The 140,659-nt window shown below is 49.7% G+C and overlaps 2 protein-coding genes, 1 long non-coding RNA gene, 5 other non-coding genes and 2 pseudogenes across 12 annotated transcripts; 6 read left to right on the top strand and 4 right to left on the bottom strand.

Moving 5' to 3' along the window:
• Positions 1-8,668: 8,668 nt before the first annotated feature.
• Positions 8,669-42,866, bottom strand: BRI3BP (BRI3 binding protein). 2 transcript variants are annotated; one of them, XM_025402397.1, is made up of 4 exons: positions 42,116-42,145; positions 32,438-32,722; positions 22,651-22,753; positions 8,672-9,479 (listed from the first exon to the last, which is right to left on the bottom strand). In XM_025402397.1, the coding sequence occupies exons 2-4, from the start codon at positions 32,678-32,680 to the stop codon at positions 9,040-9,042; spliced, it is 786 nt and encodes a 261-aa protein (XP_025258182.1). In that variant the 5' UTR covers positions 32,681-32,722; positions 42,116-42,145; the 3' UTR covers positions 8,672-9,039. The 2 variants fall into 2 exon arrangements, with proteins under 2 accessions (XP_025258183.1, XP_025258182.1); XM_025402398.1 differs by lacking the exons at positions 32,438-32,722; positions 42,116-42,145 and adding an exon at positions 42,517-42,866 and having other exon boundaries at positions 8,669-9,479.
• A 5,768-nt stretch (positions 42,867-48,634) lies between these two features.
• On the top strand, positions 48,635-93,163 carry DHX37 (DEAH-box helicase 37). The gene is made up of 27 exons (XM_025403577.1): positions 48,635-48,839; positions 53,664-53,833; positions 57,691-57,803; positions 59,627-59,966; positions 62,074-62,222; positions 63,823-63,915; positions 67,181-67,277; positions 68,327-68,440; positions 70,744-70,845; positions 71,056-71,170; positions 72,476-72,571; positions 72,802-72,887; positions 73,851-73,995; positions 74,659-74,735; positions 75,036-75,268; positions 79,215-79,326; positions 82,476-82,582; positions 82,732-82,920; positions 85,852-85,976; positions 86,068-86,184; positions 87,475-87,647; positions 89,226-89,340; positions 89,480-89,617; positions 89,787-89,881; positions 89,965-90,038; positions 91,823-91,920; positions 92,117-93,163. Exons 1-27 carry the CDS (start codon positions 48,734-48,736, stop codon positions 92,200-92,202), a joined length of 3,465 nt encoding a protein of 1,154 aa, XP_025259362.1. The 5' UTR covers positions 48,635-48,733; the 3' UTR covers positions 92,203-93,163.
• A 1,487-nt stretch (positions 93,164-94,650) lies between these two features.
• Positions 94,651-96,175, bottom strand: LOC112635039 (annotated as a pseudogene). The gene has a single exon (XR_003121856.1). The product of XR_003121856.1 is annotated as a histone deacetylase 1 pseudogene (transcript).
• Positions 96,176-99,325: 3,150 nt separating this feature from the next.
• TRNAA-UGC lies at positions 99,326-99,397 on the bottom strand. The gene has a single exon. It is a non-coding gene; the product is annotated as a tRNA-Ala (tRNA).
• A 246-nt stretch (positions 99,398-99,643) lies between these two features.
• On the top strand, positions 99,644-99,715 carry TRNAD-GUC. The gene has a single exon. It is a non-coding gene; the product is annotated as a tRNA-Asp (tRNA).
• Positions 99,716-104,000: 4,285 nt separating this feature from the next.
• On the top strand, positions 104,001-104,073 carry TRNAF-GAA. Its single transcript has one exon. It is a non-coding gene; the product is annotated as a tRNA-Phe (tRNA).
• A 459-nt stretch (positions 104,074-104,532) lies between these two features.
• Positions 104,533-104,604, top strand: TRNAD-GUC. The gene has a single exon. It is a non-coding gene; the product is annotated as a tRNA-Asp (tRNA).
• A 4,979-nt stretch (positions 104,605-109,583) lies between these two features.
• TRNAA-UGC lies at positions 109,584-109,655 on the top strand. The gene has a single exon. It is a non-coding gene; the product is annotated as a tRNA-Ala (tRNA).
• Positions 109,656-114,022: 4,367 nt separating this feature from the next.
• LOC112634283 lies at positions 114,023-117,967 on the top strand. 3 transcript variants are annotated; one of them, XR_003121751.1, is made up of 3 exons: positions 114,023-114,175; positions 116,652-116,827; positions 117,663-117,967. It is a non-coding gene; the product is annotated as an uncharacterized LOC112634283 (long non-coding RNA). The 3 variants fall into 3 exon arrangements; XR_003121752.1 differs by lacking the exon at positions 114,023-114,175 and adding an exon at positions 116,122-116,245; XR_003121750.1 differs by lacking the exon at positions 114,023-114,175 and having other exon boundaries at positions 116,046-116,827.
• Positions 117,968-135,175: 17,208 nt separating this feature from the next.
• Positions 135,176-135,275, bottom strand: LOC112635654 (annotated as a pseudogene).
• Between the last annotated feature and the right edge of the window lie 5,384 nt (positions 135,276-140,659).

Here is a 140,659-nt window from a genome sequence, read left to right as displayed (position 1 = left end):
AAATTAGCTGGGCATGGTGGTGTATGCCTGTAATCTCAGCTACTAGGGAGGCTGAGGTGGCACGGTTGCTTGAACCATGCAGATGGAGGTTGCAGTGAGGCGAGATCTCACTACTGCACTCTAGCCTGGGTAACAGAGTGAGACTCTGTCTCAAAATAAAATAAAATAAAATAAATACCCAGAAAAACAAAACAGTACAGGGGGCCTTAGTTAGAAATAGGAGTGTAAACCAAAAAGTGACTAGGGCAGGTCTCAATGGATTAGTGACTTATATTGCCAAGGGTGAGGCTGGGCCCAAGGGAAAGAAACAAGTCACAGTAGGATCTGTGGCCTGCGCTGTCTCCGAAAAGGGTTTTGAGGACTTCAGTATTTAAAAGAGATGAGCAAGCAGGCGGGGAAGGACGGAGGAAAAATGTGGGGAATGGTAGGCAGTGAGGCAGGGCTCAGAGTCTTGCTTGGCTTTGATGAGCACTCATGAATCTACATTTTACGTATTTATGTATGTATTCATTTTAATTTATTTTTCTGAGACAGAGTCTCACTCTGTCGCCCAGGCTGGAGTGCAGTGGCGCCATCTTGGCTCACTGCAACCTCTGCCTCCTGAGCTCAAGTGATCCTTCTACCTTAGCCTCCCAAAGTGCTGGGATTACAGGCGTGAGCCACTACAGCCAGCCCAAATCTACACTTTATACAAGATAAAGTAGGCAGCTATCTGTTTGGGACAAAGGAAGGAAGTTTGTGTTTGTTTTTTGTTTTGTTTTGTGACTCAGTTCCCAAGCTTAACTTTGCCCTTGGCATAGTGAGTTTGAGGTCCTAAGGATTCTATTTTTCCTTCATAGATGCAAAGGGGCTGGTAGCAATGCTGCCAGCTGCCCCGGGGCTACAGCGGGACTGGCAGAGGGCAGAAGGGCGGTGGGAGATGGTGAGGCTGTAGCTGGCCAGGCTTGGGCAGGGTTCCCAGCACCCTCTAGGGCCAAGCCCTCAGCGACTTCTCCTGTGAGGTCTCATTCCTCTTGTACTTGGCATTCCTCTTGATCCCCACCCTATAACCCACTCCCCTCCTCCTCCTCGGCCGACAGTGTTTAATTCGAATCTTGCTTTCAATGCGTTCTTACCAAATGATTACTTTTTGAGACAGGATCTCACTCTGTTGCCCAGGCTGGAATGCAGTGGTGCAATCATGGCTCACTGCAGCCTCAACTTCCTGGGCTCAAGTGATCCTCCCACGTCAGCCTCCCGAGTAGCTGGGACTACAGGCACAGACACACGCCACCGCGCTCAACCAATTTATTTATTTTTCGTAGAGGCAGGGTCTCACTATGTTGCCCAGGCTGGTCTCAAACTCCTGAACTCGAGTGATTCACCCGCCTTGGCCTCCCAAAGTGCTGGGATGACAGGCGTGAACCACCGCGCCCGGCCACAAAATAATAATTTTGTTTGTTTTTGAGATGGAGTCTCACTCTGTCACCCAGGCTGGAGTGCAGTGGCGTGATTTCGGCTCACCACAACTTCCACCTTCTGGGTTCAAGCAATTCTCCTGCCTCAGCCTCCCAAGTAGCTGGGACTACATGTGTGTGCCACCATGCCTGGCTAATTGTATTTTTAGTTGAGATGGGGTTTCACTGTGTTAGCCAGGATAGTCTAGATCTCCTGACCTCGTGATCCGCCCGCCTCGGCCTCCCAAAGTGCTGAGATTACAGGTGTGAACCACCGCGCCCGGCCAAAATGATTACTTTAATAGCAGGTATTGACTTTACTCAAATGAGCTGTCCCCGTCATTCTGGTTTGCTTCTCACCCCACGCTGTTACTGTCACTACTGCCTACTGCATGTCCTCCGGTGCCTCACTGCCTCCGCTCACCTGCCTGCTTTCCCAGTGACAGGCCACGCAGGCTGCCCCCAGATAACTTCACAATAACTAGCCTCAAATTGTCCCCGTATCGACCTACATGAGACTGTCTTTGCATAAAAACCAGGAGCAGTACTCATGGGTCAGAAGTGTATTTAACTTGATTAGACTACCGTTACATTTGCTCCTAAATGTTTACTGAGAATAGGATTTTTAGGGCTGGGCATGATGGCTCACGCCTGTTTCCCAGCACTTTGGGAAGCTGAAACGGGCACATCACTGAGGTCAGGAGCTGGAGACCAGCCTGGCCAACATGGTGAAACCCCATCTCTACTAAAAATACAAAAATTAGCCAGACATGCTTGCTTGAGCCCAGGAGATGGAGGTTGCAGTGAGCTGAGATCTTGCCACTGCACTCCAGCCTGGGTGAGACTGTCTCAAAAAAAAAAAAAAAAAAAAAAAAGAAAAGGATTTTTAGGACCCGAGAAAGCAGCATGGGTACGCGGGTTGGGGTAGAGAGGCGCATATCATTGTGCTAGGACTGTCAGATTTGGCAACTAAAAATACAGGAAACTTGCTTACATTTGAATTTCAGATGAGCAGCCAACACTTCTACAGTATACTAAAACACCACTGGTTGTTTATCGGAAATTCAAATTTAACTGGGCATCCTGTATTTTATCTTGCAACCCTACCTCCAACTGAACACATAAATTCAATGTTTATGACTCTTCTCAGATTGAGAATAGAACCACAGAATCCTGGTTACATATCAAAACTGGGGAAACTCCACAAATGTTTGGTTAGAAGTGATGAAATATATTTTAAAAGTCCATACGACAAAATTACAATAAACATTTATTAAGCTGTAATTTTCACAATATTTTAATTCTGCTCTGAGATCTACAAATATCTCTACATAACACCAAAGCCAGTGATTTAATAAATAAGAGGAATGTATATATCGCTTTGCAAAAAAATATGCCTGATACATTTATCTCTATATAAGATATTTGTAGAATCAATTTCCCAAGGCTCATGAAACTAAAGTGCACACACACACACACACCATGTGCACACACACTATTTAAATCAAATTGATTTATATTAAGTGCCAAATTAAATGCTATACAAAATTTATAACCAGATACACGAAATATGAAGTCAATCATGACTCCACTGTTGATAATGGATACTATACCTCACAAGTGTGATTTCCAGTTAAGAAGAGGGAAACAATTGCTTCATTGGATTTTTAGTGTGTGCTAATTACCATCACCATCACAAGTTAATCAGTTTAATTACACGGTATTCAGAGATTAAACACATGCAGATATTAAATGGACACTACAATAAAACCTTTAAATCTGCAAAAAGACATTAGAACACATGGTCAATAACACGCTGCCGCAGTTTTTCAGTAGACAAGGCAAATGGCAATCAGCGTTTTAAGCCACAAGAGAAAAACTGGTACTGGTGCACCTCCTACATATCAAGGAAAAGCAAAACACAGAATAATTTAATATGCTGAATAAAATTTGTTTACACCAGATACTATACATCATACTGATGGTTGTCCAGTATGAATTTTAAGGGTATTGTGTTAGATTCTGCAAAATGCATTCCTATTATTCACAAGTGAGGAGTCAAAGTCCAACTATTCAAATGGCCATAAACAAAAATGTTGCAGAAGGTATAGATCATTAAAACTAAAAAGTCGGGAGTGGGTCAGCTGACCCCTTAGGAGCCTCAGGAATTCCTTTAACACTAGATAGATGGCAAGAGCCGGCTTTTTGGTTAAGTCGGCCAGTTCGAAACCTGCTGGGGAGAGGTTAACAGGTGTCAGCTTGTAAGGCAGATGTCATTCATCAAAAGCATCTTAAGAAGTAGCGGCGCTCGCAAAAATGAAGCAATTCAGGATTTCCACTAGCGACAAATTGCATTAACCATGTCTAGGCCATTTGACAGCTGTTATTCTTAACTGCTCCATAAGCCTGCGCAATCACAGGGCCAGATGAGTGAGTAAGCTGCTCACACCCTCTCTGCAAGGCAGCCCTCCTGGGCGTGTAAAAAGTCATATTAGAGTCTTCCTAATCACTGACCCGAACCTTTGTGTTCTTACTCAGTTCCCCAGAGGGGACCACACCACTTGGTTACCACCATCACAGTCATAAAGATACAGTCCCAGTTCCCTGACATCGCTGCCTCCCGACTCCTGCATGAGACAGGCTCTCATTTCTGGGGAAAGTGTATTAAACACCTTTCAAAGGCATTCATCTCCCCTTTGTGAATTAAGATCCAGGCACGATTCACAAGGCCCGCTTCCCAGAAATTCTATTGCTGTGCTGTTACCGGAAATGATATGGGGGCTGAAACCCAAAGCAAAAGAAACCAAAGGGCGGATAATGCCGATTGGTTTTGGAAAGTAAGTGTGCGCGTGTGTGTGTGTGTGTGTGTCTGTGTGTGTCTGTGTATATATAAATATATATACACACACACACTTTTTTTTTTTGAGACAGGGTCTCACTCTGTCGCCTTGACTGGAGTACAGAGGTGCGATCTCAGTTCACTTCAACCTCTGCCTCCTGGGTTCATGCAATTCTCCCACCTCAGCCTCCTGAGTAGCTGGGACTACAGGAACCCGCCCGGCTATTTTTTTTTTTTTTTTTTGTATTTTTTTGGTAGAGACGGGATTTCACTATGTTGGCCAGGCTGGTCTCGAACTCCCGACCACAAGTGATCCACCACCTTGGCCTCCCCAAGTGCTGGGATTATAGGCTTGAGCCACTGTACCCAGCCTGGAAAGTATATTTATGAAAGGTTTACACTCCACAAAAGCATCTTTGCTAGGGTGTCAAGGAAGAGATCACTGAACCAACCCCAACACGCCCATACAATTCCAGCAATCTAGAGATGGCTGGTCCTTTTCCTTTTCTGGATTATTTTCTGTTCTCAGTAAAACAAGTATTTATTATGATACTGAAACTGGGAAATTAACACTGATTAAGATCTTTTAAACACTGAGTCTTAATTATAACAGAACCAGTTTTCATGAGAATGCTTTTACATCACATTCAGTGAAGTGTTGCACTAATATATTCTACAGCCCTGAAGATATAAAAAAGGTTTCTCTCCAGGTATGAGATATGGTACAAAAATACATTTTTCCACATACAAAAGAGAGAAAAAACCAAAGAGATGAGGCAGGTGGCGAGGGGAGGCCCAATCCCAATACCTACAAGCTTCCATGGAATGGAGAAGGAACCAAAAATCCCCAATTATTTTGGGGTAAGATGTGCCCCCAAAAAGGTAAAATATATGCAATAAAACCCAGGTTTATTTCAAATCTAGCATCTAGGATTTCTATCAGAATTTCAAATAAGGTTCTACCCTGAGGTGACACCTACTAACTGTAGGTTCTTTCATTAAAAATGAAGACATCTTTCACCAGAATGTATCAAGCTATAAAATTGGCTTCAGAGCCTACACTTAGCCAAAGTGGAAAAAAATTGTGCATATTTTCGATAGCAATTTTGAATTGATGCTTGAGGTCTCAATCCACCAGCACCCAGATAACATGTTACCTCCCTCAGTCGAATACGAGTTAAAATGATGATCTTACCGAGATCTCAATAGAGCGCAGTGCCCTTCATGTTTCGGGTAAGAGGGTGGGAGGAGGAATGAAGCGGGTATTACGCGCAGCCCAGTGACAGCTTAAGCCTTAACATGCGGGCATCTCACAATGACCACAAACAAGGGAGGGGCCAAGGCAGGGCCGGCGATCATTGGCTTTGTGCACAGAACGCCAGTTTTCCATGGGCTAACATGAGCAAAGCTGTTTTAGTACCTAAACGTGATATAGCCAAATGCACAAAAGGAAAGAAGATGGAGATGACCTCCCGAGTTATTTATACCCTGTGCTAAAATAGATTCATCTACAAGTATCTAAATGACAAAACTAGAATGATTTCAACCCAGTAATCCCGTGTTCCAATGTGCATGGATAAAGATTTGATCCAGGCCGGGCGCGATGGCTCACGCCTGTAATCCCAGCACTTTGGGAGGCTGAGGCAGGCGGATCACAAGGTCAGGAGATCAAGATCATCCTGGCTAACACGGTGAAACCCCGTGTTTTTTAAAAATACAAAAAATTAGCCGTGTGCAGTGGCGGGCGCCTTTAATCCCAGCTACTCAGGAGGCTGAGGCAGGAGAATGGCTTGAACCCGGGAGGCGGAGCTTGCAGATCGCGCTACTGCACTCTAGCCTGGGTGACAGAGCGAGACTCCATCTCAAATAAAAAAATTAAAAAAAAAAAAAAAAAATTGATCCAGCAAATAATTTTTCTTTTTTTTTTTTTTTTTTGTGAGACGGAGTCTCGCTCTGCCGCCCAGGCTGGAGTGCAGTGGCCGGATCTCAGCTCACTGCAAGCTCCGCCTCCCGGGTTCACGCCATTCTCCTGCCTCAGCCTCCCGAGTAGCTGGGACTACAGGCGCCCGCCACCTCGCCCGGCTAGTTGTCTGTATTTTTTAGTAGAGACGGGGTTTCACCGTGTCGGCCAGGATGGTCTCGATCTCCTGACCTCGTGATCTGCCCGTCTCGGCCTCCCAAAGTGCTGGGATTACAGGCTTGAGCCACCGCGCCCGGCCAAATAATTTTTTTGAGATGGAGTCTCGCTCTGTTGCTGAGGCTGGAGTGTGGTGGCATGATCTCGCTCATTGCAACCTCTGCCTCCCAGGTTCAAGCAATTCTCCAGCCTCAGCCTCTCAAGTAGCTGGGATCACAGGCACCCACCACTAGGCCAGGCTAATTTTTGTATTTTTAGTAGAGACGGGGTTTCACTATGTTGGCCAGGCTGGTCTCGAACTCCTGACCTCAGGTGATCCGCCCGCCTTGGCCTCCCAAAGTGCTGGGATTACAGGGGTGAGCCACCATGCCCAGCCTGCTCCAGCAAATCTTAAATACCCATGCACATTGAATAAACATGCACCTGAAACAGGTACTCGTTTCAGAAAGTGAATGGAACTCTCCAGGAGAGTTTGGGTCCCATCATGTGTACCTTAAAAACAGAAGTCTCATCAACATCCACAAAAACATCTGTATCTGTTTTCCAGATACTTGCACCAAAAATAAAACTTCACAGGAACACTACACAAGAAGTGGCAGACAGCTGAATCTTCTCCAAACTGAGACCTGGAACATAAGGTCTTGATTCTAGCAGGTCTGGCAGGTGTATCTACTAACCTGCACGCAGGGCACTGTGAGTGGGTTGCCAGGGCACATCTGTGGCCAGGTAAGGGCCACAGAGATAGTCGTGATCCCAGCAGCTTCAAAGCTGCAAAATGCTGGGCTTTTTTTTAAGATGGAGTCTTGCTCTATTGCCTAGGCTGGAGTGTAGTGGTGTGATCTCAGCTCACCACAACCTCCGCCTCCCAGGGTCAAGCAATTCTCCTGCCTCAGCCTCCTGAGTAGCTGGGCTACAGGCACACACCACCATGCCGTTAATTTTTGTATTTTCAGTAGAGACGGGGGTTTCACCATGTTGGCCCAGCTGGTCTCGAACTCCTGACCTCAGGTAATCCACACTCCTTGGCCTCCCAAAGTGCTGGGATTACAGGCGTCAGCCACTGCGCCTGGCCTAGGGTTTTTTTTTAAAAAACAAGTTCTAGCAAAGGGGCGTTTCTACCAGCCCCTGAGCCACACCTTCTGAAACTCCCTTGCCCAGGATCCCCATAGCTGCCCACATCACATGTCCCACTCTCTGCCCACAAGGAGGGCCTAAAAACTGCCTAAAAGGAGGACACAACAGATTTCAGATAAAAAGCACCTGTGTATCATAAATATTTCAGGAAAAATAATTCAGCTCTTTTCAAAGGCTTGCTTATTGCTGCTAATTGTTCCTGAGAATCTTTCTAAGCAGCAATACACTTGAGAATGTTATTAGCTGCTACTGCTTGTTTTCCTTCTAACGTCCTGAGGAAACCAAAAGCAAAATGAAACAAAAAACCCCTCAAGGCTATAGCTTTTGTATATAGGCCTAGTGAGCAAACTGCAAATTGAGACAAGGAACAGATTCTGGAGCAATCTCCAATCCTTACACAGGTACTTCCTGGCATCAAATCCCCAGGACATTTCTTGGCCCCTAATTGCATTTTCCTTTTCAAAATGTTGAGGTTAAAATACATACAACCACAGAGGGGAGAAAATCTCAGGTCTAGAAATGGCGATGTCTTCATTTAGAAATAGGACCGATGGGAGCTTGGCAGGGGTCTCTAGGATCCAAAAGAGGTTGAGTTGCATCCTGCAGCCCAACTGTCCACATTTAGAAGTGACAACATTCATGAACTAAGTCAACATCCACCAAAAATAACATGGAATAAAGCTCACAGTTGGGGAACATGAAAATAACGCACACAGACCTCACCCACCAATCCCTTAAGCTGCGAAAACAAACGCTTGCATTTCAACTTTTCTCAAATGTCAAATTAGCATATTCTTCCCCTCCATGTAATGTTTTTTTTTTTTTTTTTTTTTTTTTGAGACGGAGTCTTGCTCTGTCGCCCAGGCTGGAGTGCAGTGGCGCAATCTCGGCTCACTGCAAGCTCCGCCTCCCGGGTTCACGCCATTCTCCTGCCTCAGCCTCCCGAGTAGCTGGGACTACAGGCGCCCGCCACTGCGCCCGGCTAATTTTTTCTATTTTTAGTAGAGACGGGGTTTCACCATGGTCTCGATCTCCTGACCTTGTGATCCGCCCGCCTCGGCCTCCCAAAGTGCTGGGATTACAGGCGTGAGCCACCGCACCTGGCCATGTAATGTTTTAATAAACTTGACTCAATCTGCCTTTATTAAAAAACCTTACAAAAGATGTATTTAAATGCTTGAAAAAATTAACTGTATGCTCTATGCACAGATAAATTTCTTACTGTACAGCTAAATATGGTTATATCCTTTGTTTAAAAAATATTTTTTTTCCCACTAATGACACTTCGTGTGTAGTTCCACGTCAACGATCTTTCCGCTCTTCTGGGAATGTGTCCTGAGAGCTGCCGGGTGGGTGGAAATAGCCTTACACAGCGCCACTTTCTTGCTCAGTCGTGTTTATTAAGATTGTTTGGGGCTTGGCTTTTTTTTCCTCCGTTTTCGTTTTCTGAGACAGCGTGCTGGTAACTGTGGACCCGCCCGGCCGGCTGACCTTCACTTGTCCTTGGAGCGGTCCAGGCTCTCGAGCACCCGGTTGAGACGGATGTTGAGCAGTCTGACCTGCTTCTCCAGGTGCTCCAGCTTCTCCCCCACGCTGGGGTTGCTGGGGTTGCTGGGGCCGCTGGGGCTGCTTCGCCAGTAGAAGCCCATGGGCCCGGTCATGAAGTAGATGGCCACCACGAAGCACAGCGGCAGCACCGCGTTCTCGGGCTCGCCCTCGTACTTGTGCAGGATGTACACGCAGGACATGGAAAACAGGACGACCCGCACGATCCAGAAGAAGCGGCCGAACACCACGTGCAGGACGCTGAAGGTGAAGCCCAGGGTCAGGGACAAGAACCAGTAGGCCAGGAGGACGACGCCGACCAGCAGGAGCGCGCGGGCCGGGCTGCTGGACACCGAGGCTGGGCTGAAATACTGGGACAGGTTGGAGACTGCAGGACAGAAAAGAGGAACAGGGCTGGTTACACAGGGGCCAGGGGTTTCTTGACAAGCTGGAGTTGGGTAGCTTAGCTGGCCTGCTGGGCTTAAAAGGCCTTTGCAACAACCCAAGGAACTCAAGGAAGTTCCTCTGAATAGTCACACTAAGCTCCGTGAGGACACACAGGGAAGCCTTTTTTTTTTTTTGAGACCGAGTCTTGCTCTGTTGCCCAGGCTGGAGTGCAATGGTGTGACCTCGGCACACCGCAACCTCTGCCTCCTAGGTTCAAGTGATTCTCCTGTCTCAGCCTCCTGAGTAGCTAGGATTACAGGCATGCGCCACCACACCTGGCTAATTTTGTATTTTTAGTAGAGACGGGGTTTCTCCATGTTAGTCAGGCTGGTCTCGAACTCCTGACCTCAGGTGATCCACCCGCCTCGGCCTCCCAAAGTGCTGAGATTACAGGAGTGAGCCACTGTGCCTGGCCAGGGAAGCCCTTTAAGACGGCCTGCCATATTGAGTTTTAAAAATCCTCTCCATACACTGGTTTCTCTTCAAATCATATACATCTTTCCCCTTCAGCCTGGGCAAAATAGTGAGACCCTGATATGGACTGGCTCTGTGCTCCCACACAAATCTCATCTTGAATTGTAATCGTCACGTGTGGAGGAAGGAACCTCGTTGGGGGGGTGACTGGGTCATGGGGGTGGTTTTCCCATGCTGTTTGTGATCGTGGGTGGGGGTAATCCTCACGTGGGAAGGAACCTCGTGGTGGGGGTGACTGGGTCATGGGGGTGGTTTCCCATGCTGTTTGTGATCGTGGGCGGGGGTCTCATGAGATCTGATGGTATAAAAGTGTTTGGCAGCTGCCTCTTTTGCTCTCTCTCTCCCCTACCGCCTTGTGAAGATGGTGCTTGCTTCTCCTTTGCCTTCTGCCATGATTATGTTTCCTGAGCCATGCAGAACTGTGAGTCAATTAAACCTCTTTTATTTATATATTACCCAGTCTCAGGTTTTTTGTTTGTTTGAGGCTGGAGTGCAGTGGCACAATCTTGGCTCGTTGCAACCTCTGCCTCCCAGGTTCAAGCAATTCTCCTGCCTCAGTCTCCCAAGTAGCTGGGATTATAGGCACATGGCACCATACCCAGCTGCTTTTTGTATTATTAGTAGAGATGAGGTTTCACCGTGTTGGCCAGGCTGGTCTTGAACTCCTGACCTCAAGTGATCCACCTCCTCAGCCTCCCAAAGTGCTGGGATTACAGGCCTGAGCCACTGTGCCTGGCCTCGGGTATGTTTTTATAGCAGTGTGAAAACAGACTAATACAGAACCAATCTCTAGAGAACACAAATTTTTAAAAATTTAGACAGGCGTGATAGCACACGCCTGTAGTCCCAGCTACTCAGGAGGCTGAGGTGGGAGGATCACTTCAGGCTGGGAGGTCAAGGCTTCAGTGAGCCAAAATGTGCCACTGCACTCCAGCCTGTTTGACAGAGTAAGACTTTATCTCAAAAAACAACTTTTGCCTTTTACTAAAACACCTCTGGCAGTGGGGCATAGCCTGCAAATTGTCCTTCAGTTTCCATAGTAACAAATGCCCTTCAGGCTGAGCACACAACCACCTAGGATTAAAGCATTTCCTAGCCTCTCTTGCAGCTACATAACTAAGCTTTGGTCAAGGAGAGGTAACTGGAAGTCTTTTGCAGTAGCTTCAGAGGGTTTTCCCTTAAAGTAGCAGGAATGTGTCCTTTACCTCTTCTGCCTGCTGGAACATGGATACAATGGCTGGAATTGGAGCAGCCACTTTGGAACATGAGGTCGGGGAAGGCACTCATGGAGGAACAATACAATGGAAGGTACTTTGGTCCAGAGCACCACATGCATCAGAACCATCAAACCCGCCTCACCACCTCCCTGAGAACTTTTATATAAGAGGGAAATAAGCATCCATCTTGGTTAAGCCAATGTTATGTTGGATTTCTGTTTCAGCCAAACCTGATCCTAACTGGTACCACACATGAAGTTCCATCTCAATAATGCAGTGAAATGTAAGAGTAGCATCTTCTGTGTGCCTGACTTAAGGAAATTGAAACAAAAAAGTTGAAAGAACAGTAGAATATTCCTTTTGAAACCAACTAGGTTGAACAATTATTAAAAATGCTGTATATTGCATTCTCCATTTACATACTTTTTGGATTAACCCATTTGAAAGATGTACACATATTTCATCATGCATCATCTAAGAATAAAGACATAATTCATCTCAAAACCATGATACTATCATCATTCTAAGAAAATTAACAATTCCAGGCCAGGCGTGGTGGCTCATGCCAGCATTTGAGAGGCCGAGGTGGGTGGATCACCTGAGATCAGGAGTTTGAGACCAGCCTGGTCAACATGGTGAAATCCCATCTCTACTAAAAACACAAAAATTAGACAGGCGTGGTGGCGCACACCTGTAATCCTGGCTACTCGGGAGGCTGAGGCACGAGAATTGCTTGAACCCAGGAGGCAGAGGTTGCAGTGAGCCTAGATGGCGCCACTGCACTCCAGCCTGAGACACAGTGAGGCTCTGTCTCAAAAAAAAATTAATTAATTAACAATTCCATGTAATATCACTTGAATTTCCCAGTTATCCAGGAATAGCTGTTTCCTCCCGACCCTCACCAGGACCCAGCAACAGTTCATGTTCTGCATTCGCCATCACTTGAGTCTCTGTTAATCGAGAAGAGACCCAAGACATTTTAGAAACACTGAAATTCTGAAGTCTAATTTTTCCAGGATGGTTTTCTTGCAGGAGGTCCCACATGCTGCAATTGTCTGTTTCCTCACAGTGTTGTTTAACAAGTCCAAGGAGAGCTATATCCTAAGGGTAATTTACACAAGCAGCTCTCAAACTTGTGTGATTCCTCCAGGAATCCCCTGGAGGGCTTAGGAAAATAGGTTGCTGGGCCCCACCCCCGGATCTGATTCAGTAGGTCCTGGGTAGGTGGAAGAATCTGCAGCTTTTTTTGCTTTAGACAGGGTCTTGTTCTGTCACCCAGGCTGGAGTGTGATGGTGTGATCTCAGCTCACTGCAGCCTTGACCTTTCGGGCTCAAGTGATCCTCCCACCTCAGACTCCCAAGTAGCTAGGACTACAGGCATGCGCCAACACAGCTGCCTAATTTTTGTATTTTTCTATAGAGACAGTGACATGGTTTGGCTCTGTGTTCTCACCCAAATCTAATTTCAAATTGTAGTCCCCACGTGTCCGGGGAGGGACCTGGTAGGAAGTGATTGGATCGTGGGGGTGGTTTCCTCCATGCTGTTCTCATGAAAGTGAGCGAGTCTCACGAGATCTGATGGTTTAAGTGTTTGGCAGTTTATCCCTCGCTCTTGCTTCCTCCCTCTCCTGCCGCCACGTAAGACATGCCTTGCTTCCCCTTTGACTTCCATCATGATTACAAGTTTCCTGAGGCCTCCCCAGCCATGTGGAACTGAGTCAATTAAACCTTTTTATTTATAAATTACCCAGCCTCAGGCATTTCCTTATAGCAGTGTGGAAACCAGCAAATACAGATAGGATCTCGCTATGTTGCCCAGGCTGGTCTCGAACTCCTGAGCTCAAGCAACCTGCCTGCCTTGGCTTCCCAAAGTGCTGGGATTACAGGCGTGAGGCACCATGCCCAGCCACATCTGCGCCGCTTACAAGTTTGCCAGGGAGGCTCCTGCTGCTGCTGCTGATCTAAGGGTCACTTTGAGATCCATCGGCTTAGGCGTGATGAACTGTATGCATTTGGGGACAGAGAGGACCATGGGGAGAAGTGTGACACAACCATCTGGAGTGGGCAAGCGCAAATCCAGAGCAGGCCTGAGATGGGAAGCCTCGACCCTGGAGCCCCTCTGGTCAATAACGACACCTACGGCGTGAACGTCTCATAGTTCCCCAGAATGATCAGACTCTGCACAGCGGGCCAGTGTCTAGAGTCCAACACTGTAAACAGCAGCCGTCTCTGGGACTAACGGTTTGGGGTCACCAGGACTCCCCAGAAGCCAGCGTGTGTTTCCCATACCGTGCCTTCCTGAGGCATCGTGAGCATTTTGACTAAATGTGGTTGACTTGGGAGCTGACTTTCACACCTGTCCCCTGCAGACTGGAGGCTAAACCAGTGTTTCCCAAACCTCTCAGTCTCAAGACCTGTTTGCACTCTTCAGTATTATTGAAGCGTCCCCAGAGCTTTTGTTTATGTGGGTTCTACCTAACTGATATATTTACCAGAGCAGAAAATTAGGTTAGTTTTTAATTAGTTGTTAATTGTCTTTTAAATTTTATTTATTTTTCATTTACTTATTTGAGACAGTCTTGCTCTGTAGCCCAGGCTAGACTGCAGTAGCATGATCTCAGCTCATTGCAACCTCTATCTCCTGGGCTCAAGCAATTCTCTCACCTCAGCCTCCTGAGTAGCTGAGACTACAAGCATGCACCACCTAGCTAATGTTTTGATTTTTTGTAGAGACAGGGTCTTACTATGTTGCCGAGGATGGTCTCAAACTCCTGGGCTTAAGCAATCTGTCTGCCTCAACCTCCCAAAGTGCTGGGATTACCAGCATGAGCCACTGTGCCCAGCCGTTAATAATTTTAAAACAGGCCGGGCGCGGTGGCTCAAGCCTGTAATCCCAGCACTTTGGGAGGCTGAGTCGGGCAGATCACGAGGTCAGGAGATCAAGACCATCCTGGCTAACACAGTGAAACCCCGTCTCTACTAAAAAATACAAAAAACTAGCCGGGCAAGGTGGCGGGCGCCTGTAGTCCCAGCTACTCGGGAGGCTGAGGCAGGAGAATGGCCTAAACCCGGGAGGCGGAGCTTGCAGTGAGCTGAGATCCGGCCACTGCACTCCAGTCTGGGCGACAGAGCGAGACTCCGTCTCAAAATAAATAAATAAATAAATAAATAAATAAATAATAATAATTTAAAAACATTGCTATCATTAACTCATTTTCAAATAACCCATTATAGATGCTAGGCTTTGAGTGTTTGCATCCCCCACAAAATTCCTATGTTGAAATCCTAACCCCAAAAGTGATGGTCTTAGGAGGTGGAGTCCTGGGGAGGTGATCAGGTCATGGGGGTGGAGCTCCCATGAATGAGTTTAGTGCCCTTATAAAGAGATCCCAGATAACTGCTTTGTTCCTTCCACGTGAGACACAGTGAGGCATCGTCTACAAGAAAGGGCTCTCCCCACAGCCTGAATCTGCCGGCACCTTCATCCTGGACTTCCCGCCTCCAAACTGTGAGAAATGAAAATGTCTGTTAGGCCAGGCACGGTGGCTCATGCCTGTAATCTCAGCTCTTTGGGAGGCCAAGGTGGGCAGATCATCTGAGGTCAGGAGTTCGAGACCAGCCTGACCAATATGGCAAAACCTCATCTCTACTAAAAAAACACAAAATTAGTCAGGCGTGGTGGCACATGTCTGTAATCCCAGCTACTCAGGAGGCTGAAGCAGGAGAATCACTGGAACCCGGGAGGCCGAGGTTGCAGTGAGCTGAGATTGCGCCACTGTACTCCAGCCTGCGGAACAGAGACTCCANGGTTGCAGTGAGCTGAGATTGCGCCACTGTACTCCAGCCTGCGGAACAGAGACTCCATCTCAAAAAAAAAAAAAAAAAGGTCGTTGTTAAGCCACACAGTCTATGGAATTTTGTTATAGCAGCCTGAACTGACCGAGACAATAGGTTAACACAAAATATTTTTCACGAACAGCAACTGTTTCGAAAGCAGAACAAACCACAGTGAGAACAGTGGCAGTGTTCTGAATGTTTGCCAGTCTCTTTCCTATCTAGCTATTTAGAGGAGACCTGGCCCCCAAATCTGTTTTTGAATTCAGAGGAACGGAACACCAGCCACAAATATGAGCCACGTTTGTCACCGACAATTTTCAAGTACTCACAGTAAAAAAAAAAAAAAAAAAAAAAAAAGTGGAATTAATATTAACAAGATATTTTGTTTAATCCAATATACCTAAAATGCTGTCATCTTAACATGGCATCAATATATATGGAAGTATTAAAGTACCTGCTAAACCCTGACCTCAGAGACATGTTACTGGAAAAGAGAGGAACTCTCAAGTCACCCCTCCTAATCAAAAGGGTCTCAGGGACCTCCTGGGGTTCCTCAGAGCATACTTTGAGAAGCATCATCATGTCATCAAGGGGCCAAGATAGGTGATCAGCTGGGAAAGATGCCCAGAGAGGAGAATGCCACCCCTGCCTTCCACCCCTCGGTGACTTCAGTGAAAGCTGTCCTTTAAACCAAGGAAGGGTGGTCCAAAGCAATGTCACTCCCTGAGGCCCTCAAAATCCTAAAGAGAACACGAGTGGCCCTGCATGTTCTGCCTGATGGTCAAGGGGTACCATCTGACTTCCCTAGCGCTGCCATGGCCAAGTAGCTAAAAAAAGAACAGAAGGCCGGGTGCAGTGGCTCACGCCTGTAATCCCAACACTTTGGGAGGCCAAGGCGGGTGGATCACCTGAGATCAGTAGTTCAAGACCAGCCTGGCCAACATGGTGAAACCCCGCCTCTACTGAAAATACAAAAATTAGCCCAGTGTGGTGGTGGGTGCCTGTAATTCCAGCTACTTAAGAGGCTGAGGCCGGAGAATTGCTTGAACCCGGGAGGCAGAGGTTGCAGTGAGCTGAGATTGTACCACAGCACTCCAGTCTGAGCAACAGAGCAAGACTCTGCCTCAAAACAACAACAACAACAACAAAATTAGCCAGATTTGGTGGCATGAGCCTGTAATCCCAGCCACTCGGAAGGCTGAGGCAATAGAATTGCTTGAACCCAGGAGGCGGAGGCTGCAGTGAGCCAAGATAGCGCCACTGCACTCCAGCTTGGACAACAGGGCAAGACTCCATCTCAAAAAAAAAAGAACAGAAGTTTATTCTCTCAGTTTGTTTGGAGGCTGAAAGTCTTCGAAGAACGTGTCAGCAGGGCTGGCTCCTTCAGAGGCTCCAGGGCGAATCGGCCCAGGCCCCTCCTAGTGTCTGCAGGTTGCTGGTGATCCTTGGCACTCTGTGACTGCCAGACATACTCCTCTCTCTACTCCGCCTTCACGCGGCCTTCTCCCTGCCTGTGTCTGTGTCTAAATTTCCCCTTCATGTAAGGACACCGGTCACACTGGATGTGGGACCCACTCTACTCCAGAGTATGACCTCATCTTAACAAATGACACCCACAATGACCCCATCTCCAAACAGCGTCCCATTCTGAGGTTCTGGGAGTTAGGACTTCAACAGATGAATATGGGGGGACACGATTCAACGCCTAACAGGCACCGTTCAAGCAAAGTGAATGTTTTGGTGGCCGACTTGTTCCTCAGCGTGGGCCAGGTTTACACCTGCACACCTGTCAATCCTGATGGCTGCGGCAGGGGAAGCTGGCTCTGGGTGCAGCTGGCCAGCCGGCCCTCAGTGTGGAGAAGTGAGATTGGCAGGTCCCAGAAATGCACAATGATGTACATTTTGGAGGAGGGCCCCTTTGTAAGCCCCCAAGTATTGACCATGGGCTGGGCGCCATCCAACCACCCTACACACACAGTCATCTAGTCCTCATGACTTGCTGATAGGGTAAACAGCATTTTCCACATAAGGACTCCTTGCCCAGGGTCCCACAGCTAGGACAGGGCAGAGCTGGGATTTGGAACCAGGGGATCCAGTTTCCGGAGCCACACAGTCCCTGCCCTGTGCCGACGCATCACTGAAGCACGGTTCATATTTTCCCCACTTTATTGGAAACTTTGTTGGAAGTGGCCTCAGCGGCTTCAGAGGAGTAAGTAACACGACAAAGACGTGAACATTAAATCCATCCTTCCAACTCCTGGACGCATGCTTTGTGCCAGCAGATCTAGAATAGGGACAAAGGCTGTGCCATCTATCGTGTGCTGAGCCCTTGAAATGTGACAAGTCAGAACTGACGTGTGCTCTAAGTGTCAAATAGAGACTGAGTCTCAAAGGCCTTAGTTACCCAGAAAAATGTGAGACACCTCGTAATTTTCTATTAATTATAAGTTGGGATGTTTTTAATATATTCGGTTAACTAAAATATCCACCTGGGCATGGTGGCGCATGCCTGTAATCCCAGCACTCTGGGAGGCCAAGGCAGGCAGATCACTGGAGCTCAGGAGTTCAAGGCCACCCTGGGCAACATGGCAAAACCCCATCTCTACAAAAAACACAAACATTAGGTGGGGCACGGTGACTCACGCCTGTAATCCCAGCACTTTGGGAGGCCGAGGCAGGTGGATCATGAGGTCAGGAGTTCGAGACTACCCTGGCCAAGATGGTGAAACCTCATCTCTACTAAAAAAAAATTAAAAAATTAGCCAGGCACGGTGGCAGGAGCCTCTAATCCCAGCTACTCGGGAGGCTGAGGCACGAGAATGGCTTGAACCTAGGAGGTGGAGGTTGCAGTGGTGAGCCGAGATCGGCCACTGCATTCAAGGCTGGGTGCCAGAGCAATAATCCATCTCAAAAAATAATAATGCAAACATTAGCCAGACGTGGTGGCGCACACCTGTGGTCCCAGCTAGTTGGGAAGCTGAGGTAGGAGAATCACCTGAGCCCGGGGTGGTGGAGGCTGCAGTGAGCTGGGATTGTGCCACTGCACTCCAGCCTGGGCAATAGGGCAAGACTCTGTCTCAAAAAAAAAAAAAAAAGGCTGGGAGCAGTGGCTCATGCCCGTAATCCCAGCACTTTGGGAGGCCGAGGCAGGTGGATCACGAGGTCAGGAGCTCAAGACCAGCCTGGCCAACATAGTGAAACCCTGTCTCTACTAAAAATACAAAAAAATTAGCCAGGCGTGGTGGCACACACCTGTAATCCCAGCTACTCGGGAGGCTAGGGCAGGAGACTAGCATGAACCCGGGAGGCGGAGGTTGCAGTGAGCCAAGATCACACCACTGCACTCCAGCCTGGGCAACAGAGTAAGACTTCGTCCCTCCTGCCCCCCACCACCCCCCAAAAAAAAGAAAAGAAAAGAAAGAAAAATTAATTTCACCGTTTCTTTTTACTCCTTTGACATGGTTACTAGAAAACTTCACATCACCTAGGGGGCTCACATTCTTTTTCTATTAGACCACTCGGGGCTATGGAGTTCCCATTTTAACCAGACTCTTAAAAAAAAAAAAAAAAAACCACTGAAGAAAGAAATTACAGAATTGTGCTCACAGAAACCTTTTTTACCAGAATATCCAACGTTGGTGTATGGCTTCCTGTAAAGCATTTTGCACTCAAACTTCTACGCATAAGACACGAATTCCAAAGGCCTTTGGATGCCTTGAAGCTTACGCATCAAACAGAACTAGAAAAGCTTCAACACGGAAGCAAGCTGGTTTCGCCTCCGGAACGCGCCAGCTGCTCTCCTGATGAATGCGGGCATTCAGGGCTTATGGATCCGCTGCGGATGCCTCTATTCTGGGCTTCTTCCATATGATTAGGAGGCTGTTCCTACTCTGTAGTTTTTCATTCCAAGCTGCGTGCGATTTTCTGCAATCAGGTTTGTTTCTCCAGGGTTCAATGGGTGGCGATGAAAACACGGAGAGTTTGACAATCCGGGCAGGTGGTGAATACGGAAGCTAAGAGGATTGCACGCAGTGGCTGTATCTGGGGGAGGGTGAGTTAACTCTGCCAAGTCCCAGGAGGGGCCATGAGTGGCCTCGGGGGGCTGCCAGGTGCACAGTGTCCTCTGGCTATGCTGACGCCTCCAATTCTTTGAGCAGTGAGGTGATTGAGTTGGCATAAGGTCTCTTAAAGGTTGAACTCAGAGATGTTTCTGAATGGCCTGGGGTGTCAACAGGTATGAATCAGTGTGCCCATCATGGCCAGTGGACCTCATTCCCCCATCTCTGATCAGTAAAATGGGGATGTCAAGGACCAATGGGCAGTGCTGAGAGATTCCACATGTAACAGGGCTATGGTATAGTAGTTTCCCATGGCTGCCGCAACAAACCACTACGAACTGGGCGGTTTACAACAGAAATTCATCCACTTGCGGTTCTGGAGACCGGAAGTCTGAATCAAGGTCTCGGCGGGGCCACGCTCCCTCTGAAAGCTCAAGGGAAGATCCTTCCTCGCCTCTTCCAGCTTCTGGGAGCCCCAGGTGTTCCTTGGCTTATGGCTCCGTCCCTCTAGTCCCTGTTTCTCACTTCCCAGGGCCATCTTCTCCCTATGTTTCTTGGTGCTTCTGTGTCCAAATTCCCCACTTCTTATAAGCACATCAATCATTAAATTGAGGGTCCACTCTAATCCAAGATGATTTCATTTAACTTGATCACATCTGCAGACCCCATTCCCAAACAAGGGCTCACTCACAGGCCCAGGGCTAGGACTGGAATACATATTCTTACTCTCGGGGAGCACATTTCAGCCCACATGACTGGCTAAGCAGCGGGCCCCACAGCTCTCCTGCTCTTATTAACCAAGAGTGGGCTGTGTGTGGTGGCTCACGCCTATAATCCCAGCACTTTGGGAGGCTGAAGCAGGAGAACGGTTTGAGCCCAAGAGTTTGAGAACAGCCTGGGCAACATGGTAAGACCCTGTCTCTACAGAAAATGTAAAAAGTAGCCAGGCCTGGTGGCATGGGCCTGTGGTTCCAGGTACTTGGGAGGCTGAGGTGGGAGGACCACAAGCCCAGGAAGTTGAGGCTGTAGTGAGCCATGATTGAGCCACTACACTCCAGCCTGGGCAACAGAGTGAGATCCTAAACAAAAACAAACAAACGCCAGGCATGGTGGCTCACGCCTGTAATCCCAGCACTTTGGGAGGCCGAGGCGGGTGGATCATGAGGTCAGGAGATCGAGACAATCTTGGCTAACACGGTGAAACCCCCTCTCTGCTAAAAATACAAAAAATTCGCCTGGCGTGGTGGCGGGCGCCTGTAGTCCCAGCTACTCAGGAGGCTGAGGCATGAACCCGGGAGGCGGAGCTTGCAGTGAGCCGAGATATCGCCACTGCACTCCAACCTGGGCGACACAGTGAGACTCTGTCTCAAAACAAACAAACAAACAAACAAACAGGGCCTCTTTGTGCCAGGTGCAGAGCTGGGGCCAGAGTGCAGCCCGGAGATGCCAGGCCTAGGCTGTTGACACAAATGATGTGGTTTATGACAACACCTGCATTCCCTCTGGGAGTCTAGAATTTTGACACATGTCAAGCAGAGGGTGATGACACGACCAGCCCCCAATAAAAAGCCTGGGCACGGAGTCCTCGGTGGGCACCCTCTGCTGGGGGAATTAAGTGCGTCCCGTGTGACTCCCCAGGGAGAGGACTTCGAAGCTTGAGCCTGGCCTCCCTGGGACTTCACGCGCCTTTTCCCTTTGCTGATGGTGCTTGCGTCCTTCCGTCACAATAAATCACAGCCGTGAGGACAGCTATATGCTGAGTCCTGCCAGTGCTCCTAGGGAACCGGTGAGCCTGTAAGTGGTCTTAGGAACCCTGCCACATGCAGCAACTGCAGACCTTCCTGTGAGACAGGTGGCAGCTGGGACCAGGGCGGTGGGGCTGGAAAGAGCCCAGCTGGGGGATTTCCTCTGGAAAGGCCCAGGGGAAGAGCGGCCTCCACCTTGTGGACGGAAGGAGAGCAGTGGAGCGGGGACAGCTAAGAGATCCCTCCTTACCTGGCACACCACAGGGCATGGCAGAGAAAACGGGAAGGTGACTTCATCCTGAGAGCATGGGATGCCTCTGGAGCTCTTAAGGTGGTAAGGGACAAGGTCTCCTCTGGGTATAAAAGTTGCACACCCTGAGCGCTCTGCCCAGGTTAGCTCCTGTCACCCCCTGATGGAATGCAGGTGGAGGTGGGGCAGAGCCGCCTGGGAAGGGAGGTGTAAGTCTGGGGGCGGCGCAGGCTGCAGGCCTGGACTAGAGGTGCCCCACTCAGTTACCAGGACCGTTGCTGCCTTGCCATCCGCCAAGACCAGTATCAGTGCCCCAACCCACATGTAGAAAGGGAGGGGCTGTGCCCCGCCAATGTTCTCTTCCTGGCTATAAATGTGTGACTAGCACTGCACCATCAAACTGCACTACCCTCCTCCCCAGCCCACAAAAGCAGGGGAGCTCCCCTGGCAATTCTTGCCCCATGCGGTGGGTATGGCGGATGGGCTGGTGCAGCATCGGATGACACCTGCCCCCAGCCTGCCTTCCTGGATGGCAGAAGCTGGAGAGCTAAGAACTGCATTAGCCTGCCTCCCTCGCAGCTGGGGACTGGACAGAAAGTAAGTTCCGCCTTGCAGTTCCCCCATACACACACGACTTTGAAAATTAAGTGAAGTGTTGCAGCCAATATGCACGGTTCCAGAAATGGCCAGGGTCCCTGCACCTACACGCAAAGTCTAGTTGTTGTGGTGGCAGCAGTGGCTTCCTGGTCCTCAAATTATGCTACAGTTGTGTGACCTGGAACTCAATGGTCTCAACAGCTGCAATCCTGGACGGCCAGTTCGGCAGTGTCTGAGGCCATGAATCTCTCCCTCAGCCTTTCTGAAGATTCCTTTGAGTGTCTCTGTCTCCATGAAATCCCCTTCTGCCTAAATAACTAGTCATTTATTGCACGGATCCCAGTGAGCCAGAGTACTATACCTCTGGTCCATGTGTTTTGCCTAGGGACACACAAGTTGGCACTACCCAGTCAGTCGCACCTTACCCTAAATGGCATCTGGGAAATCTCAGCTTTGATGGGCCATTTGTTTTTTATTTTTGTTATTATTTTAGAGGAGTCTTGCTCTGTCGTCCAATCTGGAGTACAGTGGCATGATCATAGCTCACTGCAGCCTCAAACTCCTGATCTCAGGCAATCCTCCTGCCTCAGCCTCCCGAGTGGCTGGGGACTACAGGTGCACACCACCACACCCAGCAATTTTTTGGTACTTTTTTTGTGGAGATGGGATTTCACCACGTTGCCCAGGCTGGTCTGCAATTCTTGGGTTCAAGCAACCGTCCCACCTTGGTCTCCCAAAGCACTGGGATTACAGGCATGAGCCGCTGTGCCTAGCCTCTATATGAGACTATTAAAATAAAAAATGTTTACTCCTATCCTCACTGACCAGCCCTCCGCAACCTTCTCACGTATTACTCACTGTGAGTACCAGTTCCACACCACCAGAACCACCAAAACAGAATGACACCTTACGCGAATGCCACCCCCACCCTTACCATCAAGTCCAAGAACATCCAAGAGCTCGGTCCACACTTTCCACAGTGTCTCCACGAACATATCCACTCCCAACACGAACCTCTCGGTCAGCCTGGCCAAGAACTGCAGAAACAAGAAAACAGTCATCACCCAATTTCTACTCACCACTCTGCTGTTTTCCTCTATCTGTCAAGCAGTGAACCGGGGAGCCCGGAAGTTTATACCTGGGAAGGGAAAAACCACACGTCTATGATGAATACCACATACGCCCAGGGGAGTGACTTGAACTGGATACTGATGACAGCCCAGCTGAGAAAAATTGGTGAAAATGACCCCTTCCTTGGAAGGGCTGAACAAGGCACCTATGGAGGCTGGGACTCTGCAGGGCCGCGTTACGCCGCTTGCCATTGCTCCTGCTGTCTTTCATGCTCCCTCTTGGGTCAGGGTCTCTGCTTTCTTCTGTCTGATTTCTCTTTTTTTTTTTTTTGAGACGGAGTCTCGCTCTGTCACCCAGGCTGGAGTGCAGTGGCCGGATCTCAGCTCACTGCAAGCTCCACCTCCCGGATTCACGCCATTCTCCTGCCTCAGCCTCCCGAGTAGCTGGGACTACAGGCGCCCGCCACCTCGTCCAGCTAGTTTTTTGTATTTTTTAGTAGAGACGGGGTTTCACTGTGTTAGCCAGGATGGTCTTGATCTCCTGACCTCGTGACCCGCCCGTCTTGGCCTCCCAAAGCGCTGGGATTACAGGCTTGAGCCACCGTGCCCGGCCTTCTGCCTGATTTCTCTAAAGAGACAGGGTCTCGCTGTTGCCCAAGCTGGGGTGCAGTGGTGCAATGATAGCTCGCTGCAGCCTCAAACTCCCGGGCTTAAGCAATCCCGCCTCAGCTTCCCAAGTAGCTAGGGCTACAGGTGCAGCCACCACACCACGCTTTATTATTATTATTGTTATTATTATTATTTTGTAGAGACGGGGTCTTGCTACATTGCCCAGGCTGGTCTCAAACTCTAAGCCTCAAGCGATCCTCCTGCCTGGCCCTCCCAAATTCCTGGGATTACAGGCGTGAAACACTGCACCGCACCCTGCAGGTTTCTCATTTTTAGAGTGGAAGTTTCTGCTCCTAAGAAGCTGGTAATGATAGAGCCCCATGCTCTATCCAACTCTAAGGACCCCGGGCCTCTGAGGTCTTCATTTGCCCTCCAGGTGACACAGGGCTAAAGAAACATGAATACAAGGTACAGCCTCATTTTAACTTTTTTTTTTTTTTTAAAGTGATATTGTATACATGTAGCATAAAACTCAAGCCTACCAATAGGTATTCAGTGGACAGTAAGCCTTCCCTCTCATTTCCTGGCAACCTGAATCCCCCTCCAGAGGAACCACTATGACCACTCGCTTGTGAACCCTTCCTTAGATGTGCCAGGTGAATAATGGCACGGACATATTCTTTCCACAGTGGCAGCACAGGTGTACAGCTGAGCTGCTTTTCTCGTGCAACACTCTTATCTTGGAGATCACTCACACTCAGAACACAGAGCTGCCCCACCCTTTTTAAAAGATGGCACACCTGGAGCCAGGCCCCTACTCACGGACACCTGTGTGGTTTCCAGCCTTTGCTATTACGGGGAAAAAAGAGCGAGCCCACGATGAATGCCACCCAAGTGGTCTACTGGCCCAGGGGATGAACTTGAACTTGATACAAATTGATGACAGCCCAACAACTGAGCAAAACCGAGTAAAACACACCCCTTCCCTTGTAAGGGCTGACCAAGGTATCTATGGGGGCCGGGATTCTGCAGGGCTGCAGCACACAGAGTGCTGCCATAATAGAACCCACCTACATGGGCCACTTGGCTCATGTGTGCAGGGTAAATGCCTCTGTGAATTGGCGACAGCATTTTTTTTTTTTTTTTTTTTTTGAGACAGGGTCTTGCTCTGTCACCCAGGCTGGAGTGCAGTGGTATGATCTCGGCTCACTGCAGCCTCCACCTCCCAAGTTCAAGCAATCCTCCCACCTCAGGCTCCCAAGTAGCTGGGACTACAGGCTTGCACCACCACACTCAGCTAAAATTTTTGTATTTTTAGTACAGACAGGGTTTCACCATGTTGGCCAGGCTAGTCTTGAACTCCTGACCTCAGGTGATCTGCCCACCTCGGCCTCCCAAAGTGCTGGGATTATAGGTGTGAGTCACCACACCTGGGCAGCTACAGTAGTTTATTTTATTTTATTTTGAGTCTCATTTTGTCGCCAGGCTGGAGTGCAGTGGCACGATCTCAGCTCACTGCAACCTCCGCCTCCTGGGTTCAAGCGATTCTCCTGCCTCAGCCTCTCAAGTAGCTGGGACTACAGGCATGCACCACCATACCCAGCTAATTTTGTATTTTTAGTAGAGATGGGGTTTCCCCATGTTGGCCAGGATGTTCTCGATCTCTTGACCTCATGATTCACCAGCCTCAGCTTCCCAAAGTGCTGGGATTACAGGCATGAGCCACCATGCCCAGCTAGCTACAGCATTTTAGACTGGATGGTTCCTACAGGACAGAGGAGATAAGAGCAGGGCTGAATCAGGAACTAGGAGAGTAGAAAATGCCAATAACCTCAGAGGTAGCACTGTGGCTGAGAAAGCACAAGCCGGGCTGTCGACTGCCTGGGTTCAAATCCCAGCTCTGCCTCTTACTAGCCGGGTTTCCATGAGCATATTATATATATTCATAAGCTCTCTGGGGCTTCAGGGTTTGCACTAACAATGGAGATAACAGTACCTATTTAATCTGGTTATTGTGAGCTTTACATGGGATATTCACGTGAAATGCTTTAAGCACATGGTAAGTGTTCAAGACTCCTGTCGACATCCAATATTCTTCTTTTTTTGAGACATGGTCTCACTCTGTCACCCAGGCTGGAGTGCACTGGCGCAATCTCGGCTTAAGGCAAACTCTGCCACCTGAGTTCAAGCAATTCTCCTGCTTCAGCCTCCTAAGTAGCTAGAATTACAGGTGCCTGCCACCACACCCGGCTAGTTTTTGTATTTCTAGTAGAGATGGGGTTTCACCATGTTGACCAGGCTAGTCTCGAACTTCTGACCTCAAGTGATCCACCTTCCTAGGCCTCCCAAAGTGCTTCCCAAAGTGCTGGGACTACAAGCATGAGCCACCGTGCCCGGCCAATGTCCAATATTCTAACAGAAGCATTGACTTCACAATGTCCTATGAGGACACCAACATTTTAGCCCTAAAAAATAGTATAGAGGCTGGGCATGGTGGCTCACACCTATAATCCCAGCACTTTGGGAGGCTGAGGTGGGAGGATTGCTTTAGCCCAGGAGTTTGAGACCAGCCTGGGCAACAAAATGAGACCCTATCTCTAATTTACCTTAATAAAAAATTTTAGGCTGAGCGTGGTGGCTCATGCCTGTAATCTCAGCACTTTGGGAAGCCAAGGCGAGTAGATCACCTGAGGCCAGGAGTTCAAGACCAGCCTGGCCAATGTGGCGAAACCTCGTCTCTACTAAAAACACAAAAAATTAGCTGGGCGTGGTGGTGCACGCCTGTAATCCCAGCTACTTGGGAGGCTGACGCAGGAGAATTGCTTGAACCTGGGAGGCAGAGGTTGCAATGAGCCGAGATTGTGACACTGCACTCCAGTCTGGGCGATAGAGGGAGACAGCATCTGAAAAAAAAAAAAAAAAAAAAAAAAAGATGGTTGGGCGCAGTGCCTCACGCCTGTAATCCCTGTACTTTGGGAGACCGAGGCAGGTGGATCACCTGAGGTCAGGAGTTCGAGACCAGTCTGATTAACATGTTGAAACCCCGTCTCTAGTAAAAATACAAAAAAAATTAGCCAGGTGTAGCGGTGAGCGCCTGTAATCCCAGCTACTTGGGAGGCTGAGGCAGGAGAATCGCTTGAACCTGGGAGGTGGAGGTTGCTATGAGTTGAGATCACACCATTGCACTCCAATCTGGGCAACAGAGCAAGACTCTGTCTCAAAAAAAAAAAAAAAAAAAAAGATTTTCACAGGAGCGTGAACCCTATTGTGAACTGCATGCGAGGGTCCTAGGTTGCATGCTCCTTGTGAGAACCTCATGCCTGATGATCTGTCACTGTCCCCCATCACCCCCAGACGGAACAGATGGAACCGTCTAGTTGCAGGAAAACAAGCTCAGTGCTCCCACTGACTCTACATTATGGTGAGTTGTATAATTATTTCATTCTATATTACAATGTAATGATAATAGAAATAAAGTGCACACTAAACATAACGTGCTTGAATCATCCTGAAACCATCCCCCCACCCAGTTCATGGAAAAACTGTCTTCACAAAACCGGTCCCTGCTGCCAAAAAGGTTGAGGACCGCTGCATTAGAGAGAAGAGGAGGGTGACTGCCCCTCCCTTGGGTGGGGGTCGGTGGGGGGATCTGGGAGGAGGGCCTGCAGAAGACCAGCGTAAATCAGAACCACAACCACGAAGAGGTCTTCCAGAGATTCCACGTCACGGCACACATCCCAGCTCAGTGGTTCTCAGAGTGTGGTGGTGCCCGGACTAGCAGCAGCATTACCCAGGAGCTTGCCAGAAATGCAGACTCTCAGGGCCCCACCCAGATCCACTGCCTCAGACTCTCCAGGGATGGAGCCCAGCAATCTGTTTCCACAAGCCTCCTGGTGATGCTGATGCACACTCCAGGTTGAGGACCTTGACTGAGAGAGGCAGTTGCACATGTTCCTTCAGAGCAGCACTGCACTAAAGAGCTGCAGGCAGGCCAGAAATACGGGGACAATGGAAGAGACACATAAGACAGTGATCTGCTCATAAAATGGAGTCCATATCCACAGCAACAAAAACAAAGGATGGACATATCCAGCAACATCAAGAAATAGCAGAAAGCAATAATAATGAGTAAACAGATTACACAATGTATGTCCCCCCCCTTTTTTTTGGAGACAGGGTCTTGCTCTGTTGCCCAGCCTGGAGTACAGTGGGGGTAATTGTGGCTCACTGCAGTTTCAAACTCCTGGGCTCAAGCAATCCTCCCACCTCAGCCTCCCATGTAGCTAGGACCGCAGGCAGCTGCTACCATGCCCAGCTTTTCCTGTCACAATTTTTTTCTTTTTCCTGAGACAGAGTCTTGCTTTGTCACCTGGGCTATAGTGCATTAGCGCCATCTCAGCTCACTACAACCTCCCCCTCCCAGGTTCAAGCGATTATCCTGCCCCAGCCTCCTAAGTAACTGGAATTACAGACACACGCCACCAAGCCTGGCTAGTTTTTGTAAAATAGTGGAGACAGGGTTTTGCCATGTTGGCCAGGCTGGTTTTGAACTCCTAACCTCAGGTGATCTGCCTGCCTCAGTCTCCCAAAGTGCTGGGATTACAGGTGTGAGCCACTGCACTCAACCTACAATTCTTTAAAATATGTGTGACTTGTATATGTTTGTAAATATACAGCAATTTTTTTTTGCTGGGGGGTGAGACAGAGTCTCGCTCCGTCACCCAGGCTAGAGTACAGTGGTATGACCTCGGCTCACTGCAACCTCTGCCTTGTGGATTCAAGCAATTCTCCTGCCTCAGCCTCTCAAGTAGCTGGGATTACAGGCATGTGCCACCATACCCGGCTAATTTTTATATTTCTAGTAGAGACTGGGTTTTGTCATGTTGGCCAAGCTGATCTCAAACTCCTGACCTCAGATGATCCATCCACCTTCCCAAAGTGCTGGGATTACAAGCGTGACCCACGGCGACCAGACAGTATATAGCAATTTCTATAATTTGTTCAAATGGAGGGAAAAAGAAAGGCTTTTGTGAGAAAAGAATAGCAAGCCAGGCTGGGCGCAGTGGCTCATGCCTATAATCCCAGTACTTTGGGAGGCCGAGGCGGGCGGATCACGAGGTTAGGAGATCGAGACCATCCTGGCTAACACGGTGAAACCCCGTCTCTACTAAAAAATTCAAAAAAATTAGCTGGGAGTGGTAGTGGGCGCCTATAGTCCCAGCTACTCGGGAGGCTGAAGCAGGAGAATGGCAGGAACCCAGGAGGCAGAGCTTGCAGTGAGCCGAGATTGCACCACTGCACTCCAGCCTGGGTGACAGAGCGAGACTCCATCTCAAAAAAAAAAAAAAAAAGAGAATACAGGCTTTTAAAAATGCCACCAAGTGCCCAGGAAAGGGTGCGTGGAAGCAGTTATTTTGGGAGGAAGGGACATTCCTGTTCATACTGTTGAACCTTTCTGTGCCTCAGTTTTCTCCGCCGTGGGAGAAATGGGACTGAGAGCGGATTCAAGAGCAGAACCTGTAAAGACCTCAGCACAGCGCCCAGCACACGGCAGGTGCCCAGTATGTCGGAGCGGCTGAGGTACTTGTTGCATTCATGGGCTGCAGGGTGGCAACCTGGAACTCCCTGCAAGCCGAGCGGTCACCTCCCATGTAACACAAGCTGACAGGCAGGTGCTCTGAAACCTGCCATGCCTGAGAGGCTGGCGTGCCCGAGCAGCTCCTGGCATTGCTAAGAAAGGTGCAGGTCAGAGGTTCTTTCTCACGGTGGAAAGAACAGCACCTGACCCCTCCTGAAAACTTGCCCCGGGCAGGAGAGGGTGAATTCAGGGAGGATCCCATCACCTGCTGATTAACCATCTGGCTGGAGAAGTTGCTGTTCCCTGTGGGGCCAGCTCCGCCTGCTCTGGTGTGTAACACCCTGACCCACTTTGTGTGGATGGAGACATAGGAGCCCTGGGGGGAATAACATGGGCTGAACTGTGTCCCCCGAAAGGCTTATGTGGAAGCCCTAAACCCCAGGATCTCAGAATGGGACTGTATTTGGAGACAGGGTCTTTACGGAAGTGATTAAGTTGAAATGAGATCTTAAAGGTGAGCCCTAATCCGATTTGACTGCTGTCCTTATGCAAGTAGGAGAGTAGGACCCAGATGTATAGAGGAAAGACCACTCGAAGACATAGGGAGAGGGCGGCCATCTGCAAGCCAAGACGCAGGGCCTCAGGAGAAAGCAACCCTGGCACCTCGAGCTCAGATTTCCAGCCTCCAGAATGGGAAAAAATGTATGTCTGCTGTTTAGGCGACTGGGTTGCACTGCACACAAACACAGGAGCTTATAGAGAAGCCCCAAGCCTGGAGGCGGTTCCATCAGAAATCGGGTGAAAATGCAAGCCTGAATCGTATCAGGCCTCTAGATCTTTTTTTTTTTTTTTGAAACAGTCTTGCTCTGTCACCCAGGCTGGAGTGCAGTGGTGTGATCTCGGCTCACTGCAACCTCCGCTCCCCACCCCACGTATTCAAGCAATTCTTGTGCCTCGGCCTCCTGAGTAGCTGGGATTACAGGTGTAAGCCACCACACCTGGCTACCTTTTTGTACTTTTAGTAGAGATGGGGTTTCTTTTTTTTTCTTTTTTTTTTTTTTTTGAGACGGAGTCTCGCTCTCTTGCCCAGGCTGGAGTGCAGTGGCCGGATCTCAGCTCACTGCAAGCTCCGCCTCCTGGGTTCACGCCATTCTCCTGCCTCAGCCTCCCGAGTAGCTGGGACTACAGGCGCCCGCCACCTTGCCCGGCTAGTTTTTTGTATTTCTTAGTAGAGACGGGGTTTCACCGTGTTAGCCAGGATGGTCTCGATCTCCTGACCTCGTGATCCACCCGTCTCGGCCTCCCAAAGTGCTGGGATTACAGGCTTGAGCCACCGCGCCCGGCCGAGATGGGGTTTCAACCATGTTGGCCAGACTGGTCTTGAACTCCTGACCTCAAGTGATCTGCCCGCCTCGGCCTCCCAAAGTGCTAGGATTACAGGCATGAGTCACCGTCCCTGGCCAGGCCTCTAGATCTAACCACTGGTTCTTGGGGATCTGGGACATGGGGCACAGGGAAACACCACCATGAAGATGCACCCGGCCAGATGCAGATGGCGGAGATGCTATGGGGTGAGACCCAGCTTCTCCACAGAACAAGATGGCATCCAAGAAAAAGCATGAGGCGGGGGCATTAAAATTAAAAGTGATATAAATCATGATGATTCGCTGTACTATGGAAGTGACGGGATGATAATAGCCCTTAATTCTGTGTCTTCCTTCCCAAAACCCATCACCCAGTCTCATTATGAGAAAAACATCAGCCAAATTCCAATAGGGAGCATCCTACAAAATCCCTGACCGGCTGGGCGCGGTGGCTCACGCCTGTAATCCCAGCACTTTGGGAGGCCATGGCAGGCAGATCACTTGAGTTCGAGAGCAGCCTGGCCAACATGGTGAAACCTCTTGTCTCTACTAAAAACACAAAAATTAGCTGGGCATGATGGCATGCAACTGTGGTCCCAGTTACTCAGGAGCTGAGGCAGAAGAATTGCCTGAACCTGGGAGGCAGAGGTTGCAGTGAGCAGAGATCACATCACTTCACTCCAGCCTGGGTGACAGAGGAAGATTCTGTCTGGAGGGGAGGGGAGGGGAGGGGAGGGGAGAACTCCTGATCAATGCTCCTGAAAACTATCAAGGTCATCAAAAATAAGTAGAGCCTGAGAAACTCCCAGCCGAGAGGACCTCGGGAGACCTGAGGACCAAATGTCGGGTGGGATCCCAGATGGGATCCTGGGACAGAAAAGGGTGGTAGGAAAAACTACGGAAGTCTGAATTACAGACTTCAGCAAATAATTGATGTAACAATATTGGTTCATTAATAGAACATCAATATACAACTTTAATAATGGGGGAAATGGGGTGAGAGGTATATGGCGACTCCCTGTATTATCTTCACAATTTTTCTATAACTCTAAAAGAACAGACTATTTTTTAAACTCTACTCATAGAAAGAATAACGTTAATTTATTTTTTAAAAAGGCTTGGGGCTGGGCATGATGGCTAACGCCTGTAATCCCAACACTTTGGGAGGCCAAGGCCAGAGGATCATTTGAGTCTGGGAGTTAGAGACTGGCCTGGGCAACATAGCGAGACACCGTCTCTATAAAAAATTAAAAAATTAGCTGGGCATGACGGCATGTACCTGTGGTTCCAGCTACTCAGCAGGAGGTTGGGGGATCGTTGAACCTAGGAGGTTGAGGCTGCAGTGAGCTGTTCATGCCACTGCACTCCAGCCTGGGTGACAAAGCAAGACCTTGTCTCAAAAAAATAAAAAAAAATTAAAAATTTAAAAAAGAGACTTAAAAGATACTTCATGTGTAGACTTGTTTAGATCCAAATTCAAACAAAGCATTTTATAAAAAGACATTTTGGGTCAGGGAAATCAGAAAATGGAGCTGCATTAGATGTTAAGGAATAAGCTGTGATGATGGTATTGTGGGGTTTGTTTGTTTGTTTTGTTTTGTTTGGAGACAGAGAGATGTCTCGCTCTGTCACCCAAGCTGGAGTGCAATGGTGCGATCTAGGCTCACTGCAACCTCCGCCTCCCGGGCTCAAGCGATTCTCCTGCCTCAGTCTCCTGAGTAGCTGGGATTACAGGTGAGCGCCACCATGCCCAGCTAATTTTTATATTTTTAGTAGAGACGGGGTTTCACCATGTTGGCCAAGCTAGTCTCAAACTCCTGACCTCTAGTGATCTGCCTGCCTTGGCCTCCCAAAGTGCTTGGATTACAGGCATGAGCCACCATGCCTGGCCGGTATTGTGGTTTTGATTTTCACAAAATTTGTATTGTTAAAGATGCTAACTGAAATATGCAAAGGTGAACTAATATCTTGGATCAGCTTTAAAATATTATTCCAGGCACCCCCCCAAAAAAATTTAGGAAGGAAAGAAGCAACCAGAATGGCAGAAAGTTGCTACATGGGAAGACCTGGGTGAACGAGGGTTCACTCTACTCTCCCTACCTTTGGGTATGTTGGACAGTTTTCAGAATGGAAAGTTGAAATATGAGGACAAGGTGAGCAAACTATGGATGCCTGAGGCCTCAGACAAACAAGGCCCAGCCATCGCCTCTGTGGGAGGGAACAAGATTGCTTCAAGCCTGGGATTTCATCAGCCCTCTTCTTACAGCAGTCAGGTGAGGACATCCAACACCCGGGGACATCCAACACTGGGGTTGGGTGATAGCGGCCTTCCTGCATCCTCATCTTGCTTTCCCTCCATCACCCTCAGGCACATACAAATGGGTCCTGTGGAAAATCAGGCCATGAGGGCAAAGGCATCTTGATGAGCAAGCCAGGGAGAGGGGTGGGAGATTCTGCCATTCAGCGGTTTCCCAAGCATCTGAAGAACACACAGAAATGCAAAGGCCAGATGAACGGAAAATGCTGGAACATACATACAGACCACGTATGAACCACAGAGGGGAAAGGGCACCCCCAGCGTGGCGAGCCTGCCCAGCCTCAACCCAGGGATCAAACTCAGCGTCAACCAACAAGAAAGTGATGGCACAAACAGACACCACGAGCCCCGATGTGGTGCTGCCTCAGCAAGGACACACGGCGCCTTCTGTAGAATTCTTGCCATGAAAGCTAAGTCTGAGCCTAACCCAGAGGAAATAATCAGATAATACACACTGTGGGACATTTCAAAAGACAGTTCTGGACCGGGCGCGGTGGCTCACGCCTGTAATCCCAGCACTCTGGGAGGCCAAGGCAGGTGCATCACGAGGTCAGGAGATCGAGACCATCCTGGTTAACACGGTGAAACCCCGTCTCTACTAAAAATACAAAAAATTAGCCGGGCATGGTGGCGGGTGCCTATAGTCCCAGGTATTCGGGAGGCTGAGGCAGGAGAATGGCGTGAACCTGGGAGGCGGAGCTTGCAGTGAGCTGAGATCGCACCACTGCACTCCAGCCTGGGCAACAGAGCGAGACTCCATCTCAAACAAACAAACAAACCAACCAGTTCTGGTCTGTCAAAACCACAGCGATACTACTTTACCTCTGCCAAGATGGCTAGAATCAAAAAGGTAGACCATAGCAAGTGCTGACAAAGATGTGGGGAAATGAGGCCCCTCCTACCTTGCTGGTAGGCAGGTAAAATGGTACATCTGCCTTGGAAATGGGTGACGGTTCCCCAAAGTGTTAAACAAAAAGTTCCTGTATGACCCAGCAACTGCACTCCTAGGTATGCAACACAAAATACTGGAAACATATGTCCACACAAACATTTGCACATGGATGTTCAGAGCAGCATCATTTATAACAGACAAAAAGTGACATAAACCCAAATGCTCATCAATCGATGATCAGGTAAATAAAAAGCCATAAAGAGGAATAAAGTACTGATCCTGCAATATGGATGAACCTTGAAAACATTAGGCTAAGTGAAAGAAGTCAGACACAAAAGGCCAGATTGTACAGGACTCCGTTCTTATGAAAAGCCCACAGGAGGCTCAGTCATAGAGACAGAAAGCAGACTGGCAGTTGCTTAAGGCTGGGAGTTGGGGCAAAGGAAAAAAGTAGGGACTGCTAATGGGTACAGAGTTTCTTTTTGTAAGAACTTTTAGAACATGCAAATGTTCTAAAATTGACTGTAGTGACAGCTGTACAGTGCTGTGAATATACTAAAAACTGCTGAGCTTTCAATGAATAAGTTGTATGGGATATGAATTATAGCTCAAAAAAAAAAAAAAAAAAGACATTCAGTCTGTAGTCTTTAAAAATGTCGATGCTGTAGAAGTCCCTTACTGGGCCAGGGGCAGTGGCTCACGCCTATAATCCCAGCACTTTGGGGGGCCAAGGTGGGAGGACTGCATGAGCCCAGGAGTTAAGAGACCAGCCCAGGGCCGGGCGCGGTGGCTCAAGCCTGTAATCCCAGCACTTTGGGAGGCCGAGGCGGGTGGATCACGAGGTCAGGAGATCGAGACTATCCTGGCTAACATGGTGAAACCCCGTCTCTACTAAAAAAATACAAAAAACTAGCCGGGTGTGGTGGCGGGCGCCTGTAGTCCCAGCTACTTGGGAGGCTGAGGCGGGAGAATGGCGTGAACCCGGGAGGCGGAGCTTGCAGTGAGCTGAGATCACGCCACTGCACTCCAGCCTGGGAGACACAGCGAGACTCCGTCTCACAAAAAAAAAAAAAAAAAAAAAAAAAAAAAAAAAAAAAAAAAAAAGAGACCAGCCTGGGCAACACATGGGTTTCGAGGAGAAACCCTGTCTCTACGAAAAATACAAAAAATAAATAAATAAATAAATAGACATGGTGGCACACACTTGTGATCCCAGCTACTCAGGAGGTTAAGGCGACAGGATCGCTTGAACCCAGGAAGCAGACGTTGCACTAAGCTGAGACTGCGCCACTGCACTCCATTCTGGGCTACAGAGTGAGAGCCTGTCTAAAAACAAATTCATAATTAAGTCCCTTCCTCCACCAAAAGTGAGGGAACTCTGACAGACTAGAGACATGAACACCAAATGCATGAGCAGTCCTTAACTGGGGTGTGGATTTTTTATGAGCTATAAAGACAATTTGAATATGGACTGTATATTACAAAACACTGTACTATATTTAAGTTTCTTGGCTTAGACAATGGGATTGTGGTTCTGTAGGAAAAAGTATTAAGATGTCTGCAACTTTGAAATGATCCTGCCAAAAACCGAAAATAAATGTGTGTGCGTGTGTGTATGCGTCTGTGAGATGTGTTTGCAGAGAAAAAAGTTTGGGGGGAAATGTAAGAACTGGTGACTTTAGGGGAGACGTTTGCAGCTATTCCTTGTTCTGTTATTTCAGCATTTTGGTACTTTGAAAAATTTTGAACATAAAAAATTAGAGGAAACATTATCTTGACTGTGGTAATTTTTCACAAGTATGTATGTCAAAAGGTGTCAACTTGTACACTTTAAATACGCAGTCTATTGAGGTGTAGTGCAATTACACCTCAAAAAAGCTGTTAAAATGTTGGTAGGGGAAAAAGGACTGGAAAGCGTCAAAGTTATTTTGCTCAAAATACTTTCTTGCAAACAGCAAAAAATGCAAGCCTCTTTATTTAAAAAAACAAACAAACAAACAAAAACAACAAAAGAACCTAACAGCTCAATAGAAGAACGGCAAAAAAAATCAGGGCAGTTCCCAGAAAATATCGATGGATTCTTAATAAGGGAAAAGACCATCTGTCTCATACATAATAAAGCCAAAAGGTTTAATGAGGCTGGGTGCGGTGGCTCACGCCTATAATCCCAGCGCTTTGGGAGTCCAAGTCGGGTGGATCAGAAGTTCGTGAGTTCAAGACCAGCCTGGCCAACACGGTGAAACACGCTCTCTACTAAAACTACAGAAATTAGCCGGGCGTGGTGGTGCACATCTGTATTCCCAGCTACTTGGGAGGATGAGGCAGGAGAATCACTTCAACACAGGAGGCAGAGGTTGCAGTGAGCTGAGATCACACCACTGCACTCCAGCCTGGGTGACAGAGCAAGACTCCGTCTCAAAAAAAAAAAAAAAAAAAAACAGGTTTAATGAGCCACTTTGTTGGAAAGGGCTTGGGAACTGGCCTTCACACATGTCTGGTGAGAGTGGAAACTGCTATCACTCATTGAAGGACCATTTAGTAGTATCTTTGCAATATGAACAATGCATATAGAGCCCTTACTATGCAAGGGCTCAAGCAAACAGAGTAAATTCACATGGGTAGACATCAACACAGTAGTGACCTTAGGGGGTTAGTAACCACGTGGGAGCAGAAAGGGACTTCTGGAGGCCGGAACAATCCACTTTTAGATCTGCTAGTCAAGGAGTATGTTCGGTGTGTGACGATTCATGATGCTATAGATTGATGTAAACAAAAGAAGTACACCAATGACATTTCAATTAAACATATAAAAGAGGCTCAAGCCTGTAATCCTGGCACTCTGGGAAGCCGAGGCAGGTGGATCACCTGAGGTCAGGAGTTCCACACCAGCCTGACCAACATGGAGAAACCCTGTCTCTACTAAAAATACAAAAGTAGCTGGGTGTGGAGGTGCGCACCTGTAATCCCAGCTACTCAGGAGGCTGAGGAAGGAGAATTACTTGAAGCCAGGAGTCAGAGGTTGCAGTGAGCCGAGATCGTGCCATTGCACTCCAGCCTGGGCGACAAGAGTGAAAGTCCATCTCAAAAAAAAAAAAAAGTGTAAAAGAGCAGGGAGTACTAGCTCACCCCTGTAATCCCAGCACTTTGGGAAGCTGAGGTTGGGAAGACTTGAAGCGAGGAGTTCAAGGCTTCAGTGAGCTATGATTTCACCATTGCATTCCAGCCTGGGTGACCTGTCTCTTACAAAACAAACGACCTGTCTCGGGTGACCTGTCTCTTACAAAACAAACGACCTGTCTCTTACAAAACAAACGAACAAACAAACAAAACTTCTTTTTAAATGTACAGACCCTATGACTCAGCAATTCCATTTCTAACAATTTATAGATGAACTTGTCTATGTGCACACAAAACAATACATATAGAAAGACCTAAACTGCAGCCATGTTTGGAGTGGCCTGAGACAGGACCAAATGTTAGCCACCAGGGGCAGGTTCCACGATGGCACATCCTTACAGCAATGTGTTCTTTGCAGCCCTTCACAAGGAGGAAGCAAAGTTTAGGTACTGATAAGGTCTGATCTTCCTGTTTTTTGTTTCTTTTTTTGAGACAGAGTCTTGCTCTGTTGCCCAGGCTGGAGTGCAGTGGCATGATCTCCACTCACTGTAATCTCCACCTCCCAGGTTCAAGTGATTCTCCTGTCTCCGCCTTCCGAGTATGTGGGACTACAGGCACATGCCACCATGCCTGGCTAATTTTTTTTAGTAGAGACAGGGTTTCACTATGTTGGCCAGGCTGGTCTTGAACTCTTGACCTCAGGTGATCTACCCACCTCGGCCTCCCAAAGTGCTGGGATTATAGGCATGAGCCACTGTACGCAGTCCTCCAAATTTATTCATTTTTATTTTTACTTTTTTAAAAAATTTTATTATTTTTTTTTTGAGACGGAGTCTCGCTCTGTCACCCAGGCTGGAATGCAGTGGCCGGATCTCAGCTCACTGCAAGCTCCGCCTCCTGGGTTTACGCCATTCTCCTGCCTCAGCCTCCCGAGTAGCTGGGACTACAGGCACCCGCCACCTCGCCTGGCTAGTTTTTTTGTATTTTTTAGTAGAGACGGGGTTTCACCGTATTAGCCAGGATAGTCTCGATCTCCTGACCTCATGATCCGCCCATCTCAGCCTCCCAAAGTGCTGGGATTACAGACTTGAGCCAACGCGCCCAGCCTATGTATTCATTTTTAAAAACAGGGGCCGGCCGGGCGCGGTGGCTCAAGCCTGTAATCCCAGCACTTTGGGAGGCCGAGACGGGCGGATCACGAGGTCAGGAGATCGAGACCATCCTGGCTAACATGGTGAAACCCCGTCTCTACTAAAAATACAAGAAAATTAGCCGGGCGAGGTGGTGGGCGCCTGTAGTCCCAGCTACTTGGGAGGCTGAGGCAGGAGAATGGCGTGAACCCGGGGGGGCGGAGCTTGCAGTGAGCCGAGATCGCGCCACTGCACTCCAGCCTGGGGCACAGAGCAAGACTCCGTCTCAAAAAAAAAAAAAAAAAAATAAAAAATAAAAAAATAAAAAATAAAAAATAAAAACAGGGGCTGGCGCAGTGGCTCATGCCTGTAATGCCAGCACTTTGGGAGGCTGAGGCAGGTAGATCACTGCAGGCCAGGAGTTAGAGACCAACCTGGCCAATATAGTGAAACCCCGTCTCTACAAAAAATAAAAAACTTAGCAGGGCATGGTGGTGCACACCTGTAATCCCAGCTACTTGGGAGGCTGACGCAGGAGAACTGCTTGAACCCGGGAGATGGAGGTTGCAGTGAGCCGAGATCTCGCCATTGCACTCCAGCCTGGGAGAAGAAGCAGGAGTGCATCTCAAAAAAAAAAAAAAAAAAAAAAAAAAAAAAGGCAGCAAAGCAACTGGCCCAGGGTCACACAGCGAGTGAGAAACAGCTGGGATTCAAACTCATGTCTGTTCCCATGACATCCAAACAGGATGGTCATAGGTTTATTTCAGACAAGTCCTAGATTAGAATATGGGGGCCCAGGCATGGTGGCTCACGCCTGTAATCACAGCACTTTGGGAGGCTGAGGCGTGGATTATGAGGTCAGGAGTTCGAAACCAGCCTGGCCAACATGGTGAAACCCCCATCTCTACTAAAAATACAAAAATTAGCCAGGTGTGGTGGCACGCACACCTGTAATTCTAGCTACTCAGGAGGCTGAGGCAGTAGAACTGCTTGAACCTGGGAGGCAGAGGTTGCCATGAGCCAAGACTGCGCCACTGCATTCCAGCCTGGGTGATAAAGTAAGACTCCATCTTGGAAAAAAAAAAAGAATTTTTTTTTTTTTTTTTTTAAATACCATCAAACTTCACAACCCACAAAGCAGGTTTGGCTTTAATTAGTAAACCCAGGCATGCTGAAAACTACAGTTGCTAGCAGACCCAGTTTTCCTTTATTTAAAATTTACAAAACAGGCTGGGCATCGTGGCTTACACCTGTAATCCCAGCACTTCTGAGAGGCTGAGGCGGGCGGATCACTTGAGGTCAGGAGTCTGACCTGTCTCTACCAAAAACGTAAAAAATTAGCCAGATGTGGTGGTGCTCACTTGTAATCCTGGCTACTCAGGAGGCTGAGGCAGGAGAATCGCTTGAACCCAGGAGGCAGAGGTTGCAATGAGCCAAGATCATGCCAATGCACTCCAGCCTGGGTGACAGAATAAGACTCTGCCTCCAAAAATAAACTAATTAAATTAAAAAAAAAAAAACCATAAAATTAACAAAACAATATCCCCAAGCCTGGCCAGTCTGGGCTACAGTCAGCAGGAAATAAAGTAAGTCAGGCCAGGTGTAATGGCTCACGCCTGTAATCCCAGCACTTTGGAAGGCCAAGGCAGGAGGATCACTTGAGGTCAGGAGTTCGAGACCAGCCTGGTCAACATGGTGAAACCTCATCTCTACTAAAAATACAAAACTTAGCCAGGCATGGTGGCGGGTGCCTGTAATCCCAATTACTTGGGAGTGTGAGCGGGGAGGATCACTTGAACCTGGGAGGTGGAGGTTGTAGTGAGACGAGGTCACGACACTGCACTCCAGCCTAAGCAACATTGGAGCCAGACCCCCGTCTCAAAAAAAAAAAAACAACAAAACGGCCGGGTGTGGTGCCTCACGCCTGTAATCCCAACACTTTGGGAGGCCGAGGGGAGTGGATCACAAGGTCAGGGGATCGAGATCATCCTGGCTAACATGGTGAAACCCCTACTCTACTAAAAACACAAAAAAATTAGCCGGGCGTGATGGTGGGCGCCTGTAGTCCCAGCTGCTTGGGAGGCTGAGGCAGGAGAATGGCGTGAACCCGGGAGGCGGAGCTTGCAGTGAGCCGAGATCACACCACTGCACTCCAGCCTGGGCGACAGAGCAAGACTCTGTCTCAAAAAAAAAAAAAAAAAAAAAGAAAGTAGTGAAAAAACAAGTCAGGTCAGCCTCTGAATGCTGCACTGACTCGGGGAACAGGGAAGGGGGTCATAAGGCAGGAAAACAGGCGAGATACTAATGTGGGCTCCAGGTCCACTCTGCCTAGGTTCACACCCTGGCTCTGCCACTCATCTGACCTGAAACCAGCCACTTCACTGCTCTGTGTCTCAGTTTCCTCATCTGTCAAATGGGAACAGTAATACTACCTACTGCACCAGATCATTCTAAGGATTATATAAGGTTATTCTATCTACAAAAGCACTTAGTAATCATTAGCATCTCCATTAAAGGTACAAACCCTGGTTTACCCCAGGAAGAGCTCTGACCCCCAGATTCACAGATGCTCTGCCAGAATAGACTGTCTTATTTAAGTCTTAAATATCCACTCATATTTCATGTGGGGAAAAGAAAGAGATCAGCCTGTTACTGTGTCTATATAGAAAGAAGTAGACATAAGAGACTCCATTTTGTTCTGTATTTGAGATGCTGTTAATCTGTGACCCTACCCCCAACCTTGTCCTTGCAAGAGACATGTGCTGTGGTAACTCAAGGTTTAGTGGATTTTGGGCGTGCAGGGTGTGTCTTTGTTCCTAGAAAAGCTAGGTATTGTCCAAGGTTTATCCCCATGTGATAGGATGAAACAATGTTGCTAAAAGGTTTATCTCAAGGCACAGGATTTTCCTTTAAACTTATTCATGTCACAGAGATCCTTGTTCTTATGTCTTACTGCTAATTTCCTCCCTAAAATAGATCCTATTGTCCTGCCACTCCCTTATCTTTAAGATGGTAAAGATAATTATCTATAAATACTAAGGGAACTCAGAGGCCGGTGCCGGCGTGGGTCCTCTGTAAGCTGAGCACCAGTCCCCTGGGCCCCCGCTTTTCTTTCTCTATACTTTGTCTCTGTGTCTTATTTCTTTTCTCAAGTCTCTCGTTCCACCTAACGAGAAACACCCACAGGTGTGGAGGGGCAGGCCACCCCTTCAATTTCATGTTTATTGGCCTTAGATTGTCACATGGAACCGCCATCAGTTGAGACATGGGGATCCTGTTGAGACATGGGGATCCCTGCGTGAAAAAGACAGGCTTCTTTTTGCTCCAAAACAAATGATTTCTGCCTTCAAATGGCTCCGGAACAGCATCAAGAGGAAGTAAGTGAGGCTCCCTGGGCTCACACCCCAGATCCCGCCCCCGCCAGACTCCAGGGCAACCTTTTCACATTCAGGCGTTCAACCCTGCTTCTTTGCCCCTCCTTGGTCACCTACAAAGCGTTCTCTCCCCTACATGTATGAAGACACAGACCCACCTGTGCAAGAGGTGCCCCTGCCCATAGGAGAGGGAAGTTAAAAGTTACCGTTTTCCTAACAAATTAACCTTTCATTTTATCCAGTAAGAACATCCAGTCAATCTTATTTGGGCCTTAATGTTCCTTTCTATTCCCCACTCCCTCTCAATGAGCAGAAAACTTTAATTTTTTAGCCATGATTCTGGGCCAGGAAGGTACCAACTATTCATAATTACAAGCTTGCAATGAAGGGGAATGATTACTATCCCCATTTAACAAATAAGGAAACTGAGGCTCAAAGAAGTGAAGTCACTTCCCCAAAGCCATCCTAACTGGTAGAGCTCCAACTTGAACCCAAGCTTCTCTGACTCCAAAACCCCAGGAAGGCTGGCAGCAGGCAAGACCTCCCTCCTCCCCAGGGAACAGCAAAGGAACCGCAATACCACACAAAACTGTCCCCAGGAACTTCCTCCTTCTCAGGAGCTGGTCGGCAGACTTCGGCCCGGAATGGCACCCCTATCCCACCTAGCTCCAGAGAGCAGGAACTGGGGAAAACTCCCTCCGCTCCTCCTGGGACTCAACACCCTTCCCAGGAGGCTGCAGGGTCCTGGACCTCCCCAAACTAAACAAAAGGCTCCACGCGAAAAGCCCCGCACATAGTAGGTACTCGGGTTTCCCAAAGCAACCGAGCAAATCGTATTGCTTCTTTCTTTTCCTGTAAAGTAAAAACAACTCCAAGTATCTTCAAAGCAGGAGGAGTGGGGCAGAAGGTCCCAGGGGAAGTGGGTCGGGACGCGAGGCTAAGACAAACCCTGGGTAGCTGGGGAGGGCGCAGCCGCGTGGAGACCGAGAGCGCCAGCGTGCTGCCTGGCTCACAGTAGGAGCCATTCAAACGCGGTGAATGAATGAATGAGACGCGCGGCAGGCGTCAGCGCAGCCGGGAGAGACTCTGGCCGCGCCGACCGCGGGGGCAAGGTCCAAGGAGAAGCGCGGCGCAGAGGAGAGGGCGGCCCGAGGCCCGGCCGCCCAGACCTGCACTGGTCAGGCCCGGCGGGGACCGCAGGAGGCAGGCCCCGAGGCGCAGGCCGGACCCCCTTCCCGCGCGCCGGCCGGGCGGGCGCCCCGGAGGCCGCGCTCCTCCCAGGCCGGCCCCGGCAGCCAGGTGCGCGGCGGCCGGGGCAAGGTGACCGCGGGCGCGGGCCCGGCGCCCACCTTCTGAGCGGCGCGCACGTTGTCCTCGCCGAACAGGCTGCTGACGCTCTGCGAGAAGGTGTTGACCGTGCGGCGGTAGCTGTTCTTCTCCGCGCCGCCGCGGCCCCGCGCCCCCTGCGCGCCCGGGGCCAGCAGCCCGAGCAGCAGCACCAGCAGCAGCAGCAGGAGCCCGGCCCGGGCCAGGGGCCCGCCTGAGGCGCGCGCGCCCATGCTCGGCCGGCGGGGTGCGGGGTCGCGGTGCCGGGTGAGGGCCGTGCGCTGGGCCGCCGCGGGCTCCGGCTAGGGCAGGGTTGGCGCGCTCGGGGGCCGCGCGCCGCGCCTTTACCCACCGCCGCCGCCGCTGCTGCGCCACCCGCCCCGCCCCGCGCGCAAAGGCGCGACGGCCCAGCCCACGCTGCGCCCCGCCCCCGGCGCGGGACCAACGCGACCCGGCCCCGGGGCCCCGCGCCCGCCTCCCGGAAGCCTGCCCCGACCCGGTACGGCTTCTCATCAATTAAAAAAAAAATTCTTTCTTTTGACTTATCCGTGGGAAAGCAACCCGTGCCTGTAAAACTTGCTACAGCTTCAACCAGGGAAGTGACCGCAACTGATTGGAAAACATGAAATAGACATATATGTAATCTCCCTGAATTTATTATAATGGTACCCCAAAATTGGCCCTCGTGGGCATCAGCTCATTCATTCTGAAAATTTTAAATAACAAAAAAGCATCAGGCATCCTCCTGCTCTTCCTGAATGAACTGTATTTCAGAGCCCCAAAATAGTAGGGGAGGGAAACTTTCTTTTAGCACAGTCCGGCTAATACATGAGGATGAATGAGAGAATCCGAAAATTATTTGGCACCCCTCAGTGGAATGATGGATTCACGCGATGATCATCAGAAATGGGTAAAACCAAGAGGCGAGGGTTTGGCGGGGAACTTGAAAATGGAGGGGCCAAGCCGCGAAGTCCCGGCCCCGCCAATCGATCTTAGTGCCAGGAAGTACCAGCGCCACCTGCGATGGATTCTTGCCAAGACAAGTTGAGCATGAACCTGATGGGGCCTCTAGATCAAACCTATAGTTTACAGGAAATATGGCAGATAAGGAAAACTTACAAGCAGCAGAAGCAACCAACCAACTCCATCATGTGGGGCATTCAACGACACAAACGACCCAGTTCGTTCAATAAATAAGCGGTATAAAAGGTGAGCGGAGAGGAGGATAATTGGTTTTAAAGACTTAAGAACCATAATAACCCATGCAATGCAAGGACCCTGTTTGCATCCTAAATCAAACAAATCAAGTCTAACCAACTTTCTTTTTAGACAACCAAGAAAATAAAACTCAATTTTTGCCAATCCAAAGAATAAAAAATGCTCTTATTTTTGAATTTACGTTTTCTGGATTCCTAGTAAGGTTTTCATAGATTTATTGGCCATTTGAATTACTTCTCTTTGAATTATGTATTCATATCCTTTGCACATTTTTTCCTGTGTTGTTCATCTTTTTTTTTTTTTTTTTTTTTTTTTTTTTTTTTTTTTTTTTTTTTTGAGACAGAGTCTCGCTCTGTCGCCCAGGCTGGAGTGCAGTGGCCGGATCTCAGCTCACTGCAAGCTCCGCCTCCCGGGTTCACGCCATTCTCCGGCCTCAGCCTCCCGAGTAGCTGGGACTACAGGCGCTGCCACCTCGCCCGGCTATTTTTTGTATTTCTTAGTAGAGACGGGGTTTCACCGTGTTAGCCAGGATGGTCTCGATCTCCTGACCTCGTGATCCGCCCATCTCGGCCTCCCAAAGTGCTGGGATTACAGGCTTGAGCCACCGCGCCCGGCCTGTTCATCTTTTTAAAAACTTTTTTGTAGGCTGGGTGCGGTGGTTAACGTCTGTAATTCTGGCACTTTGGGAGGCTGAGGCGGGCAACCTGAGGTCGGGAGTTCGAGACCAGCTTGACCAACATGGAGAAACCCATCTCCACTAAAAATACAAAATGAGGCCGGGCGCAGTGGCTCACACTTGTAATCCCAGCACTTTGGGAGGCCGAGGCAGGTGGATCACAAAGTCAGGAGATCAAGACCATCTTGGCTAACATGCTGAAACCACGTCTCTACTAAAAATACAAAAAATTAGCCGAGCGTGGTGGCAGGTGCCTGTAGTCCTAGCTACTCGGGAGGCTGAGGCAGGAGAATGGCGTGAACCCGGAAGGCAGAGGTTGCAGTGAGCCGAGATCGTGCCACTGCACTCTAGCCTGGGCAACAGAGTGAGACTCTGTCTCAAAACAAAATAAAACAAATATATATATATAATGAGCCAGGTATGATGGCGCCTGCTTGTAATCCCAGCTACTCGGGAGGCTGAGGCAGGAGAATCGCCTGAACCTGGGAGGTGGAGGTTGCAGTGAGCCGAGACTGAGCCACTGCACTCCAGCCTGGGCAACAAGAGTGAAACTCTGTCTCAAAAACAAAACCAAAAAAAACAACTTTTTTTACTCTGGGTGTAGTGGCGCACGCCTGTTTTGGGAGGCCAAGGCAGGAGGATTGCTTGAACACAGGAGTTCGAGACCAGCCTGGCCAACATAGTGAGACCTATCTCTACAAAAAATAACAATAAACTTTTAAATTAAGGTATAATATACAGAAAAATACACAATCATATAAATTTTTATGAATTTTCACAAGCTGAATACACAAGGTAACCAGCACCCAGATGGAGAAATGAAACATTACCAGTTTCCCCCAAAGCCTCCCTTTGTTCCCTCCCATTCACTAGGCTCCTCTTAAAATGTAGGGGATTCATGTGTTTGAAGTTTATGTAAATGGAACCACACAGTACGACTCTGGAGGTTGGCTTCTTTTGTTCAACTTTATTTTTTATTTATTTTTAATTTTCTGAGACGGAGTCTTACTCTATTGCCCTGCTGGAGTGCAGTGGCCATGATCTTGGCTCACTGCAACCTCTGCCTCCCAGGTTCAAGCTATTCTCCTACCTCAGACTTCCGCGTAGCTGGGACTATAGGCACGTGCCACCACACCTAGCTAATGTTTGTATTTTTAGTGGAGACGGGTTTCGTCATGTTGGCTAGGCTGGTCTCAAACTTCTGACCTCAGGTGATCCGCCTGCCTCGGCCTCCCAAAGTGCTGGGATTACAGGTGTGAGCCACCATGCCCGGCTTTTGTTCAACTTTATATTTGTGAGATCCATCCATTCTGTTATGTACCTGCCTTCTTCTTGCTGTCTAGGATGGTCTATACCATCTGGAAGGTAATTCATTGATATATTACATTTTAGAAGGAAATATAGGCAAGTGTACTAATACCTATTTAACATTTTTTAAAGGTTTTCTAAACTTTTTTTTTTTTTTTTTGGAGACGGAGTCTCGCCCTGTTGCCCAGGCTGTAATGCAGTGGTGCCATATCGGCTCACTGCAACCTCCGCCTCCCAGGTTCAAGCGATTCTCCTGCCCCAGCCTCCCAAGTAGCTGGGATTACAGGAGCACGCCACTACACCCAGCTAACTTTTGTATTTTCAGTAGAGACAGGGTTTCACTATGTTGGTCAGGCTGGTCTCGAACTCTTTTTTTTTTTTTTTTTTTTTTGAGACGGAGTCTCGTGCTGTGTCACCCAGGCTGGAGTGCAGTGGCGCGATCTCGGCTCACTGCAAGCTCCGCCTCCCAGGTTCAGGCCATTCTCCTGCCTCAGTCTCCGAGTAGCTGGGACTACAGGCGCCCGCCACCACGCCCGGCTAGTTTTTTGTATTTTTAGTAGAGACGGGGTTTCACCGGGTTAGCCAGGATGGTCTCGATCTCCTGACCTCGTGATCTGCCCGCCTCGGCCTCCCAAAGTGCTGGGATTACAGGCTTGAGCCACCGCGCCCGGCCCGGTCTCGAACTCTTGACCTCGTGATCCACCAGCCTCGGCCTCCCAAAGTGCTGGGATTACAGGCGTGAGCCACCGCGCCCAGCCTCTAAACTTTTAATTTATTTAAATAAACACATTTAAAAAAGAAACTTTAGATCACTGTCATCCTAAGCAACAAAATCCATAAAAACACAGATTTGAGCCTGGGTGCGGTGGCTCAGGTCCGTAATCTCATCGTTTTGAGAGGCCAAGGTGGGGGGATCACTTGATGTCAGGAGTTTGAGACCATTCTGCCCAACATGGTGAATCTCTACTAAAAATACAAAAATTAGATGGGCATGGTGGTGGGTGCCTGTAATCCCAGCTACTTGGAAGGCTGAGACAGGAGAATAGCTTGAACTCGAGAGGTGGAGGCTGCAGTGAGCCGAGATTGCTCCACTACACTCCAGCCTGGGCATCAGAGAGAGACGTCTGTCTCAAAAAAACAAAAACAAGAAAACAAACAGAAAACCCCACAGATATGATACGCTGATTATGCTTTTTTAAAAATGTCATTAAGGCCTTCATGGTGGCTTATACCTGTAATTCCAGCACTTTGGGAGGACAAGTGGATCCCTGGAGCCCAGGATTTTGAGACCAGTCTAGGCAACATAGGGAGACACCATCTCTACAAAAAACAGAAAAATTAGCCGGTTGTGGTGGTGTGTCCCTGTAGTCCTAACTACTCAGGAGGCTGAGGTGGGAGGAGAGGTCAAGGCTGCAGTGAGTGGTGCTTGCACCACTGCACTCTGGCCTGGGCCACAGGGCGAGATCTTATCTCTTAAAAAAAAAAAAAAAAGAGGGCCGGGCGCGGTGGCTCAAGCCTGTAATCCCAGCACTTTGGGAGGCCGAGACGGGTGGATCACGAGGTCAGGAGATCAAGACCATCCTGGCGAACACGGTGAAACCCCGTCTCTACTAAAAAATACAAAAAACTAGCCGGGCGAGATGGCGGGTGCCTGTAGTCCCAGCTACTCGGGAGGCTGAGGCAGGAGAGTGGCGTGAACCCGGGAGGTGGAGCTTGCAGTGAGCTGAGATCCGGCCACTGCACTCCAGCCTGGGCGGCAGAGCGAGACTCCGTCTCAAAAAAAAAAAAAAAAAAAAAGAGAGAGACCTTATCTCAATAATAATAATAATAATAATAATGCATTGTTTCCCAGTGTGTTACAATGTGATGTCTAATAGACAACTTTAATTTTTTTTTTTTTGAGACAGAGTCTAGCTCTGTTGCCCAGGCTGAAGGGCAGTGATGCAATCTTGGCTCACTGCCAACCTCCACCTCCTGGGTTCAGTCAGTTCTCTGCCTCAGCCTCCCGAGTAGCTGGGATTACAGGCGCCTGCCACCATGCCTAGCTAATTTTTTTTTTTTTTTTTTTTTTTGGTATTTTTAGTAGAGACGGGGGTTTCACCATCTTGGCCAGGCTGGTCTTGAACTCCTGACCTTGTGATCTATTCGCCTCAGCCTCCCAAAGTGCTGGGATTACAGACGTGAGCCACCGCGCCCGTAGAGGCCTCCTTTTAGATCTTCCATCTGTCCCTGGGATGGAAATATCTGGTGCCTTTTTTTTGTTTTTTTTTTTTTGAGACGGAGTCTCGCTCTGTCGCCCAGGCTGGAGTGCAGTGGCGCGATCTCGGCTCACTGCAAGCTCCGCCTCCCGGGCTTACGCCATTCTCCTGCCTCAGCCTCCCGAGTAGCTGGGACCACAGGCGCCCGCCACCTCGCCCGGCTAGTTTTTTGTATTTTTTAGTAGAGACGGGGTTTCACCGTGTTCGCCAGGATGGTCTCGATCTCCTGACCTCGTGATCCGCCCGTCTCGGCCTCCCAAAGTGCTGGGATTACAGGCTTGAGCCACCGCGCCCGGCCTTGGTGCCTTTTTAAAACTACACGACTAATACGTTTCTTGTAGGAATATCAGAAAATGCAGATGCGCAAACCAGGGTTGGGGGGAAGAAGTTTGGAGTATTGGGGGTGAGGTGTATTTTTAAAGGTGGCGAAACACTTTCACTCCCAAGCAGCCAAATTAGTATCAGTAGATGTAATTCATATTTAAACCCAGACTACCGCAAGCGAGAACAGCCCTGGACTTAAACTTCGGCCTGGGCGGGGACCTCAGGCCCCGCCTCCTCTAAATAGCCCCGCCCCCTTCCCGACCCGGCTCCGCCTCTCCTCTTGCATGTTTTCTCTTCCAACCCCGCCCCTCATCGGCCAAGTCAGTTACAGCTCTCGCGATAACGTAACCCGGAAGTCTCACGGCCGGAGTTGGTGGTCCGGGAACCCACGTGGGCTGAGTTTCGGGTTGCTTTGGTGGTCCGACCCGCTGTAGTGCTCACCCGGGCCTAGTCGCCATGGGGAAGCTGCGCCGGCGGTACAACATCAAGGGGCGCCAGCAGGCGGGTCCCGGCCCCTCGAAGGGCTCCCCCGAGCCGCCCCCCGTGCAGCTGGAACTAGAGGGTAAGACAACCCCGGACGGGGGCTGGATTTCGGGAATTTCCCAGGGCGGCCTGTGCCCTGCCTTCAGGGCTCTGGGGTGAGGATCCCAGGGGGGTGGGATGGGTCCCCCCATTCCAGATGATCCAAAGGAGAGGGGCTTAGTGACAGCCTAGTTTTAACAGTGTGTGGGGAATACCCGTGGTTTCTCTCGCCCTCAAATAGTAACATGGAGAATTTGGCAAAAAAAATAAGAGTAGTTCCTTCGCTTCCCATGACTTCGATTATAATCTCTTTATAATCTTCAGCAACCCCCAAATGTGTATTTTCAGCCCAGACTTGTCTGCTCAGCTCCTGGCTGGCTGACATTTCTCTCAGACCCCTTTTTAGTAGTAGCCCTTATTACATGCCAGGCACTATTCTCGGCACCGAGACATAGCAGAAAGGTAGATTTTTAGAAAATCCCTGAGTTACCTGCTGTATAGGAGGAGACAGGCAAAGAATAAACATATAGAAAATTCTGTGGATACCGTGAGCCGATAAAACAGAAGAGGTCATTGGGTAGGTTGCAGCATCCCATAGAGTTGCTGGAGAAGACATCACTCTGTTAGAGTCAAGATCTGAAGGAGGCCTGGGTGACTGCCTGGAGATGAGAGAAAAAACAGGGGGCCAGGGCAGGTCAGGCCTGGACTGGGGTCTTGGCGAGGACTGGGGCTTTTTCTCTATGGGAAAGGGCAGCCATGAGGGCAGAGGAGGACAGATGAGGGCTTATGTTTTAACAGTATCACTTTGGCTGCTGTGTTGAGAAAAAACAGTAGAGGTGAAAGGTAGAACCAGGATGGGGAGGAGGTGGAGGTGATGCTTGGACCAGGGGGCAGCAGTAGGAAGGTGAGAAATGGGTGGATTCAAGATGTGTTTTGAAGGCTGGCAGTATCTGCTGGCTGACAGGGCTTGTGGACAAAAACAATGGCGGTGACAAAGAATGACTCCCAGCGGTTGAGTGGGTAGCTCGTGGGGAGGACCAAGAGCTCAGCTTTGGCTATGGGTAGTTTGGAGCCTGTTAGATACCCAGGCAGGGAGAGTAGGCGGGCAGCTGTTGACTCAGATACTCAAGAGATCCAAGTCCAGGTGGAGGTATCCATTTTGGAATCAGACATGTATATAGGTATTTATTTAGTCAGAAGACTGAGGGTATGAGTCCAGCCCTGGAGGAGAGGGAAATAAGGAGCCTGCAAGGGAGATGGAGTGGCCCGGAAGGTGTGTGATGAGCTGCGACAGTGTGATTGCCCTAGGACCAGGGAGGAGGACTCTCCCTGTGGGTCAGGTGCTGCTTCGGAATCAGGGAAGGACCGAAGAACCACTGGATTTAACACCGGAAGGGCATTTAGCACCTCAGTAGGGGTGCTCTTGGAGGAGGCTTGTGGTGAAGCAATTGTGTGGGTTCAAGGATGTCCTGTAGGCCCCTGAAACTAAACATGTTCCAAAATTGAACTCATCCAGCCACTTGTGTTAAGACCCCAAGGGCCAGGCTGACTTGGCCATTAAGAAAGATTCTAGGAACAGAAGGAAGGGTCACCAGGGGTGCTGGAGGAGTCTGCTTCCTTCCACCACTAATCAGCATTCTCTTCCACACATTTGTTGGACCTGGAAGGCAGTGAGGGCATAGGGAAGAATGTCAGAGTGGGAATCTGATAGTCTGAGTTCAGTCCTTGGAAGTTGCACGGATAGGCCGGGCATGGTGGCTACACCTATAATCCCAGCATGTTGAGAGGCCAAGGCAGGCAGATCACTTGAGGTCAGGAGGTCGAGACCAACCTGGCCGACATGGTGAAATCCCGTCTCTACTAAAATACAAAAACTAGCCAGGCATGTTGGTGGGCACCCGTGGTCCTAGCTACTCGGGAGGCTGAGGCAGGAGAATGGCTTGAACCCGGAGACAGAGGTCACAGTGAACCAAGATTGCGCCACTGTACTCCAGCCTGGGTGAGAGAGTAAGACTCCATCTCAAAAAAAACAGAAGTTCCACAGACAGGCTGGGAGTTGAGGCAGATCCCCTGACATCTCTGTGCCTTCGTTTTCACGTCTGCAGAATGGGACCAGTAGTACACGTTGAGCATCCTTAATCCAAAATACTCCAGAGTTCTAAAGTTTTTGAGTGTCAACATGACACTTAAAGGAAATGCTCATTGGAGCTTCCAGATTTCAAATTTTTTAGATTAGGGATGCTCAACCAGTAAATAGAATACAGATATTCCTAAATCTAAGACACATCTGGTCCCTAGCATTTCTGGAAAGGGATATTTAACCTGTGGTAGCTGTCCTACCTCCTATCAGAGTTTTGGAGGTGGTAATTTGGGAAAATATGTTGGTGACCGAAACGAGAATGCTTTGAAACGTAAAGAAAGGTTACAGAGGCGGGGTGTGTCCCAGGACAGGGGACAACTGTTATGATGGCAGTGACAATTCAGGATGGCACCTCAAAGACAGCTGTAGACACTGGACTGACACTTGGAACTGGACCATCTGAGCAGAGGGGCTGAGGTCTCTCAGACCCAGAGATTTGGGGAAAGTTGTTTCTCACATCAGAACAGGACATTTCCATGTATTCCTGCCTTTCTCAGGGCCTAGAGGAATCTCATAAGAACATGACTCAGATTGCCTTCTTTTATTTATTTATTTATTTATTTATTTGAGATGGAGTCTCGCTCTGTCCCCAGGCTAGAGTGCAGTGGCGCAATCTCTTGACTTCAGGTGATCCGCCTGCCTCGGCCTCTCAAAGTGCTGGGATTACAGGCATGAGCCACCGCACCCAGCCCGCTGTACTTAATTAGGGTCACAAAACCTGTCCTCTTTGTAACATAAAGACGTAGAAACCAAACAGTTAATCAAAGAATCAGATCCTCGGCCGGGCGCGGTGCCTCACGCCTGTAATCCCAGCACTTTGGGAGGCCGAGACAGGCGGATCACGAGGTCAGGAGATCGAGACCATCCTGGCTAACACGGTGAAGCCCCATCTCTACTAAAAATACAAAAAATTAGCCAGGCGTGGTGGTGCACGCCTGTGGTCCCAGCTACTCAGAGGCTGAGGCAGGAGAATGGCGTGAACCCGGGAGGCGGAGCTTGCAGTGAGCCGAGATCGTGCCACTGTACTCCAGCCTGGGTGACAAAGCGAGACTCCGTCTCAGAAAAAAAAAAAAAAAGAAAAGAATCAGATCCTCCCCACACAGGAACACCAGACAGCAAACCCCAGCATCAGACGTCAGGCAGACACAGGTATTTGCTAAGGTTTGTCCTACCTAAGATTCTGCAGTTGGTGGAGTTGAAGAGTGATATGATAACTGAATTTTTCTAAATTTGTCTAGATTGTATACATTCAAACTATTATAGAAATAGATAAGATGGAAACTTAGCCTAGTCCACTATACACTCTTTTTTTTTTTTTTGAAATAGAGCCTTGTTCTGTCGCCCAGGCTGGAGTACAGTGGCGTGATCTCTGCTCACTGCAACCTCTGCCTCCCGAGTTCAAGCAGTTCCCGTGCCTCAGCCTCCCGTGTAGGTGGGATTATAGGTGCATGCCATCACATCTGGCTCGTTTTTGTATTTTTTGTACAGACGGGGTTTTGCCATGTTGGCCAGGCTGGTCCCCAACTCCTGGCCTCACTTCCCAAAGTATTGGGATTGCAGGCGTGTGCCACCGTGCCCGGCCCTACTGTACACTCTTAAGAGAGTATCAGGCTGGGCATGGTGGCTCACGACTATAATCCCAGCACTTTGGGAGGCTGAGGTGGGTGGATCACTTGAGGTCAGGAGTTCGAGACCACCTGGCTAAGATGGTAGAACCCAGTCTCTACTAAAAATACAAAAATTAGCTGAGCATGGTGGTACATGCCTGTAATCTCACCTGCTCGGGAGGCTGAGGCAAGAGAATTGCTGGAACCTGGGAGGCAGAGGTTGCAGTGAGCCGAGATTGCACCACTGCACTCTAGTCTGGGGCGCAAAGCGAGACTCTTTCTCAAAAAAACAAAAAGATAACATCATAGTATTATTTTTCTTTTTTAGGGGGCGGGGAGGGGTTTTTTTTTTTTTTTTTTTTGAGACAGAGTCTTGCTCTGTCGCCCAGGCTGGAGTGCAGTGGTGTGATCTCGGCTCACTGCAACCTCCACCTCCCAGATTCAAGAGATTCTCCTGCCTCAGCCTCCCAAATAGCTGGGATTACAGGTGCCCACCACCACACCTGGCTAATTTTATATTTTTAGTAGAGACAGGGTTTCGCCATGTAGGCCACACTGGTCTGGAACTCATGACCTCAAGTGAGCCACCTGCCTCAGCCTCCTGAAGTGCTGGGATTACAGGCATGAGCCCCTGCGCCTGGCCTTGAGAACATCATAGTATTGTTATGAAAATAGATTTGGGCCGGGCGCGGTGGCTCAAGCCTGTAATCCCAGCACTTTGGGAGGCCGAGACGGGTGGATCACGAGGTCAGGAGATCGAGACCATCCTGGCTAACACAATGAAACCCCGTCTCTACTAAAAAGAATACAAAAAACTAGCTGGGCGAGGTGGCGGGCGCCTGTAGCCCCAGCTACTCGGGAAGCTGAGGCAGGAGAATGGCGTGAAGCCGGGAGGCGGAGCTTGCAGCGAGCCCAGATCGCGCCACTGCACTCCAGCCGGGGCGACAGAGCGAGACTCCATCTCAAACAAACAAACAAAAAGATTTGACCTCACAGACTCCCCTGTTCCTGTGTCCAGGCTCTGGAGGCCCCCATGTGGGTCAGGGGGACTATGGGAGGCAGGACCAGAGCCACCTCAAGGAGAATGGGGCCTTAATAATTGTCTGCGCTCTTTCAGACAAGGACACTTTGAAGGGAGTTGATGCGAGCAACGCGCTCGTTCTACCGGGGAAGAAGAAAAAGAAGACCAAAGCCCCTCCGCTGTCGAAGAAGGAGAAGAAGCCTCTGACCAAGAAGGAAAGGAAAGTGCTGCAGAAAATCTTAGAACAGAAGGAGAAAAAGAGCCAGGTACGCCCCACTCGGACAGGGTCTGCACGTGGCTATCCAGAATAGAGAGAGATGGGGGGGTCTCTCTCCTCCTAAGGGGGTGACTAGAGAGAGATGGGGGGGTCTCTCTCCTCCTGAGGGGGTGTCTGTGGCGCAACTGATAGAACTTTCTGGAATGAGGAAAATTCCAGTGCATGGTCCAGTGCAGTAGCCACTAACCACATGTTGCTGTTGAGCACTTGAAATGCAGCTACTATGGCAGAGGAACTGAACTGAACTATTCTGGAGAATGTCCAACTTTTTTCCTTAATTGTTTTTTCTTCTTTTTTTCAAAATTTACATTTAATTTTTTTTTTCCTTTTTTGTTTTGTTCCACCACCCCTCACACCTTTTCTGGCTCTACCAAACCTTAAATTTTTATTTTATTTTATTTTATTTTATTTTATTTTATTTTGAGATGGAGTCTTGGTCTGTTGCCCAGGCTGGAGTTCAGTGGTGCGATCTTGGCTCACTGCAAGCTCCGCCTCCTGGGTTCAAGCGATTCTCCTGTCTCAGCCTCCTGTGTAGCTGGGATTACAGGTGCATGCCACCACGTCAGGCTTTTTTTTTTTTTTTTTTGTATTTTTAGTAGAGATGTGGTTTCAGCGTGTTAGCCAGGATGGTCTTGATCTTCTGACCTCGTGATCTGCCGCCTTGGCCTCCCGAAGTGTTGGGATTACAGGCGTGAGACACCGCTCCCGGCCAACCTTAAATTTTTCATAGAGGAAAAAAGTTTGTCATGGGAAATTCAAACATATGCAAGAGTACAGAGAACAGTATGATGAACTCCCATGTGCCCATCGTCAGCTCCAACATTGATCAGCCCCTGGTCAATCTTGGATTATCTCCACTGCTGGTCACTTTCCCACCCCTGGGTCATTTTGAAGCAAATCCCACGTACAATGAATCTGTGCTAGTTTCCTGGGGATGTCATACAAATGACCACAAACTGAGGGGCTTAGGACAGTATAAATTTGTTCCTTCCCAGCTCAGGAAGCCAGAAGTCCGAGATTAAGGCATCGGCAGGGCTGTGCTCCTCACTGGGCTCAGGGGAGGGTCATTCCTGGCCTCTTCCCGCTCCTGGTAGCTCCAGGCATTCCCTTGGCTTGTGGCTGCGTCACTCCAGTCTCTGCCTCCGTCTTCCCTCAGCCTTTCCTCCGTGTGTCTCGTCGAAGGGTGCTTCTCATTGGATTTAGGTCGCACTCACATACTCAGGATCATCTTGTCTTGAGATCCTTCACGTAGTTACGTAATTACATCTACAAAACCTTTTTTCCAAATAGGATCATGTTCGCAAGTTCCAGGATACAAACACATCTTTGAGGGAGGCTGCCATTTAACCCACTATACATAGCATTTTATCCATAAATATTTCAATTTGTATCTCTATAAGTAGAGACTTTTAAAAATGACCAGAATACCATTAGCACTTCTAATCTTTTTTTTTTTTTTTGAGACAGAGTCTCGCTCTCTGTCATCCAGGCTGGAGTATAGCGGCACAATCTTGGCTCACTGCCAGCTCTGCCTCCCAGGTTCATGCCATTTTCCTGCCTCAGCCTCCCGAGTAGCTGGGACTACAGGTGCCCGTCACCACGCCCAGCTAATTTTTTGTATTTTTAGTAGAGACGTGGTTTCACCGTGTTAGCCAGGATGGTCTTGATCTCCTGACCTTGTGATACACCCTCCTTGGCCTCCCAAAGTGCTAGAATTGCAGGCGTGAGCCACCGTGCCCAGCCAACCTAATCTTTTATTTTAATATCAAGCATCTAGCAAATGGTTAAATTTCCTGTTGTTTCATGGATACTCCTCACCCATCTCTTGTTTTTTTTTTCCCATTGCAGTTTATTTGTTGTTTGTCTTACGGAATTTCCTACCTTCTGGATTTTAAACATTTTATTTTATTTTATTATTATTTTTTGAGATGGAGTTTCACTCTTGTTGCTCAGCCTGGAGTGCGATGGCGCGATCTCGGCTCACCGCGACCTCCGCCTCCCGGGTTCAAGCGATTCTCCTGCCTCAGCCTCCCGAGTAGCTGAGATTACAGACATGCGCCACCATACCCGGCTAATTTTGTACTTTTAGTAGAGACAGGGTTTCTCCATGTTGGTCAGGCTGGTCTTGAACTCCCAACCTCAAGTGATCCACCTGCCTCAGCCTCCCAGAGTGCTGGAATTATAGGCGTGAGCCACTGCACCCAGCCTTAAAATTTTATTTTAAACATGCTCCTCTGCCGTCTGAGTTTTTTGTACATTAGTATTTGGATCTGTAGCAGTGACTCTCATCTGGGACAGTTTAGCGCCCCCCACTAGCCCTGGGGACATTTGGCATTGTCTTGAGACATTTTGGGATGTGACAACTTGGGAGTGCTGCTGGCATCTGGTGGGTGGAACCATGGGATGCTGTTAACAGCCTACAATGCGCAGAAAAACAAAAACTTATTTGGCCTAACTGTCAATAGTGCTGAGATTGAGGAACCCTGACCTGGAGGCTTCATGAGAATCAAGTTTGACTTTTGGTGAGGCCACTGCACGCAGGAGCTGTGTCTTTGTATCAGGAGGCTTGAGGGTCTCTCTCCGGCAGCCGTGGATGGGCAGTCCCCGGAGCCTTAGTAGGGGGAAGACTCACTCACCTGTGAGCGTGTTCTTTATTTTTTTTGGAGACAAGGTCTTGCTCTGTCACCCAGGCTGGAGTGCAGTGGTATGATCTTAGCTCACTGCAACCTCTGCCTCCCAGGTTCAAGCGATTGTCCTGCCTCAGCCTCCCGGGTACCTGGTACCACAATCATGTGCCATCACGCCCGGCTAATTTTTGTATTTTTAGTAGAGACATGGTTTCACCATGTTGGTCAGGTTGGTCTTGAACACCTGACCTCAGGTGATCTGCCTGCCTCGGCCTCCGAAAGTGCTGAGATGGCAGGCATGAGCCACTGCGCCTGGTCGGCATGTCCTTTTTAAATCCTATTTAGAATGCTTTCCCACTGTGCTATACCTTGCTCTGTGTGTGTGTGTGTGGTGTGTGTGTGTAATACACACATAGAAGCGTGTATAAAACCTATATGTACAATTACAAGAACAATAAAGGAAAAACTCATGAAACCCTCACCCAACTGAAAGAAGCCAACTGGGTGCATCCCCTGCACACAGCATTGCTCAGGGTAGCTCAGGGACCAGTTCACATCAGACACACAAAGCCGTCTCCTTCCTCAGAGCGGCTAGGGAGCACTGCTGTACATGACTGAGCTGTGCTTTATTCGTCTCCTGTTGATGGACATCTGGGGGGCCATAATCTACTGTGATACCCTGCTGCAAAGAACCTCATTTATACAACCCCAGATTCTGTAAAAGGGGTTAAAAAAGCCCTGCCAAGCTTGCTGTGTCTGTTGATGGAAGAACACCGTGCAGCGGTAGAACTACAATTTGACCTCTGATTTTGAAGACTCCAGTTGTTAATGATGCTGAAATGTTATTAGAGTTTCTTTTTTTTTTTTTTTTTTGAGACGGAGTCTCGCTCTGTCGCCCAGGCTGGAGTGCAGTGGCGCGATCTCGGCTCACTGCAAGCTCCGCCTCCCGGGTTCACGCCATTCTCCTGCCTCAGCCTCCCGAGTAGCTGGGACTACAGGCGCCCACAACCGCGCCCGGCTAATTTTTTTGTATTTTTAGTAGAGACGGGGTTTCACCGTGGTCTCGATCTCCTGACCTTGTGATCCGCCCGCCTCGGCCTCCCAAAGTGCTGGGATTACAGGCGTGAGCCACCGCGCCCGGCCGTTATTAGAGTTTCACTTCCCTTCTTAGGAGAGGGTCATGATGGCAAATGCATAACACACTCGCTTCCTTTCCCAGCGAGCAGAGATGCTACAGAAGCTGAGTGAAGTCCAGGCTTCCGAAGCCGAGATGAGACTCTTTTATACCACCTCCAAGCTGGGCACTGGGGACCGCATGTACCACACCAAACAGTGAGTTGGCCATTCCTTTCCTAACCCTGCCCTCCCTCCAGGGCCCCCTAGGGAGGGTGCATAGGTGATGGGGTCCTCTGGGGGTGGAGCATTTGAGAAAATACCTTTGTGGTGGCCTGAGTGGCTGATAATTGATTATCATCCTAAATGCCTCTAGTGGGTAAAGGCCATAGATGCTGCTGAACCTTCTGCGACACACAGGACAGCAAAGTTTCTTGCTCCAGTGATGTGGGTGTTTTCCTGCGATGTAGGGTCCCATGTTACAGCTCCTCCAGCTTTTGTACAGCTGATTAGGCCAGAAATTGCCATTAGGTGGTCAAGGGCTGGATTTGGCCCGTCAGTGGCTTTTGTTCGGTTTGTGTTGTGTGGTTTTTTTTTTTTTTTGAGACGGAGTTTCGCTCTTGTTGTCCAGGCTGGAGAGCAATGGCACGATCTCAGCTCACCTCAACCTCCACCTCCCAGGTTCAAGCGATTCTCCTGCCTCAGCCTCCCGAATAGCTGGGATTACAGGCATGTGCCACCACACCCGGCTAATTTTGTATTTTTAGTAGAGACGGGGTTTCTCCATGTTGGCCAGGCTGGTCTCGAACTTCCAACTTCGGGTGATTTGCCCACCTTGGCCTCCCAAAGTGCTGGGATTACAGGCGTGAGCCACCATACTGGCCGGTTTGTGTGTCGTGTTTTTTTTTTTTTTTTTTTTTTTGAGACGGAGTCTCGCTCTGTCCCCCAGGCTGGAGTGCAGTGGCCGGATCTCAGCTCACTGCAAGCTCCGCCTCCCGGGTTCACGCCATTCTCCCGCCTCAGCCTCCCGAGTAGCTGGGACCACAGGCGCCCGCCACCTCGCCCGGCTAATTTTTTTTTGTATTTTTTAGTAGAGACGGGGTTTCACCGTGTTAGCCAGCATGGTCTCGATCTCCTGACCTCGTGATCCGCCCATCTCGGCCTCCCAAAGTGCTGGGATTACAGGCTTGAGCCACCGCGCCCGGCCTGTGTCGTGTTTTAAGGCATGAGTGCTGTTTGCCAATATGTTAGCTTCCTGGTGCTGCCATAACAAATTACTGCAAACAACGGTGGCTTAGAACAACCAAGCCGAAACGGCAGCTACTCTGGCAGCTGAGGTGGGAGGATCACCTGAGCCTGGGAGGTTGAAGCTACAGCGAGCCGTGATTGCACCACTGCACTGCGTCCTGGGTGACAAGGCGAATTCATGTTCCCACCTAGTCTTGACTACTTGGACAATCCGGCCACACCAGCAGTGTCCCCACCAAGCTGCTGACCCTTAAATGGCCCGTGTGCCCCTCCCACCTAGTCCCACCAGGCTCTGTGGTCTCACTCAGCCTGTGCTGCTCGTTTACATGAGGCCTGGCCTGTGCCTGTGAGCACTGTTCAGTTAGTGACTGTTTATCAAGTGCAGACTGTCCCAGGCTCTCTGCTAGGCCCTGAGGGTAGAGCAGTGCACAGAAATAAAGTCCTTTCTCTTAAGGAGCTTCCCAGTGTCATGGGGGAAGGTGTAATCGTGGGAGGTCAGCAGGTGAGTGCATCTGTGTCCCATGCTGGGAAGCACTGAACAGAAAATGAAGCAGGGAAGAGCAAGGGAGAAGGAAGAGGTGTAGGGTCTGTGTGTGGTTAGGGAGTCTCCCTGACAGCTGGCACGTAAGCAGAGGCTTAAGTGGAGTGAGAGGAGCTATTTGTAGGAAGGGCATTTCAGGGAGTGGAACAGCAGGTGCAAAGGCCCTGAGGCAGAGAGGTGTGTGACCCTGGAGTCCTGACCTCTGGGGACTGAGGTGGGGCCTCTGGGTCTGAAGTCTCTGCTGTCTCAACAGGAAGCCTGATGAGGTGGTGGCCCCAGGCCAGGAGAAGATCAGCAGCCTCAGCGGTGCCCACCGGAAGCATCGCCGCCAGCCCTCAGCTGAGGAGGAGGAGGAGGAGGAGGAGTCAGAGCTGGAGGGGGAGTCAGAGCTGGACGAGGACCCGGCTGCTGAGCTGGCTGAGGCTGGTGCGGGGACCACCGTGGCACCTCTGCCACCAACTCCAGCACCCAGCTGTCAGCCCGCGCCGGCTGGGATGCCTGTTCCTCCTCCTCCAGCTGCAGCACCCCCACTGCCCAGGGCCCTGGCCAAGCCTGCTGTCTTCATCCCTGTGAACCGCTCCCCGGAAATGCAGGTTCGCTACCCTGTGCAGAGGTTTGATCTCAGCTGACTGCAACCTCCGCCTCCGATGCTCAAGTGATCCTCCTGCCTCACCCTCCCAAGGAGCCTGGGACTATGGGCACGCGCTACTATGCTTGGCTAACTTTGTATTTTTTTGTAGAGTCAGGGTTTTGCCATGTTGCACAGGCTGGTCTTGAACTCCCATGCTCGGGCAATCTGCCCACTTTGTCCTCCTAAAGTGCTGGGATTATAGGAATGAGCACCATGCCCGACCTTCACCGCTGTTTTAAACGATCTTGTCCCTCTCCTATGAGCGCATGTGCAGAAGTTTCTCTTGAGCACTGTTTGCAGATGACGTCATAGCCATCTTTGGGTCATGAATTGAGTAGCTTTTAATCTTTTCTTTCTTTTTTTTTTTTTTTTGAGACAGTGTCTTGTTTTGCCTGCCAGGCTGGAGTGCAGTGATGTGATCATAGTTCACTGCAGCCTCTACCTCCTGGGCTCAAGCAGTCCTCCCACCTCCGCCTCCTGAGTAGCTAGCACTACAGATATGTGCCATCATACCTGGCTAACTTTTTTATTTTTATTTTTTTGTAGAGACAGAATCTGGCTATGTTGCCCAGTCTGGTCTTGAATTTCTGGCCTCAAGCAATCCTCTGCCTTGGTCTCTCAAGTCTCTGGGATTGCAGGTGTGAGCCATCATGCCTGGCCTCATATTTTAAAAAAAAAAAAAAAATGGAGGCCAGGCGCAGTGGCCCACACCTGTAATCCCAGCACTTTGGGAGGCTGAGGCAGGTGGATCACCTAAGGTCAGGAGTTTGACACCAGCCTGGCCAACGTGGTGAAACCCCATCTACTAAAAATACAAAAATTAGCCCGGCATGGTGGTGGGTGCCTGTAATCCCAGCTACTCGGGAGGCTGAGGCAGGAGAATCACTTGAACCTGGGAGATGGAGGTTGCAGTGAGCCAAGATCACACTATATTGCACTCTACCCTGGGCAACAAGAGTGAAACTCCGTCTCAAAAAGTAAATAAATACAACAAGTGGAATAGAATAGAATAGAAATAGAACAAAATTAAGAATATGAGCTTGTTGGCCAGGCATGGTGGCTCACGCCTGTAATCCCAGCACTTTGGAAGGTGGAGGCGGGCAGATCACCTGAGATCAGGAGTTCAAGACCAGCCTGGCCAACATGGTGAAACCCCATCTCTACTAAAACTACAAAAATTAGCTGGGCGTGGTGGCATGTGCCTGTAATCCCAACTACTCAGGAGGCTGAGGCAGGAGACTCACTTGAACCCGGGAGGCGGAGGTTGCGGTGAGCTGAGATCGCGCCACTGCATACGCATTAGGCTGAGCCATGTTTCACAGAACTGTTCCTTTCATATATGATACATATATGTGTCTGTGTGTGTACTGAGTCATGATATAAAATGTGTTTCTTTTCATGAGTCATAGGAAAAAATGTAGAAGGCACCTGCTCTGGAATATGTGCCTAGGAGAGGAACTGCAGGGCCACACACCCTTGACTTTGAGAAAATTTGCACCAGATTATTTGTCAAAGTGACTATGCCATTAATTGAGACTCCCGCCAGCGACAGCTGAGGGTTCCCATATCTCTGAGAGACTGCTCTGCCCCAACCAGGCTGTGCCTGGTTCACACCATTCTCCTGCCTCAGCCTCCCGAGTAGCTGGGATTACAGGCACCCATCACCATGCCCGGCAAATTTTTTTTGTATTTTTAGTAGAGACGGGGTTTCACCACGTTAGCCAGGATGGTTTCTATCTCCTGACCTCGTGATCCACCCGCCTCGGCCTCCCAAAGTGCTGGGATTACAGGTGTGAGCCACCGCGCCCAGCCAGGAGACAGGGTTTCACCATGTTGGTCAGGCCGGTCTCGAAGGATGTGATGAGGTCAGGCCTGGTATCCCGAAGGATGCGGTCCCTGTCTCTGTCTCACCTGGACCATGGCTCCTGGTCCCCTCTCCAGCTGTCAAGGCCTCCTTCCCCAGCAAGCACATCTGTTCAGCACCCACGTGTCAGCTGCCACCTTCCTGGAGGTCACATCACTGTCTGTCGTCTTGCTGCTGCCCAAGTGCTGACTTCGTCTCCTTCCAGGAAGAACGGCTGAAGCTCCCAATTCTCTCTGAAGAACAAGTGATCATGGAGGCTGTGGCTGAGCACCCCATTGTCATCGTGTGTGGCGAGACCGGCAGCGGGAAGACCACACAGGTGCCTCAGTTTCTCTATGAAGCAGGCTACAGCAGGTAGGGGCTGGACACAGTGTTCTCTCTAGGTCCCTCAGTGACACTGGAGATGCCCCGAAAGGTTGATAAGAGCCTGGGGCTCGCTGGGATCTGATCCTGGATCTGCCCTGTGCATGCTGTGTGACTTCAGACAAGCTACTTAACCTCTCTGGGCCCCAGCTGTGAGATGGGAATAATGGCACCTACTTCACAAGGTTGTCATGTGGATTAAGTGAGTGAACTTGCGTAGCATACTTTATCCCTGGCACATAGAGCTATGTGCTTCCTATTTTCTTTTTTCCTTTTTTTTTTTTGAGACAGTGTCTCACTGTGTCGCCCAGGCTGGAGTACAGTGGCGCGATCTCAGCTCACTGCAAGGTCCGCCTTCCAGGTTCACGCCATTCTCCTGCCTCAGCCTCCCAAGTAGCTGTGATTACAGGTGCCCGCCACCACGCCTGGCTAATTTTTTTGTATTTTTAGTAGATATAGGTTTTCACCACGTTAGCTAGGATGGTCTCGATCTCCTGACCTCGTGATCCGCCCACGTCAGCCTCCCAAAGTGCTGGCATTACAGGCGTGAACCACTGTGCCCGATCAAGAGACGGGGTTTCACCATGTTGGTCAGGCTGGTCTCGAACTCTTGACCTCAGGTGATCCACCCACTTTGGCCTCCGAAAGTGCTGAGATTACAGGCGTGAGCCACCGCGCCCGGCCTGTGCTTACTGTTTTCACTGTGTAGCCCCCTGTGGGCACTTTTGACCCATGTTTGTTGGGGTCCCCAAGACCATGTGCAGGTTCCATAATTGGGGACTTCCGGGACTCAGCTTGTTATCCCGTGCATGGCTATAGTATGTTACAGCAAAGGACGCGATCGGCAGAGGGCAGTGGCACCTGTACAGGAGAAGCCCAGCTCCAGCTTCCAGAGTCCCCTCCTGGTGGACTCACGCAGGACACACTGGATTCTCCAGTGGCCACCTGTGGCCACACAGGAACTACTCTGCACCAGGGAAGCTTGTTAGAGATTCAAGGTTCACGGCTATTATTGGGGTAGCCTAAGCCCGCCCTGCCTGGCAGGAACGAAATCCTAGATGCCTAGAAGGAAAGCAGGTGTCCGGCATAAACCACCCTGTTTGCACAAACAGCCTGGGCACAATGGGCCCGCACTTACAGGGAATGGAAGGAGCTCTCCTGTTGTCCAGGTTCAGGCACCCAGCGAGGACCAGCCCTGTCAGCAGCCTTTCGAGGGAGAGCAGCCCCAGGCCTGTGGCATTAACATTCCCACAGAGCTGGGACCAGCCACCCGTCGGCTTGGCGGGTTCGTCTGGAGGAGCTTGTGCTTGACTGGGGCAAACAGAGCTCCCAGCCTGGTTCCCCCAGGCCCCGTTCCTTCTAGCGGCTGCCTGGTGTCCACTGCACCGTGAATGTTGAACTGTTTTCTGTGTGTTGTTGGCATTTGGGCTGTTCCCTTTGCTGTTAAAAGTAGTGCAGCCTGGCCTTGTTTCCCATGGCCCCTGGGCGAGCGCCAGGTCAGTATGGTGAATCTTGCTGTGGAACTGCATGAGGCTTTGGGATGAGCAGGTGGGGCCACGCACTGTTGATGGCCATGTTCTTCCTCCCCCAGTGAAGGCAGCATCATCGGTGTCACAGAGCCCCGCCGAGTGGCCGCCGTGGCCATGTCCCAGCGAGTGGCCAAGGAGATGAATCTGTCCCAGCGGTGAGGGCTCTACTTCCTGGGGGGAACTATGGGGTGGTCCTGTGGCCTTGCCCAGACCTCCTGGGAAGCCCAGGAGGAGTTGAGCGGCGTCTGTGCTGAGGGTGCTGGGTGGAGTGTCACCTCTGCGTGTAGCACTGGGAATCATGGTGGGAGACAGCTTTCCAGGACCTGCCCAAGCAGGCAGCCTTCAAGCAGGCCCTCGGCTTACATCCTGCACAGTATGTGGAGGGGACAGAGTGGCCCATCCAGGGGCTCGAGAACAGAGCAGGGGGCCAGATGCAGGCAGTCACGGGGCTAGTACCTAGCATTGCCGGGTTAATGTAAAAGTCAAGGTTGTAAAGTACAAAATCTTGGCTGGGTGTGGTGACTCACGCCTGTAATCCCAGCACTTTGGGAGGCTGAGGCGGGCAGATCACCTGAGGTCGGGAGTTTGAGACCAGCCTGACCAACATGGAGAAGCCCTGTCTCTACTAAAAATACAAAATGAGCCAGGTGTGGTGGCACATGCCCGTAATCCCAGCTACTCGGGAGGTTGAGGCAGGAGAATCACTTGAACCTGGGAGGCAGAGGTTGCCGTCAGCCAAGATTGCATCATTGCACGCCAGCATGGGCGAAAAGAGTGAAACTCTGTCTCAAAAAGAAAAGAAAAAAAAATCCGGCAGTAAGTCTGCAGGACTTTCTTTGGAAAGCAACCTTGAACAGGCAGATATAGCACTTGCTTTGCAATGGCTGGGAGCACGTGTTTATAATGCAGATGCCTGTGTCTAACATGTCCAACGTGGTCTAAAATCCAGAAGGCACAAAAGAGCACAGAGTGAGAGCCTGCCTCATCCGCCTACTCATCAGATGTTACTAGGCAGCATCTAGTGTGCCAGGCCCATCCTGGGCTCTCAGGATGTGGTGGTGGGCCGGACAGAGCCACAGCCCCCAGGTCAGCACGCCTGTCGGGGGTGGGCCGGACAGAGCCACCGGCCCCCAGGTCAGCATGCCAGTCGGGGGTGGGCTGGACAGAGCCACAGCCCCCAGGTCAGCCTGCCGGTCGGGGGTGGGCCGGACAGAGCCACCGGCCCCCAGGTCAGCATGCCAGTCGGGGGACTTGTTGTCTTTGTCGGTTAGGCTGGGAGGACACTAAGGCAGGGACGGAGTACTGGGGGCCCCTTCTCACCCAGTGCCCTGCCTCCTCCCCAGGAGCAGCCACCACTGCCCATCTCCTGCACATCCTCCTGGACAATTCTTTTTTTTTTTTTTTTTTTTTTTGAGACGGAGTCTCGCTCTGTCGCCCAGGCTGGAGTGCAGTGGCGCGATCTCGGCTCACTGCAAGCTCCGCCTCCCAGGTTCATGCCATTCTCCTGCCTCAGCCTCCTAAGTAGCTGGGACTACAGGCGCCCGCCACCGCGCCCAGCTAATTTTTTGTATTTTTAGTAGAGATGGGGTTTCACCGTGGTCTCGATCTCCTGACCTTGTGATCCGCCCGCCTCGGCCTCCCAAAGTGCTGGGATTACAGGCGTGAGCCACCGCGCCCGGCCCCTCCTGGACAATTCTGTGCATAGTCAGCGTGCGTCTAGAAAAAACTGCCTCATCCTCTTTTTAACTTGTTAAATATTATAAAAATGTGAGGACTGGGCATGGTGGCTCATGCCTGTAATCCCATGACTTTGGGAGGCTTTGGCAGGCAGATCACCAGAGGTTGGGAGTTCGTGGCTAGCCTGACAAACATGAAGAAAACCTGTCTCTACTAAAAATACAAAAAAAAATTAGCTGGATGTGGTGGCACACACCAGTAATCCCAGCTATTCGGGAGGCTGAGGCAGAAGAATCACTTGAACCTGGGAGGCGGAGGTTGCCGTGAGCTGAGATCACCCCATTGCACTCTAGCCTGGGCAACAAGAGTGAGACTCCATCTCAAAAAAAAAAATTGGGGGCATATGCATAAGTAGAAAAGATAGTATAATAAGCCCCCAGGTACCCAAGACCTAGTTATAATAATTGTCAACTCCTGCCCTACCCTGTTGGGTCTGTACTCTCCTCCTGGCCCCACTCCCCACCACTGTTTAGAAGCAAATCATAGGCCGGGCGCGGTGGCTCAAGCCTGTAATCCCAGCACTTTGGGAGGCCGAGACGGGCAGATCACGAGGTCAGGAGATCGAGACCATCCTGGCTAACCCGGTGAAACCCCATCTCTACTAAAAACTACAAAAAAAAAACTAGCCGGGCGAGGTGGCGGGCGCCTGTAGTCCCAGCTACTCGGGAGGCTGAGGCAGGAGAATGGCGTAAACCCGGGAGGCGGAGCTTGCAGTGAGCTGAGATCCGACCACTGTACTCCAGCCTGGGCGACAGAGCGAGACTCCATCTCAAAAAATTAAAAAATTAAAAAAAAAAAGAAGCAAATCATAGATACTTTATCCTCGATATTTTGCTGTACAGATCTGAGAGAAAAGGACTAATTTTTTTTTTTTTTTTGAGATGGAGTCTCACTTTGTCACCTAGGCTAGAGTTCAGTGGCGTGATCTTGGCTCACTGCAACCTTTGCCTCCAGGGTTCAAACGATTCTCCTGCCTCAGCCTCGCGAAGAGCTGGAATTGCAGGTGCCCGGCTAATTTCTGTGATTAGTAGAGATGGGGTTTCACCATGTTGGCCAGGCTGGTCTTGAACTCCTGACCTCAGTTCATCCACCCATCTCGGCCTCCCAAAGTGCTGGGATTACAGGCGTGAGCCATTTTTTGTTTTTTTGAGATGGTTCTGTTGCCCAGGCTGCAGTGCAGTGGTGCCATCTTGGCTCACTGCAGCCTCAACCTCTTGGGCACAAGTAATTCTCCCACCTCAGCCTCCTGAGTAGCTGGGACTACAGGTGCGCACCACCACACCAGGCTAATTTTTGAGTTAAGACAAGGACTTTTTGTGAAACACACACAGCTATAGTACCCCTATGATAGCTGCCAAGTCTGTGTAGTCTCCAGAACACACTCTAGCCCACGTGCAGGTCTCCCCGGCGTCTCCTGGCGTGGTCGCCATCCGAGGAGGGCTCTGGCCAAGGTGTTTGGAGCCTGGCTCCTCAGTTGCCCTCAACAGCTCCTTCCCTTCCCTTCAGAAACCAGGATTTTGGAGGGGGAGAGTGGACTGGGGAGATGTCTGGGCCTCGTTTCGGGTTGCTGGTAGGCCCTGCCCTCAAGCCGCCTGCCTGCTCCATGACCTGCCTTGTAGTGGCCCCATGGGGACAGCCCCAGCCAGGCGTGGCTCTGCCCTAAACTGAACTCTGCCCACACAGGGTCGTCTCCTACCAGATCCGGTATGAAGGAAACGTGACAGAGGAGACCAGAATCAAGTTCATGACGGATGGTGTGCTGCTCAAAGAAATCCAGAAGGTTGGTTGTGGATCCTGGCTCACGGAGCAAGGCTAGTGGGCGTGGGGGTGGGGTGCTAGGCGTAGCACTCCCATGGTGCTGCTGTGTGACTTTGGGTGAGTTACTGAACCTCTCCAAGCTCAGTTTCTTGATGAGTATGTTAGTGCATTCCTCCGAGAATCATTTTGAAGTGGAAGTTGTAGAGTGCATGCCAACAGCTTAGCACAGTGGCCCGTACCTAGAAGGTGCTCGTGAAATGTGAACTTATATTTTTATTATAACTGTCTCACAGAGTTCACGCCTTGCCCAGGGTGTACTGAAAGCCTGTGGTGTGCAGGCTCTGCCCTGCGGTGGGCCCAGACACAGACACCTCTTGGGAGCTTCGAGTCCCGTTGCGTTTGGTGAGGGGCAGCACCAGACTCGGAGTGGGGTGCCAGCCTCAGGCTGGGGGACAGGGGAGCCGTTGGGCCTTGCCCTTGAGAAGGGGTACGTCTTCACGGTCCCTGGCCACAGAAGCTGCGTCCCAAGGTCTTTCCGTTTGTAAATCGGAACCCGAGCTGCTGCCTCCCATCAGCGCACTTGGGCCTTGGAGAAGCGCCCCACGCTTCCTAGGGAGCTGGCCATTTGATCAAGCGGATGGCACGCGTGTCTGGAGAGCCTGCAGGGCCCGGGTGGGGGACTGCTGTCTGGTGAAGCAGCTGTGCTCCGTGCTGGCTGTGACATCCCCTTGGGCAGGGCCAGTCTCCCAGGGGGATGGCAAAGGTGATTCCAGCCCTCCTGGCTTGGAGGCCACTGGGACTCCTGGGGGTGTCGGTGGATGCAGTTTGGGTCCGGGTGGCCCCTGTCTGTGTGGCATCTGCTGTCCGACTGCCCACGGCCCTACCCCCCATCTCATGTCCATTTCCCACCTGCCCTCCTGCCCTGCGGGCATCGAGTTGAGCAGCTCACCTCTGAAGAAGAGCAGCTGCCCTTCCTCTCACACTGTCTCCTCAAGTGGGGGTTCTGAGACGTGAAGCGGCCCTTGGGGCTCAGGCCGGGAGGGCGGGCCTCACCCCTGGACCTCCCCCCAGGACTTCCTGCTGCTGCGGTACAAGGTGGTGATCATCGACGAGGCCCACGAGAGGAGCGTGTACACGGACATCCTCATCGGCCTCCTGTCCCGCATTGTGACTCTCCGGGCCAAGGTAGAGCAGGAGGCGGGTGCTGGGGAGCCCCGAGCCCTGGGCCCCCCCAGCTCTGTCGGAGGCTTGGGCTCCCTTCACTTGTTCCCCGTTGCACCCTGGGCTGCTGCCATGAGCAGGTGCCTGAAGGACAAGGTCCCCTTGGGCCTAGGTCTAGGCCCTGTGCCAGGGCTGTGAATCTTGGAACAGCCCCTGTATGATCCCTTCCCCACCGCTCCGGCACCAGCCTCATAAACTGGTGTCCTTCTCCGCACCCAAAGCAAGAGGCTCAGGCGAAGTGCTGATGCCTGGCCAGGCGCAATGGGCCAGTTGATGAGGCCTCTGGGCCTCTGGGATCAGCAGAGCGGGTGGGCCTGCCTGGCCAAGGGTCAGACTCCCAGAACTCTGAGAGGGGCTCCCCAGGGCCTCTTTCTCCATCTCCCTGCCCCAACCTGACACAGGCCTGCTGAGTGGAGGGTGCCACCCGGGGGCTGGGCTCTGTGCAGGAGGCCTGTCCTACCCTCCCGGCGGGGAGAGGGGCCTGTGCTCCACATGTGCCACGAGCCTGGCCATGTTCAAGGCCCTGATAATCGACAGTGAACAAGACACCATCTTGTTCTAACAGTTCCTGCCCCCCTGGGGCTTCCACTTCAGCAAGGGTGGCAGGCAGGACGCAGACTCAGAGTGTGTGAGCCAGTGACGGACAAAACCGGGGGCAGTGGAGGGAGGATGCGGGGCTAGTGAGAGTTTCACCCGAAAGGTGATCTCTGAGCTCGAGTGGAGGGCTGAGTGAGGAAGGGAGCGAGCAGCGTGCGTCGCAGAGCAGGGAGAAGTCTGACTGGAGGAGCGCAGTGTAGAGGTCCGGAGGTGGGCATCTGCCTGGTGCCTTTTTTCTTTTGGTAACAAGCTTTATTGGGCTGTGATTCACATTTCATATCATTCATCCATTCAAATGTACAATTCAATGGTTTTTAGTCCATTCACAGAGTGTGCAGCCATCACCACAGTTTTACGTTTCATCACTCATCAATCCCAAAAGAAACCCTAGGCCGGGCACGGTGGCTCACGCCTGTAATCCCAGCACTTTGGGAGGCTGAGGTGGGTGGATCACTTGAGGTCAGGCGTTCGAGATCAGCCTGGTGAACATGGTGAAACCCTGTCTCTACTAAAAACACAAAAATTAGGCCTGGTGGCGGGCGCCTGTAATCCCAGCTACTCGGGAGGCTGAGGCCGGAGAATCACTTAATCCCAGCGGGTAGAGCTTGCGGTGAGCCGAGATCGCGCCACTGCACTCCAGCCTGGGTGAGAGAGCGAGACTTCATCTGAAAAACAAAAACAAAAAGAAACCCTGTGCCTTTTATGGTTTTTTGTGGTGGTGATTTTTGTTTTGTTTTGTTTTTTTGAGGCAGAGTCTCATTGTCACCAAGGCTGGAGCGCAGTGGTGCAATTGCAGCTCACTGCAACCCTGACCTTCTGGGCTTAAGGAATCCTTTTGCCTCAGCCTCCCAAGAAGCTGGACCATGGTCACTCTGTAACCATTTGCAAATGATTTCCGACAGTGGCTGCAGAGTTCCATGGTACTTCCCCACCAGCAGTGGCAGAGCTTCCAGCTTCTCCACATCCTGCTAACACTTGTCATTTTCCATTTTTATTATTCTAGACATCCCTGTGGGTGGAAAGTGATATCTCACTGTGGTCTTGGTTTGTGTCTTTAGGGAGTCTAGAGTGGCCAAGCAGCGAGCGTGAGGTGGAGTCAGGAAGGCACGGGGGTAGGGCAGAGAGGGACGGTCACTGTGGAGCAAGAGAGGGGCCTGTGCTGGGTGCCATGCCTCCCACAGAGGTGCTCTGGCCACTCCTTAGCTTCTGGGTTTGGGGTTTCCTAGCAGCAAAGGCAGCAAGGGCTTGAAGCAGAGCTCATCATGAGGCCATCAGGCATTGCTGAGCGGCCTGGGGACCAGAGAGCTCCCTCCCACCCCCAAAGACCTCCGAGAATCAGGCAGCTCCTCCCTGAGCCCCCAGAACAGACACCCGGTGAATCTTGGTGTCAGGTGGGAGCTAGGTTGGGTGGGCCCCAGTCTCAGCCCACCTGCCTCATATTCCACCATCAAAGCCTGACTCCGAAAGATACCCTGGAACAAGCCACCTCCCTGGGAGCAGCAGGTCCCGCTATTGACTCACTTTCTCCAAGGAGCCTTTGGCATCCAGAAAGGGGCAGAGGGTGGGGGCTGGAAACGGGGTGGGCAGCAGGGCACCCTCATGCTGATTTCCCAGGCTTCGGACCCACCTGTAGTACTGGGGCCGCGGTCACCAAGCCTGTCCTCCCACAGAGGAACCTGCCACTCAAGCTGCTCATCATGTCGGCCACGCTGCGGGTGGAGGACTTCACCCAGAACCCGCGGCTCTTCGCCAAGCCGCCCCCGGTCATCAAGGTAACACAGGGTCCCAGGTTCTCCGTGAGCTTGGACGGCACAAGGACGCCCTGGTGTCGGGAGCCTCCTGAGAGACCTCACTTGGTCCCATGGGGGATTGACAGCAGCTTGGAGAGGGTGTTGGAAACCTTGATTCAGAATGATGGGGAAAGGGAAGGCAGCCCTGGGCCGAAGCTCGCCCCCCACCGCGCCTTTCTGGGCATCCCACAGGTGGAATCCAGGCAGTTCCCAGTAACTGTGCATTTCAACAAGCGGACACCACTGGAAGACTACAGCGGTGAGTGCTTCCGGAAGATTTGCAAGATCCACCGGATGCTGCCCGCAGGTGAGGCCCTGGCCAGGTCAGGGGAAAGGAGCCTCCCTTCCTAAACCCTCGCTGAAGGCACAAGTGTGGGAGGGCCCATCTCCGAGTGGCTCAGAAAAGTCCCTTGTCCCTGCCAGGCCTCACTCCCTCACTTACTCCAGAGTGTTCACACCACCTGTCCTGCCTTATTCCACTCAAAATACTGTGAGGCTTCAGCAGCCACCAGATGGTAGAGTTTGCCATCTGTCCCCATCTGATAAGCAGAAAAACCCACAGAGCACAGGCCGGTGCTGGCAGGTGACCATAGACACTGCAGGGGAACAGGCACATCCCCTCGAGAATCACGGATACCCTTCACAGTTCTGCCTTGTCCCCATCACACCCGATCCTTTACTCACCTCATGTTACGGAAATGGACGTGACCTTTCTGTGTGAATAGATTGTGATCACTTCTAGCCAGTGATCACTTCTACTTTTTTTTGAGACAGAGTTTTACTTTTGTTGCCCAGGCTGGAGTGCAGTGGCGGATCTCGGCACACTGCAACCTCCGCCTCCTGGGTTCAAGCAATTCTCCTGTCTCAGCCTCCCAAGGAGTTGAGATTACAGGTGCACACTGCCACGCCCAGCTAATTTTTTGTATTTTGGTAGAGATGGGGTTTCTTCATGTTGGCCAGGCTGGTCTCGAACTCCTGACCTCAGGTGATCTGCCTGCCTCAGCCTCCCAAAGTGCTGGAATTACAGGTGTGAGCCACCGCGCCCAGCCTAATCAGAGACTCTTGTGTGCCGAATTCGGGCCCAAGGCTGACTTTCTTCATGTTAGGGAGGCAGGGAGCCGTGGGGGTGCTTCCCACCAAGCTTGAACTCCTCCTTCAAGGAAGCTGAGGTCGCTGCTGCATGATGCTCTGTCCTTGCTCTGCTTACAGCCTCTCGGGGCTCCCATCCATTCTCTGGGAGACTGGGGCTGGCGGGAGGCGAGGCGGAAGCTTGGGCAGTGAGCCTTCCTGCAGCCTCGGGTCTCAGGGCAGCCACGGCGCTGTCACAAGTGTGGTGTGCAGGTTTTCACTTGAGCACATTTCTCAGGGCTTTAGGGTCTGTGCCTGGGAGTGGCGTTGCTGGGCTGTGTGGTCGCTGTGTTTGTTGAACTCCCTGGCAACAGCTCCTTCAGTCTGGGGGTGCTGCCTCCTGCTCGTCTATGTCTGTGTACCCCTGTCCTCCCGCATTATCCCTGGAGCCCCGCCTCTCAGAGCAGGGCCTGGCAGGTGCCCATTGCTAAGCAAATGTTTGTGAGTGACTGATGGATAACAGAGGGGCCCGTTCTTTCTGCAGGCGGCATCCTGGTGTTCCTGACGGGGCAGGCTGAGGTGCACGCGCTGTGCCGCAGGCTCAGGAAGGCTTTCCCACCCTCCAGAGCCCGGCCACAAGGTAAAGAGGACTCCCCGACCCGCGCTCTGCCCTGAGCAGCTGGGCTTGGCCTCACGCTCCCTGGCTGGGGTGCAGCTCCCGCCTCTGAGCTTCCCTCTGGGAGCGTCAGCACCTTTGCCGTCCCCCACCTCACCCCCGAATAAATGGCCGTGCCTTGAACAACAAAGAGCAGTGTGCTAGTGACCATGCAGGCCACACACGCCTTTCTCTCCAACCTGCCCCTTTTCCAGAAAAGGATGATGATCAGAAAGACTCAGCGCAGGAAATGCGGAAGTTTAAGAAGTCGAGGGCCAGGGCCAAGAAGGCGCGGACCGAGGTACGTGGGGGGCTGGCAGGGACTCCTGGAGAGTAAGGCTGCGTTGTCCAGGATAGCAGCCGCCAGCCCCATGTGGCTGCTTAGGTTTAAGTGTAATTGGAATAAAATGAAATTAAAAATCCAGTTCCTGGTCGGGCGCAGTGGCTCATGCCTGTAATTCCAGCACTTTGGGAGGCCAAGGTGGGAGGATCGTTTTAAGGCCTAGAGTTTGAGACCAGCCTGGGCAACATGGTGAGACCCTGTCTCTACAAAAAATTTTTAAAATTAATCCAGTGTGGTGGCACATGCCTGTGGGCCCAGCTGCTCAGAGGCTGAGGTGGGAGAACTATCTGAGCCCAGGAGGTCAAGGCTGCAGTGAGCCGTGATGGCCCCACTGCACTCCAGCCTGGGCAACAGAGTGAGACTCTGTCTCTGAAAAGGAAAAGAAGGCCAGGCGTGGTGGCTATGCCTGTAATCCCAGCACTTTGGGAGACTGAGGCGGGTGGATCACCTGAGGTCAGGAGTTCAAGTCCAGCTTGACCAACATGGCGAAACCCCGTCTCTACTAAAAATACAAAATTAGCCAGGCATGGTGATATGCGCCTGTACTCCCAGCTACTCTGGGATGGCTGGGCTGGGAGGTGCTTTCCTCTAGCCTCTGCATGAAGGCACCGTGGGTCTTGCGGTCCGTGACAGTAGCGTAAGTACTCAGCCATCTCCAGCTTGCCTGTTGCACTACTGATGTGTCAGGCAGTGATCCAAGTTCTTCACATGTGTTCGCACAACCCTCCCACCAGCCTGAGAGACAAGGTCTGTGATAGTCCCCATTGTTTAGGTGGGAAAACTCAGACAGGAAGAGATAGTTGGGTCACACGGCCCGGGGGTGTGGACCGGGCTTCCACATGAGGGCACCTGTCTTCCTGCACATGCCTCATCCTCACACCCAGGGTCCCTGCAGCCCGGGTGTCTATGTGTTCGCCATAGGTGCTGCCCCAGATCAACTTGGATCATTACTCGGTGTTGCCGGCAGGTGAAGGCGATGAGGACAGGGAGGCGGAAGTGGACGAGGAAGAGGGGGCCCTGGACTCCGACCTCGATCTGGACTTGGGGGATGGCGGGCAAGATGGAGGTGTGTTCCTAGCCCCACTTCCTGCTCACATGCATTAGCTCTGCCCTGAGGCTGTGCCCAGAGCCCTTGTGGCCCCCTGGGGGCCGGGGTTCTAGCAGCTTTGTCCTCGATGCTTCCTGAGTTCTTTGAAAGTGCCGGGCACGAGGAGGCCTGGAACATTTGCCGTGCTGGATGTAATGGGGCTGCCAACCCCTTTGCTGACAGGTGCGGGTCTCCAGGGCCCAGGGGTGTTGCCCCGCTCCGTGTGCTCGCAGGAGCCCCCGAATGTAGATGGACCCAGTGCCCTGCTGTGCCTACCCAGGGGCTGAGTGGGGCAGCAGAGGGTACCCCAGTACTGGCTCAGCCTGAGCCTACCACAGTGCTGCCAGGACACGAAGAGCAGAGTCAGGCCCCCAGGATCCATGCCAGGGGTTTGGAGGAGGAGATTGTGCAGCACAGCAGGGGTTCAGATCCGACTCAGGGCAGTAGAGATAAGAGAGCCCCTGGGAACCTCTCAGCAGTCACCCCAGGCTTGGCCTGGCTGGTCCCAAGGGGAGCCTCCTCAGCAGGGCAAAGAAAGGAGTTCTGGTGGAGCAGCCTACGGGTGCAGGGCAGCTGTGGCTGGCTCCTGCCTGTGGGCATCTGTCCCGGCCCGGGTGCCAGTAACCTCTGCTTTCCCTCCAGGTGAGCAGCCGGACGCCTCCCTCCCACTCCACGTGCTCCCGCTGTACTCTCTGCTGGCCCCAGAGAAGCAAGCACAGGTAACCGTGCTGGGCCGGTGCCCAGCTTTTGGGGCACTTTTAAGGACATTGCAGTGAGGTTAGTCAAGCCCTTGGTCCTCTCCATCTGCTGTTTGACCAGCATCCCCAGAGTTTTGAGGAATATTGAGGTAGTTTTGGAGAATAGGGAACAGTCCTGCAAGGCACTGGGTCCCAGATGGGATGGCTTGTCCTTGCTACCTCTCCAGCACACCAGCCTGGCTGGCTCTGTCCTTGGACCTCCATTCTACGATTTCTTTCCTGATTCTGGTGTTTTCCTGCCATCCCCTCCCTGAATCCTAGGTCTTTAAGCCTCCACCGGAGGGGACTCGGTTGTGTGTTGTGGCCACCAACGTTGCCGAGACGTCTCTTACCATCCCTGGCATCAAGTACGTGGTGGACTGTGGGAAGGTCAAGAAGCGTTACTACGACCGCGTCACCGGCGTGTCCTCCTTCCGTGTCACCTGGGTCTCCCAGGCATCAGCTGACCAGCGAGCAGGCAGAGCAGGACGGACAGAGCCCGGCCACTGCTACAGGTAGGTTACCCAGGCTCCTCCTCAGGGACGTTGGCGCCGCCTTGCAATAGCCACTGAGGAACAAGGGAAGGACACTGACCCCACCTCCATCTGTAGTGCATCCCGTGTCCTGCCGGGCCCCTGTGACTTTGGGGTGCTCCCCAGCCCTTTTGCTGGCTTTCAGATACTCACAGTATTTCTTTCTTTTTTTTGAGATGAAGTTTCACTCTTGTCACCCAGACTGGAGTGCAATGGCGCGATCTCGGCTCACTGCAACCTCCACCTCCTAGATTCAAGCAATTCTCCTTCCTCAGCCTCCTGAGTAGCTGGGACTACAGGTGCCCACCACCACTCCCAGCTAATTTTTGTATTTTAATTTTATTTATTTATTTAAATTTTTGTATTTTTAGTAGAGACAAGGTTTCAGCATGTTGGCCACACTGGTCTCAAACTCCTGACCTCAGGTGATCCACCCGCCTCAGCCTCCCAAAGTGTTGGGATTACAGACGTGAGCCACCGTGCCCGGCCTACTTGCACTCTTTCTTTTTTTTTTCTTTTTTTTTTCAAGATGGAGTCTTGCTCTGTCGCCCAGGCTAGAGTGCAGTGGCCGAATCTCAGCTCACTGCAAGCTCCACCTCCCGGGTTCACGCCATTCTCCTGCCTCAGCCTCCCGAGTAGCTGGGACTACAGGCGCCCGCCACCACGCCCGGCTAATTTTGTATTTTTTTATTTTTATTTTTTGTATTTTTAGTAGAGATGGGGTTTCACTGTGTTAGCCAGGGTGGTCTCGATCTCCTGACCTCGTGATCCGCCCATCTTGGCCTCCCAAAGTGCTGGGATTACAGGCATGAGCCACCGTGCCCAGCCCACTGTTTCTTTATTCTGCTACTGAGGTCAGGGCCAGCTCTTGAGTGCTGTTTGTTTTGTTAACAGCTTGATCAGGATATAATTCACATACCATAAAGTGCATAATTTTAGAGCGTACAATCCAGGAGTTTTTAGGACAGTCACAGAGTTCTGCAACCATCACCACAATCAATGTCAGAACTTCCCATCAACCCAAAAAGAAACCCCGTGGCCGTTGCGATCACCCCCCATTCTTCCCTGCCCCAGCCTGTGGCAAGCACCAGTCCGCTAGTGTTTGTCTCTAGGGATGTGCCTGTTGTGGACAGTTCAGATAAATGCAATAAAGTCATACAAGGTGTCGCCCCTTGTGTCTGGCCTCTGCCGCTCAGCACGGTTAAGTTTTCGAGGCTCACCCTGGGTAGCCGGTGTTAGCTCCCCGCTCCTGGCCGTGGCTGAATGATATCGCACCATATGGATGTGCCAAGCTTTGTTTGTCGGTTCATCAGCTGGTGGACGTTTGGTTGTTTTCACCTCGTGGCTATTGTGGATAGTGCTGCTCTGAACACTCAGGTACAAGGATTTGCCTGACTCTGTTTTCATTGCTCTTGCAGTGGAACCTAAGAGAACCGCTGTGCCGTATGGTAACTCTGGGTTTAACTTACCGAGAAACCACCAAACTGTTTTCCACAGCAGCTGCCCCATTTTACATGCCTACCAGCAGTGAATGAGGGTTTCAGTTTCTTCACATCCTCACCAACACTTTTTTATTTTTTGTTTGAGATGGAGTCTCGCTCTGTCACCCAGGCTGGAGCGCAGTGGTGCAATCTCAGCTCACTGCAACCTCCGCCTCCCGGGTTCAAGTAGTTCTCCTGCCTCAGCCTCCCGAGTAGCTGGAATGATAGGCATGCATCACCATGTCCATATAAGTTTTTGGTTTGTTTGTTTGTTTTGTTTTTGAGACTGAGTCTCGCTGTTGTCAGCCTGGGCTAGAGTGCAGTGGCTCAATCTCAGCTCACTGCAACCTCCGCCTCCGGGGTTCCAGCAATTCTCCTTCCCCAGCCTCCCAAGTAGCTGAGATTACAGGTACCCACCACCACGCCCAGCTAATTTTTGTATTTTTAGTAGAAATGGGATTTCACCATGTTGGCCAGGCTGGTCTCGAACTCCTGACCTCAGGTGATCCACCTGCCTCAGCCTCCCAAAGTGCTGGGATTACAGGCATGAGCCATGGTGCCCGGCCAATTTTTAGATTTTTGGTAGAGACAGGGTTTCACCATGTTGGCCAGGTTGGTCTCGAACACCTGCCTCGGCCCCCCAAAGTGCTGGGATTATAGGCATGAACCACCGCACCTGGCCAGCACCAACACTTATTTTTAATATTTTTGTTTTGCTGGGTTTTTTTCTGAGAGACAGGGTCTCACTCTGTTGCTCAGTCTGGAGTTCAGTGGCACAAGTATAGCTCACTGCAGCCTCTGCCTTCTGGGCTCAAGCAGTCTTCCCGCCTCAGCCTCACATAGCTGGGAGTAGAGGCACGTGGCACTGTGCCTGGCTTCAGGTGTTTTTTTTGTTTTGTTTTGTTTTAATGTGTGACTATGTCCTGTCACACAGCCCTGCCGAGGTCCTGAGAACATGTGCCCCTACCTCCCCCACCCCCACTTTTTTTTATATGAAAGCTTCAGTATTTTTGAGCCTAGCTCTCCTAGTGGGTGTGAAGTGGTATCACACTGTGGCTTTGGTTTGTTTCCCTAATGATGGCCTCTTTTCATATGCTTACTGGCCCTTCATGCATCTTCCTAGGGAACTGCCTATTCAGATCTTTCACTCATTTTTTAATTAGGTTATTTGTCCTTTTATTGTTGATCTGTAAGAGTTCTTTAGGCCAGGCACTGTGGCTCACGTGTCTGTAATCCTAGCACTTTGGGAGGCCAAGACGGGCAGATCACAAGGTCAGGAGTTCAAGACCACCCTGGCCAACATAGTGAAACCCTGTCTCTACTAAAAATACAAAAATTAGCTGGGCATGGTGGCATGCACTTGTAATCCCAGCTACTTGGGAGGCTGAGGCAAGAGAATCACTTGAACCTGGGAGGCAGAGGTTGCAGTGAGCCAAGATCATGCCCCTGCACTCCAGCTTGGGTGACAGAGCAAGACTTTGTCTCAAAAAAAAAAAAAAAAAAAGTTATTTATATAACCTGGATATTAGATCCTAGTCAGATGTGTCATTGACATATATTTTTTCCTAATCCATGTGCTGTAATTGTGTGTATGTGCGCGCGTGTATGTAATAAATAGCTTTATGGCTGTTCCTTTTTTCAGGGCTACATGTTAATTACAAAAGTAGAAAATTTAGAAAATTTACAAAGAAAACCAGTAAGAAGTAACTGTTGTTAAAGTGTAGAGTGCTATGCACCCTCCCCTGTTTTAAGTACTCTACAAGGAATAATACCTTTTCTTTTGGTTTTGAGATGGGGTCTCGCTCTATTGCCCAGGCTGGAGTACAGTGGTGCCATCTGGCTCACTGCAACCTTCGCCTCCTGGGTTCAAGTGATTCTCCTGCCTCAGCCTGCCGAGTAGCTGGGACTACAGGTGCATGCCACCGTGCCTGGCTAATTTTTGTATTTTTAGTAGAGATGGGGTTTCCCCATGTTGGCCAGGCTGGTCTCGAACTCCTAACCTCAAGTGATCCATCCGCCCCCGCCTACCAAAGGGCTGGGCTTACAGGCGTGGGCCACCACACCCAGCCCGTGGAATAATATCTAATTAATTTTCACCAATTCCCTACAAGGCAGCAGCAATTTGAGCTGCATTTCACAGGTGAGGAGAACGAGGCAGGAAGAGGTGAAGCACTGTGCCTGGTGTCAGGTCGGGATCCAGTCTGTGGCCGTGGCTGAGTTTTGCGTTTGTTGTCCCGGTTTCTCTCTGCCCAGGCTGTATTCATCTGTGGTTTTTGGTGTGAGTTTTGCATTTGTTGTCCCGGTTTCTCTCTGCCCAGGCTGTATTCATCTGTAGTTTTTGTGTGAGTTTTGTGTTTATTTTCCTGGTTTCTCTCTGCCCAGGCTGTATTCATCTGTAGTTTTTGGTGTGAGTTTTGTGTTTATTTTCCCGGTTTCTCTCTGCCCAGGCTGTATTCATCTGCGGTTTTTGGTGACTTTGAGCAGTTTCCTCCTCCAGAAATCACCCGGAGGCCTGTTGAAGACTTAATCCTTCAAATGAAGGCTCTCAACATTGAAAAGGTCAGTTGCTGTCCCCAGTCCCGCTCTGAGCCACCCCAGTGGGCCACCTCCCTTTTCCCTGAGGCAGGGAGCCCAGAGCTGGGCCTGCTGGTGTCTGGCCTGTGGCAGCTGCTTACACGACAGTGCATCAGCAGGTGCTCCCAGGGCTTTTGGACTCCTGTCACCGTTGCCTCCCTAATGCTGTGTCCCCCGTGGGCACCCAGGGGATGGCTGCCTGGAGTAGAGGCAGCAGGGTCCTGCACGCTGTTCGTGGACCATCTGTCCGTGGGGTGTGCAGAACATGCTGCTGGCTCTTCCTGGCTGCAGCCTTCTCCGACCCAGTCCTCCAGTGGAGGGGGATCCCTCTAGGGTCACCTCCCCTCTCCCTGCTCCAGGGCAGGCTGAGCCAGGCAGTGCCCCGTGCCATGCTGCGTGCTGTCCTGTGGGCATTCAGATCACCATTTAACTGATGAGGAAACAGAGGCAGGGAAGTGAAGGTTTTTGTCCAGGGTCACACATCTAATAAGCAATAGAACCCTTTTAAACATCTGTGCTCACTGATTTTTCTGGATGTTAATATGTTCAAAATTATAAAAACTTTAGATACTTGAGATCACCAGGGAGAAGGTGAAGCCTGTCCCACTGTCCACTATTTGTGACCTGTGTCCCAGTTATGTTTCCGAACACATAACATCCTGTACTTTATTATTGTGGTTGTCTGAATATTGTGTGATATTTTACAGGCTGCTTTGGGCTTTTTTCACCTAATAAAAATCATGGGTGCTGGCCAGGCATGGTGGCTCACACCTGTAATCCCAGCACTTTGGGAAGCCGAGGCAGGTGAATTACTTGAGGTCAGGAATTCGAGACCAGCCTGGCCAACATGGTGAAACCCCATCTCTACTAAAAATAAATAAAAAAAATATTAGCCAGGGAGGCTGGGCGCGGTGGCTCACGCCTGTAATCCCAGCACTTTGGAAGGCCGAGGCAGGTGGATCACGAAGTCAGGAGTTCAAGACCAGCCTGGCCAACATAGTGAAACCCTGTCTGTAGTAAAGATATAAAAAATTAGCTGGGTGTGGTGGCACACACCTGTAATCCCAGCTACTCAGGAGGCTGAGGCAGGATAATCACTTGAACCCAGGAGGCAGAGGTTGCAGTGCACTTGGATTGCACCATTGCACTCCAGCCTGGGCGACAGGGCAAGACTCCGTCTCAAAAAAAAAAAAGAAGCCAGGCATGGTGACAGGCGCCTATAATCCCAGCTACTTGGGAGGCTGAGGCAGGAGAATCACTTGAGCCTGGGAGGCAGAGGTTGCAATGAGCCAAGATCATGCCATTGCACTCCAGACTGGGAGAAAAAAAAGGGCTGGGTGCGGTAGCTCACAGCACTTTGGGAGGCCGAGGCGGGCAGATCACAACATCAGGAATTCGAGACCAGCCTGGCCAATATGGTGAAACCCCGTCTCTACTAAAAATACAAAAATTAGACGCTACAGGTGGTGGGCACCTGTAGTCCCAGCTACTTGGGAGGCTGAGGCAGGAGAATTGCTTGAACCTGAGAGGCAGCAGTTGCAGTGAGCCGAGGCCGTGCCATTGCACTCCAGCCTGGACGACATAGCAAGACTCCATCTCAAAAAAACAAGAACAAAAGAAAAAGAAAAACATCATGGATGCCAAGCATGTGCTGGGCGCTGTGTATGTGTGACCTCAGGTTATCCTCCCAGCCACTCCAGGAGGGAGTTGCTAGTGTTATCGCCCCATTTTCCAGATGAGGAGCCTGAGGCACGGAGACAGGCCTGATTGTGGGTCACATGGATAAAACGTGTCAGGGTTGGGCTGGGAGCTCAGTGTGGCTGGGAGCACTGTCTGGAGTGCCTCCCACAATGACATCAAGTCCCCTCTGTAGGAACTCTGCAGTGGCTTCCCCTGGCTCTTGAGTCAGCTCCAGAGCAGGTCCCCACCTGCCTTCCCCCAGTCCTGGGTTCCTAGCGTTCCCGCCCTACCTGCGTGCCTGCTGTAGGCTCACCGCCCCGCCTCTAGTTTTATTGAGATAGAGTTGGCGCACCACACAGTCACCCATTGAAAGTGTGTGGGTCAGTAGTTTCCAGTGTGTTCACAAAGTTGTGCAAACACCACCATGGCCATTTTCATCACCCCAGACGGAAAGAAAGCATGTCACCTTCATCTGTCACCACCTCCCAGCTCCCTGGCCCCTGCGCCCACTCCTCTCTATGGATTTGCCAGTTTGGGACATTTCATGCAGATGGAATCCTGCAACATGTGGCCTTTGGGCCCGGCATCTTTCCCTGAGTGTGATGTTCTCAAGGTCCATCCGTGGTGTAGCGCGTGTCGCTGCTTCACTCCTTTTCGTGGCTGAATCATAGTCCATTTTGTGGATGGACTGCGTTTTGTTCATCCACTCCTCCATTGAGAGACGCGTGGGTCGCTTCCGTCTTTTGGCTATTGTGATAAATTTATTCACATTATTATTATTATTATTTTGAGAGGGAGTCTCACTCTGTCACCCAGGCTGGAATGCAGTGGCATGATCTCAGCGCACTGAAACCCCCGCCTCTCAGGTTCAAGTGATTCTCCCATCTCAGCCTCCCAAGTAGTTGGGACTACAGGTGAGCGCCACCACGCCTGGCTAATTTTTGTCTTTTTAGTAGAGATGGGGGTTTCACCATATTGGTCAGGCTGGTCTCGAACTCCTGACCTCAGGTGATCTGCCCGCCTCAGCCTCCCAAAGTGCTGGGATTACAGGCATGAGCCACCGCACCGGGCCAATTTATTCATATTATGCCTCACTGACTACCTGTGGCCCCTCCTGGTCAAATGACGCTAAGTCCTCATGAGTGTAACAGTATGTTTAAAAACAAAAACCGAAAAAAGCACCCAGTGGGGGCAAAGCACAGACCTCAGTGCCTAGCCAGTGCTTGGGATGTGTTTTTGAGTGAATGGATGATGTGAGTGAGTGAAGGAGGCTTTGGGGTTCCATTGGGACCTGGCCTTTGAGGGTGCCCCAGCCCCTGTGTCCCCACTGGCATGAGCTGAACCCGGAGAGAGCGGGTGGAGGGAGTGCCTGCCACAGATGGAGCAGGAGCACTGGACTTGCTTCTTGGCATTCACCGTGTCCCTGCCGTGTCTCCTCGTGTCTCGTGTTCCAGGTCATCAACTTCCCCTTCCCGACGCCCCCCTCCGTGGAGGCCCTTCTTGCCGCCGAGGAGCTATTGATCGCACTGGGTGCCCTGCAACCGCCCCAGAAAGCAGAAAGGTAGGACCAAGAGATGCAGGACTCAGTTCCTGTCCCGTTCGGGGCCCTCTCTCCCCTTTGCTGGGCCTGAGCCACCTCAAGCGTGGGGCCTCCCAGCTCTGGCTCCAGAGCTCCTCTCAGAGCACTGCTACCACCACCTCCATCTCCAGGGTGAAGCAACTGCAGAAGAACCGGCTGAGTTGCCCCATCACTGCACTGGGCCGGACCATGGCCACGTTCCCCGTGGCACCCCGCTACGCCAAGATGCTGGCTCTGAGCCAGCAACACGGCTGCCTGCCGTATGCCATCACCATCGTGGCCAGCATGACGGTGCGGGAGCTGTTTGAGGAGCTGGACAGGTGCGAGGTTAGCAGCTGGGTACTCAGGGCCAAGCTCAGTCCCGACAGGGGCTCTGATCTGAGAGCCGACCTGCACCCTGACTTCCTAGGGAATTACCGGCTTGTTGGGTGGCCTCCTGCAAGACCCTCATTCTCTCTGAGCCCTTCTGTATTCTGATCTCTGCAGTGGCCGTGTTGGTCCCTGTCTGCTGCGCCTTATACATCGCATGAAATAGACTAGGAGGTGGGGGGGTCCCCCCGATCATCAGAGGGCCATAGATTCCAGGAAAAGGACACTTTGAGTGAAACCATTTAAAACACAGACCAAAATAGGGAAAGGCAGTACCCTTGAAAAGTGCCACTAAGGCCAGGCGTGGTGGCTGATGCCTGTAATCCCAGCACTTTGGGAGGCCAAGACTTGAGGTCAGGAGTTTGAGACTAGCCTGGACATGGTAAAACCCCATCTGTATAAAAAATTACAAAAATTAGCCAGGCGTGGTGGCGCATGCCTGTAATCCCAGCTACTCGGGAGGCTGAGGCATGAGAATCATTTGAACCCAGGAGGTAGAGGGTTGTGGTGAGCTGAGCTCGCACCACTGTATTCCAGCCTGGGCAACAGTGAGACCCTTCTCTAAAAAAAGAAAAAGAAAAGTGACACTAAGACTGTGAAAGTATGTTGAAAGTGTGTTTAGTGCATTGTGTATTTAACAAAATTTACTTACAGATTATGACTACATGCTGATTCTTAGAATGAACAATTATTTAATGATTTCCTGGCATCCTGTGGCGTAGATCTGCCTTTGGCAGCTTGATGATAAAAGGGGTCATTTCTGCAGAAATTTCTGGAAGCAACTTGAGTTTCTCAAGGACTTCGTAAGTCTTCAGCGTTCACATCATTCCTCCTGAAACAGCCTTTCACGCCGTCAGTTGTGACCATCTCTGCCTCAGCTGTGAGCCAGGCTTCTGCTGCCACCAGGTCTCATCAACTGTGAATGGTGCAGGCAGGCCCACGATGTCACTTCATTGACTCTGTGAGCCTCTGCATCTTGTGCAAAGCCTGCTGCTTGCTTCCCTTAGGGTCAGTCTGCCTGTGTTTGGGCCATCTTGTCAGATGACAGAGCAGACACTAGTTGGGAAGGCAGTTAGGTGGACACTGGGGAATCGTTTGAGATTTGGATGGTTTTTCTTTGTTTATCCTCCTCCACCTCCCCTCCCCAGTCTCACCCACCCTAACCAGGAACTTTGCTGTGGGCCACGTCACTGCGTGGGCCATTCCATACCGCAGCCACTAACCGCACGTGGTCTGAGCCTGTGAAATGTGGCAGTTACGACAACAACCTGACTTAAAACCTTACTTATTTTTAATAGTTTAAATTTAAACAGCCACATGTGGCTAGTGGCCACCATATTGGCCAGTGCAGTTCCAGACCTTTCCCTGTGCTCTGCCCGGACAGAGATTTACTTTGAGGAAATGAGATCAGATGGTCCTGCAACTTGCCTTTTCTGCATCCTGTATCTTTTCAGGGTCAGTGCATCTGAACTTCAAAAGCAGCTTTAGCCAGGCATGGTGGCTCACACCTGTAATCCCAGCACTTGGGATGCCGAGGCAGGCAGATTACTCGAGAGGTCAGGAGTTTGAGACCAGCCTGGCCAACACGGTGAAACCCCGTCTCTACTAAAAATAAAAAACCAGGCGTGGTAGTGGACACCAGCTATTCGTCAGAATCCCTTGGGGAGAATAATAGGGTTGTCTAGAGAAACAGAAAGTGGTGTCCGTTTCAGTCGGGGTCTGAAGGCACAGGAACCAGGAGCGTCAAGGGCAGGGAAGACCCAGCTCACGCAGTCAGCAGAGCCCGAAGTCACACCTCCTCTGCCTACTTGGGCCCTCAGTGGATCGGATGCGGCCCACACCCACACTGGGGAGGGCAGTAGCTTTACGCCGGTCACCAATTCAAAGACACACCCAGAAATAAAGCTTAACCAGCTATCTGGACATCCCTTTGCCCAGTTAAGTGGACACAAAATTAACTGTCACATGTAAGGTCTTGAAAACCGAGGTGTCTTGGCCTTTGCCCAGATCCCCTGATCAGCATCTCCTGGTCCCAGCATCTCTAAGACTGCCTGCCCAATGCTGGCGTCAAGGCTCTATAGCATGGTGACTGAGAGCTCAGATCTGGTTCAAATCTCCCTCTGCCATTCTGAGCTGTGTGGCCTTAGGCAAGTGACTGTACCACTCTGAGCTTCATTTTCTCCATCTGGAAAATGGGGATGATGATGATGATAATAATTGGATTGTTGGTAGAATTAGATGAGTTAGCACAAGCAAAGGTCTTTGAGCCGTGCCTGACACATATGTAAGTGTTAGTATTGTTTTCAGGTTTGGAAGCTACTGGCATCATTCATTTATCCAGTCCACTTTGGTGGCTATTTAAGCAGTTTGCAGAGTTTTTTTTTACTTAAAAATGGTGCAGTGGCTGGGCACGATGGCTCACGCCTATAATCCCAGCACTCTGGGAGGCCGAGATGGGTGGATCATGAGGTCAGAAGATCGAGACCATCCTGGCTAACATGGTGAAACCCCGTCTCTACTAAAAAAAAATACAAAAAATTAGCTGGGTGTGGTGGCAGGCGCCTGTAGTCCCAGCTACTTGGGAGGCTGAGGCAGGACAATGGTGTGAACCTGGAAGGCAGAACTTGCAGTGAGCCAAGATCGGGCCACTGCACTCCAGCCTGGGCGATAGAGCGAGACTCTGTCTCAAAAAAAAGAAAAAAAGCAACGGTGCAGCGGTGGCTGCCAATGGTGAATTTTGAGCTGGACCTTAATACCTTAATTACATTCATCGGTGACCCCACAAGGCCTCTGAGCCTGTCCTGATGAATAAAAGAGTTTCCCCCGCTGAGGCCCTGAGTACAGCCGGGACCCCAGCCCGGACAGTATGTGTGTGTTTGCAGACCAGCAGCCAGTGACGAGGAGCTCGCCAGGCTGAAGAGCAAGCGGGCCTGGGTGGCCCAGATGAAGAGGACCTGGGCAGGGCAGGGGGCTTCTCTGAAGCTCGGTGACCTCATGGTGCTGCTGGGTTAGTGCCCTGCCTGGTGGAGGGTGGTGGGGGGGGTCACCCAGGCATGGGATGGATCAGAGAGAGAGCATGCCCCCTCTTCATCCCCTAGGTGCCGTGGGAGCCTGTGAGTATGCCGGCTGCACGCCCCAGTTTTGCGAAGCCAACGGGCTGCGGTACAAAGCCATGATGGAGATCCGGCGCCTGCGGGGCCAGCTGACCAGCGCAGGTACGGCCCCGCGCCGGCATATGCTGCTGCACCCGGTGGGCACCCCAACCTGGGCACTTGAAATGTTTAAAAAAGTGATCCATAGGGTCCATGTTTGCACACTTGCTACGCACCAAAATGTTTTTATAACCCTAAATCAATACTTGGGGAGCTTTTCCAGGCACGAGGGAATGTGCACACGAGCAGGGCACTAACAGATTCGAGCTGCCAGCCTGCGCCTTCCCCCACCAGGTCGTCTCTCGGTTTCACCTTTTCCCTGGTGAGGCCCTGCCGTTTTCCATCACTGCTCTGGCCTGGACTCCCTTCCCTCCCACATGTCCCCCAGACCCTTCTCATGCAGAAGGATAAGGCCTTGCCCTGGACTCTACCTCAGCCCAGCAGCACATAATCCTTCCTGCCACCAACACCCAGGAAAGCTTGAGAGGAAGGAAATGTCCTCTAACATACGGCAAGAGGACCATGCGTACAGAGGGCAGCCTGGACACTGGGTCTCTTCTGGGCAGGCCACGTTCTTTTACCTAAGGCTAGTGGGGAATTTGCCTTCCATTCAAGGAGATCCCAGGGTTTGATGCCAGCATTGATGGCTCTCTTCCAGCCAATCCTTCTCCCAGCGCCAGGTGCATGGTGGTGGCCCTGTCACTGTGCTCTGTGTCCCTCTGGCTGTGGCTTTCCAGAACAGCCCCATTCCAGTTGCAGCAGCTCAGAATTGCAGTCAGCCTCTAGATAGCACTGGTTACAGTGGCTTGGTGACATTAGACCTTTACTGTTGCAAGGAAGAGAAGCCACTGAGTCAGCAGCCCAGGGCATTTCTCTGCTGCCATCCTCCTGCCATTCGCTGTGCCTTCCATCCTAAGGTCACCTCATGGGCTGAGGAGGTAGTTGGAGGCTTGGTCGCCCCTGCCTTCCGGGCAGGAGAAGGGAAGGACAAGGCCAGGGCACCCGCCGGCTGTCCTTTTCCCGTATTGAACGTTCCCAGGAATTCCAGCCGCAACTTCCTTCTTCACATCATGGATCAGAACTGAGTCTGAGGCCACCTGGGTGTTGGGGGAGGGCCGTCTCCTAGCAGAATGCTCTGCTGACCAGGCAGGATATGAGGCTTTGTCCCAAGGGAGAAGGAGGGGCTGGGGGGCGGCTGCAGTCCTGCCTGCTGGGGGCTTTGGGTCCTGCTGGTGGCCTCTGGGGAGTGGCTGAGGCTAGAGCACTGAACATGGTTGGGACTTTCTAGGAGGTCAGGGCAGAGCTGGCCCCAGGCCTCGCCACCACCATCCTCACTCTTGGATCTCCCCTCAGTCAATGCCGTGTGCCCAGAGGCTGAGCTCTTCGTGGATCCCAAGATGCAGCCGCCCACCGAGAGCCAGGTGACCTACCTGCGACAGATCGTGACGGCCGGCCTGGGGGACCACCTGGCCCGCAGGGTCCAGAGCGAGGAGCTGCTGGAGGACAAGTGGAGGAATGCCTACAAGGTGGGGCCCCCACCGTCTCCCTGCCAGGGTAGCTTGGGGCACGGTCGGGGCACCTGGCGAGGGGCAGGCAGGCTGGGTCCTCGGGGTCTTGGGGAGGCCTGTCCCCCTCAGTTGTGGGTCCCCACCGAGGAACAAGTGGGGCTTGCAGTAGAATCACATCTTCCTTGGTTAGTTTCTCACTCCCAACTTTTTTTTTTAATAACAGTTTAATGGAGATAGAATTCACACAGCATTTAAACTCTTTTTGGGTTTTCTGTTTTTCTTAGAAACGGGGTCTTGCTCTGCTGCCCAGGATAGAGTGCAGTGGCACAATCACAGCTCACTGGAGCCTCAAATTCCCAGGCACAAACAACGTTCTTGCCTCAGCCTCCTGAGTAGTTGGGACTAATTTTGTTGTTGTTTTGTTTTTTGAGACAGAGCCTCACTCTGTTGCCCAGATTAGAGTGTAGTGGCGCGAACTCAGCTCACTGCAACCTCCATCTCCTGGGTTCCAGCCATTTTCCTGCCTCAGCCTCCCAAGTAGCTGGGATTACAGGCACGTGCCACCACGGCCAGCTAATTTTTGTGTTTTTACTAGAGAAGGGGTTTCATCATTTTGGCCAGGCTGGTCTCAAACTCCTGGCCTCAAATGATCTGCCTGCCTCAGCCTCCCAAAATGCTGGGCTTACAGGCAGTGTTACCCAGGCTGGTCTTGAACTCCTGGCCTCTAGCAATCCTTCCACCTTGGGCTGCCAAAGTGTTGGGATTACAGATGTGACCCACTGCATCTGGCCTGCATTTAAACCCATTTAAAGTGTTCAATTCAGTGGTTTTTAGTATTTTCACAGAGTTTTGCAACCATTAGCATAGTGAACTTTGGAACATTTTTATTACCCAACAAAGAAACCCCACACCTGTAAGCTATGAGTCCCCAGTTCCCCTTCACCACTGTTTTCATGATCCTGCTTTCCGTCGGTGGATCTGCCTGTACTGGACATGTGGCATGAGTGGAATCTTAACATACATGGCTTTTTGTGTCTGGCCTCTTTCACTTAGTGTGATGCTTTCAAGCCCCATCCATGCCGTGGTGGGCGTGGGTGCTTCCTTTTTTTTTTTTTTTTTTTTTGAGATGGAGTTTTGCTCTTGTTGCCCAAGCCGGGAGTGCAATGGCATGACCTTGGCTCATTGCAACCTCCACCTCCCAGGTTCAAGCAATTCTCCTACCTCAGCCTCCCGAGTAGCTGGGATTACAGGTGTGCGCCACCACACCCAGCTAATTTTTTGTATTTTTAGTAGAAATAGGGTTTCATCAACATGGTGAAACCAGCCAGGCTGGTCTCGAACTCTTGACCTCAGATGATCCACCGGCTTTGGCCTCCCAGAGTGTTAGATTATAGGCATGAGCCACCGCACCCGGCACTTCCTCCCTTTTCATGGCTAGATCAGACTCCGGTGTGTAGATGGGCCGCGTTTCCTGGCAGATGGAACACTCTCCCACTTTTGTGGCTAGAGTGGATATTCAGAGTCTCCTGGGTTGAGAGTATGCAGAGACCCTGGGCTTGGGTTTCTTACTGACCACATCACCTCCATTCTCTGCAGACCCCTCTCCTCGACGACCCTGTCTTCATCCACCCCAGCTCCGTCCTTTTCAAAGAGCTCCCCGAATTTGTGGTCTACCAGGAAATCATGGAGACCACCAAGATGTACATGAAAGGTGCTGAGGCCTGGGGACAGCCCCTTGTCCCCCGATGGTGGCTGTGATGGGGGTGTGGCTGGGACCCTGGGGCAGAGGCATGGGATCCCCTCCCACAGAGGGTGCCGCTGTAACCCCAGCTTCCTCCCCCGGCCCCCAGGCGTCTCCAGCGTGGAGGTCCAGTGGATCCCGGCCCTGCTGCCCTCTTACTGCCAGTTTGACAAGCCCCTGGAGGAGCCAGCCCCTACCTACTGCCCCGAGCGGGGGCGGGTGCTGTGTCACCAAGCCAGCGTGTTCTGTGAGTTGGGGCAGTGTCCCAGGCAACCTGAGCCTCCTGCAGCCCTGGGCTTCTCGGACGCATGGCCCTGTCCCCTGCCCCTGGACGTGTGTGTCTTGGGTGGGGGAGGGATGGGACTCAGGCGGTCAGCTACAAGAGGGTCCCTGGCTCACTGACTCCTGCCCTCCAGATCGCGTGGGCTGGCCGCTCCCCGCCATCGAGGTGGATTTTCCAGAGGGCATTGACCGCTACAAGCACTTTGCCCGGTTCCTGCTGGAAGGACAGGTAGGTGGCACAGCGGCTCCAGGCCCTCATTTCAGGTACCGTGGGCAGCAGCAGCCTCACCCCTTCCTGTGGTCTCTCATCAGGTCTTCCGCAAGCTGGCCTCATACCAGAGCTGTCTGCTGTCCAGCCCCAGCACCATGCTGAAGACGTGGGCCAGGTACTGCTTGCAGTGGGCAGGAGGGGTCGGAGGCCTGAATGACCTCCCCAGGACTGCTGGGACAGAGCACCACACACAGGGAGGCTTAAAAGATCCGAAGTGTGTGCTCAGGTCTGAAGGCTGCAGGGCCACGCTCTGTGCATCAGCTTTTGGGGAGGGTCCTTCTTGCCTCTGCCGGCCTCCTGGGCTTGTGGCCACATCACGGCAGTCTCTGCCTCCATCTTCATGTGGCCGTCTCTCTGTGTGTCTCTAGTCTCCCTCCCTGTGCTCTCTCCTTATAAGGACACCAGTCATTAGATTCAGGGTCCACCCTACTCCAGGGTGACCTCTCCTTAACTCATGACATTTGCAATGACCCTCTTTCCATATAAGGTCACACGCTGATGTTCTTGGTGGGTATGAATCTGGGGTAGGGAAGACACTGGGCAGCTCCCCGAGAGCTGCCAGGTATCAGTGGGAGGCATCCTGGCCCTGGGGACTTCCAGCTGAGCAGACCCCTGCCCCATCCCGCCCACCACCTCTGCTTCAGGGCTCACCCTTGCCTGCCACCTCCTCCTGCTCTCCTCCTGCCTGTGGTCCAGACCCACAGACACCTCCCCCTTCCTGGGACTGGCGGAGCCTGTGGTGCAGGGGCTTGGAGCACTGGAGGCAGACCTGAAGGTGCAGGCAGGTGCCAGGGACTCAAGATGGGGTGTGTTGCACAGCACCTGCTGCTGGGCTGTCAGGAGCAGTGTCAGTCACCCAGCTCATGTTTTCCAGTGCGGCCCTGTCCCAGGCATGTTCTCGGGGCTGGGATACAGACACGGTCTTTGTCCTACAGTGGTGTCGCTCGGCCCCAGAGGGACAGAGCAGGACATGAGTGAGGCCTCAATGGGCTTGGGGTGGAGTGCGACTGGCCTGGTTGGGGAGAGCCTCACTGGGCAGATTCAGAGGAGGCAGGGCTGGAGCTGGGCACAAATCTGGAGGAAGGTTCCAGATGAGACAAGTTGCATGCACAGAGCAGCCTTGGTGGGCAAGGAATGTGGACCAGAGGCAGCCAGGGTAGATGGGAGGAGGTGGGATCTAGAGCCTTCTGTCCCAGGATGATTAGGGGAAGGGGACCCTTTGCCTTCCCTTTTATTTTATTATTATTATTATTATTTATTTTTTAGAAGGCCTGTCTAGAGAATTTTGTTTTTTGCTTTTGAGTTTTGTTTGTTTGCTTGTTTGTTTGTTTGAGACAGAGTTTTGTTCTTGTTGCCCAGGCTAGAGTGCAATGGCGCAATCTCAGCTCACTGCAGCCTCTGCCTCCTGGGTTCAAGTGATTCTCCTGCCTCAGCCTCCTGAGTAGCTGGGATTACAGGCACCCGCCACCATGCCCGGCAAATATTTTTGGATTTTTAGTAGAGATAGGGTTTCACCATGTTAGCCAAGCTGGTCTCGAACTCCTGGCCTCAGGTGATCCACCTGCCTCGGCCTCCCAAAGTGCTGGGATTACAGGCGTGAGCCACCACGCCCAGCCAATTTGTTTGTTTTTGAGACAAGGTCTTGCCCTGTCACCCAGGCTGGAGTGCAGTGGTATAATCATGGCTCACTGCAGCCTCCAACTCCCGGGCTCAAGGGATCCTCCTACTTCAGCCTCCCGAGTAACTGGGGCTACAGGTGCATGTCACCATGCCCAGCCAGCTCTTCACCCTCCGGGGTGGGGCCAGTAGGGTGGTGATGCCTGCCCTGTTTTCAGGCCCCCAGCAGCAGCTGGTCTGTGCCCTGGCTGCCTGCCACCAACCTGCATCCCTGCCCCACAGGCTGCAGCCCCGGACGGAGAGCCTCCTGCGAGCCCTGGTTACAGAGAAGGCTGACTGCCGTGAAGCCTTGCTGGCCGCTTGGAAGAAAAACCCCAAATGTGAGTTTGACCAGGGCCAGGGGGTGGGAGTGGACGGGATGGGGTCACCGAAGCAGGGGCTTTGTGCTTTGTGCACAGTCAGCCCTGGCTTGGCAGAAGGATCTGGCCCCATGGCTGCTGGCCGGCTTCCTGCCACCTCAGGAGAGTCCCTGGGCCCAGGGTCACCCTGACGCTATCCTCCTTCCCTCCCCTGCAGACCTGCTGGCCGAGTACTGTGAGTGGCTTCCACAGGCCATGCACCCCGATATCGAGAAAGCCTGGCCCCCCACCACTGACCACTGACCACTGACCGTCAGACACCTGGCTGGAGGGCCGAGGACTGGAGGGCTGGCAGCAGCCTGTCACCCTGCGACCATGACTGCCTGGCGTGGGCTTCATGGCCTGCTCTCGGGAAGCAGGTCAAGCCCTGGGAACCTCGTCCATGAGAATTCGATGCTGTATGAAGCGTGCTGCTGCCCGTGCCGTCTGGCCTGGGGGTGACTTTTTGAACTGATGATCACATGGTGGATGATGATTTCATCTCATGTGCTGGACGCTGTTCTGTTCAGTGTGCTCTTTGGACTACATTAGTCCGCCGTGGAGCAGCAGGGCCGGAGGTCTCTGCAGTCCCTTCCCCGCTGCCCTACCAGAAGGCCAAGGAGGCACGTGGAGGGCTCATCCTTTCTGCAATTCTTCCCTCTAGAGTCAGGGAGGTCCGCCCAGCCCTGGCCTCACAGCTGTCCCAGATGTTAGGTGAGCCACCGAGCTGTGCGTTGACCTTGAGGGGCCCGGCTCGGGGCCCCCAGGCTCCACGCCTTCTTGGGAGGGTGGACGCCGGCACCTTTCCTGTGTTACGGCTGCGGGGAGTGAGCATCTCGTCTGCCTGTGGTCAGCTCTCAGACGGCAGGGAGCGGAGCTGACCTTGGCCGTGCTTGGTCACCGCTGCCATGCCGCAGAGGATGGGCCTAGCTAGGCTGGGGCCACAGGACTATTCTGTCGGCCTTGAATGGGGACTGCAGAACCCTCAGTTTGTCTCCCTTGTTCCTCTGTGGCCGAGGTGGGAGGGGTAGGTCCCCCAGCAAGAGAGACAGGAGCACCCCAGACAGGACCAAGGAGTCGGGAGGCCCCTGCCCTTCCATCCTCCATGGTGAGGGCCCGGACGTCTCCCCAGAGCCCAGTGCTCGCAGGATGGATTCCGCTCCTGGCTTTGCTTCTGCGGCTTTGGTGGAGACAGTTATGGAATAAAATGTTCCTTGCACCCAGATTATTTTGTGGAATACGCTTGGGGAAGGACACCCAGGTGGCGAGTGTGCTGTCGCGGGACGCGGCCTAGTGGCCGACCTGCCTTCCCAGTACTGCCATCTGCTCTAGGGAGGCCTCTCCTCGCTGAGTTTACTTACTTCCCTGGCTGCTCTCGAAGCCCGAGCAGCTCCCTCTCCCCACCTGCCCCATAGCTGAGATGGCAGCCCGGCCCTTCTCGCTCCAGGTTCCTCCCCAGGAGCCCAAGGCAGGCCCGTGAGCCAGGGCCCTGCAGACACGTTTGCTTAACCCGCCCAGTGATTGAGGAAGACCTGAATTCCTCACTAACATGTAGAATTGAGCTGTTTCCCACTCAAAAGTACTGACCTCCAGCTTTCCTGAAATCCCACCGCACATGGGCTGGCAATTCTGAGATGCAAGCGGAAGCCATCATTCCCACCGCTGTCTCAGGCGCCGGGGCAGCCTCCTTAGGGACGTCCCTGCCTCCTCATCGCACTCCACAGCCACAGCAAAGCGTCCACAGTTGTAATTAGGCGATGCTTTTTTAAAAATGTTATGTAATTAACATACCATAAAATTCACCATTTGAAGGTATACAGTTGCTTTTAGTATATCACAGTTGTGCAACCATTACCATGACCTGATTCCAGAGCATTTTTCTAGCCCTAAAAAGATACCCCGTACCCATCAGCAGTCTGCCCCATTTCTCCCAGTTCCCCCAGCTCCAGGCCCCACGAATCCACTTTCTGTCTCTGGATTTGCGCTTTCTGGACATTTATCTCTTGTTGCCTTTTTTTTTTTTTTTTTTGGTTTTTTGTTTGTTTTTTTTTTAGAAATGTACCATTTTATTACAAAGAGGCTCACAAAAATGAAAATCGTATCTCAAAAAGGAAACTAGACTAGCACCTCCACCTGCAGAATTAGGAGAAGATGGGGCCGGCAGCGTTTCTTGGCTCACTTGAGGCCAGTGGGAAGGTTTGAAAACAGGCTGATGTTACCTGAGGAGCCTGGAAAGAACAGGAAATCCTTGAAGACCCAGCTACCCCTTCTAGAATGTTCAATAAGGGCACCTTTCCAAAGCTATTAAGCGGGCACTTGGCATTTCAGGATTTTGTCTTATGGTTGCATAAAAGTATCCCTTTCACCCAGACCTGGCACCCTTTATGGTTCAAAGTTAAGAACTGGGGAAGAAGGCCGGACGCGGTGACTCAAGCCTGTAATCCCAGCACTTTGGGAGGCTGAGACGGGCAGATCACGAGTTCAGGAGATCGAGACCATCCTGGCTAACCCGGTGAAACCCCGTCTCTACTAAAAAATACAAAAAACTAGCCGGGCGAGGCGGCGGGCGCCTGTAGTCCCAGCTACTCGGGAGGCTGAGGCAGGAGAATGGCGTAAACCCGGGAGGCAGAGCTTGCAGTGAGCTGAGATCCGGCCATGGCACTGCAGCCTGGGCCACAGAGCGAGACTCCGTCTCAAAAAAAAAAAAGAAAGAAAGAAAATATAAAATCTGACGGGTTGGGGGAGAAAGGTGAGGGACTCGGCAGGAAGCCAGAGCTGGAGAGGTCTGTTCAGGCCAACTTGACCTCCTCCTTGACCCCTTTGGCTTCTGGCTTCTCCTCCTTGGTTTTCTCCTCTTCTATGACTTCTTTCTTCTCCTCTGGGTCTTTCTCTTTTTCATCCTCTGTTTTTACTCTCTTGGCTTTTTTGAAGTTGGAAGAGTCCTTGCGGCCCCCCTCTCCCTCCTCTTCAGAATCGGAGAACTCTTCCTCACAGGCAGTTCGTTTGTCAGAGGAGCAGATCGAGATGCGCTGGTCAGGGTCTTCTTCGTCCTCATCGCTGCTCCCCTCAGGGATTTTGTCCTCAGGAATCGCCTGCATTTGGAGCTCGGGTGCATGAGGCAGCACTCTAAGGTTCTCAAACAGTCGCTGTTTGATCTTCTCCGGGTACTCATTGGTGCTCTGGTTAGTCATATTGGAAGGACTGATGTGGAGCTTGAAATCTGGTCCAAAGTATTCAAAGTAGTCGTTGTACGGAAGCTCATTAGGGATCTCCGTATCCAGGGCCACAGCTGTCTCGTATGTCCAGCACCGGGCAACATTATAAATGGTGTAACCACCACCTCCCAGCATCAGCATAGGCAGGTTAAAGCTCTTGACAAGTTCCACACACTTGGCTTGCCCTTTGATGGTTAGACTGAAGCAACCTAACCGATCCCCAGATAGGGAGTCTGAGCCACACTGTAAGGCCACCGCACTAGGCTGGAACATCTCCATTACTTTGGACATGACCGGCTTGAAAATGACCTCACAGGACTCGTCCTCAATCCCGTCTCGGAGCGGGTAGTTAACAGCATAATACTTGCCTTTGCCGGCCCCGATATCCCATAGGTCCCCAGTTCCTGGGAAGTACTCTCCATACTTATGAAAGGACACAGTCATGACCCGGTCTGTGATATAGAAGGCCTCTTCCACACCGTCGCCATGGTGAATATCAATGTCAATACACAGCACCCTCTGGTGATACTTTAGCAGTTCCAGGATGGCCAAGACGACATCATTGACGTAACAGAAGCCAGATGCCTCAGACTTCTTTGCATGGTGCAGGCGCCCAGCCCAATTCACAGCAATGTCCGTCTGCTGCTTATTAAGTTTCACAGCACTTGCCACAGAACCACCAGTAGACAACTGACAGAACTCAAACAGGCAATCGAATACCAGACAGTCCTCACCAATGTTGAATCTCTGCATCTGCTTGCTGTACTCCGACATGTTATCTGGACGGGTGGAGTGCAAGAATTTAATGTAGTCATCGCTGTGACTGCATGTCATCTCCTCAGCATTGGCTTTGTGAGGGCGATGGATTTCCATTTTTCGGTAGAGACCATAGTTGAGCAGCAAATTATGAGTCATGCGGATTCGGTGAGGCTTCACTGGGTGGCTTGTCCGTAGCAGTAATTTCCAACATCCCCGTCGTAATAGTAACAGACTTTCCTCCAGGTGCCCTGCGTCTGTGCCATCTTGCTCGCCTGCCATCCCTACCGTCAGTCGGTCCATCTGCCCTCCCGCCCGCTGCTCCGCTCCTTGTTTGTTTTTTTGAGACAGAGTCTCGCTCTGTTACCAGGCTGGACTGCATTGGGACAACCTTGGCTCACTGCAACCTCCGCCTCCCGGGTTCAAGCGATTCTCTTGCTTCAGCCTCCTGAGTAGCCGGGACTACAGGCACGTGCCACCACACCCAGCTAATTTTTATATTTTAAGTAGAGATGGGGTTTCACGATGTTGGCCAGGATGGTCTTGATCTCTTGACCTTGTAATCCACCCGCCTCCGCCTCCCAAAGTGCTGGGATTACAGGGGTGAGCCACCGCGCCTGGTTTGTTGGTTGTTTTTTTGAAAGGATCTTACTCTGTCATTCAGGCTGGAGTGCAGTGGTGCAATCCTAGTTCACTGCAGCCTCCATCTCCTGGGTTCAAGTAATCCTTCTACCTCCCAAATAGCTGGGACTACAGGCACACTCCACCATACTGGGCTACAATTTTCAGTACAGCCAGCTCTTGCTATGTTGCCCAGGCTGGTCTTGAGCTCCTGAAGTATTTCATTCCTTCCTATGGCTGAATAATACCCCAGTGTATGGATAGACCACATTTTTATTTGTTTCCATCTTTTGGCTATTGTGAATAGAGCTGCTGTGAACATTTATGTACAGGTTTTTGTGTGGATGCATATTTTCCATTCTCTTGGGTATATACCTAGGAGTTAAAAAAAAAAAAAAAAAACAAGAGCACCATTGCCTGGCCAATGTCATTTAGCTTTTATTTATTTATTTATTTTGAGACAAAACTGCATCTGCATGGCTGGTAGATACCTGAAAACATGCACACCCTAGAAAGTGGGCAGGAAAAAAGCAAAGAAATAATTCAGTTCTACTTCTTACCCAACAGATTTGGAAAAATTAAGAATCATGGGCCGGGCGCGGTGGCTCAAGCCTGTAATCCCAGCACTTTGGGAGGCCGAGACGGGCGGATCACAAGGTCAGGAGATCGAGACCATCCTGGCTAACCCGGTGAAACCCCGTCTCTACTAAAAAATACAAAAAACTAGCCGGGCGAGGTGGCGGGCGCCTGTAGTCCCAGCTACTCTGGAGGCTGAGGCAGGAGAATGGCGTGAACCCGGGAGGCGGAGCTTGCAGTGAGCTGAGATCCGGCCACTGCACTCCAGCCTGGGCGACAGAGCGAGACTCCGTCTCAAAAAAAAAAAAAAAAAAAAAAAAAAAAAAAGAATCATGGCCATAGCCAGTGCTGAAAATATAAGGAAAAGAGCACCTTCACACATTATTAGAGAATATGTAAGTTGCCACAGCCCTTAGAAAAATCCAGCAATATTTATTTATTTATTTATTTATTTATTTATTTATTTATTTTTCTGAGACGGAGTCTTGCTCTGTTGCCCAGGCTGGAGTGTAGTGGCGCGATCTCTGCTCACTGCAACCTCTGCCTCCCAAGTTCAAGTGATTCTCCTGCCTCAGCCTCCCGAGTAGCTGGGACTACAAGTGTGTGCCACCACACCCAGCTAATTTTTTGTATTTTTAGTAGAGATGAAGTTTCACCGTGTTGGCTAGGCTGGTCTCAAACTCCTGACCTCAGGTGATGTGTGCACCTGGCCCTTCCAGAGTGCTGGGACTACAGGCATGAGCCACCATGCCTGGCCCAAAATCTAGCAATATTTAAAATAAACTAGGCATGGTGGTTTACGCCTGTAATCCCAGCACTTTAGAAGGCTGAGGTGAGAGAATCACTTAAGGCCAGGATTTCCAGACCAGCCTGTACAATATAGCGACACCCCTGTCTCTACAAAAAAAAAAAAAAAAAAAAAAGAAAGAAAGAAAGAAAGAAAAGAAAAATGTTTGCTGGAGGTGGTGAAGTATACCTGTAGTCTCAGCTGCTGGGAGGCTGAGGTGGGAGGATCACTTGAGCCCAGGATTTGGAGGCTGCAGTGAGCTATGATCGCACCACTGCATTCCAGCCTGGGCGACAGAGAAAGAAGTACGTTTTGAAAAGTATCCATGCCCTTTGACCCTGCATTGCTCCCTGTGGAAATCTGTCCCATCGAGATACCGGCGCCAGAAGGCAAGGAAAGTGCATGTACCAGATGACTGACTACAACACTTCAGTGAGAGGAAACAAAATTACCCGAATGGCTAGGAGGAATGGTAATAAAGCATGCTAGCCCTGCGTTAGGAAATACTATGCAACCACGTCCAGAATTTGTCCTGAACTCCATCATGCTTGCACCTCCTCTGCCGCACCTCTGGAGGAAGTCCCCATCAGCTCTCCGGGCGGTGGCTGCACCTCCTTCCCTGTCTCCCCACATCCACCCACGCCCAGGGTGTATTCTCCGCATGGCAGCCAGAGGGAGCCTTTTCAAACCTAAATCTGGTCTGTTACCCTGCGTCAGGCCTCCCAGTGTCTTCGAAGGTAAAGTTCATCCTCATTCACTAAGCTCTGGGGCGGGGCTTTCCTCCTGCCCCTTCAACACAGAGCGCCCTTTCTCCAGCCTCAGGGCCTGGGCACCTGCTGTTTCCTCCGCTACACGCATTGTTTCTGCAGGGGACTCCCCTGGCAGCTAATCTAAAGCAGCCCCCACTCATGCACCCCTGAGTTTCCATCTCATCGCTATTCTTGTCTTCATAAAACGTATCGCTACTTGCTTATTGTTAAGTCTCCGGGACTAGACTATAAAGTCCAAGAAGGCTGAGAAAGCTTGCCTGGCCTGTCTTATCCAGGGATACCAGGGAACGTACACTTTACCCGGCACACAGTAGGTGTCGACGCGTGCACAGAACCTGACATGAGGCCCCCAGGAGTTAATGAATGGTCAATTGCAGAAGCTTTCTAAGGAATCCAGTGCTTTTCTATCTGTTTGATGAAACAAATAACTGGGAGTGTTCGTTTCAAATGGCATATTGCCGGCCCCGTAGCCGACCTACTGAACGCGGATCTCTGGTGGAGGGGCCCAAGGAATTTGTGATCGGGGGCAGGGATGTACGCTGGCGCAGGCCCTTCCAAGGGAGCTTTCTTCGCAGGCAGGTTGATGGGGCTCCCTGGGTCCTCTTTCCAGTCTTCCTTTCTGCGTGACTGTAATTTGCAGGAAAAAGGTAGAAAGAAAACCCTGGAGATGCCGGGGATTGAACCCGGGGCCTCATACATGCAAAGCATGCGCTCTACCACTGAGCTACATCCCCTTCTCTCGCAAGGTGCTTTTCTGGGAATGGTGATACAGAGAGTGCCCTTCGCTTTGCTAGTTCAGGTGTCTCAGCTTCCGAACGTACAGTGCCTCCAGCAACTCAAAGGGGCCTCTGCCCGCTCTGGGAAAGCTCGGAGGCCAGGGCGCCCGGCGCCGAGCCCGGATGACCCGCAAAGGGTAGGAACGACAGCGGGAGAAGGCTACAGCCTTAGAGACTGAGTTGCAGAAAATCACGTACGGCTTGTCCTCGTTAGTATAGTGGTGAGTATCCCCGCCTGTCACGCGGGAGACCGGGGTTCGATTCCCCGACGGGGAGGCTAAGAGACTTGACCTTTTGAAATACAGAAGGGGAAACCTTGCTGGCAATGCTTTGCATTGTTCAAAACTATACTGAATACCAGGATGTGCACGTCGCAGGTGTGCCCGCAACACTGTGAATTAGGGCCCTTTTGAGGATTCATTACCCTCCAAGGAGAGCTGGGGGGAAGAAAAAAGGGGGTACTCAGCAGTGGGCACAATAGGTTCATTTTTATGTCAAAAAATTATAGATATGCACACAAATGTGTGAGTATTTTCATGTTTCTGATTGGCGTCATGGTAACAACAGCAGCAGCAGCCGCCAACAATATACAGTTCTTAACATGTGCGGGGCAGTATTGGTAAGCGCTTTAGTGTTCACGCATTACATCCTCAAGCATCCTACCAACGTGCCGTTTTCTCCACATCAGACTGATGAAATACAAGCACAGACAGAGGCTCCGTGGCCCGCCCAAAGTCTCATCAGTCACAATCAACTGTAGACATAGGGGGCCTTTGGGGAGAAGGACTCGGGTGGTGGATGGGAGTAACTCTTTGACCTTCCATTTCTGTACCTTTCTGGACTTTTGGAATTCTATTTTTTTTCTCTCTTCTTGTTTTTCTCTCTTATTCGATTTTTATCAGAATGATACGTAGAATTTTTAAAAGTCAGATACAACTACTTTTGAAAATAAATGCTTATTCCCCGATGTCTCAGAGAAGAATTACGAATTAGACAAAAAGTGTCCTCAGCAAGGCGACTTTTACTTTCTGCAGAAAGGGTGGTGCCAGTCAGCAATTCTGCCACGAGCATACACAAAGTAAAAGAGACATAAGAATATTTATTCCTTATGCATGAGGTCCCTATTGCTGTGTTTTGACTTCGCTGACTGGAGGCAGACCTCACAATTTAAAGTAAAACCCGATTAGCTAACAGTTGAAAACTTTTTAAAATACATAAAGGCAGTGAGGAACAAAGGAAAAAAGGATGTTGCTTAGAAAGGACTTAGAAAAGTAATAATATTCCTAAACAAGGGAGGAGTGTAGGCTGCAAGCTGGGACATGCCTGGGCACGTCCAGCACGAATATTTTGACAAAGGTACAAGGACATAGAATGTACTACGTGCCTGTGAGCATGTTTAACATAGATACTAAAGTCAGAGTGGGCTTATTCTGTTACATTTGCTACCTAAGGCTTAACAGATAGTTATTACTATAAAATAAGAAACTTGAAGAAAGTTAGTTTTGAGAAAAGATATCAGTAACATTTATGATTCAAAGGGGAAGCTTTGAAGAGGAACTTTTGCTTTCTACAATTCCTTCCCTTTTAATTTTTATGATTTTTCCTTTTTAAACTGTTTTAGTATGTTTTGGCTTAATTGTTCTACTTGAGCTTTTAAGAGGAGAAGTCTCTTAGAATAAGGTGGGGGAGAGTTAAGATAGGTTTTAGTAGTTTTGGTAAGAACTGTCATTATTAATTTTGTCATTAGCTTCCGGAGGCATGGTATAATATAACATCTGAGAAGGAGAAGTATACCTAATACAGTAGTAATAGAAGTGAGAATTGAGGTTATAGTTTCCTTCCATTGACCAAACCATCCTCCTAGCCAATTTGAAATAGGGTTATTAATTCTAGAATTTCTAGTTAGCTCTTTAGATAAAGCAGTGAGACCTTATAAGGTTCTGGTTATACTTCCGTTAGGAGTAGTGTTATCTGGGATGAAGGTTGTACACAACATTGGGTTTTAATTATAACACAAGCACCACCTTTCTCAGTTAACACTGTATTTAAAGTCATTTTATTTTCCTAGACCATTTTACTAGTGGATCGTAACTGTTCTGCTCTTCCTTTAATAGCATCTTTAAGTATAGTTAATAAATTGCTGTTGATAGTAATAAATATAGTTTATGCAATATACATTCTTATTAATCGTTATTTGTGGGAGAAGGGATTTGAACCTCACAGCTATCTGATTTCTAGCTTTGAATTTATCTGGTATACCTCGTGGAATGTCAGTTGTATTTAAATAAACATGGGGGTCAAAGGACCTAAGAGAGCCTAAGAGAGGCTTCTCTTGTTTTACGATGTCGTGTTTGTTTGTTTTGTTTTGTTTTGTTTTGTTTCTGGTTCATGAAATGCCAGGGTAAAAGGGATAGCTAACTGAACTAGAGCACAAGTACCACTCCAATTATTTGGCAGAGTGTCCAGTAAAGGTTCTCACAATACCACCATACACCCACTCCGGGATGAATAAGGGCTGACTGACAGGTCCGCTCTTGGAAGTGCCTGACCTCCTGACCTCACTGCATTCTGTTAAGTTTCTTTCTTTTTTTTTTTTTGAAACGGAGTATAGCTCTGTTGCCCAGGCTGGAGTGCAGTGGCGTGATCTCGGCTCACTGCAAGCTCCGCCTCCCGGGTTCTCGCCATTCTCCTGCCTCAGCCTCCCGAGTAGCTGGGACTACAGGTGCCCGCCATCACGCCTGGCTAATTATTTTGTATTTTTTTCTTTTTTTTGAGACGGAGTCTCGTTCTGTCGCCCAGGCTGGAGTGCAGTGTCCGGATCTCAGCTCACTGCAAGCTCCGCCTCCCGGGTTCACGCCATTCTCCTGCCTCAGCCTCCCGAGTAGCTGGGACTACAGGCGCCCGCCACCTCGCCCGGCTAGTTTTTTATATTTTTTTAGTAGAGACGGGGTTTCACCGGGTTAGCCAGGATGGTCTCGATCTCCTGACCTCGTGATCCGCCCGCCTCGGCCTCCCAAAGTGCTGGGATTACAGGCGTGAGCCACCGAGCCCGGCCGTGTCCTTGACTTTTAAAATAAAAATTAGGTTGATGTCCTGGAACATGGACAATGGCTATTTCTTCCGGTAACTGAAGATTATTAAGAACATCAACAACTAGTGTTTCATGAGCAAGTTCCTTACCTTTGCTGTTAATTAGTTCTCGCTCAGCCTAAAATTTTCCAAATGTATGAGACACCCTGAAGGCATATTTAGAGTCAGTATAGATGGTTCCTACCTGGTTCTGTAAATATTTTAGGGCCTAACTACGTGCGAATAACTTGCAAGCTTGAGCAGACCAACTATTTGGTAATCTTCCTGATTTTACTTTTTTAAATGTCTCGTTATCAACTACAACATATCCATTATGTTGTGTCCTTTCAATCATCTAGGAGGAGCCAGGGTGGTCTTAAACTCCTGAGCTCAAGCAATCCCTCCGCCTTAGCCTCCCAAAGTGCTAGGATTACAGGTGTGAGCCACCACCTCGCCCAGCCTAATATCTTTATTATAGAAATAATTTTTTAAATCACTAAGAAAAATCCAAAAATATCAATAGATCACAATCAACAGGTAATGAATTTACAGAAGAGGAAAAATGATTCATTAATAAAACTTACAGAAAAGATTGGCCCTTAGAAGTATTTAAATAAACGAAAGTAAAACGCAAGTTACTACTTTCAACCCATGATGTGAAAGTTGTCAGAATCAAAATGAAGTCATGGATTTTAAGTAAATAAATAAAGGCCGGGCGCGGTGGCTCACGCCTGTAATCCCAGCACTTTGGGAGGCCGAGGAGGGCAGATCACGAGGTCAGGAGATCGAGACCATCCTGGTCTAACACGGTGAAACCCCGTCTCTACTAAAAATACAAAAAATTAGCCAGGCGTGGTGGCGGGCGCCGGTAGTCCCAGCTACTCCGGAGGCTGAGGCCGGAGAATGGCGTGAACCTGGGAGGCGGAGCTTGCAGGGAGCTGCTTTCCGGCCGACGCGTCCTCCCGCAGTCCCTGGCGGGGTCAACATTCCTGCCACGCCTCGCGCTGCTTGCGGAATTGCACCTAGGGGATGACCTTTTTCCTCTGCGCAGAGAAGGGGGCTTGAGAAACCCTAGCTCTGAGCCAGGTGGGATTCATTCATTCATGCATGCATGCATGCATGCATTCATTCATTCATTCATTCAGTCAATCAGTCGACAAATATTTGTCAAGCCCCTACAACATGCTAGGTACTGTTCTAGGTACTGAGGGACAGAGCGGTGCCGGAGGTAGACGAGGTTCCTGCTCCTCTTGCGTTTGTCATGCTAGCTGGGGAAACAGACAAGGAAAATGATAACGTTAACAATAAATAGTAAGTCCTGGGCCTTGTCGGGAGATATAATCAGAGAAGGCTTCTCGGAGGTCGTGGCCTTGCCAGACGAGAAGGCCACCGCAAGCGGTCCCTATTGAACCTGCCTTCTCAGCTTCGGTGCCAAAGACCCGGGGCGGCAAAACGACCAGGAGGATAAAAGAACAACCTAGGTACAGTGGCTGCCGAAATAGCTCAGTTGGGAGAGCGTTAGACTGAAGATCTAAAGGTCCCTGGTTCGATCCCGGGTTTCGGCAGTTTCGCTTTTCCTTCCGGGTGGGGGGGGAAAAGGAGGTGCATAGACGGAGCCGATTCTTTACAATTAATTAAAGGCTTTTACTTTCTATATTTAAGAAAGCCCCGAGCAGTGTCCACGAGGAGCCGGAGGGGCGGAGGGCAAGGGAACTCTCTCGCCACTCACCGTTTGGGTAAATCAAATAAGGTCAAGTTTTTGCCGTCTCCACCTCCTTCATGTCTCAAATGCACTTGCTGATGCCTGTTTGTTCATTTTTGCTTTCTGTTTTTTAATGTCTGCTTTCTGAACTCTCGTGGCAAAATCAAAGACTGAGCAGGAAACGAGCGCCTTAAAATGGCATGAAGTCAAGTCGGACCTGTTGTTTTGTGGGAAATACAAAATATTTAATTCTTTGGAACCTGTTTAGGGAAAGCTACATTTACTTTAAGAGAGTGACTTGAAATTGCTTTCCCATGGGCGGTCCTCGTTAGTATAGTGGTGAGTATCCCCGCCTGTCACGCGGGAGACCGGGGTTCGATTCCCCGACGGGGAGGCTGGTAACGTTTTTACCATTCCTCTATGTTTTTCTTCACTCTTCTTAAGAGTAATAAACCCTGCAGGTAAACGGGAATCTGGTTCTGTGGTTGTCTGTGGCCTTGCTGCGTGTCACACGGTTACGGAAAAGCAAGAAAAAGGCAGTGGTCGCATGAGGAAGTGTTCATCCATTTCTTTCTTTTTTTTTCTGAGATGGAGTCTCGCTCTGCCGCCAGGCTGGAGTGCAGTGGCGCAATCTCCTCCTCCTCTGTCTCCTGGGTTCAAGCGATTCTCCTTCCTCAGCCTCCCAAGTAGCTGGGATTACAGGCACGCGCCACCAGGCCCAGCTAATTTTTGTATATTTAGTAGAGATGGGGTTTCACCGTTTTGAAACACGGGTTTCACGCCTATAATCCCAGAACTTTGGGAGGCCGAGGTGGGCGGATCACCTGAGGTCGGGAGTTCGAGACCAGACCGACCCACACGGAGAAACCCCATCTCGACTAAAGATACAAAATTAGCTGGGCTTGGTGGCACATGCCTATAATCCCAGCTACTCGGGAGGCTAAGGCAAGAGAATCGCTTGCACCTGGGAGGTGGAGGTTGCGGTGAGCCAAGATCATGCCATTGCACTCCAGCCTGGGCAACAAGAACAAAACTCCGTCTCAAAAAAAAGGAAGAAGAATTGGCAGCGGGGCACGGTGGCTCACGCCTGTAATCCCAGCACTTTGGGAGGCCGAGGCGGGTGGATCACCTGAGGTCGGGAGTTTGAGAACAGCCTGACCAACATGGAGAAACCCCGTCTCTACCAAAAAATACAAAATTAGCTGGATACAAAATTAGCTGGGCGTGGTGGCGCATGCCTGTAATCCCAGCTACTCAGGAGGATGAGGCAGGAGAATCGCCTGAACCTGGCAGGCAGAGATTGCAGTGAGCCGAGGTCGCGCCATTGCACTCCAGCCTGGGCAACAAGAGCGACGCTCCGCCTCAAAAAATAAAGAATTAGAAGATCTAAATAGCATTCTAGGCAGAGCGAACAGCAAGTGCAAAGGCCCTGAGCTGGGAAGAAACAGTGAGGAGGCTGGTGTGGCAGGAAGAGGAGAGGAAGGAGGGAGGAGAGGGCAGCAGGAGGTGAAGTCAGAGCGGCCCTTAGAGGACAGATTACATCGTACCTTGAAGGGATACAGAGGGCAGGAGGCATGGGTTTGATTCCGAGAGTTTCATGCAGAGAGAAATATTCAGGTTTGTTCTGAGCAGTGCCCTCTGGCAGCCAGGTGGGTGGGCACAAGAGGAAGCAGGGGCACCTGCGGACTGAATACAACCTGTGGGCTTGCTCCTCAACCACGTCCAAAATGATGCCCCCTATGGCGCCATCCTGCTCTTCTGCTGCCAGGGTCTCTCCCCCGTGGCTCCCACTTAGCCTGGGGGAATGAGGTCAGAGGATGGTTTGCACGGTGGTCCCCATTCCTCATCTCCCCACTGCCCTCTTGCTCTCCCCCATCTCCCCAAAACGGGTCAGCAAAGCACCACGCTGGGCTGAATAGAAGAGGCAACTGCCCTCCAGTAGAGTTCTATGATAATAACACGTTTATAACAGCCAGACCCACATTTCACAGTCCCTGCTTTCTATTTACTTATTTATTTATTTGAGACGGAGTTTTGCTCTTGTTGCCCAGGCTGGAGTGCAGTAGTGCAACCTCGGCTTACTGCAACCTCCACCTCCTGTGTTCAAGCGATTCTCCTGCCTCAGTCTCCTGAGTAGCTGGGATTACAGGCACGCGCCACCATGCCCCGCTAATTTTTTGTGTTTTTAATAGAGACGGGGTTTCCTCATGTTGGCCAGGCTGGTCTCGAACTTCTGACCTCAGGTGATCCACCCACCTCGGCCTCCCAAAGTGCAGGGATTACAGTTGTGAGCCACTGCACCTAGCCTTATTTATTTATTTAATTTTGAGACAGGGTCTTGCTCTGTCGCCCAGGCTGGAGGGCAGTGGCGCAATCTCAGCTCACTTTAGTCTTGACCTCCCAAGACTCAAGAGATCCTCCTGCCTCAGCCTCCTGAGTGAGGGTGGGGTGGGGTGTCTCACTGTGTTTCCCTGGCAGGTCTTGAACGCCTGGGCTCCAGCAATCCTCCCACCTCGGCTTCCTTAAGCACTGGGATTACAGACCTGAGCCACTGCACCCGGCCCAGAGCCTGTGCTTTCTACCAGACACTATTATACGTGTTTTATGTGTAACTCACTAAATTGTCACAACAACCAGATGAGGTAGGTACCTTCAAATCTCTATTTCACACATGAGGCCCAGAGGTTAGGTGATGCAATCACAGCTGATATATCCAGCACTTCCTTCCCCAAGTCTACTAACTTTTCTGACAATTCTGCATGGCCTTTGGTGAGGAAGAGTCGCAGGTGCCAGCAACGGTCAGGGAACTATGGAGAACGAGGTGGCAGGACATTTTTGAGGCAAGTTTTCCGTATCACAGTAAGTGTCTATTTCCAGCCAAGAAATATCAAGGCTGATGGAAAAAGGTATAGCCTTCAGTTTCCTGCCCTCTCCTAGCTTCATCAAGGCTGATGGAAAAAGGTATAGCCTTCAGTTTCCTGCCCTCTCCTAGCTTCTCACCCACTCTTTCCCCAAGGAACGGCTTTGTGATGACCTGAAGGACACTAAACATTGTGGCTTCTCTCCCCTGGTATGCTTAAGAAACTCTCTGGAAAAGAAAGATGCAAATTCACAGTTAAAGAATGGATCTTAGGGCCGGGCACGGTGGCTCACTCCTGTAATCCCAGGATTTTGGGAGGCGGGAGGCGGGAGGCGGGAGGCGGGAGGCGGGAGGCGGGAGNCCAGGATTTTGGGAGGCGGGAGGCGGGAGGCGGGAGGCGGGAGGCGGGAGGCGGGAGGCGGGAGGAGGGGGTGGGCGGGCGCGGGTCATGAGCTCAGGAGTTCAAGACCAGCCTGACCAACATGGTGAAACCCCGTCTCTACTAAAAAATGCAAAAATTAGCTGGGCATAGTGGTGCACTCCTGTAATCCCAGCTACTCAGGAGCCTGAGGTAGGAGAATTGCTTGAACCCGGGAGGTGGTGGCTGGCTTCAGTGAGCCAAGATTCTGCCACTGCACTCCAGCCTGAGTGACAGACTTAGTCTCAAAAAAAAAAAAAAAAAAAAAAAAAAAAAGACTGTCTCTTTTCGGTGGGCAATTGTAAAGAGACTCCTTCCTCCGAGCTGAAGCCCTCGTTCCGGGAAGTGGATCTGTTTCTTTTCAGTTTGCTCATTTTTATATTCAGAACGGTCTGTCTCCCAGGCTGGAGTGCTGTGGGGTGATCTTGACTTACTGCAACCACTGCTTCCTGGGCTCCAAAAATCCTCTCGCCTTAACCTCCCGAGTAGCTGGGACAACAAGCGCTCGCCACCACATCTGGCTAATTTTTTGTATTTTTGGTAGACACAGGGTTCACGCCATGTTGGCCAGGCTGGTCTCAAACTCCTGACCTCAAGTGATCCGCCAACCTCAACTTCTCAAAGTGCTGGGATTACAGGCATGAGCCATAATAGTGGGATTACAGGCACGGCCATAATAGTTCTTTTGGGAGGAAAAAAATGTCTTCCAGCTGATATGCAAACCTCAAAGTCACTGAAGGTTGGTATGGTTTTAAAGGATGAGAAATCAGAGGTTTCTGGGTGAAGGTACAATCAAGCCAATGCCCTTATTTATTGGAAAGAAACTCAATTTTCCTTCTCTTCTCTTCTCTTTTGTCTGTGAAGAGGAACATTTAAGAACGGGTCAGTTTTCATTTGTTCCTTGGTTCCAGTATCCGCTAGAATTGTATTTGCAAGGTTATGAAGGGCTGACCTACTTGGGAAACATAAAACAATTCTCTTGTTGTTGTTGTGGTTTTGCTAAACTCTAACACTCAGTTAAACACACAAAAGTTTAACTTAGAAAATAACCTTGGCTGGGCACAGTGGCTCATGCCTGTAATCCCAGCACTCTGGGAGGCCAAGGCAAGTGGATCACCTGAGGTCAGGAGTTCAAGACCAGCCTGGCCAACATGCGGAAACCCCCCATCTCTACTAAAAACACAGAAATTAGCAGGTGTGGTGGTGCACACCTGTAATCCCAGCTACTCAGGAGGCCAAGGCACAAGAATCGCTTGGACTCACGAGGTGGAGGTTGCAGTGAGCCGAGATCAGGCCACTGCACTCCAGCCTGGGCGACAGAGCGAAACTCTGTCTCAAAACAAACAAACCAACCAAAAACTAAAAACCTCTTGCACTACCATGTGTATTGCAGCTTTATTCACAAGTGCCTAGATGTGGAATCCACCCAAGTGTCCGTCAACAGACACATGGATAGAGAAAATGTGGTGTACATACACAATAGAATACTATTCGACCTTAAAAAAATACAAAACAAAATGAAATCCTGGCATTTTTCCTCTACAAAACAAAAACAAAATCATGCTTAAGTTTGGGGGACATTACATAAAGTGAAATAAGCCAAGGACAGAAAGATAAACACTGCATGATCTCACTCATATGCAGAAGCTGAAATAGTTGCTCTCACAAATAGAGAGTAGAATAGTGGTTACCGCAGGTGGTGAAGGTGGGGGAGGTGGGAATAGCCAAAGGTGGGTTACTGGATACAAAAGTACAGCTAAATAGGAGAATAAGTTCCAGTGTCCCTATAGGGTGAATACAACAACTTAGTGTATGTTTTCAAATAGCTGGAAGCATGGATTTTTAATGTCTCCCAACACAAAGAAATGATACATGTTTGAAGGGAGAGATGTGGTCATTGTCCTGACTTGAACATTACAAATTGTGTACATAGATCACAACATCACACCACACTTCATAAATGTGCTCAATTGTTATGTGTCAATTAAAACAGTAATAAAAGTCAAAAATAAAAATGAAACACGTGGAAACAGGAAAAACGCCTTTAAGTACAGAGTATAGCAAGGACTTCCAAAAAGAAGTACAGGAAAGGGAGGGGGATGTAGCTCAGTGGTAGAGCGCATGCTTTGCATGCATGAGGCCCCGGGTTCGATCCCCGGCATCTCCATTACAGTTTTGCTGATTTCTCTATTCATTGTGGTCCATAGCTCCTTATCATTAAACTGCCATGGATGTGATCATTATATGTATTATGATTCCAGGCACTACTTGGAGCTCAGATTTTCACACCAGGCGTGATCTTCCCATTCTGAAATCTCTAATGTTTCAAATGCACATAAGTTAGAAGAGGCTGATGGGAGTAATCAGCAGAAAAGTGTTAAGGCAAAACCTGACTGGATGATTGAAACCACAGCAAACGTGAGCAGGAAGATCATCTGGGGAGTGTACACCACATCTCGTGCCACTGTGATTGCACTGCACTGGTCTCGAGGGCTGTTGACGCATTCCTGGCCATCGGGGGGGCAAGTGTGTAAGTTGCTGGAAGGTCTGGGCCCCCCTGTTTGCCATCTCACTCCTCCTCTGCACTGCCACTAACCACCTCATTTGCATGGGAGGAACCCAAAGGCAAACTCGCATCCCACCAGGGCTTTGCTCTCTGCTTCCTCAGCAACACGTCTCCATGGCTGTAATGCACACGCAATTTACATTTATATTCATACACTGTGTTCCGGGGTGAGGAGACCTGCAAACCTACCCCAAAGGTCAAGGGAGCTGAGAGGCCAAAGAAAGGGGCTGACAAATCCAGTTTCTCAGGAAAAAACATTTATTAGGGACTTACCAACAGAAGCCATAGTCTCAGGGTGGTCATCAGAGGATATAAAGTTCACTGTGCCATAACCCCCAACCCAGGGCTTCTATACCATAGGGAAGGAATATTTAGGACAATTGAAGTCAACCCCTCAAGCAAAGGCAAGAATGTTATATGAATCTGCATAAGGGCAGGATGTATGATCTAGGTTGTTCTGATCTAAGGGCAGAATTTATGGTAACAGTAAAGTAGAAATCTTAGAGGCCTTCCTGGAAGAGGCATTAATCAGAAGTTATCTTGGCAGATTAGCATCCAAGATAGAGTTGCTTTCACCTCCACTGTGTTTCTGTATCTTACCACTGAAAGCAAAAGATGGTGGCTCAGGCCTGTAATCCCAGCACTTTGGGAGGCATGAGGCAGGAGTATTGCTTGAGCCCAGGAGTTTGAAAGCAGCCTGGGCAACAAAGGGAGATCTGTCTCAATAAAGAAAAGAAAAGGAAAGAAACAAAGAAAGAAGGAAAGAAAGACAGAAAAAAAGATTTACTTGCGTGCATGATCTTTAGGCAAAAATAAATACATAAACATAAATAATATTTTTAAAATTTAACCAGGTCCCATCTCTCTAAATAATAATAAGAATGAAAGAAGGGATTCTGCTGCATTCTGTGTACAGTTCTTTGCAATTATAATGAATTCCTCACCTGTCAGCCCCTTTCTTTCGTTTGACTTGACTTCATGTTTTAAATGGTAAAAGCGTCTAATCTTAGATCTAGAGCTCTCATTTTTGAGATGAGGAAACTGAAACTTGTGAACTGACTCACCAGTTAGGTGGTGACGCATTGGTGACAGCTTGTTTCTAATGAGCTTCAGGAAAGGTTATTTCTCCCTGAAAGTCAACGAGGTTTTAAGGGAAAAAACGTTGAAGATCATTTCTGAAGTCATCAGGACTAACACAAAGCTGACATCTTCTGTAACTGCCCAAAGATTTCTCCTTGCCCTCTGCCTAGACAGAGCCCATTTATTAAGACAGGGAAATTGTGATCTGCCCACCTCAGCCTCCCAAAGTGCTGGGATTACAGGCGTGAGCCACCTTGCCCTGGCATAATAGAGAACGTTTAATTCACACACAGCTGGCAGTGTGGGAGACGGGAGTTTTACTATTACTCAAATTAGTCTCCCTGAAAACTCAGAGACTGGAGTTTCGAAGAATAATTTGGTGGGTAGGGAGGTCGGGAAATTGGGAGTACTGATTGGTTGGATTGGAGATGAAATCACAGAGTCAAAGCTGTCCCTTTGCCCTGAGTCAGTTCCTAGGTGGGGGCCACAAGACCAGATGAGCCAGTTTATCAATCTGGGCGGTGTCAGTTGGCCCAATGAGTGCAGAGTATGCAAAATATCTTAAGCACTGGTCTTAGATTTTTACAATAGTGATGTTTTATCCTCAGGAGCAATTTGGGCATGGACAGAATCTTGCAGTCTCCAGCTGCGTGACTCCTAAACCATAATTTCTAATCTTGTGACCAATTTGTTAGTCCTGTAAAGCAGTCTCGTGCCCAGGCAGGAAGGGGGCTTGTTTTGGAAAAAGGCTGTTATCACCTTTGTTTCAAAATTAAACTATAAACTAAGTTCCTCCAAAGTCAGTTCAGCCTACACCTAGGGATGAACAAAGACAGTGGAGGTTAGGCACAAGATGGCGTCAATGAGGTCAGATCTCTTTCATTGTAATAATTTTCTGTTATGACTTTGGTAAAGGCAGTTTCACTTCTGTTTTGTTTCTTGTTTATTTATTTATATATTTATTTATTTTTCTTGAGACAGGGTCTGTTTCTGTTGCCCAGGCTGGAGTGCTGTAGTGCAGTCACAGCTCACTGCAGCCTCAAACTCCTAGGCTCAAGCGATACTCCCACATCATCCTCCCGAGCAGCTGGAACTACGGGCATGCACTACTGCCTGGCTAATTTTTGTTTGTTTTGGTAGAGACAGGGTTTCACCATGTAGCTCAGGCTGGTATTTAACTCATGGGCTGAAATGACCCTCTCACGCTGGCCTCCCAAAATGCTGAGATTACACGTGTAAGCCACCATGCCTATTTTTTTCAATTTTTTTTATTTTTATTTTTTATTTCTTACTATGACCCCCACTTATATGACATTACTTTGTACCTTATAATTAAATATTTCAGCCAGGCACATTGGCTCACGTCTGTATTCCCAGCCCTGTGGGAGGCCAGGGCAGGAGGATCACTTCAGCCCAGGAGTTCAAGACCAGCCTGGGCAACGTGGTGAAACCCCCATCTCTTATTTTATTTTTTGGAGACGGAGTCTCACTCTGTCACCCAGGCTGGAGTGCAGTGGCACACGATCTCGACTCACTGCAACCTCTGCCTCTAGGGCTCAAGTGATTCTCCTGCCTCAGCCTCTAGAGTAGCTGGGACTACAGGCGTGAGCTACCGCGCCTGATAATGTTTGTATTTTTAGTAGAGATGGAGTTTCAGCACGTTGGCCAGGTTGGTCTCCAACTCCTGACCTCAGGTATCCACCTACCTCAGACTCCCAAAGTGCAAAACCCTGCTCTCTACAAAAAAAAAAAAAAAAAAAAAATTAGGTGTGGTGGCACATACCTGTAGTCCTCCCTACCCAGGAGGCTGAGGTGGGAGGATCACCTGAGCCTGAATGTCCAGGCTGCAGAGTGAGCCGTGATCATACCACTGCATGACAGAGCGAGATACTGTTTCAAAAAACAAAGAAACAAAGCCAAATATTTCTGCTAGTGCATGACAAGGAAAAAAAATACCTCAAGGAGTTGTTATTGTTAAAGGCTAGTGTTAGGAACTGGAGCTTCCTAGAAATACTCTTTGAAAAAAGTGCTTTTTCAACTATTAAATTTTATTTTACACTTAAAGCTTATTATATGAGGTCACATGAGTAGTCCAATTCATAGAGACACAAAGTAGAATGGCGGATGCCAGGGGCTGGTGGGAGGAGAAATGGGGAGTTAAGTTTTTTCATGGGGACAGAGTTTGTTTTGCAAGATGAAAAGAGTTCCAGAAACGGATGGTGGTGACGGCTGATGCACAACACTGAATGTACTTCATGCTACAAAAAATGTACACTTAAGAATGGTAAATTTTATGTGTATTTTACAATTTCAAGACAAAACCAAACAACGACAAAAACAAAGCCCAAATAGGTTAAATAACTTCCTAATGTTCCTAAACTAGGCAAATTTAGAGACTAGCTCTTAGGTCCGGTTTTGACTGCTGAGATGAATGGGTTATTTTTAAGCTGGAGCAGTTTGTGTTCCACCACACAGTTATACAACACAAGAAGAAACAGGAAAAGAACATATTCCCTAAGGCTTTTTTTTTCTTCCTGTTTGCCAGGCCTTAACCTGCAGGCGTCCTTGACAACCTTTTCTGGTTATATAAGCGATGACAAAGCAAGGCAAACCCTTCCCACCACCTCTCTGACTCCACCCTTTTTCTTGGGGGAAACAAGTTTGTTGACCCTCACTCGTGCTCTCAGATAGTTTCATGGGGCTGGATTAAATCACATACAAGGTGGTGACTTTCAGAAGGGGTAACTGAATCCTTAGGGGGAGGGGAGAAAGGAAGGCGGAAGAGCAGGCACTGATCCACCCCCGCACCGCCCAGCTGCAGCCCAGCACCCGGGCCCTTTGTGAGCTCAGCCCATCACATGCTCCCTTCCGCCTGCCAATCCCGCCCTGTTGCTGGGCCTCTGTCCCTTCTCCATTGGTGCCAGCTCTGAAGCAATCTTTTCTGGGGCGCCTGCAAAGGACGGATCTGTGGGTGGAACGAACTGAAAACGGATTCGGTGACTCATCCCGATTCTCGCACATTCTAGCACATCGCATTCTAGGTCAGCAGGGTTTAGGTTTTAAGAGCGTGACTTGATACCTGACTCCTGAGTCCAAGTGGGACATTTAGACTTTGGGAACGCTTTCGGAAAATAGAAAAGCCGTCGTTGCAACAACAAAAATCCTTTGTAGGACACGGTTTCTCAATTTCAGCACTATTAACATTTTGGGTGGGATTATTGTGGGAGACTGTTCCTCATAGAATGTTCAGCGGCATCCCTGGTGTCTACCAAGAGTGCTAGTATTAGTAGTAGCACCCCCTAACCTCCCTGAGTTGTGACAACCAAGAATATCTCCAGATATTGCCAAATGTCCCCCTGAAGGGCAAATCGCTCCGTGTTGAGAATCATTGTTCTAGAGAAGCATCAGACACCTGTGTTTTGGGAGGCCATTTTCTTTTCCTTTCTCTGTCACCTCAGTGACCTTGGAGAAAGGTTTATTTCTGTTTGCTTCAATAACCATTTAAGTCAGGGAATGCTGGGGTGTTTTCAATAATTTTTTTCTGCTAAAGACAACACTGGTTTCTCTTTGTAGCTCACCTTTGGCCCATTACCCACCCTACCCTTATCCCCTCTTCTTCCTTTTTCCTCCTTCTGTCCTCCTCTCCCTCCCATCCCTCTGCAGTCAGGGCTGTTTTTTCTCTGTACCTTTTGGACTCTGAAAAAAGCTATGTCACAAAGCTGGTGACTCAGCCTTTAAACAACACGAATCACAAGGCTTGCAGCAGAGCAACAGCCAAAAGCAACCAGGGCGTGGTTGAAAGCCAGGCCTCGTCACCTCACAAAGAATCTCAGCTTTTTATTCCTTTCAAAACTCCTTCCCGAAATCTAGGGGAGAAACAAAAAACAAAAACTTTGCAGAAATGTGTATTGGAACTCACTGGGGTTTCCTGCCAATCCTGGAAGATGACACTTATTATTCCTTTTAATTTCCCACTAACACATGAATTCATTCTCTTAAAATTGTTAAAAATTAGAGATGTCAAAGTCTGTTTTGAACATTGCACAGATCTTGGATTTTCATAAATACACACAAACATGGGTTACCATGGAGAATATGTAGCAGGTTCATTTTGCTTTGATGCATATTTTAAGTGTGCCGTTTAAATAATGTAATGTTCATAACTTAAAACAAGAATGTAGTCTTTTCCTAATGGCAAAATATTTTTCAGTTGCTAGCCTCTTTTTCTCTCTTTTTGAAGCTTTCAAGGGTAGAAATCAAAATAGTCTCCCTACCTCCAATACATTTGTAGAAACAGGGACTATTTCTAGAAGACTCCAGAAGGAACAGTGACTGGGAAATTGAAGGCATGAGGGAGACTTTTCACTGTACACTTTAAAAAGACACATTTAAAAAATCTCACCATGTTCGTATTTGTTAAAACATTTTAAAAATATACTGAAGAAATGACACATAAGGATCACAAAATAGGTTGTGGTAAAAATTTAAAAACCTGGCTGGTGATTCTTTTCTCCTCACTTCTTTTATCAAAATAGAATTGCCCTGTAGAATTACATTTCATATTTGACACCCTACCCTGCCCTGAAATAGGGCTGGGATTCTATTCCTGTCTTTTAAAACCTTCCGTTTAAATGGGTCCGATTATTGAATGGATCCTGATTACAATAATCGTACCCATTGAAACCAGAGAAATTTCTAGGCCTCCCTGTTGAAACCAAGTAGGACCTTTCCATACCCGGCCCTCAGAATGTACACGAAGGTGAAAGAACAGTCTAGAAGGATGTCGTTCCCTCAGCCTTGGGTTCCAGCTAAAAAAAAAAACCTGTGTGGGGTTTCCGCCTCTCTTTTCCAATTTAACCTGGACACCAGCTCCTCTGCAGTGTCTCCCCTCGAAAGTTCTCGAGCGTTCCCCAGCTTTAGGGCCGCGCCCGGCCTGAGATCTGCTGAGTCATTGTCCTTGTCCCGCGGCCCGCAGCGGGGGAGGGGCGCGGCACCGGGGAGCCCCCGCGACCGGGCTGCTAAGCTCAGGAAGACTGAGGGGGGCTGAGCAAAGAAAGCCCCGTCATTATCTCAAATGTGACCCAAAAATAAAGACCCGTCCGTCTCGCGGGGTGGGCCAGGGCGGGTCGCGAGGGAGGGGAGGGAGACCCCGACTCTGCGGGAGGCGCTCGGTCCGTGCCCCACGTCCGCCGAACGCGGGGTTCGCGACCCGAGGGGACCGCGGAAGCTGAGGGGAGGGGCCGCGGGGCCGCGGCTGAGGAACGCGGGCCGCCCACCCGCTCCTGGAGCCACGGAGTCCGCAACCGGGTTTTGGCGCCTCCCGCGGACGCCCCCCTCCTCTCGGCGAGCGCCTCCACGTCATGGCCGCAGGGCGCAGCGAGCGCCCTGATTCTTCCGCTTGGACGCTCAGGACGGTGGCCCGCTGCCCACCAGACTCGGTCCCAGAACCCCAGTCTCAGCAGGAGGACATTTCGGGACGGGACTTGGGTGACTCTAGGGCACTGGTTTTCTTTCCAGAGACCGGAACGGGCGAGCAAAAGTAGTCCCTTCTCGGCGGTTCTGCGGAGGAATTTCCTTGGGGCGGTGAACGCCGATGACTATATAAGGACGCGCCGGGTGTGGCGCAGCTAGTTCCGTCGCAGCCGGGAGTGAGATCGCAGTTCTTGTTCGTGTGTCGGTGTCATCGCCACTTGGTGAGCAGAGGGCTGCTGGGCCGGCCAGGGCTTTCGTGGCCGCTGGGCCGCTCGGTGGGATGGAGGGGGGCCGACGCCGCGGGTCGAGAGACCGCCGAGGGCTGTAGTCTGGGTCCGCGAGCAAGGTGCCCCTGAGCAGCGGGTGGGAGGGGAGCGCAGCAAAATGGCGGCTGTTCCCGAGTGTTGAATGGAAGACGCTTGTGAGGCGGGCTGTGAGGTTGTTGAAACAAGGTGGGGGGCATGGTTTGCGGCAAGAACCCAAGGCCTTGAGGTTTTCGCTAATGCGGGAACGCTCTTATTCTGGTGAGGTGGGCTGGGGCAACATTTGGGGACCTTGATGTGAAGTCTGTCACTGACCGGAGAACTCGCTTTGTCGTCTGTTGCGGGGGCGGCAGTTAATGGCGGTGTCACTTGCCATTGCACCCGTAGCTTGAGGAGCGCGCGCCCTCGCAGTGTCGTGACGTCATCCGTTCTGTTGGCTCATAATGTAGGGTGGGGCCACCTGCCGGTAGGTGCGCAGTAGGCTTTTCTTCGTCGCAGGACGCAGGGTTGGGGCCTAGGGTAGGCCCTCCTGAGTCGACAGGGGCCTGACCTCTGGTGAGGGGAGGGGTAAGTGAGGCGTCAGTTTCTTTGGTCAGTTCTATGTACCTACTTTCTTAAGTAGCTGAAGTCTGGGTTTTAAACTATGCGTTCGGGGTTGGCGAGTGTATTTTGTGAAGTTTCTTAGGTACCTTTTAAATTGTAATCATTTGGGTGAATATAACATACAGTTTAAGTATTAGGAAGATTAATACATTGTCTGCTAAATCCTGGTGGTGTTTGGCCCTTTTGTTAGACAATGCAGATCTTCGTGAAGACCCTGACTGGCAAGACCATCACCCTTGAGGTTGAGCCCAGTGACACCATCGAGAATGTCAAGGCAAAGATCCAGGATAAGGAAGGCATCCCTCCTGACCAGCAGAGGTTGATCTTTGCTGGGAAACAGCTGGAAGATGGACGCACCCTGTCTGACTACAACATCCAGAAAGAGTCCACTCTGCACTTGGTCCTGCGCTTGAGGGGGGGTGTCTAAGTTTCCCCTTTTAAGGTTTCAACAAATTTCATTGCACTTTTCTTTCAATAAAGTTGTTGCATTCCCAACTGGTGTGGTTTTTTAAAAGTTAAGGTTAATTTTGCATTAGACTGGGTGAAGGGGATCAAGGTTTTCAGTCTACAAATGTTGCTGTGGTAACAGTGAAATGTCAGTGAAAGGGGGTTGACCTTAATATAGTATGAACTGTAGAAGGTGGGTGCAAATAAAAGCCGGCTTCAAGACCAGATTGGCCAATGTGGTGAAACCCTATGTCTACTGAAAATAGAAAAAGGCAGGTGTGGTGAGTGCCTGTGATTCCAGCTACATGGGAGGGTGAAGCAGGAGAATCCCTTGAACCAATGAAGCGGAGGTTGCTGTGATCTGAGTGCCACTGTACTCCCGCTGGGGGAACAGCAAGACAAAGTTGTTGGGAGATGGAAGTATTTTACATACGTAGATTTAATTCTAAGTTAACTTTAAAAATACTGGTTTGTGGGTGATGTGTGAGGTAAGAGAATGGGAGAATTACCGGAACACCAGGAAGAAGGAAGGAATTTTAAAAGGTGGGAGTGGTGGGAGGGTAACTGAAAGGATGCTTCAAGTACATAGGTCTGTATAAATGCACATTGAGCTGCGTAGACAGTCATGGGATCAAATTTTAAGAGGATGTGGTAGGTAAAGCATTAAAAGGCATGGCCACCAAGGTGTAGAAAAGGAATTAGTGGTTAGAGAATGAGCTATTCCTTGAAACAATTCTTGCTGATAAAATGTCAGATTTTATGTGACTACAGATGGAGGACTGGCACATACCAGTGGGGGAAACAATTGACCTTTGGATTTGTCCCAAGTATATGGTAGCATTTGCCCAATCGAATGGTCCTGGTAAGGTGTTGACTAGAACCAAAGGTGGAAGTTGCAGGGAAACTGGTTTAATACAAGGGGTGGACACCAGGCAGTCATCCAGAGGCCCTTTAAAGGTTTTGGAAGGTTTTCCCCCAAGGGGAATCACTCCTTCCCTTCTCCCCTAAAGTTTTAGGGGATTCATGAACAACCTCTGCTGTGGAAAAATCTTACGTTGTTCGCAGCAATTATAAAGCAGCTAAGGGTGGCTTAAACCAGTTTTAGCTTTAGGGTTATGGTTACTGGACTAAAATTTGAGGAATCTGTAAATCTTAAGGAAATCCTTTGTGAGTTTTCATTATGAGTGCATCCTATGTATAATAATTTCCATGACCCTCCCATGCAAGTTAGTACGTGAATCAGGAAACATTACAAGAACCCAACAAACTCAACCACTACTAGGCAGGCGATCACTTCCAGTTAGTATGCAAATTTCTGTGTAATTTTAGTGCCCATTAAAATCTGTGTGACCTTAGTATAAGGAAAAAATACCTTGAATAGTCTTAAAGATGTACACTTGGTGTCAGGCATTGCAATGTTGATAAATCAGTGTCAAGTGCTTTTTGAAAACTTCAAAGCTGCATCAAGTCAAGTGCAAGAAAGGCCGTGGCTGCTAAAGCTGTTGAAGATGTGGGATGTGGGAACTGGGTCATATTGGTGTTACAGCATTGTGCAGAGCTGGCAGGATCTTGACATGAGCGAACATTAGTCTGTTTTAAGCTGTGTGAGTGTTGTAGAGGTGAGGATGCTCACTTGAAAACTCACTGAAGAACACTTGGCCCCTTGAACTAAAGTGCTTCTATCAAGTTCAATGAGAAATTCTGAATTACAAGCATAGGTACTAGAAAAGTTTTGAAAAGCAGTATAGAGCAACATAAGCACATTCATAAAATTAGTGATGTAGAAAGTGAAATTTCCATGTATTGTCACTCCCAGAGGGGAAAAAAACATTTATTTACCCTTTTTAAAAATACGGGATTTCAGGCCGGGTGTGGTGGCTCACGCCTGTAAGCCACTTTGCGAGGTCGAGGCAGGCGGATCACCTGAGGTCAGGAGTTCGAGACCATCCTGGCCAACAAGGCAAGACCCCATCTCTACTAAATATACAAAATATACAAAAAATAGCTGAGTGTGTTGCCAGGTGCCTGTAATCCCAGCTACTCGGGAGGCTGAGGCAGGAGAATTGCTTGAACCCACGGTATGGAGGTTGCAGTGAGCCGAGATTGTGTCACTGCATTCCAGCCTGGGCGACAGAGCCAGCCTCAGTCTCAAAAAAAAAAAAAAAAAAAATAGGGGATTTCACTTGTTTCCTAGGTTGGTCTCAAACTCCCGCCTCAAGTGATTCTCCTGCCTCTGCCTCCCAAAGTGCTGAGATTATAGGTGTGAGGCACCACGCCAGGTCATTTTTTTGTATTTTTTAGTAGAGACGGGGTTTCACCGTGTTAGCCAGGATGGTCTCGCTCTCCTGACCTCGTGATCCACCCGTCTCGGCCTCCCAAAGTGCTGGGATTACAGGCTTGAGCCACCGCGCCCGGCCTGCCAGGTCTTTAATTTAATTACTATTTGTAATTAAATACATACACATTTTGTGTGTTAGTGTGCAGGTTTATAAAGTCAAAGGTGATAATAACCCATTTAAATTCTCTACTCAATTTTACTTTCCAGGGATACTTTTCTTTTTTTGAGACAGTCTTGCTCTGTCGCCCAGGCTGGAGTGCAGTGGCGCGATCTCGGCTCACTGCAAGCTCCGCCTCCCGGGTTCACGCCATTCTCCTGCCTCAGCCTCCCGAGTAGCTGGGACTACAGGCACCAGCCACCAGGCCCGGCTAATTTTTTCTGTTTTTAGTAGAGATGGGGTTTCACCGTGTTAGCCAGGATGGTCTCGAGCTCCTGACCTTGTTATCCACCCGCCTCGGCCTCCCAAAGTGCTGAGATTACAGGCATGAGCCACCATGCCCAGCCAGCACTTATTTTTGTAATTATTCATGATTACTGTATTGCTGTCCTGTGATATTTCTCAATTTTTAAATTTTCAAACAAATTAATCCTTAATGTGCATATTTTTGAATCGTTAATATGACTTTTTGAGGTGATGTCTTCATGTGTTTCAACTACTTAAAGACTTTTAAACAGCATATAACAAAAAATCTTCCAGGCTGTTCACTGCTCACACCCATAATCCTGTAATCCTAGCACTTTGGGAGACCGAGGTGGGCAGATCACCTGAGGTCAGGAGTTCGAGACCAGCCTGGCCAATATATATGTATTGGCAAAACCTCATCTCTAATAAACATACAAAAATTAGCTGGGCGTGGTGACGCACACCTGTAGTCCCAGCTACTCAGGAGGCTGAGGTGGGAGAATCACTTGAACCTGGGAGGTGGAGGTTGCAGTGAGCCAAGATCGTGCCACCACACTCCAGCCTGAGTGACAGAGTGAGACACAGTCTCCAAAAACAAACCAACGAAAAAAATCTTCCATCCTTGTCTCCCATCCACCCCTTCCCCCCAGCATGTACTTTCAGACTTTATGCATATATAGCGAGTACTGTATATACATAAATAATAAAAAATTTTATATATAATATATGTAATTCCCCTTTACATGAAAGGTAGCACACTGGTCTGTACAGTCTGTTCTGCACTGTGCTATTTCACTTTATATTTTTATAGTTTGACAGAGTTCTAACATTTCTTTTTTTTTTTTTTTTTTTTTTTTTAACAGAGTCTTGTTCCTGATTGTTAAATTTTAAAGCATCCCTAAGTTTGGTTTCACACTTGAATGAATACCATATAAGGATTCACTTACATTGATGTGGTTGCATGAATCTTAAGAACAAAATAACATTGTTTGTATTTATTTAAATTAGTGTTCCTTTTATAGTTTGCCTGAAGGCACAACAAAACCCTCACCAAGATATTACAATTGTGACTCCCATACAGGTATACTGTTTAGAGATTGGCAAGCGCCTTTTAAAGGAGTCAGCCAGCTTAGTGTGCAGTGTTTATTTCTGCCGGAAGAGGGAGCTTCAGGGACAGACTTTGGTTTAGTCATGAAGCCTGCAGCACTCCCAAGTGGTTGTGGTTGACCAAGCAATTTATGCTTTTACCTTTCTACTTCCAGAGGCTTGTTCACTTATCAGTAAGCATTAATTTATTCTCCCCTCAGATGCCTTTTACTTTCTTCTTTTCTGCCTAGAATTAGCTGCTCTTCCAATTTTGCAGCTGTATGTTTCCACCCCAGCTGGAATTTCTCCGTAACATCCATTGTAGCTATTCTTCAATCTAGAGCCTCTATTTCCTGTTATAGCTGGTCAGGTCTAACTCCTCAAAATACTCTGCACCCTGCTTCCCTTATCTGCTGGCCACTTTTTTCCCCCACATACACACTGCCATTTCCCACCCTTCACTCAGTTGTTCCCTGCCACCTCGACAAATTTAAGTCAGTAAAATAGAGTAAGTGTTCCTGATTGTTAAATTGTAAAGCATCCCAAAGTGTGGTTTTGTACTCGAATGAACACTATGTAAGGATTCCCTTACATAGATGCGGTTGCATGAGTCTTAAGAAAAAATAACGTTATTGGTATTTATTTAAATTACTGTCAAAATATAATGTCAAGATCTAATTCAAAGATTCCACAAAGCCTTCCTTGACTGCCCCAACTGAAGATTATCCATTTTCCCTGAAATCCCATCAACTTTTCTATTTTGTACGGAGGCTCATGAGACTCTGTCTAAAAAAAAAAAATAGAAACAATCAAATGGCTTGCTTCTGTTCTTTGATTTGCTAGTAAGCAAAAATGACACATGGTGACAGGAGTTATGTGAGGCTGTCAGGTTGACTGGGAGGGGTTTGTGATCCTACTTGCGGATGGTCAGGAGATGCTTTCAGGAAAGACACTATTTATATGAGACCTGGAAGATGGGCCTTAGCTTTGCAGAAGGTACAGAGTCAGGAAATAGCACGGGGGCCCTGGGGCTGGAAGACATGGGCGTATTTGAAGAACAGAAAGGAGACCAGCGTAGCATAACTGAGGTGGGAAAAGCAAGTGAAGAGATGGGGCTGGAGGGCTTTCAACAAATACCAAATGCTTGGTCTGGGGTGGGTCCCAGGCATCAGCATTTAAAAAAACTCTCCTAGTGAAACTAATGGCCCTGGGAACCACTGGCTTCAAATGTTGCTATCAGTAAATGGATGAAATACCTTTGAAATACTTTTTTTTTTTTTTAAAGAGTCTCACTCTGTTGCCCAGGCTGGAGTACAGTAGCACGATCTTGGCCCACTTTAACCTCTGCCTCCCAGGTTCACACAATTCTCTTGCTTCAGCCTCCCCAGTAGCTGGGATTACAGGTGCCTGTCACTATGCTTAGCTAATTTTTTTTTGTGTGTGTATTTTTAGTAGAGACAGGGTTACACCATGTTGTCCAGGCTGGTCTTGAACTCCCGACCTCAGGTGATCCACCCACCTCAGCCTCCCAAAGTGCTACAATTACAGGTGTGAGCCACTGTGACCAGCTGAGTAAATGGGTTAAATATCTTTTAACTGAATTAATACAAGGTAATTGTATTGAGGAAGAGTGAGCTTCAGATACATTAATAAAATAAAAAAATACAAAAATTAACTGGGAGTGGTGGTGCACACCTGTAGTCCCAGCTACTCAGGAGGCTGAGGTGGGAGGATTGTTTGAGCCTGGGAGGTGGAGGCTGTAGTGAACCATGCTCGCGCCACTACACTCCAGCCTGGGTGACACAGCAAGCCCCTGTCTCAAAAAAGAAAAAAGTTTCATCACTACTAGTTACTATTTGAGATCTTTTTTTTTTTTTTTTTTTTTTTCTGAGATGGAGTTGTGCTCTTGTTGCCCAGGCTGGAGTGCAATGGTGCAATCTTGGCTTACTGCAACCTTTGCCTCCCAGGTTCAAGCGATTCGCCTGCCTCAGCCTCCGAGTAGTTGAGATAACAGGCATGCACCAACACGCCTGGCTAATGTTTTTTGGATTTTTAGTAGAGACAGGGTTTCTTCATGATGGTCAGGCTGGTCTCCAACTCCTGACCTCAGGTGATCCGCCCACCTCGGCCTCCCAAAGTGCTGGGATCACACGTGTGAACCACCACACCCGGCTTGAGATCTTATTTTTAACAAATGTAGGTATCCATTTATGTATTTCTTTATTCATATTTTAGAGATAGTGTCTTGCTCTGTCACTCAGGCTAGAGTGCAGTGGTGCAACCATAGCTCGCTGCAGCCTTGAACTCCTGGGCTCAAGCCATTCTCCCATCTCAGCCTCCCAAGCAGGGAGGACTACAGGTGTGCACCACCATGCCTAGCTAATTTTTTGATTTTTTATTTTTTTGGAGAGATAGAGTGTCACTATATTGCCCAGTCTGGTCTTGAACTCCTGGCCTCAAGCAATCCTCGTGCCTCAGCCTCCCAAAGTACTGGGATTATAGGCATGAGCCACTGTGCCCAGCCCCTAGTTATTTATTTAACAAAAACTTAATTGAGCCTCTACTGTATTAGGATACTTCCAATGGAAGAAAATTCAACCCAATTGGCCTAAACAATAAGGAAATATATTGATATTATCTTCAGAGTAAGACATTCAGAGCTAGGGCTCTGGCCTCCTCTCTGTGTGGTCTTTTTTTCTCAGGTTGTCAGCAAGATGGCTAAGCAGTTCCCGACATCACATGTAGACAATGCCCAGAGGAAGGGAGAGTGACATCTCTTTCCTGGGATACCTGTTAGGAGCAAGAAAATCTTTCCCAGAAGTCCTCTTAGCGGACTTGCCAGCATTAGCCAGAATTGGGTTACATGTTCATTGGGTTTTGTTTTATTTTTGCTTTTTTTTTTTTTTGAGACAAGATCTGGCTCTATTGCCCAGGCTGGAGTGCAGTGGTACTATCTTGGCTCACTGCAACTTCTGCCTCCTGAGCTCAAGCGATTCTCTCACTTCAGCCTCTCAAGTAGCTGAAACTATAAGTGTTCACCATCATGTCTGACTAATTTTTTGTATTTTTTGTAGAGTTGGGATTTCCCCATGTTGGCCAGGCTGGTCTTGAACTCCTGAGCTCAAGTGATCCTCCCACCTCAGCCTCCTAAGTAATTAGGAAGATAGGTGTGTGCCACCACACTTGGCTAATTTTTGTATTTTTTGTAGAGATGGGCGTTTCACCATGTTGCCCAGGCTGGTCTCGAACTTCTGGTCTCAAGTGATCTGTCCAACTCGGTCCCCCAAAGTGCTGGGATTACAGGTGTGGGCCACTGTACTTGGCCCATGATCATTCTTTTTAAATTTTTTATTTTTTAATTTATTATTATTTTTTTAACACCCGGTGCAGTGGCTCAAGTCTGTAATCCCAGCACTTTGGGAGGCCGAGGTGGGTGGATCACCTGAGTTCAGGAGTTGGAGATCTCAGCCTGGCCAACGGTGAAATCCTGTCTTTACTAAAAATACAAAAATTAGCCAGGCGTGGTGGTATGCACCTGTAATCCCAGCTACTTGGGAGGTTGAGGCAGGAGAATCGCTTGAATTCAGGAGGCGGAGGTTACAGTGAGCCGAGATTATGACACTGCACTCCAGCCTGGGGGACAGAATGAGACTCCACCTCAAAAAAAAAAAAAAAAAATTGGCCGGGCACGGTGGCTCAAGCCTGTAATCCCAGCACTTTGGGAGGCCGAGATGGGTGGATCACGAGGTCAGGAGATCGAGACCATCCTGGCTAACACGGTGAAACCCCGTCTCTACTAAAAAATACAAAAAAAAAAAAAAAAAAACTAGCCGGGTGAGGTGGCAGGCGCCTGTAGTCCCAGCTACTCGGGAGGCTGAGGCAGGAGAATGGCGTGGACCCGGGAGGCGGAGCTTGCAGTGAGCTGAGATCCAGCCACTGCATTCCAGCCTGGGAGACAGAGCGAGACTCCGTCTCAATTTTTTTTTTTTTACAAATGGTGTCTCCCTCTGTCGCCCAGGCTGGAGTGCAGTGGCATGATCGCAGCTCACTGCAGCCTAAACCTCCCCAGCTCAAGCCATCCTCTTGCCTCAGCCTCCCAAGTAGCTGGGATTACAGGTGTGCACCTCCAGGCTTGGCTCTTATTCTTTTTATTGTTTTTGAAACTATAAAACCTATTTTTAAAAAATGTTTTGGTTGTTTTTATTGCTGCTTTTCCTTTTAGGGTTAGAACAGAAGTTTTGATGGGAAACAGGTTAGGACACCTTCGTCTCTTCCATAGCGATGGTCATAGAGAAACAGGACATATTTATAAACTCTCAAGTGATCTTAAAATGTGCAAAAGCTGCTGACCTCCCGGGAGTGAAGGGCAAAGCTCGTTAGCATCAACTGTGGCTGGGGAGGACCGTAGGCAAGAGGGAGGGGCAAGTGTGACTCGGTGCTGTGTGGGCCAGTGTTTAGGGGCCAGTGTGTCCCTGCAAGGGCATGGGACAGTGGTCTGTTCTGCACTGTGCGTGAGTCCTCGAGGAAGTCCACTTACCAGTTTCCCCTCACTGGTATTTTTGGGAGTTTCTGAAGAATGCTTGTACTCTCCACAAATCTGTGATTGTCGTCATTTGTCACTCAGCCAGCTGGCTGCCTTGGGAGATTCTGCCCATGACCTCTTGACACCTTAGACTTGGCTTCTCTGGGCTGCCTCAGGGATCCAGCTCTTTCCTTAGGACAGCTAGACATGGGGATAGTGAAAGGAAATTGCAACGTGGAGAAATCACAATTGTGTGCCGCAGATATAAATGCTCCAAGGTCCTGCTCCTTCCCTGGGGGATCTGATAGGTCATTCCTGTCCTTGGCCCAGAACTGACATCCTTCCTTAGCTATATCCCCCAAACCTTCAGCCAAACCTCACCCCCTTCTGTAGGGCCCAGTGTAAGGAGAAAAAAAAATTTGCCTCCTACCCAGATGACATCATCATAACCTCCAGATGATGTTATTGCCATTCTGCCCGCAATGAAGACAAAGTTAACGTTAGTTTGCAGGAATTTCAGCATATATATATATGCTGAATTTATATATATATATATATATATTAAAAAACAGAGTTTCGTTCTTGTTGCCCAGGCTGGAGTGCAGCAGCGAGATCTCGGCTCACCGCAACCTCTGCCTCCCAGGTTCAAGCGATTCTCATGCTTCAACCTCCCGAGTAGCTGGGATTACAGGTGTGTGCCACCACACCCAGCCAATTTTTGTATTTTTAGTACAGACGAGGTTTCACCATGTTGGCCAGACTGGTATTATTGTCATTATTTTTTGAGACAGGGTCTCACTCTGTTGCCCAGGCCAGAGTGCAATGGTGAGATCATGGCTCCCTGCAGCCTCGACTTTCCCAGGCTCAAGTGATCCCCCCACCTCAGCCTCCCAAGTCGCTGGGACTAATAGGTGTGCACCACCATGCCCAGCCAATTTTTGTGTTTTTTTGTAGAGACAGGGTTTCACCATGTTGCCCAGGCTGGTCCCAAAGTCCTGGGCTCAAGTGATCCACCTGCCTCAGCCCCACAAAGTGCTGGGATTACAGGTGTCAGCCACTGCGCCCGGCCCTAACTTTTTTTTCTTTTTTTCTTTTCTTTTGAAATAGAGTCTTGCTCTGTCACCCAGGCTGGAGTGCAGTGGCACTATCTCGGCTCACTGCAAACTCCACCTCCCGGGTTTACGCCATTCTCCTGCCTCAGCCTCCCAACACAGCAAAACTCCTTCTCTACTAAAAATACAAAAAATTAGCTGGGTGTGGTGGTGGGTGCCTGTAGTCCCAGCTATTGTATTTTTTGTAGAGATGGGGGTTTCACCATGTTGCCCAGGCTGGTCTTGAACTTCTGGTCTCAAGTGATCTGTCCAACTCAGTCCCCCAAAGTGCTGGGATGACAGGTGTGGGCCACCATACTTGGCCCATGATCATTCTTTTTAAATTTTTAATATATATTTTTTTTTTTAACACCGGGTGCAGTGGCTCACGCCTGTAATCCCAGTGCTTTGGGAGGTCGAGGTGGGAAGATCACCTGAGGCCAGGCGTTTAAGACCATACCTGGCAACATAACAAGACCCCTGTCTCTACAAAAGACAACAACTTAGTTGGGTTAATTTAAAAATAGATTCTATAGTTTCAACACCAATAAAAAGAATGAGAGCCAGGCCTAGAGGTGCAGGCCTATAGTCCCAGCTACTTGGGAGGCTGAGGCAGCAGGGTTGCCTGGGAGGTCAAAGCTGCAGTGAGCTATAATTGCATCACTGCACTCCAGTCTGGGAGACAGAGTAAGGTTCTGTCTCCAAAAAAAAAAAAAAAAAAGAAAGAAAGAAAAAAAGGAAGAAGATGATGTCTGGATATAAGGGACTCTGATGTCAGGGTGTGAGTCTGTTGTCCTTTCTCTCATAGTTGCAAGATTATTGCCACAACTCCAGACATCACATCTGTATTCAAAGGAGGAGGCAGAGAGGATTGGGGTCAGCCACATGGGTTTCTTTTACGAAGAAAAGCGTTCTCTGACTTCCTTCAGGTCTCATTGGTCAGAACTGGGTCCAGTGGCCTTCAATAGCTGCAGAGTAGGCTGCGAAGTAGGGAGTAGGGTTTTTATGTTTGGTTTAGACCAAGGTTTCTCTAACTCAGAACTATTGACAGACGTATTGGCCTGGATAATTCTTTGCTCGGAGCTGTCCTGTGCATTGTAGGATGTTAACAGCATCCCTGGCCTCTACCCTGTGGACCCCAGTCATCCTTAGCTGTGATAACTGAGAAAGTCTCCAGACATTTTCTAAGTTCCCTGGGAGGCAAAATTTTCCCTCCTTGTAAACCACTGGTTTAGACCAATTATAATCTATTAGTTGAAGCTGAATGTGTCGTCACCCTGAAAAAAAATCAGAATGCCATAAAGGTCATGGATTTGAGGGTAGGCAGTCAAAAGCAGCTGTCTTCTGGATAAACTCAATGTACACACCCTTTTTTGTTTTTGTTTTTGAGATGGAGTCTCACTCTGTTGCCTGCGCGATCTTGACTCACTGCAAGCTCTGCCTCCAGGGTTCACGCAATTCTCCTGCCTCAGCTTCCTGAGTAGCTGGGACTACAGGCACCCGCCACCATGCCCAGCTAATTTTTTGTATTTTTAGTAGAGACAGGGTTTCACTGTGTTAGCCAGGATGGTCTTAATCTCCTGACCTCGTGATCCTCCCGCCTCAGCCTCCCAAAGTGCTGGGATTACAAGCGTGAGCCATCGCGCCCAGCCTTTTTTTTTCTTTTCTTTTTGACATGGAGTCTCACTCTGTCACCCAGGCTGGAGTGCAATAGTGTGATCTCAGCTCACTGCAACCTCCACCTCCCGGGTTCAAGCAATTCTCCTGCCTCAGCCTCCCAAGTAGCTGGGATTACAGGCACCTGCCATCATGCCTGGCTAATTTTTGTATTTTTGTAGAGACGGGGTTTTGCCACATTGGCCAGACTGGTCTTAAACTCCTGACCTCAGGTGATCCACCCGCCTTGGCCTCCCAAAGTGCTGGCGTGAGCCACCTCACCTAGCCAATGTACACATCTGTAGGCCAGTGATTCATAAAGTAAAGTGTGCATGACGCCACTGCGGGACTTGTTAAAGATACAAATGTAGCCAGATGCTGTGGTTTACACCTGTAATCCCAGCACTTTGGGAGGCTGAAATGGGAGGATCAATTGAGGCCAGGAGTTTGAGACCAGTCCAGGCAACATAACAAGACGCTGTCTGTACAAAAAATTAAAATGAAAATGTCTCAGCCCTTCCACTATGGTCTGACTTAGCAAGGCCTGGGTAGGGTCAAGAATCTGCATTTTTAATCAGACCCCATGGGATTCTGGATGTGGCTAAAGAAACATGGCCGCACACAGCCTTTGTGCTCTGGGTTCCTCCCACTTTTCATTGGTGTCACTTCCAAAAACCTCTTCCTCACTGGGTGCTCTTCAAAAATTGGGCCAAATTGTCCACATTGCAGGATAATTCAGGTTCTTGTGCCCTGGTATTCACTGGAATCTCCTCAGGTAGTGCCCAGGTGCCCAGCAGGGGCCAGCAAAGCAGAGGTGCTAAGCAACTACGTGCAGCCCAAACATTCAGAAAAACTGTTACAGGCCGGGCGTGGAGGCTCATGCCTGTAAACCCAGCACTCTGGGAGGCCGAGGCAGATCACCTGAGGTCGGGAGTTTGAGACCAGCCTGACCAACATAGAGAAACCCCGTCTCTACTAAAAATATAAAACTAGCAGGGCCTGATGGCGCATGCCTGTAATCCCAGCTACTCAGGAGGCTGAGGCAGGAGAATCGCTTGAACTCAGGAGGCAGAGGTTGCAGTGAGAAAGAAAAGCTGTTACACATTGCTATATATCAAATGAACCAGTTTTTTCAATACCCCCTCAAACTTTTTATTATAAAAATGTTTCAAGCATACCAAAAAGTTGAAAGAAAAATAGAGGCCGGGCACGGTGGCTCAAGCCTGTAATCCCAGCACTTTGGGAGGCCGAGACAGGCGGATCATGAGGTCAGGACATCAAGACCATCCTGGCTAACACGGTAAACCCCATCTCTACTAAAAAATACAGAAAACTAACCCGGTGAGGTGGTGGGCGTCTGTAGTCCCAGCTACTCGGGAGGCTGAGGCAGGAGAATGGCGTAAACCCGGGAGGCGGAGCTTGCAGTGAGCTGAGATCCGGCCACTGCACTCCAGCCTGGGCTACAGAGCGAGACTCTGTCTCAAAAAAAAAAAAAAAAAAAAAAAAAGAAAGAAAAATAGACTAGCATAATGAATCTTCCTCTTAGATTCAATAGTTAACATTTTTGTGGTATTTGCTCTATCCATCTACCATCTATTCATCCATCCATCCATCCATCCATCCATCATCTAGCTATCTAGCTAGCTATCCTCTATCTAATCTATTCATCCATCCATGTGTCTATCTATCCTCTGTCTGTTCATTCATCTGTCTGCCTATCTATGTATCTATCCATCTGTCTATCATCTATATATCTTACATATATATTTTTTAAATTTGAGACAGAGTCTCACTCTGTCGCCCAGGTTGGAGTACAGTAGGGGGAATCTCAGTTCACTGCAACCTCCACCTCCTGGGTTCAAGGGATTCTTCTGCCTCAGCCTCCCAAGTAGCTAGGATTAGAGGTACATGCCAGCTAATTAAAAAAAATTTTTTTTTATTTGTAGTAGAGACAGAGTTTCACTATATTGGCCAGGCTGGTCTCAAACTCCTGACCTTAAATGATCCACCCATCTTGGCCTCCTAAAGTGCTGGGATGACAGGCATGAGCCACAGTGCCCAGCCTTATCTATCTATCTATCTATCAATCATCTATCTATCTATCATCTGTCTATTTATCTATGTATCTATATCTATGTATCTATCTATACCTCTATCATCTATCTGTCTATCTATCTATTCATCTATCTATCCATCCATCCGTCCCCACTTCCCTTCCTCCATTTGTCCATCCATCCATCCTTCCATCCACCCATCCATCCACCCATCCATCCATCCATCCTTCCATCCATTCATCCATTTATTTATCTATCTATCTAATATGTTGATCATCTATCCTATCTATCTATCATCTGTCCCTCCATCTATGTATCCATCTATCTTTCTATCTATCCAGCTATCAATCTTTCTGTCCATCTATCTGAATCATTGGAAAAGAGGTTACGAACATCACATTTTTACCCCTAAATACTGCACTTCAGCTTGCCTCTCCTGAGGGTAACTGTGATACTATTATCACATCTAATAAATGATCCCATAATTTTATCTATTATTCAGTCTACATTCAAATTTTCCTGAGCATCCCAAGAATATCTGTAAGAGCTAATTATTTTTTGAACCAGGATCCGACAAATGATTTTCATGTTTTGCTTTGGTTATGACATCACCTTCTTCTCTTAATCTAGAACAATCCCCTGCTTTTTTCCTTTCTAGGACATTGACATTTGGGGAATCCAGGCTAGCTGACTTAAAAATGTCCCAGAGTCTGGAGGTGTCTCATGATTTCCTCATGAATGTGTACTGTTTTGAAAAATATAATACAGAATAGAAAGCATTTCTGATCTCTCCATTTGCAGCTCTTCCTCACCGGTCCCTCCCACTTTCTCTCTTACTCAATAGCTGCACCGTGTCTTCGTGTCCAAGCAAAAACCTTTCTCTCTCTCTTCCTCTTACTCCTCCAGCCTAACTCATCAGCAAAGCCCATCCGCTCAGCCTCCAACACACACCTAGGCTCTTTCAGCCCTGTCCCTTCACCGACAGCCGTGTCCAAGCCACCATCTCCTCTCCTCTTCCCTCCCGACTAGTCTCTGCTCCCACTGGGCCTCGGACAATTCATTCTCCTCTCAGCAGTCTAGGAGTGCACAGATCTCCAGAAAGATGATGGCTGGAGCCACATCCCTCGTCCCTCATTTTCAACGCTCTCTTTGAGCAAATACAACAGTGGGGAGAGGAAAGTACTCGGGGTCTGAAGGGAGGAAGTGAGGGGGAGCCCAGGGTACCTGAGAGGTATATGCCGGCACCCTCCTCACTGGCCTCACTTCTGCCTCTTCCCACTCCCTGGTTTGCCAGTCCCAGTGAGTTACTGGAACCAAGAACCCTTTCTGGCTTAAAACTTTCCCAGGGGCCACCCAGGCTATTTACTTAAGTCTTTATTTATTTTGAGACGGAGTCTTGCTCTGTTGCCCAGGCTGGAGTGACATGGTGCTATCTCAGCTCACTGTAACCTCCGCCTGCCAGGTTCAAGTGATTCTCCTGCCTCAGGCTTCTAAGTAGCTGGGATTACAGGCATGCACCACCACACCTGGCTAATTTTTGTATTTTTAGTAGAGACGGGGTTTTGCCATGTTGGTCAGGCTGGTCTTAAACGCCTGACCTCAGGTGATCCACCACCTCGGCCTCCCAAAGTGCTGGGATTACAGGCGTGAGCCACTGTGCCCAGCTCGCCCAGGACATTTGGAGCACAATCCCAGCTCTTGGCTTTGGACAACCAGGCTCACCTCTGTCCATTTTGCTCCCACTCAGTCTCCCTTAGTCACTTTTTTTTTTTTTTTTGAAACAGGGTCTCATTTTGTCATCCAGGCTGGAGTGCAGTGGCATAGACAAAGCTCACCGCAGCCTTGACCTCCTGGGCTCAAGCAATCCTCCTGCATCAGCCCCTCAAGTAGCTGGGACTACAGGCATGCACCACCGCACCTGGCTAATTTTTGTGTTTTTTGTAGGGAGGGGATCTCACTATGTTGCACAGGCTAGTCTCAAACTCCTGAGTTCAAACGATCCTCCTGGCTCAGCCTCCTAAAGTGCTGGGATTGCAGGTATGAGCTACTGCATCTGGCCCCATAGCTACCGTTACATTCTTCACAATGCCTGTCACTATCTGGAATTTTCTCACTAGTTGTGTATGTGTACACACACAGGATTATGTGGCAGTTCCCCACCCCATTAGAATAATAACCGACCAGGCGTGGTGGCTCACGCCTGTAATCCCAGCACTTTGGGAGGTCGAGGTGAGCGGATCACTTGAGATCAGGAGTTCAAGACCAGCCTGGCTAACATGGCGAAACCCCGTCTCTACTAAAATACAAGAATTAGCTGGGCGTGGTGGCATGTGTCTGTAGCAGGAGAATTGCTTGAACCTGGGAGGCGGAGGTTGCCGTGAGCCAAGATTGTGCCACTGCACTCCAGCCTGGGTAACAAGAGTGAGACTCCGTCTCAAAAAAAAAAAAAGAAAAAAAAAGAAAAATGAAAGACAAGGCTATGCAACTCGACTCTAAGAAGCTAACCGCGTGTGACTTTTTAAATTTAAATGAATTAAAATTAAAAAACTGTGCTCTTCAATTGCGCCAGCCACATGTGAAGTGCTTGATGGAAACAGGTGTCTGGAGCCACCATACTGAACAGAGCAGTTATAGAATGTTCCCATCACTGTAGAAAGGGGATTTCCCTTTCTCAAAGTTCTATCATTCAGTCCACAGCAGAGTATTCATTTATTTATTTATTGTCATCCAGGCTGGAGTGCGGTGGTGTGATCTCGGCTCACTTGCAGCCTCCACCTCTGGGACTTGAGCGATCCTTCCACCTCAGCCTCCCTAGTAGCTGGGTCCACAAGTGCAGGCCACTACGCTTCTTGGCTAATTTATTTTCTTGCCTTCTTTTTTTGTTTTGTTTTGTTTTGTTTTTTGAGATGGAGCCTGTCTCTGTCCCCCAAGCTGGAGCGCAGCGGCACGATCTTGGCTCACTGCAGCCTCTGCCTTTTGGGGTTCGAGCGATTCTCCTGCTTCAGCCTCCCAAGTAGCTTTGACTATAGGCTTGAGCCAAAATTCCTGGGTCATTTTTGTAATTTTAGTAGAGACAGGATTTTGCCATGTTGGCCAGGCTGGTCTTGAACTACTGACCTCACGTGATCTGCCTGCCTTGGCCTCCCAGAGTGCTGGGATTACAGGTGTGAGCCAGAGCATCCGGCCCCCTTCCTCCCTTCCTTCCTTTTTTCCTTCCTTCCTTTCCAGACGGGGTCTCATTATGTTGCCCAGACTGGGAGAATAATTTTTTTTTATTAGTCCATATAGATCTGTCTTATTCTTGTTTCCAGCTACAAAATATTCTATCGTGTAGATCTGTACTGTTTGAGATGGTAATCACTAATCACACATGGCTATTTAAATTTGTCTTCTTCTTCATTTTTATTTTTCAGAGATGAGGTCTTGCTATGTTGCTCAGGCTGGAACGTAGTGGCACAATCATAGCGCACTGCAGTCTCAACCTCCCAGCCTCAAGTGATCCTCCCACCTCAGCCTCCCGAGTCGCTGGGACTATAGGTGTGCAGCACCACAGCCAGCTAAATTTAAATTAATTAAAATTAAATAAAGTTAGTCCCTCAGGTGTACTGGCCACATTTCAAATGCTCAGTGGAAACACATGACTGGAGCCACTGTACTGGGTGGCGACACAGGCCACTTCCATCACTGCAGAAAGCTCTATCGGATGGTGCCGGTGTAGATGGACCACACTTCAGCTAGCAATCCCTTCCTGTTGGATATTCAGCTTGCTTCCAGTATGGTGCTACTAAAACCACTGCAATGAAAGCTATTCTTTTTCTTTTTCTTTTTTATTCTTTTTGAGATTGGGTCTCACTGTCTCCCAAGGTGGAGTGCAGTGGTGTGATCTTGGCTCACTGCAACCTCCACCTCCTGGGTTCAAGCGATCCTCCCACTTCTTTCCACTTCTTTCTCCCAAGTAGCTGGGACTACAGACATGCGCCACCATGCCCAGCTAACTTTTGTATTTTGTGTAGAGACGGGGCTTCACCATGTTGCTCAGGCTGATCTCAAATGCCTGCCTGCCTCGGCCTCCCTAAGTGCTGGGATAATAGGCATGAACCACATCACCCAGTCAAGGCTATTTCTTTTTTTAAAATTTAAACAGGGGCCATGCTAAACTACTCTGTATCATTCCAATTTTAGCATATGTGCTGCCAAAGTGAGCACAAGTATTTTATTTGTTATTGTTATTATTATTTTTTGAGACAAAGTCTTGCTCTGTCGCCCAGGCTGGAGAGCTGTGGCATGATCACAGCTCACTGTAGCCTCGACCTCCCGGGCTCAAGTGCTCCTCCTACCTTAGCCTTCCAAGTAGATGGGACTACAGGCATGCACCACCATGCCTGGCTAAATTTTTGTATTTTTCGTAGAGATGGAGTAGCATTATGTTGCCCAGGCTGGTCTCAAACTCCGGAGCTCAAGTGATTGGCGCACCTCAGCCTCCCAAAGTGCTGGGATTACAGATGTGAGCCACTGTATCCGGCTGGCTATATTTATCCATAGATTTTTGCCTTTGTGTGCATATATATCTGAAAGATAACTTCTCAAAGCAAACTTGCTGGGTCAAAGGCCATATGCATTTCAAATTTAGACAGGCTTTGTCAAATTTTCCTCCGAAGAGGTTACACAAATTTACCCTTCTACCAACAGCAGCCAGCAGTGCCTGCTTCCCCATACCCTAACAACACAAGGAGCTTCTCACACTGAGCTTTGCCTATTTATCTGCTAGGTGAATTAAAGTATCTCACGATAGTTTTTTTTTTTTTTTTTTTTGGGGATGGAGTTTCACTCTTGTTGCCCAGGCTGGAGTGCAATGGCGTGATCTCGGGTCACTGCAACCTCTGCCTCCCGGGTTCAAGTGATTCTCCTGCCTCAGCCTCTGGAGTAGCTGGGATTACAGGCGCCCGCCACCATGCCCAACTAATTTTGTATTTTTAGAAGAGATGGGGCTTCTCCTTGTTGGTCAGGCTGGTCTTGAACTCCTAACCTCAGGTGATCCACCCGACTCGGCCTCCCAAAGTGCTAGGATTACAGGTACGAGCCATCGTGCCCGGTGATAGTTTTACCTTAAAAATTGTTCTGTGTTCCCTCACACAATAAGGACCTCATTGATTATTTCACTTGACAAAGTCACTTTCCATGTGGAAAACACTTCTTGAAGCCCTTGGGATCTCAGCTGGGGACGTGGGGACTTTGCCCTCCAGGAGGGCATCTAATGTTTGTAATGATTGCCTCATCTGTCGTTTGCACTGAGCTCATGTTGCTAATTATTAGCTATGGTGGATGCGGAGAGAAAGACGGAATTGGATGTGGAACGGCAGAAGCTATGACAAGCTGCAAGAGGGTCTGGCTGTCACTGTTTACAAAATTATAATATTTCTCAAAGGTAATTTTGTTATAAAGTAATTGTGCAGTTTGTTCATTTAACTGTGCAGTTTATTTGTTCATTTAACAAATAAGGGACTGTAGAGATGGGGTCTTGCTATGTTGCCTGGGCTGATCTGGATCTCCCGGGCTCAAGTGATCCTCCTGTCTCGGCCTCCCAAAGTGCTGGGATGACAGATGTGAGCTACTGCACCCAGCCGGCAGGGCTGTCCTTTTTCACTTGCCCCAACCTCAGTGGCTGATGTACTGATTTGCTCCTGGAATCTAAGATTCATGCAGCCACAGAGGGACAACCCTGGCGACTTAGCCGAAGTGTGTAACATTGAAAAGAATTATAGCCGGGTGCAGTGGCTCACACTTGTAATCCCAGAACTTTGGGAGGCCGAGGTGTGCTGATCACAAGGTCAGGAGTTTGAGACCAACCTGCCCAACATGGTGAAACCCTGTCTCTACTAAAAATACAAAAATTAGCTGGGCATGATGGCATGCACCTGTAATCCCAGCTACTTAGGAGGCTGAGGCAGGAGAATTGCTTGAACCCAGTAGGCAGGGGTTGCAGTGAGTTGAGATCGTACCACTGCACTCCAGTCTGAGAGACAGAGCATGACTCCGTCTCCAGAAAAAAAAAGAAAATAAAGAGAATTATGGTGTGCCCATGCTCACAGCCGAAATCAGAAAACAACTCTAAAAAACAACCCTAAAAGTCCACCAGTGTAGGCCAGGCACAGTGGCTCAGCCTATAATCCCAGCACTTCGTTCTGTTACACAGGCTGGAGTTCAGTGGCACAATCTCGGCTCACTGCAACCTCCACCTCCCGGGTTCAAGCAATTCTCCTGCCTTAGCCTCCCGAGTTGCTGGGATTACAGGTGCCTGCCACCACACCTGGCTAATTTTTGTATTTTGAGTAGAGACGGGGTTTCACCATATTGGTCAGGCTGGTCTTGAACTCCTGACCTCAATCTATCCACCAGTCTCGGACTCCCAAAGTGCTGGGATTACAGGCGTGAGCCACTGCACCCAGCCAAGAACACTTTTTATATTTTATTTTCACACTGAAAATCAGTCACATTTGCTTCAGCCTCAAAGAGCGTGAAATTAAATGAGTGCTGATAGCAAACCGCACTTTTTTCTAAACAGGAAATTTGTTAATGGGTATGGAGTTGTAGTTTTGCAAGATGAAAATGGGGACCGAGTTTCAGTTTGGGAAGATGAAACCGTTCTGGAGATGAATGGTGGCAATGGTTGCACAGCAATGTGAATGCCCTTAGTGTCACACATACGAATGGATAGAATGGTTAAAAACTATGGGCATGGTGGTAAGACATGGCAAAGTGTTTAGAAAGCAGGCAGAAACAGGAAGCAATTGTTGAGTCTTCCATTTGGGGGGCTTCTAAAATGTTCCCTGAAGGTGGAGCAGTGCCCCCTCCCAGCGTGGGGAGGTTTCTGTGCGTGCTCACGGGCACCACGCTGAATTAGGGGCTGGCAATGGCCCTGGTGAAATGTTACCGAACCTAAATTGAGAGTCCATGGCCCAGAAGCCAGAGCATCTCTCAAGCATATGGAGGCTGTCTTGGCACCCCAGTTCTCCCCAAGGCCGCCACAAAAACACAAGGCAGCCACAAGGGGGAGTGGGGAGGTGACTCACTCCTAGCCGGGTGCTGGCATCACCTAAGGGAAGTGGGCATGGAGTGTGGTACCCGCAGGCGGCGCCACCGTTCCCCACTCCCTCCCTGCACCCCTCCATCTCCTCCGTCCTTTAAAAACTGTGATAAAATACCCATAACAGAACTCGTCATTAAAAAAAAATCACCATTTTAACCATTTTGAAGTGTACAGTTCAGTCGCATTTAGGACAATGTTATGCAACCACCTCCTCCATCTAGTTCCAGAACATTCCTTCACCCCCAAAGGAAACCCCTGCACCTATTACGAGTCACCTCCTATTTCCCCCTCTCCCCAGTCCCTGGCAAATACCAATCTGTTTTCTGTCTCTTTTTCTTTTGTTTTTTAGACACGGTCTTGATCTGTCATCTAGGCTGGAGTGTAGTGGTGCAATCATAGCTCACTGCAGCCTCAAATCCCTGGCCTCGAACAATCCTCCTGCCTCAGCCTCCCAAAGTGCAGAGATAACAGGCATGAGCCCCTCTGTGTTCTGTCTATAGATATGCTTACTCTGGAGATTTCCTACCAATGGAATCTTGCATTGTGTGGCGTTTTGTTTCTGGCTTCTCTCACTTTTTTTTTTTTTTTTTTTTTTTTTGAGACAGAGTCTTGCTCTGTCACCCAGGCTGGAGTGCAGCGGTGTGATCTCAGCTCACTGCAGCCTCCGCCTCCTGGGTTCAAGTGATTCTCCTGCCTCAGCCACCTGAGTAGCTGGGACTACAGGCGCCTGCCACCATGCCTGGTTAATTTTTTTGTATTTTTAGTAGAGATGGGGTTTTGCCATGTTGGTCAGGATAGTCTCGAACTCCTGATCTCAGGTGATCTGCCCACCTCAGCCTCCCAAAGTGCTGGGATTACAGGCGTGAGCCATTGTGCCTGGCCCTGACTTCTCATTTAGCATCATATTTTCAAGGTCCATCCATGGTGTAGTATGTATCAATGTTTTAAAAAAAATTTTTTTTAAGAGGGAGGTCTCTCTGTGTTGGCCAGGCTAGTCTTGAACTCCTGACCTTAAGTGATCCTCCTGCTTCAGCCTCCCAAAGTGCTGAGATTAGAGGTGTAAGCCACATGGCCAGCCAGTATTTCATTTCTTTTTATGGCTGAATCACATTCCATGGTATGGACAGACCACATTTTCTCATCCATTGATGGGTATTTGAGTTGTCTCCCAAATAGTTTTTTAAATGGTTAAAAATGAATGAGTATGATGTGATGTGTATTTTTGCTTTTTGCTGTTATGAATACTGTTGCTATGAACATGCACAGACAGGTATTTGAGTGCCTGTTTTCAGTTCTCTTGGATGTATACCTAGGAGTGGAATTGCTGGGTCATATGGTGATGCTATATATAACTTGATTCTTTTTCTTTTCTTTTTTTTTTGTTTCAATCAAGCAGACCGTGAGCCAGAATAGGTTCAGAGAAACTCCCCGTACGTTAAACTTGTTGATGAACTGCCAAACTGTTTTCTTCCCCTTCCTTTCTGATTTTGATGAGCAAAACTTCTCAATATAGAGACTTTCAGCTCATCCTTGAATCTCCGCCACTCTCTGCACAGCAGCCAGGGATTCCCTTAAAGCTTGCACATGACTCCTGCCCCATCCCTACTTAAACCCCATTAACTGCTTCTTCCCAACGCACACACAAAAAATGCAACTTCCTCTGTGAAGGCTACAAGGCCCAACAGGACCAGGGCCTCCCGATCCTTGCCCCCCGACCACTCAGGTCTGAGGTCAAAGTCATTTCCTTGGAGAGACTCCAAGACTGTCCTATCTGTTGTTCCTCCCACACCATCTCTGTCTTCCACATGACTCTGATTTTGTTTTTCATCACACTCATCACAACCTGAGCAGAAGGAAAGATGATACCTCACTGCAGACCACAAGGTCTAGCTGCCCTGGGCCCGTCCCTGGTGCCACTGTCTGTCTCACAGTCTGTGCTCCAACTGCCAAACCAGCTCCTGCCACAGGCCCTTTGCACTTGCTGCCCACCCCTACCCAGAATGCTCTGCTCTCATGGATGACTTTTTCTCAGTTATTTGGTTTTGACTCAGATTTTACCCATCAAAGAGGCCCTCTGTGGTAGGTTGAACAATGGCCCCTCCAAAGATGCCTGCATCCTAATTTTCTGGGACCTGTGACTGTGTTGCTTTGGGATTAAATCAAAGGTGCCAAGATTGGGAGATGACCTGGGGCTTACCTGGTGGGTTGATGTAACTACAAGGGTACACAGGAGTCAGTCTTGGGGAAGAAGGTGACGTGGAGACAGAGGCAGCGGCTAGAGTGATGCGCTTTGTGGGTGGAGGAGGGGGCTATGAGCCAAGGAGTGCAGGCGACCTCTAGAAGCTGAAAAAGGTGAAGAAACGGATTGTCCCTTAGAGCTTCCAGAAGGGATGCAGCCCTGCAGACTCCTTAACTTTAGCCAGGTAGAACCATTTTGGACTTCTGACCTCCAGAAATGAAAGATAATGAGAAGATAATCAATTTGTGTTGTTTTAAGTCACTA

Source organism: Theropithecus gelada, chromosome 11 (assembly GCF_003255815.1).
Source record: "Theropithecus gelada isolate Dixy chromosome 11, Tgel_1.0, whole genome shotgun sequence".
Classification (NCBI taxonomy): domain Eukaryota; kingdom Metazoa; phylum Chordata; class Mammalia; order Primates; family Cercopithecidae; genus Theropithecus; species Theropithecus gelada.
The sequence above is the reverse complement of the archived record's forward strand: the minus strand, read 5'-3'. Positions and strand labels throughout refer to the sequence as shown.

What these genes read in the sequence shown, in the direction of transcription:
- BRI3BP (XM_025402397.1), bottom strand. Translation starts at nt 32,680, where the DNA reads ATGAGGATGCAGGAAGGCCGCTATCACCCAACCCCAGTGTTGGATGTC. An exon ending in ACTGTCCAACATACCCAAAG is followed by an intron (nt 22,754 to 32,437) that starts GTAGGGAGAGTA and finishes TTGTTTCTGCAG; the next exon opens with TTCTTGGCCAGGCTGACCGA. An exon ending in GGATGTTCTTGGACTTGATG is followed by an intron (nt 9,480 to 22,650) that starts GTAAGGGTGGGG and finishes TCTGTCCTGCAG; the next exon opens with TCTCCAACCTGTCCCAGTAT.
- DHX37 (XM_025403577.1), top strand. Translation starts at nt 48,734, where the DNA reads ATGGGGAAGCTGCGCCGGCGGTACAACATCAAGGGGCGCCAGCAGGCG. An exon ending in ACCGCTCCCCGGAAATGCAG is followed by an intron (nt 59,967 to 62,073) that starts GTTCGCTACCCT and finishes GTCTCCTTCCAG; the next exon opens with GAAGAACGGCTGAAGCTCCC. An exon ending in CCACCGGATGCTGCCCGCAG is followed by an intron (nt 71,171 to 72,475) that starts GTGAGGCCCTGG and finishes TTCTTTCTGCAG; the next exon opens with GCGGCATCCTGGTGTTCCTG.